Source organism: Meles meles, chromosome X, assembly GCF_922984935.1.
Source record: "Meles meles chromosome X, mMelMel3.1 paternal haplotype, whole genome shotgun sequence".
Lineage (NCBI taxonomy): Eukaryota > Metazoa > Chordata > Mammalia > Carnivora > Mustelidae > Meles > Meles meles.
This window is the reverse complement of record NC_060087.1, coordinates 53,588,384-53,732,562: the sequence shown is the minus strand read 5'-3', so window position 1 is coordinate 53,732,562 and position 144,179 is coordinate 53,588,384. Positions and strand designations below refer to the sequence as shown.

At 39.3% G+C, this 144,179-nt stretch overlaps 1 protein-coding gene across 3 annotated transcripts; it reads left to right on the top strand.

The window, feature by feature from the left end:
- The first annotated feature begins 39,587 nt into the window (after nt 1-39,587).
- Nucleotides 39,588-116,066, top strand: ZC4H2 (zinc finger C4H2-type containing). 3 transcript variants are annotated; one of them, XM_045994414.1, is made up of 6 exons: nt 39,673-39,780; nt 40,189-40,372; nt 110,228-110,399; nt 112,277-112,449; nt 113,327-113,489; nt 114,610-116,066. In XM_045994414.1, exons 3-6 carry the CDS (start codon nt 110,244-110,246, stop codon nt 114,721-114,723), a joined length of 606 nt encoding a protein of 201 aa, XP_045850370.1. In that variant the 5' UTR covers nt 39,673-39,780; nt 40,189-40,372; nt 110,228-110,243; the 3' UTR covers nt 114,724-116,066. The 3 variants fall into 3 exon arrangements, with proteins under 3 accessions (XP_045850371.1, XP_045850368.1, XP_045850370.1); XM_045994412.1 differs by lacking the exon at nt 40,189-40,372 and having other exon boundaries at nt 39,592-39,780; XM_045994415.1 differs by lacking the exons at nt 40,189-40,372; nt 113,327-113,489 and having other exon boundaries at nt 39,588-39,780.
- The last annotated feature ends 28,113 nt before the right edge of the window (nt 116,067-144,179 follow it).

Here is a 144,179-nt window from a genome sequence, read left to right as displayed (position 1 = left end):
AATCAGCTCAAAGTGTAAGCTTAAGGTCTTCACTTCACTAAGACTTTTGTGAGCATGCATCTTGCCCTGTATACTATGTGGCTTTCTAAATTCCTCCAAATACATGGGTACTTTATTAAAGATTTATTTATTTATTTTAGAGAGCAGGAGGGATAGAGGGAGAGAGAATTTTAAGTATATTCTGCACTGAACAGGGAGCCTTATATGGACTTGATCTCACAACTCTGAGATCACAACCTGAGCCAAAACCAAGAGTCCAATGCTTAACTGAATTCACTACCCAGGGACCCCTACATAGGTACTTTTGAATACCCTAACTTCCCAAGGAAACTCTCCTCCAGATTTTTCTCCCAGGCCTCAGGGGTTCTATTGCATATCTCAACAGTAGTCTCGCCCCCATTAATGTATGTTTTGTTTGCCATGACCATGTTTTCAAGCAACATCCACCAGTTTTCTGGCCTGGGTAAATTCCAAGTTAGGTGAAACAGACATGAATGTTTTCATCAGTCTTTTCGTTAGCCCACAGACAGATTAGAAGAGCTTATATGATAAATTGCAAATGAGGTCTGTTGTGCTTCTTCTGGAACCAGGTACTAGAGTCTCACTCCACAAATGCAATTGGCCTCTTCAAAGTCATTGTCAATCTGAGGAGAAGGTAAGACAATGACAAATAAAAACACTACAAAATTTCCTGCAATATCTTTCCACAAGAATTTCTTGGTTAAAAAACTTGATTGCTGTGAACTTTGACTGTTTTCCAGAATTTTAAAAAAGATGGTTGTAACAATATTTTGCTTGTTTTTCATTGCTTTGTTAAGGGATGGAAATGGAGCTGCCTGCTCTTGTCATTTTCCTGATGTCACCTAGAATCCATTTTTTTTAAGATTTTATTGATTTATTTGACTGAGATAGAGAGATAAAAAGTCAGCGGAGAGGCAGGCAGAGGGAGAGGAGGAAGCAGACTCTCTGCTGAGCAGAGAGCCCAATGCAGGGCTTGATTCCAGGACCCTGATACCATGACCTGAGCTGGAGGCAGAGGTTTAACCTACTGAGCCACCCAGTCTTAATGAAAAGAGAATCCTGAGAAACTATTTTTTTTCCAATTAATCTATGGGAAGCATGATTGGGTTTGTAATTTCATTCTGCCTTTGACTGCTCAGAAACTCAGAGATAGATTATGGCTAGTACCAACAATTATGCAAGATTCCTTTTTCTGTATTTACCCCTGCCTTTATCTTTTTTCCTTTTTGAATATTGATTGATTGATTGATATTGTTATGTTATTCATCATACAATAAATCGTTAGTTTTTGATGTGGTGTTCCAAGATTCATTGTTTATATATAACACCCTGTGCTCCATGTAATATGTGCCCTCCTTAACACCCAGCACCACGCTCACCCATCCCCTACCCTCTCCCCTCTAAAACCTTCAGTTTATTTGTCAGAGACCAAAATCTCTCATGGTTTGTCTGCCACTCTGATTTCACACCTTCACTTTTCCTCTCCTTTTCCTAATGTCCTCCTTGTTATCCCCTATGTTCTACAAATAAGTGAAACCATGAGATAACTGACATTCTCCATTTGACTTATTTCACTCACCATAGTCTCCAGTCCCCTCCACGTTGATACAAAAGTTGGGTATTGATTCTTCCTGATGGCTGAGCAATATTCCATTGTATATATGGACCACATCTTTATCCATTCTTCTGTTGAAGGACATCTTGGCTCTTTCCACAGTTTGGCCATTGTGGAGGATATTGTTGCTGTGAACATTGGGTTGTATAAGGCCCTTTCTTTCACTACATCTGTATCTGGGGTAAATACACTGTGCTGCAATTTCTGGGTCATAAGGATACTTTATTTTTAATTTTTTGAGGAACCTCCACACTGTTCCTCTACATCATCTCCAACATTTCTTGTTTCTTGCCTTGTTTATTTTTGACATTCTAACTGGTGAAAGGTCGTATCTCAATGTGCTTTTGATTTGAATTTCCCTGACGGCTAATGATGATGAACACTTTTTCATGTGTCTGCTATCAAGTTGTACGTCTTCATTGCAGAAGTGTCTGTTCAAGTCTTCTGCCCATTTTTTGACATGACTATCTGTTTTTTTGTGTGTGTTGAGTTTGAGGAGTTCTTTATAGATCTTGGATATCAGCCCTTTGTCTGTAGTGTCATTTGCAAATATCGTCTTCCATTCCATGTGTTGCTTCTTTGTTTTGTCAACTATTTCCTTTGCTGAGCAGAAACTTTTGATCTTGATGAAGTCCCAAAAGTTCATTTTCACTTTTGTTTCCTTTGCCTTTGGAGATATGTCTTGAAAAAGTTGCCATGGCCTATGTCAAAGAGGTTAATTCCTATGTCCTCCTCTAGGATTTTGACAGATTACTGCCTCATGTTGAGGTCTTTCATCCATTTAGAGTTTATCTTTGTGTATGGTGTAAGAGAATGGTCAAGTCTCATTCTCTTATACATAGCTGTCCAATTTTCCCAGCACCATTTATTGAAGAGACTGTCTTTTTTCCACTGGATATTTTTTCATACTTTGTCAAAGATTATTTGACCATAGAGTTACGGATCCATATCTGGATCTACTCTGTTCCAGTGGTCTATGTGTCCATTTTTGTGCCAGTATCATGCTATCTTGGTGATCACAGCTTTGTAATATAGCTTGAAATAAGGAAATGTGATGCCCCCAGCTTTGTTTTCTTTTTCAATAATTTCTTGAAGATTCAGGGTCTTTTCTGGTTCCATACAAATTTTAGGATTGTTTGTTCCAACATTTTGAAAAATGCCAGTTTAGTTTTAATCAGGATGGCACTGAAAGTATAGATTGCTCTAGGCAGTATAGATATTTTAACAAGGATTGTTATTTTTTTGTTTCATTTTATTTTTTCAGTGTTCCAAGATTCATTGTTTATGCACCACATCCAGTGCTCCCTGCAATATATGCCCTCCTTAAAACCCACAACTAGGCTCACCCAATGATTATTCTTCTGATCCATGATCATGGAACACTTTTCCATCTTTTTCAGTTTCTTTCATGAGAGTTCTGTAGTTTCTTGAGTACAGATCCTTTACCTCTTTGGTTAGGTTTTTTCCCAGGTATCTTATGATTCTTGGTGCTATAGTAAATAGAACTGATTCTCTAATTTCCCTTTCTATACTTTCATTGTTGGTGTACAAGAAAGCAACTGATTTCTGTGCATTGATTTTGTATCCTGCCATATTACTGAATTGCTGTCTGAGTTCTAGTACTTTGGGGGTAGAGTCTTTTGGGTTTTCAATATAAAGTATCATATCATCTGTGAAGAGAGAGAGTTTGACTTCTTCATTGCCAATTTGAATACATTTTATTTCTTTTTGTTGTCTGATTCCTGTTGCTAGGACTTCTAGTATTATGTTGAACAACAGTGGGGAGAGTGGACATCCTTGTGTTCCTGATCTCAAAAGGAAGGCTGTCAGCTTTTCCCCCATTGAGAATGATATTTGTTGTGGGTTTTCCATAGATAGATTTTATAAAGTTGAGGGATGTTCCTTCTATCCCTGTACTTTGGAGAGTTTTAATCAGGAAAAAATGCTGTATTTTGTCAAATGCATTTTCTGCACCAATTGCGAGGACCATGTGTTTCTATCTCTTCTCTCATTGATGTGTTCTATCACGTTGATTGATTTGTGAATGTTGAACCACCCTTGCATTCCAAGGATAAATCCCACCTTTTCCTGGTGGATAATCTTTTTAATGTACTGTTGGATCCTATTAGCTACGATCTTGTTGAGAATCTTTTCATCTATATTCATCAGGGATATTGGCCTGAAATTCTCCTTTTTGAGGGGGTCATTGCCTGATATGGGGGTCAAGGTAATGCTGGCTTCATAAAAAGAGTCTGGAAATTTTCCTTCTGTTTATATTTTTTTATATTTTGAAACAGCTTCAGGAAAATAGGTATTACTTCTTCTTTGAATGTTTGGTAGAATTCCCCAGGGAATCTGTCAGGTCCTGGGCTGTTGTTTTTTGGGAGGTTTTTGATCACTGCTTCAATCTCATTACTAAACATTGGTCTATTCATGTTGTCAGTTTCTTTCTGTTTCAGTCTTGGAAGTTTATAAGATTACAGGAATGCATCCATTTCTTCTAGGTTGCTTAACTTATTGGCATATAACTGTTGGTAATAATTTCTTTTTTTAAAGATTTTATTTATTTATTTGACAGAGAGAGTTCACAAGTAGGCAGAGAGGCAGGCAGGGAGAGAGAGAGAGGGAAGCAGGCTCCCTGCTAAGCAAAGAGTCCGATGCGGGACTTGATCCCAGGACCCTGGGATCATGACCTGAGCCAAAGGCAGCGGCTTTAACCCACTGAGCCACCCAGGTGCCCCTGGTAATAATTCCTGATGATTATTTCTATTTCCTTGGTGTTAGTCATGATCTCTCCCTTTTCATTCATAATTTTATTATTTTGTGTCCTTTCTCTTTTCTTTTGGATTAGTCTGGCCGGTGGTTTATCAATCTTATTGATTCCTTCAAAGACCAGCTTCTAGTTTTGTTGATGTATTCTACTGAATCTCTACTTTCTATTTCATTGATCACCATTCTAATCTTAATTATTTTCCTTCTTGTGCATGGCAAAGGCTTAATTTGTTGTTGATTCTCCAGTTCTTTAAGGTGTAAAGAGAGTTGGTGTATTCGGGATTTTTCAATTTCTTTTTCTTTCTTTCTTTTTTTTTTTTTTTTTGAGTGAGGCTTGAATGGCTATGTATTTCACCCATAGGACCACCTTTGCCATATCCCATAGGTTTTGGACTGATGTGTCTTCATTCTAATTGGTTTCTGTGAATTGTTTAAGTTCTTTATTGATTTCCTTGTTTATCCAAACATTCTTGAGCAGGATTGTCTTTAGCTTCCAAGTGTTTGAATTTTTCCAAACTTTTTCTTGTGATTCAGCTCCAGTTTCAAAACATAGTGGTCAGAGAATATTCAGGGAATGATCTAAATCTCTCAGTACCAGTTGTGACCCGATTTGTGTCCTGATAAGTGGTCTATTCTGGAGAAAGTCCCATGTGCTTTCGAGAAGAATGAGTATTCTGTTGTTTTAGGGTGAAATGTTCTGTGTATATTGATGAGGTCTATCCAGTTCAATGTGTCACTCAAAGCTCTTCTTTCTTTGTTGGTTTTCTGCTTAGATGATCTGTCTGTTGCTGATAGTGGCATTTAAGATCCCCTACAATTAATATATTCTTATCAATATGTCTCTTTATTTTGATTAACATTTGGCTTAGGTAGTTGGCTGCTCCCATGTTAGAGGCATAAATATTTGTAATTGTTAGATCTTCTTGGAGGATAGATCCTTTAAGAATGATGTGGTATCCTTCTGTATCTCTAACTATAGTCTTTAGGTTAAAATCTAATTTATCTGATATGAGAACCACTACACCAGTTTTCTTTTGTGGCCTATTAGCATGAAAGATGGTTCCCCATCTCTTCACTTTCAGTCTGGGTGTATATTTAGGTTCAAAATGAGTCTCTCATAGACAGCATATGGATGGTTCCTGTCTTATTATCCAATCTGCAACCCTGTTCCATTTTATGGAAGCATTTAGGCCATTCACATTGAGAGTGATAATTGAAATATGTGTTTCTGTTGTCATCATGTTGCCTGTGAGGAACTTGGTTCTATAGATTGTCTCATAAATTCCTGTTCTATATCACTCTAGGGGTCTTTCTTCTTTTATAGAACCCCCTTCATATTTCTTGTTGTACCAGCTTGGTGGTCACATATTCTTTTAGTCTTTTCCAGTCTTTTTTTTTTTTTTTTTTTTTTTTTTTAAAGATTTTATTTATTTATTTGACAGATAGAGATCACAAGCAGGCAGAGAGAGAGAGAGAGGAGGAAACAGGCTTCCCGCTGAGCAGAGAGCCCGATGTGGGGCTTGATCCCAGGACCCTGAGATCATGACCTGAGCCGAAGGCAGCGGCTTAACCCACTGAGCCACCCAGGTGCCCCAGTCTTTTCCAGTCTTGAAAGTTCTTTGTCTCTCCATCCATTCTGAACATCAGCATTCCCAAATAAAGTATCTTGGATGCATGTTTCACTATGTTAGTGCCCTGAATATGTCTTTCCAATCCTTTCTGGTTTGTCAGGTTTCACTATGTTAGTGCCCTGAATATGTCTTTCCAATCCTTTCTGGTTTTCCAGGTTTCTGTGTACAGGTCTGATGTTATCTTGAATTTCCTCCCTCTGTATGTTAGGAATCTCTTCCCCCTAGCTCCCCTTAAGACAATTTCTCTGAATTTACAATTCAGGATTTTCACAATTACATGTCTGGAGATCTTTCTATCCTTGTTGGTTTGGGGGCATGTCCTCTCTGCCTCTAGGACATCAACACTTGTTCCATTCCCCATTAATAATGTTAATTCTTATCTATGATTTGCTCAACTATATCTTCTAGTCCTCTCTCTCCACCCACTCAGGGATCCCAATAATTCTGACATTGGAACATTTTATGGCATCATTTATTTCCTTTATTTCCTTAAGTCTGTTTTCATGGTGTCTATGCTGTTTGTTCCAGGCCTGATCCTGATCCTTCTTTTCTATCAGTTTTTCTTCTAGATCACTAATTTGATCTTCTGCCTCATTTACCATAGCTGTTAAAATATTTGTATTAGATTGGATCTCACTGATAGTATTTTTAAGTTCTGCCAGATCAGCTTTTACTTCTGCCCTTAGAGATTCTATGTTGCCACTAATGTTTTTCTCAAACATAGCAATGGTCTGAATAACTATTACCCTGAATTATATTTCCAACATCTTACCTATGTGTATATTTAATAGTTCTGTGGAAGAGGTCACAGTCTCTGAATTTTTCTCTGTTGGGGCTTCCTTCTCTTAGTCATTCTGGTGGAGGTGGTTGAGGGGATGTATCACTGAAAATAACAAACATAATCCAGGCAAGCTGCACCCTGGAAAGTTTTGGAGCATTAAGAAGTCACCACTAAAAAGAAATATGAAAAAAGAAAATAAAAAAAAAAAAACAGACAAAATGAGCCCCAAGAGAAGATTTATAAAGTACAAAAACAAAAACAAACAACAAGAACAAATAAAAAGGAAAAAAAAAGAGAAAAACCCAGCCAAAATGAACCCCAAGAATAAGATTTGTAAGGTACAAAAACAAAACCAAACAAACAGAAAGACAGTCAAAAAGAAAGAAAAAAATAAAAACATAAAATAAAAAGGTAAGGGTGATGGGAAGGTGGTTATAATCCCTTGACGTGAGTGAGGAATGGTATTTCAGTTCTTCCTGGGTCTTGTTATCTATATATCGATATATATGTATAGATATATAAATATCGATATATCTATATCTCTGTGTATATATATATGCATATATATAAAGAAAAAAGTATGTGTATGAAAAAAGTTTAAGTTAAAAAGTTCTATGGAATATGTTGTATTAAACATCTTGTTGAAAAGGTAAGTAGATACAAATTAAATAAATAAATAAAAGAACAAGAATCATGAGAATAAATTTAAAAAAAAGAAAAATTGTATCTAAGAAATATGCAGGCTGTGAGGCAATACCAGGAGCTTAATATATTGTTTTCCCCTGATGTTGAGGTTTTATAGTTTTATGGCGACCCTGTGGTTGTTGTCCTTTTGTTCCTTTGGCTTGTCTTCTGGGGGAGGGGGCTGCCCTGTAGTTTTTCAGTCAATCCTGCTTAGCTGGGCTCTGTGGTAACTGGATTTGGGGATTTTGCTCTCTGGAGTTTTTTGTTTTCTCGTGGCTTTTTGTGCCTTTTCAGAGGGTTAGAACAATGTAAACTGTCTACAACCAGACCACAACCTCAGAGAAAAGCCACAGTCTGCTACTCTCTGCATAGTCCAGAGCACACAGACACCCCTCTGCAAACTCCGTTGAACACTGCAGCCTCCCACAGGCAATGTGCACCCCAGCCACCATCTCAGTGGTTGCCCAAGGCTCCTGCTTGTCTCTGTACCCCCATGCCACCAAAACTGCAAGCGGTACTGGTCCAGGTGAGCCTGGTCTTGGCAGTTGCCATTCCCAGGACCACTGACTCCAGCCCCTGCCAGGTGCGCTCCACCCCAGTGGTGGTGGAGGCAGTGGAGGTTGTTGTGGTGGTCACAGGCAGGCCCAGGGACCACTGACTGGAGCCCACAATGGGTCTCCTCAAGGGTGGGCAGGTGCCAGCTGCAGGAGGGTGCTGGCTGAGGCAGTCCTGGGACTGTGGACTTGAGTCTGTGCCTGCGGCTGCCTGGTCCCAGCAATTGTCCCTTAAGTCCCTTTGTTCTCTTTGAGTGCTGTTATCAGTTCCTTCCTGACTCACAGCCACTGGTCTTTAAGTTATTACTTGTCCCCAAGTGCAAGCACTTACACATTGGTGTATTCCTTTCCAAAGGCTCTCTTCTGGTGGTTCCTTCCCCCTTCTATTTATCCTCTGATATCTGCCCACCCACTCCCAACTCCTCTGTACCTCTCCATTGATGATCCTCTGACCCCACAGAGATCCAAAACTGTGTAATCTTACATCTCAGGTTGAATACATGGGTGTTCAGAGTGCTCTGATAGATATCTACTTTAATTCAGGGGACTGGTTGAAATAAGGTCTCCTACTCCTCTGCCATCTTGTCCCTCCTCAACCTCTGCCCTTATCTTATTTTATGCATTTATTTCCCATTTATTTCTCTTTCTTTATTCACTTCATTTATTCAATTTTTAACAATGTGTTTATCTCTATAAACTGCATGAAATTCTTTTTGTGGAAGGGGGTGAGATATAAAGAAGAGAATATGATTAAAATGCCAATATTTTCACTTACTATCTATCCATCTTAAAATTGGGAAATAATTTATCTTAAGTATCTGTTAAAATCCTGTTGCTTTAACATTATATAATGGCATCAGTGAAAAAAGAAAGCCTAGAAGAACACAAAAAGGATATCATAGCTAATAATTCATAATTGTGTTTCTGAACATGTCTTTCAACTAAAAGTCCATAAGCTGGGATAAATGAAGATTACTGCAACAACTCAGCAATACAAAAGTACAAAGTTTCTGGACATTGACTAATATAAAGAAAAATGTGTCTTGGATCCATAAGAACACCCTGATTTTAAAAACACAGATCTAAGAAACTAAAATTTTATTTAACTTATTCACATAGAGTATTACATTGTGTTAAGCATATGAACCCTTCAGCCAATTTGCCTCGGTTTGATCCTAGGGCTGTCATTTATCAACTAAGTGATCTTGGGCTAGTTATATTACCAACATCTCTCTGACTCTTTCTCCAGCTATAACATGAGTATAATGGTAATGCATAATTCATGAAGTTCTTTTAAGATAAATTTATTTATACATTGTACCTAAAATAGTAAGTACTCAATAAATGTTATTATTAAATGATGAATCATCATGTAAAAAAAATGAAGTGGTGTTTCCATAAATAGCAAACAAAAAAGTTAATTTTTAAAGTGAAAACACAAAATTTTAAAAATTCTGATGTGGACCCCTTGTAATGACACAAGTAAAAGCACTGGCAAGCAATAAAAGCAGGGTGAAGAAAAATGAACCCTGGTAGCGCTTTGTATCTGTGGGAGGAAAGGAAAGAGTGAAGCTTGGCAGTATCAACCACAGCAACCATCAATACACAAATGGGAAAGTAACAGAAACTTAGCTCTACAGATCTGAGCAAAAGTAGGGCAGAACCAGCAAGTTGGGGTTAGGGAATGAGATCAATGACATGACCAGGTCTGGTCCCTGAGGCTACTGAGTCATTAGTATGCCTGGGAAAAAGAAGGCTTGGGACATTCAGCTACTGTGAAGGAACACCCAAATTTGAGAATGTGAGTAATTCTAAACCACACAGAGCAGTGCTTGCCAAGTGCTCAGAAAGAGGCAGTTCAGAGCCTGGATAGTAACATTAGAGGATTCAGCTACAATTTTAACAGACAAGTGGATGGCATACATTGAGGGATTCTCAATCACAGCCTATCATAGGACAGGGTGAGGAGGTATGCGGGATGAGAAGACCCATTTGGCCTATAAGTCACATTCATGTACGGTCTTAAGTTGAGACTTTTGGCATTATCTCCAGATATGTTTAAATACTGTCGCTGGTACAAGACATGATTTGACATTGTTTTTTGAGATATAATTCACATAATATAATTTCACCCTTCTTAAAATGTACAATTACTTTTTAAATTCAGTGGTTTTTATTACATCTAGAGTGTTGTGCAACAATTTCCACTGTCTAATTCTAAAACATTTTCATAACCACTGAAAGAAAACTCATACCCATGAAGAAGTCATTCTGTATTCTTCACTCCTCCTGGCAATCTACGTTCTGTCTACAGATTTGCTTATTCTGAATATTATATATAAGTAAAATCATACACTCTGTGGCCTTTTCTAGTTGGCCTCTTTCACTTAGCATGTTTTCAAGGTTCATCCGCGTTTTAGCAGGTGATAAGTATTTCATTCTTTAATGGATAAATAATATTTCATTTAAGGATAGACTATATTTTAGTTATCCATTTGTCAGTTGATGGACTTTGGGGGCATATTTCTACCTTTCAGGGTTTTATGAATAATGCTGCTATATTCATATACAAGTTTTTCTATGGACATAGGCATAGGTTTTCATTTCTTTTCTTTTTCTTTTTTCCTTTTTTTAAATTTGGTTTTCTTTTCTCTTGGGTGTATGCCTAGGTGTGGAATTGATGGGTTACATTGTAACTTTGACTTATTGAGGATCTATCAACTTTTCCTTTTTAATATTCCCAAGGGGCTTCAAAAATGGAATTAAATCTGAGACTCTTCACCACTGAGATATCCTATCCTTAGTCAGTTTTCACGACTGGGATGATCTTCAGGTTCCAAAAGAAAGAACTATACCAATATAACACTGCCACGTGCAAATGGGGTCTTACTTTCCTTCTTCCCACACCTTCTCTCTTGTATCTATTTACTTCACAGAGGTAGGGAGGTGTAAAATGGATTTTTACAGGTCTTTTAGATACATTGTATTTTCCAGGTTACAAAACTTTTCTGACAAGAAGGTATTATTATTCCCATTTGGCAGATGAGGAAACTGAGGCTCCAAGAGGTAAAGTGACTTATCAAATGTCCTAAAGTCAGTGAGTTTCTGGTCCTGCATTAGATGCTAAGGCTTTCAACACCTGGTCAAGGCTCCTTTACACTAAAGTGTATGCCCTTTAACACCTCTAGAAAAGGTGAAGATCACTGATAAATTTGGGCTCATAAACTGAATCCAGATTGGCTCGACAATGTTGAAAGTTGATCTTTATGCCAAAAGGAAAATAAATAAATATGGACAGAAGGAGACAAGGAATTTTGTTTTTCCCTGTGAAGGTTGAATTACTAGGAATAATTTATCTGAAGGGAATTATCCACTCCCCGCCTGTACAGTGTGAATCCACTGAAGGCCTGGTCTATGCTAGGCCCTGGGATACAGAAAAGAAAGTAAAAGGCTGGTCCTAAGGGGAAATGAATGAGGTTTTTGTTTTGGGAAGAATTTTAAGGGGATCCAACAAACAGAGTAATCAAGATAAAAAGATTTTTTCTTATTTTTTTACTTTCAGATAGTTGTAGATTCATATACAGCTATAAAAATAACACGGATAGATCCTGGTACACTTTACTGTGTTTTCCCCAATGGTAACTCTTGCAAAATCTATAATACAATATCACAAAGAGAATACTGATGATACAGTCAAGATATGGAACATTTTTACCAGTGCAAGGATTCCTCACGTTGCCCTTTTATAGCTATACCCACTTCCCTCTTTTAATCTTGGCAACCATTGATTTGTTCTGTTTCTATAGTTTTTTCATTTCAAGAATGTTACATAATAGAATCATATAGTATGTAACCTTTGGATGTGGCCTTTTTTTCACTCTGCATAATTATGTTTTTATTGCTGAGTAGTATTCCATGGTATGAATATACCATTTCTTGTTTAAACATTCATGTGTTGAATAACATCTGGTTTATTTCCAGGTTTTGCCTATTAAAAATAATATGGCTGGGGCGCCTGGGTGGCTCAGTGGGTTAAGCCTCTGCCTTAGGCTCAGGTCATGATCTCAGGGTCCTGGGATCGAACCCCACATCGGGCTCTCTGCTCAGCGGGGAGCCTGCTTCTCCTTCCCCCTTTGCCTGCCTCTCTACCTACTTGTGATCTCTCTCTCTCTCTCTTTGTCAAATAAATAAATAAAATCTTAAAAAAAATTAAAAAAAGATAAAATGGCTATAAACATATGGCTTTAGTGTAAATATAAATTTTCACTTTTCTAGGATAAATGCCCAAGAGTGCAATTACCATATTGTATGATAATTACATATTATTTTTTTAAAAGAGACTTCCAAACTGTTTTCCAGAGTGGCCATACCATTTATATGCTCTCTAGCAATAAATGAGTGATCCAGTTTCTCTGACTCCTTGCCAGCATTTGGCATTATCACCATTTTTTTAAAAATTTAGCCTTTATGATCAGTGTGTAACAATATTTCATTGTGGTCTTAATTTTACTTCCTAAGTGGCTAACGATGTTGAACATCTTTTCACTTACTTAATTGCTATATGAATATCCTCTTCTGTGAAGTATCTCTTCATATCTTTTTCCCATTTTCTTTTTTTCCCCCATTTTATTTATTTTTTCAGCGTAACAGTATTCATTATTTTTGTACAACACCCAGTGCTCCATGCAAAACATGCCCTCCCTATTACCCACCACCTGTTCCCCCAACCTCCCACCCCTGACCCTTCAAAACCCTCAGATTGTTTTTCAGAGTCCATAGTCTCTTATGGTTCACCTCCCCTTCCAGATTTTTTTTAATAAACATATAATGTATCTTTATCCCCAGGGGTACAGGTCTGTGAATCGCCAGGTTTACACACTTCACAGCACTCACGATGGCACATACCCTCCCCAATGTCCATAGCCCCCTCCCCCTTTCCCAATCCCACCTCCCCCCAGCAACTCCCAGTTTGTTTTGTGAGATTAAGAGTCATTTATGGTTTGTCTCCCTCCCAATCCCATCTTGTTTCATTTATTCTTCTCCTATCCACCTACCCCCCCATGTTGCTTCTCCATGTCCTCATATCAGGGAGATCATATGATAGTTGTCTTTCTCCGATTGACTTATTTCACTAAGCATGATACGCTCTAGTTCCATCCACGTCGTCGCAAATGGCAAGATTTCATTTCTTTTGATAGCTGCATAGTATTCCATTGTGTATATATACCACTTCTTCTTTATCCATTCATCTGTTGATGGACATCTAAGTTCTTTCCATAGTTTGGCTATTGTAGACATTGCTGCTATAAACATTCGGGTACACGTGCCCCTTCGGATCACTATGTTTGTATCTTTAGGGTAAATACCCAGTAGTGCAATTGCTGGGTCATAGGGTAGTTCTATTTTCAACATTTTGAGGAACCTCCATGCTGTTTTCCAGAGTGGTTGCACCAGCTTGCATTCCCACCAACAGTGGAGGAGGGTTCCCCTTTCTCCGCATCCTCGCCAGCATCTGTCATTTCCTGACTTGTTCATTTTAGCCATTCTGACTGGTGTGAGGTGATATCTCATTGTGGTTTTGATTTGTATTTCCCTGATGCCGAGTGACGTGGAGCACTTTTTCATGTGTCTGTTGGCCATCTGGATGTCTTCTTTGCAGAAATGTCTGTTCATGTCCTCTGCCCATTTCTTGATTGGATTGTTTGTTCTTTGGGTGTTGAGTTTGCTAAGTTCCTTATAGATTTTGGATACTAGCCCTTTATCTGATATGTTGTTTGCAAATATCTTCTCCCATTCTGTCAGTTGTCTTTTGTTAACTGTTTCCTTTGCTGTGCAAAAGCTTTTGATCTTGATGAACTCCCAATAGTTCATTTTTGCCCTTGCTTCCCTTGCCTTTGCCGTTGTTCCTAGGAAGATGTTGCTGTGGCTGAGGTCGAAGAGGTTGCTGCCTGCATTCTCCTCAAGGATTTTGATGGATTCCTTTCTCACATTGAGGTCCTTCATCCATTTGGAGTCTATTTTCGTGTGTGGTGTAAGGAAGTGGTCCAATTTCATTTTTCTGCATGTGGCTGTCCAATTTTCCCAGCACCATTTATTGAAGAGGCTGTCTTTTTTCCATTGGACATTCTTTCCCGCTTTGTCGAAGATTAGTTCACCATAGGGTTGAGGGTCTATTTCTGGGCGCTCTATTCTGTTCCACTGAAATTCCCTCCAATAATTCTCTCCAATAGACCTTCTGCTCCCCTCTCTGTTTCTTCTTCTTCTGGAATCCCAATTATTCTAATGTTGTTTCGTCTTAGGGTGTCACTTATCTCTCGAATTCTCCCCTCATGATCCAGTAGCTGTTTGTCCCTCTTTTGTTCGGCTTCTTTATTCTCTGTCATTTGGTCTTCTATATCACTAATTCTTTCTTCTGCCTCATTGATCCTAGCAGTGAGAGCCTCCATTTTTTATTGCACCTCATTAATAGCTTTTTTGATTTCAACTTGGTTAGACTTTAGTTCTTTAATTTCTCCAGAAAGGGCTTTAATATCTCCAGAGAGGGTTTCTCTAATATCTTCCATGCCTTTTTCGAGCCCAGCTAGAATGTTCAGAATCGTCATTCTGAACTCTTGATCTGACATATTACCAATGTCTGTGTTGATTAGGTCCCTAGCCTTCGGTACTGTCTCTTGTTCTTTTGTTTGTGGTGATTTTTTCCGCCTTGTCATTTTGTCCAGATAAGAGGATATGAAGGAGCAAATAAAATACTAAAAGGGTGGCAAAGACCCCGGAAAAATGCGCTGTAACCAAATGAGAAGAGACCCCAAATTGTGGGGGGGAGAAAGGGGATAAAAAGAGGTTCAGAAAAAAAAAAGAAAAAAATTTAAAAAATAGAACAAAGAAAAAATATAAAAAAGAAAGTAAAAATATATATATTTAGATAAACTAGTCAAAAAACGTTAAAAAAGAAAAGGGTAAAAGTTTTAAAAAATTTAGCAGAAGAAGAGAAAAGAAAAAAGAAAAAAAATTGAAAAAAAAATTGAAGTAGCCGCAAGACTAAAGAATCATGGGGAGAAAGCCATGAGTTCCGTGCTTTACTTTCTCCTCCTCTGGAATTCCACTGCTGTCTTAGGAATTGAACCTACTTTCCTTGATAGATGAACTTCGTCCTGGCTGGATATTTTGTTGATCTTCTGGGGGAGGGGCCTGTTGTAGTGACTCTCAAGTGTCTTTGCCGAGGCGGGATTGCACCGCCCTTACCGCCGGCCGGACTAAGTAATCGGCTCGGGTTCGCTTTTGGGAGCTTCTGTTCCCTGAACGCTTTCCGTAGAGTTCCGGAGGACGGGAATGAAAATGGCGGCCTCCTAGTCTCCGGCCCATAGGAGCCGAGAGCCTGGGGCCCCACTCCTCAGTGCGACCCAGAGGACAGCACCCAATCACTCCCGTATCCCCAGCCTCTAGCCGCGCTCCGAGCTCACCCAGCCTGCGACCAGTTCAAGGTAACCCCGAGCTGAGAGTTCAGTCCTCGGCTCTGTCTCTGCAGCCGGCTTCTCCGTTCTAATACCTGTGAGCTCTGCGACACTCCAACACCCCCGATCCTTCTGTGACCCTGCGGGACCTGGGGCCACGCTGACCCCGCATGGGCTTCACCCTGGTTTAGCCTCTGGAGCAATGTCCCTCAGTGGAACAGACTTTTAAAAGTCCTGATTTTGTGCTCCATTCCTCCACCGCTTGCCGGGAGCCGGCCCCTCCCCCCGCGGTCTATCTTCCCGTCTTTTTTTTTTTTTTTAATTAATTAATTCATTTTTATTTGCTTATTTACAGCATAACACTGTTCATTGTTTTGGCATCACACCCAGTGCTCCATGCAGTACGTGCCCTCCCTATTACCCACCACCTGGTTCCTCAACCTCCCACCCCACCCCACCCCCTCCCGCCGCCCCTTCATAACCCTCTGATTGTTTTTCAGAGTCCATAGTCTCTCATGGTTCATCTCCCCTTCCAGTTTCCCTCAACTCCCTCTACTCTCCATCTCCCCATGTCCTCCATGTTATTTGTTATGCTCCACAAATAAGGGAGACCATATGATACTTGACTCTCTCTGCTTAACTTATTTCGCTCAGCATAATTTCTTCCAGTCCCGTCCATGTTGCTACAAAAGTTGGGTATTCGTCCTTTCTGATGGAGGCATAATACTCCATTGTGTATATGGACCACATCTTCCTTATCCATTCATCCGTTGAAGGGCATCTTGGTTCTTTCCACAGTTTGGCGACCGTAGCCATTGCTGCAATAAACATTGGGGTACAAATGGCCCTTCTTTTCACTACATCTGTGTCTTTGGGGTAAATACCCAGCAGTGCAATTGCAGGGTCATAGGGAAGCTCTATTTTTAATTTCTTCAGGAATCTCCACACTGTTCTCCAAAGTGGCTGCACTAACTTGCATTCCCACCAACAGTGTAAGAGGGTTCCCCTTTCTCCACATCCTCTCCAGCACACGTTGTTTCCTGTCTTGCTAATTTTGGCCATTCTAACTGGTGTTAGGTGGTATCTCAATGTTGTTTTAATTTGAATCTCCCTGATGGCTAGTGATGATGAACATTTTTTCATGTGTCTGATAGCCATTTGTATGTCTTCGTTGGAGAAGTGTCTATTCATATCTTCTGCCCATTTTTTGATATGATTATCTGTTTTGTGTGTGTTGAGTTTGAGAAGTTCTTTGTAGATCCTGGATATCAACCTTTTGTCTGTACTGTCATTTACAAATATCTTCTCCCATTCCGTGGGTTGCCTCTTTGTTTTGTTGACTGTTTCCTTTGCTGTGCAGAAGCTTTTGATCTTGATGAAGTCCCAAAAGTTCATTTTTGCTTTTGTTTCCTTGGCCTTTGGAGACTTATCTTGAAAGAAGTTGCTGTGGCTGATATCGAAGAGGTTACTGCCTATGTTCTCCTCTAGGATTCTGATAGATTCCTGTCTCACGTTGAGGTCTTTTATCCATTTCGAGTTTATCTTTGTGAACGGTGTAAGAGAATGGTCGAGTTTCATTCTTCTACATATCGCTGTCCATTTTTCCCATCACCATTTATTGAAGAGACTGTCTTTTTCCCATTGAATATTTTTTCCTGTTTTGTCAAAGATTATTTGACCATAGAGTTGAGGGTCCATATCTGGGCTCTCCACTCTGTTCCACTGGTCTATGTGTCTGTTTTTATGCCAGTACCACGCTGTCTTGGTGATCACAGCTTTGTAGTAAAGCTTGAAATCGGGTAACGTGATGCCGCCAGTTTTGTTTTTGTTTTTCAACATTTCCTTAGCAATTCGGGGTCTCTTCTGACTCCATACAAATTTTAGGATTATTTGCTCCAGCTCTTTGAAAAATACTGGTGGAATTTTGATCGGAATGGCATTAAAAGTATAGATTGCTCTAGGCAGTATAGACATTTTAACAATGTTTATTCTTCCAATCCAAGAGCATGGAACAGTCTTCCATCTTTTCGTGTCTTCTTCAATTTCTTTCATGAGTGTTCTGTAGTTCCTCGAGTACAGGTCCTTTACTTCTTTGGTTAGGTTTATGCCCAGGTATCTTATGGTTTTTGGTGCTATAGTAAATGGAATTGATTCTCTAATTTCCCTTTCTGTATTTTCATTGTTAGTGTATAAGAAAGCCACTGATTTCTGTACATTGACTTTGTATCCTGCCACGTTACTGAATTGCTGTATGAGTTCTAGTAGTTTGGGGGTGGAGTCTTTGGGGTTTTCCATATAAAGAATCATGTCATCTGCGAAGAGAGAGAGTTTGACTTCTTCCTTGCCAATGTGGATACCTTTTATTTCTCTTTGTTGTCTGATTGCCGTTGCTAGAACTTCTAATACTATGTTGAACAAGAGTGGTGAGAGTGGGCATCCTTGTCGTGTTCCTGATCTCAACGGGAAGGCTGCAAGCTTTTTCCCATTGAGGATGATATTTGCTGTGGGTCTTTCATAGATAGATTTTATGAAGTTCAGGAATGTTCCCTCTATCCCTATACTTTGAAGCGTTTTCATCAGGAACGGATGCTGGATTTTGTCAAATGCTTTTTCTGCATCAATTGAGAGGACCATGTGGTTCTTCTCTCTTCTCTTATTGATGTGTTCTATCACACTGATTGATTTGCGAATGTTGAACCAACCTTGCAACCCAGGGATGAATCCCACCTGGTCATGGTGGATAATCTTTTTAATGTGCTGCTGGATCCTGTTTGCTAGGATCTTGTTGAGAATCTTTGCATCCATATTCATCAGTGATATTGGTCTGAATTTCTCCTTTTTGGTAGGGTATTTGCCTGGTTTGGGGATCAGGGTAATGCTGGCTTCATAAAAAGAGTCTGGAAGTTTTCCTTCTGCTTCAATTTTTTGGAACAGCTTCAGGAGAATTGGTGTTATTTCTTCTTTGAAAGTTTGGTAGAATTCCCCAGGGAATCCGTCAGGTCCTGGGCTCTTGTTTTTTGGGAGGTTTTTGATCACTGCTTCAATCTCATTACTAGATATCGGTCTATTCAGGTTGTCAATTTCTTCCTGGTTCAATTTTGGGAGTTTGTAGCTTTCCAGGAATGCATCCATTTCATCTAGGTTGCTTAGCTTATTGGCATATAACTGTTGGTAATAATTTCTGATGATTGTTTCTATTTCCTTGGTGTTAGTTGTGATCTCTCCCTTTTCATTCATAATTTTATTAATTTGGGCTTTCTCTCTTTTCTTTTGGATTAGTGTGGCCAATGGTTTATCGATCTTATTAATTCTTTCAAAAAACCTGCTTCTAGTTTCATTGATACGTTCTACTGTATCTCTCGTTTCTACCTCATTGATCTCTGCTCTAATCTTGATTATTTCCCTTCTTGCATGTGGAGTTGGTTTGATTTGTTTTTGATTCTCCAGTTCTTTAAGGTGTAGAGACAGCTGGTGTATTCTGGATTTTTCAATGCTTTTGAGGGAGGCTTGGATGGCTATGTATTTCCCCCTTAGAACCGCCTTTGCTGTATCCCATAGGTTTTGGACCGAGGTGTCTTCATTCTCATTGGTTTCCATGAATTGTTTAAGTTCATCTTTGATCTCCTGGTTGATCCAAGCATTCTTAAGCAAGGTGGTCTTTAGCTTCCAGGTGTTTGAGTTCCTTCTGAACTTTTCCTTGTGATTGAGTTCCAGTTTCAAAGCATTGTGATCGGAGAATATGCAGGGAATAATGTCAGTCTTTTGGTATCGGTTGAGTCCTGCTTTGTGACCCAGTATGTGGTCTATTCTGGAGAAGGTTCCATGTGCACTTGAGAAGAATGAGTATTCTGTTGTTTTAGGGTGGAATGTTCTGTATACGTCGATGAGGTCCATCTGGTCCAATGTTTCATTCAATGCTCTTATTTCTTTATTAATTTTCTGCTTCGATGATCTGTCTATTTCTGAGAGAGGCGTATTAAGATCTCCTACTATTATTGTATTCATATCAATATGGCTCTTTATCTTGATTAATAGATTTCTTACGTAATTGGGTGCTCCCATATTGGGGGCATAGATATTCACAATTGTTAGATCGTCTTGGCGGATAGTCCCTTTAAGAATTATGTAGTGTCCTTCTGTATCTCTGACTACAGTCTTTAGTTTAAAATCTAATTTATCTGATATGAGAATCACTACTCCGGCCTTCTTTTGAGGCCCATTGGCATGAAAGATGCTTCTCCATCCCTTCACTTTCAGTCTGGGTGTATCCTTAGGTTCAAAATGGGTCTCTTGTAGACAACATATGGATGGGTCCTGTCCTTTTATCCAATCTGCAACCCTGTGTCGTTTTATGGGCGCATTTAGGCCATTCACATTGACAGTGATTCTTGAGAGATAGGTTTTTATTGACATCGTGTTGCCTTTGAAGTCTTTCTGTCTATAGATTGTTTCTATATTTCTGTTCAATGATATTCTTAGGATTTTTTCTCTTTTATAGGACCCCCCTTAATATTTCCTGCAGTGTTGGCTTGGTGGTTGCATACTCTTTTAAGCCTTGCCGGTCTTGGAAACTCTTTATCTCTCCATCCATTTTAAATGTCAGTCTTGCTGGATAGAGTATTCTTGGTTGCATGTTCTTCTCATTTAGTACTCTGAATATATTTTGCCAGCCCTTCCTGGCTTTCCAGGTCTCTGTGGAAAGGTCTGACGTTATTCTAATGGGCTTTCCTCTGTATGTAAGAAGCTTCTTTGTCCTAGCTGCTTTTAAGAGGGTCTCTCTTGAAACATAATTCCCCATTTTAACTATAAGGTGCCGTGAGGACTTTCGAGAATCTAAAATCTTGGGAGGAGATCTTTCTGCCTCTAGTACATGAACATTGTTTCCATTCGTGAGATTGGGAAAATTTTCATAGACAACTTCTTCCACTATATCTTCTAGACTTCTTTCTTTTTCTTCCCCTTCAGGGATTCCAATAATTCTGACGTTGGAACGTTTCATGGCATCGTTTATTTCCCTGATTCTGTTTTCGTGGCTTCTGAGCTGTTTGTTCCAGGCTTCCTCCTGATCCTTTCTCTCTATCTGTTTGTCCTCCAGATCACTAATTCTATCTTCTGTCTCAGTTACCCTAGCTTTTAGAGAGTTTAGATTGGATTGGAACTCATTGAGAGCACTTTGAACATCATTCCTGGTGGCTTTCAGTTCTGCCCTAACATTGTGAACATCATCCCTGGTGGCTTTCAGTTCTGCCCTAATCAATTCTGTTTGGTCATCCATGGCTTTCTCCAACCTAGCTATTGCCTGGATAATTGTTAGTCTGAATTCCTTTTCTGACATATTGTCTATGTCGATAGCCATTAGTTCTGTTGCAGAAGGCCCATCCTCTGTATTTTTCTTCTGTTGGGTATTCCTCCTCCTAGTCATTTTGGTAAGAGATGACTAAACAGATGCACCTGGACTTATCGATTGTGGTGCAGTCAATGTGCACCCTGGAACGCTTCTGTGCAATCAGGATTCCCCACCCGAATGAGAGAAAAAATAAAAGAAAAAGAAATAGAGAAGAAGAAAGAAAAAAAAAGGGGAAAGAAAAAAGGAAGGAAAAAAAAAAGAGAGAGAGAGATAGGAAAAAAAGGGAAGATATAAGAGAAGGCTCAGCCCAAATGGGCCACAAGGTAAGATTTGTGGAGTATACAAACAAAAACAGACAGACAAAGAGTGATAAAACTATATGACAAGAGAAAAAAATATGTATATATAAGCAAAAAAAAGGGAAAAACCTCCTCAGAAAGAACCCCAAGTATAAGATTTATATATTGTCAGGACAGACACAAATTTACAGAAACACTGACAGAAGGAAAAATTGGGAGAATGGTTATAGATTCTCAGTGTGGGTGAGGAAGGTTATTTTGATTCTTCCTGAAGGTATCTTGATGTTTTTGTTAAGGGACTCAACTTTCCTAAGTTACAGGGGGATTAGAAACTGGTTTGCCTATAGGGGTAGCATTGATTGGGGAAAGGGGGTTACCTTGAAGTTTAACTCTATATGTATAGTAGAAAATAAAAATTAAAAAAAGAATAAACTAGACTAAACTAAGTTAAAATTAAAAAAATAGAAAAACAAAAGAAAAACACGGGTGTATGTATCAAAAATTTCAGGTTAGAAGGTTATTAAAGAATTTGATGTACTGGACATCTCAGTGTGATGGTAAATAGGTTAAAAAATTATCTGTATGTATAAAAAAAAGAACCAGAATATTGGTAAAGAGTTAAAAATAAAAGTTGTATTTATGAAGTAGTGGTGGTTGTTCTCTTGTAGTCTTTTTTTTTTTTTTTCCTTCCTTCCTGGTTGGTTTTCTGGGGGAGGGGCCTGCCACGTGGGTTTTCAGACAATGATGTTCCCTGAGTTAGGTCCTCCCACTCCCCTCAAGGGGGTGAGCTCTTTTTTTTTCAGGAAACTGTTTTTTTTTTTTTCGGCCTTTTGTTCTCTGGGGGTTTTTATGTTCTTTCATCTGCTTTCTCTCGCCTTGACAGCTTTTGATGGTTTTTGGAGGTTTAGAGGAGAGCAAACAGCACCCCAACCTCCCTCTCAGAGAGAAGCCTCAGACTGTTTTGCAAAAGCTGCTGGTAGAGTTGGTTCTGGGTCACTGTCCCTGGGGATGCAGGAGCTCCTCGTTGTGCCCAAAACCAGGGCAGCTGTGGCTGTCTAGGCAGCTCCAGACTGCCAGAGAGGTTCCGAGCAGAGATCGGGCACTGAAATTTTCCCGCTGTCCCGGGCTGGGAATGTCTGGTTTTTCCTGCTGCCAGAGCTCCAGGCTAGCGCCTATGAGCACCTATCCCAAGGGAGGGTGTGGGACGCGCGCGTTTCAGGATTGCCGTCAGGCCAGGCTCCCAGCCCCTCACGGGAGACAGACCCCACTGGTTCTCAGGTGCGCTGGCGTTCAGGTGCACTCGCGGCTCAGGGACCGAGACCTGATTTCTCCGCCGCACTCTCTCTGGCTCCGCGCCAGGGGAGGCTGTCCTGGGTCCGGGGACTTAGGTCCCTGACCCTAACCGCCCAGGTTCCCACTATTACCCCCCCCCACCGCGATCCTTTGCTGTTTGTTTTTTGAGTGCTTTCAACCAGACTCCAAGTTAATGCTGGTCCCCAGACGCAGAGCACTCTCGTGTTGGGGTGTTACTTTCCAATCGGTCACCTCTGGTGGCTCCCTCCCCCTTTTGTTTATCTTCCGATATCAGTCCGATGCTCCCAGTCTGCTTTACCTGCCACTGGCGTCTTCTGCTCCAGTAGAGATCCAGATGTGTATAATTCTGATCTCAGAATTGAGATCATGGGTGGTCGGAGTTCTTTGGTAGGTAATCAGCTCACTTTAGGGTACAGGTTGAAATGGTGCCTCCTCCTACTTCCCCGCCATCTTGCTCCCCCCCTTCCCGTCATTTTAGATTCACTTCTCTGCTAGTCCTACCTTTCATAAAGTGGTTGATTTTCTGTTTCTAGAGTTGCTGTTCTTCTTCTCTTCACTCTCCCGTTGGATTTGTAGGTGTTTGCAATGTTTAGATAAGCTATCGAGCTGATCTCCTGCTACCTGATGTAGTCTCAGCCTGCTACCTCTCCGCCATCTTGACTCTCTTTTTCCCATTTTCTAATCAGATTGGTTGTTTTTTACTGTTGAAATTTGAGGGTTCTTTATATAATCTGGATGCTAGTCCTTTGTTGAATATATCATTTTCATATATTTTCTTACAGCTTGCAGCTTGTCTTTTTATCTTCTATCAGCAGAAGTTTTAAATCTTGATAAAGCCCAACTTATCAATTTCTCCTGTTATGGTTTATACATAATTATGTTCTTATATTTTAATAAATAAAACATAGTTATGTTTTATATTTTTGGCATAAATATAAGAAGTATTTGCCTAGACCTAAATTCCAAGGATTTTCTCCTGTTTTTCTTTCCTAAAATTTTTATACTTTTACATTTTGCATTTAAGTCCATCATCAATTTTGAGTTAGTTTTTGCATAAGATGTGATGTTTAGGTCAAGATTAATTTATTGTTGTTTTTTTGCCATTGGATAGCCACTTGGTCCAGCATCATTTATGGAAAACCCATCCTTGTTCTAGTTGGGTATATTTGTCTGAGTCTGTTTGTAGGCTTTCTATGCTATTCCATTGATTTCTGTGTTTATTCCTCCACCAATACCACAGGGTACTAAAGACTGTAGCTATTTAATAAGTATTGAAATAGGTTACCATGATTTCTTTCACTTCATTCTTGTCTTTCAAAATTGTTTTTACTTCTTCCAATTCCTCTACCTTTCCATATCAATTTTAGAATTATCTTGCCTCTAGCTACTACTATTTTTTCTGTATTTTTATATCAATTACATTAAACTTATATATCAATTTGGAAGTGTCAGCGTTTTGTCCCAGTGTTAATCATTAGGATCTCACCTTTCTCCCTATGCCTGAATTTGTTGCTCAATTCTCCAATCCCTACACAACAGAGACCTGTTTTTATCTCACTGGACAGTGTGCCTACCTTCCTCCATTATTTTCATATCAGAGACTAACTGAAGTCTAGTGGCTAGAGACCTTGTCTTTATGTACACACTACTTTGGAGGCAGCTACCTACTGGGATCTTCCAACTATGTTAGTCCTTCGGAGCCTTCTTGCTTTGCATAGCACCTGTGGGCATACTCCAGTTAATTCATATTACACTCCAACTAATTCTCTCATCTGTGGCTTGTCAGGTAATATACCTAGTCCAGCTTTCTATGTAGGGCCTGAGTCTTCCCTAAACACTGATCTAACACCAATGTGCATATGTTGTAACCAATGTGCATATATGGAATGAGGAGAATTATTGGCCTGGATTCTGGTCCTCTTCAGCTTTACTAGGTTTTCCACTGCTAATAAGGCCACATTAAGGAGGGCTTTTTAAAATGCACACACACAAACACACACACACACACACACACAAGAATTTATTTATTCATTTGAGAGAGAGAGAGAGAAAGAGTACGTGAGAGAGGGAGCACAAGTGTGAGGGGCAGAGGAAAAGGGAGAAGCAGACTTTCTGCTGAGCAGGGAGCCTGACCCAGAATTGCATCCCATTCCAGGACTCTGGGATCATGACCTGAGCCAAAGGCAGATGCTTAACCAACTGAGCCACCCAGGCACTCCTAGGCAGGACTTCTGGCTTGGGACTGGAGGACTTAGAGTCTAAAAGGCACTTTGGCAAAGCTGTTTTTGACAAAAAAAAAAAAAAAAAAAAGATAATCATGTTTGTCTCAATAGCATTTGTTTTCTTCTTATATTTCTTTGGTCTTTGGCCAGCTCCCGCTTACTCTGATCCTCAGTTTACATACCATTAAAATAAAGACAAGCTGGACTAAATTACTGTTTTTCTTTAAAATCCAGTATGTTTATAAGCAACAGAGCACTATGTTGAAAAATCTCTTTTATGAAAACCCCTAATATAAAAACAACACTAGCTGAGCTCTAGTTGAACCAAGAAAGGGGTGGCTTCCCTTTACTCTGAAGTTTTTGGAGCTTTCTCAAAACTAATTTGAAAACCATTGATCTAGTTGACTTCTGAGAGGCCTTTCCTGAGCTGATATTCACTACCTTTGTAGCACTAAATATACCAAGAAGTAAGACGGTCACGAGGAAGAGAAATGTTGAGTCAGTCTTTATTCAAGATGTGTTGATTCAGAAGGGAAATGGTTCTACGAATATGCATGCCTTTGCCTGTCATAGGGAAATTGATTCAAGCTTGTTATTTTTTTTAAATTTTACTTATTTATTTAACAGAGATGACAAGTAGACAGAGAGGCAGGCAGAGAGAGGAGGGGAAGCAGGCTCCCTGCTGAGCAGAGAGCCCGATGTGGGCCTCGATCCCAGGACCCTGGGATCATGACCTGAGCCGAAGGCAGAGGCTTTAACCCACTGAACCACCCAGGTGCCCCGATTCAAGCTTTTTAATGGTGCCTGCAGCAGTCCCAGCTCTGATAATATCTGTCTGGGAACACCCTCCTGATTATCCAGTTTGGAGTTCCTTCATCTTTTCTATGTGATCCCAGAGCATGCTATCCACTTCTCCATTATAACACAACTCACAGCGTATTGCTATTGCTTGTTTACCAGCCCATATCAAACTAGGCTTTAAACGGTCTGAAAGGAAGAACTGTTCTTATTTCTCTGAACCTCCAGCCCCTAGAATAACACCTAAAATAAACAGTCTATTCAATAAACATTTGTTGAAGTGAAACATTGGATCAAGAAAAAAATATTTCTACAGTATAGAGATTCCTCAAAAAAGTTAAAAATAGAGCTGACTTATCACCCAGCAATTGCACTACTAGGTATTTACCAAAAGGATACAAAGAAAGTGATCCAAAGGGGTGCAAGCACCCTAATGTTTATAGCAGCAATGTGCACAATAGCCAAACTATGGAAAGAGAACAGATGTCCACTGACAGATGAATGGCTAAAGAAGGTATGGTGTGTATATATATATATATATATATATATATATATATATATATATTACTCAGCCATCAAAAAATGAAATCTTACCATTTCCAATGACATGAATGGAATTAGAGGTTATTATGCTAAGTGAAAAATGGCAATCAGAGAAAGACAATTATCACATGATTTCACTCAATGTGGAATTTAAGAAACAAAGCAGGATCATAGAGGAAGGGAGGGAAAAATAAGACAATCAGAGAGGGAGACAAATAATAAGAGACTCTCAATTTACAAAACAAACTGGGGTTGCTGGACAGGAGGTGGGAAGGATAGGGTAAGTTGGTGATGGGCATTAAGGAAGGCATGTGATGTAACGAGCATTGGGTGTTATATGCAACTGATGAATAACTGAACTCTACCTCTGAAATTAATGATACACTATATGTTAATTGAATTTAAATAAAATAAAATTAAAAGAAAAGAGAAGAAAAATGCTTCTTGAATTCCTCTCTTCCTTCCTTGAATAATTTTCACCAAGAAACCCAAATCATCCCAATCATTCTCCAAAAAGCTTACCTTAATTTAAAGAAGGCAAACATGTTAATTAAATTTTTAGTCTTCAATAGAGTTAGTGTATTGATTTTTGTCTGTTTTATGATAAAGTTGAGATGCATTTTTATGTACCAAAGCACCATAAGTTGGGTTTGTCTAACATTATTTGATTAATATAAATAGTCAATCATGTGATCAATGTGTTAGCAAATTAATGGCCATTTTATAGGACCAAGAATATGATTTCAGAGGGAGAGATATAGTGAAAGCATGGGACAGGAGTGGGGCATGGGGGGTATGGAGAGGGAGAATCAGACTCCCCACTGAGCAGGGAGCTTAATTCCAGGATGCCAGGATTATGACCTTAGCCAAAGACAGATGCTTAACCAACTGAGCTACCTAGGTGTCCTGTGATTTCTCTTTTTTAAATGATTTCAGAAATTCAAATTTTTTGAATATTCAATTTTAAGACAGATTGGTGGCCACATCATTGCTGTACTTATTAGGCATTTTTCATTCCTAAGCAGATAGGCTCAATCTTTCCTTTCAATCCTTAAGATCTAGAGGATAATGGGAACCTAACTGATGTGGGCTAGACTGCCAATGGTGGTAAATAAGAAAGTGACAAGAAGTTTATTGAAATATATCCATCTTGTAATAGTAAATATTTCTATATTGCTTACTATGCTGGTAACTGGAACGGGGTTTAAGCCAGTTCCAAGTATTAATTTAAATTCTCTTTGCAACTCTAAAAGGTAGTTATAATTAGTATTATCCACATTTTCCAGATAAAAAGAACAAAATTCAGAGAAAGCAAGTGATTTGTCCATAAGTCAAACAGTTAAACATTTCAGGGCACCGACATGCAGCCTGACTACAGAGTCTGGGTGTCTCAGCACTCTGCATACTGCCACCTGTGCTAAGAAAGGAAGGAATATATGCAGCAGTCAACCTGTGTAATTATATGGGCTCCATGCAAGGGGATTTTGAAAACTCAGGGAAAAGACATTTGCCTTTTCACTTATCTTCCATTCAATTCTCTTGAAGATGCCTGATGATGTTTCATTAATTTAGATTTATTCCTTTCACTTAAGATTTGGTCTGCTGTTCATAATGCAACCAACACTTGGGTGAGGTAACACTAAGCCTTAAGAGTTTTTATTTCTTTTCTGTTTTTGTTTTTATTTTATGAGTATCACTTTTTATTGTACAGTTTCAATCTTTATATAGTTGAATCTGTCCATATTTTCCTTTGGGGTTGTTTCTCTGCTTACAAGTTATCATCCTTCTAAGCTTCTACTATAATTAAAGCTGTTTTTGCCTTATATTCAGGGAGAGATGATGACTCCAACCTTCACACCGTATACTGCCCTATCTGAAGTGAAACTTCTATCATTGTTTTCTTATGCATAAATCAAGACAAATGATCATTTTTCATGATCTGCTCCTACTTCTATTCATTAAATTCTTGCTGAATTTTGGGGCACAAGAAACTCTGAGAATTAGGAGAATTAGGAGTAAGGGTATTAATAGGTACTGAATGACTACAGTATTTCAGCCATTGTGCTGGGTGCTTTTCCACACCTTATCTTTTTTCATTTAATCCTTAAACAGCTGTATGAGGGGGAGGAGGGACCTATGGGTGGTTCCAAGTTGCCCCAAACTGGGAAAAATATGAGAGGACCCTGATAACATTCAGCCCTTCTAGAAGCCCAGCTTTGTACTTTGTCTTGGAGATATAAAGCAGGCATTTGGCAATGATGGCCTGAAGGTCATTTGACTTAGACATACAGCTTGGGCATCCTCAAAAAGGTAAGAATTGAAGGAAGAGGGGGGGCTGTTGTTACTTCCCTGAGGGAAAAAGCAGAAAAATAAAAGAAGATATTTGATGTCAATACCTTGGGGATTTTTTCTATTTTGAAGTCAGGAAGAAGAAAAGGAGCAAAAGAGTAGAAATGTACTTAAGAGAAAAAGGCAGTAATAACGGTGCTGTGGCTTGAAAGCCAAGGGAAGGAAAGCCATTTCAGTATGATGTCACTCCGAGAACATGGTTTTAACCATCTCCGTGGGCAGCAACATAGATAGAGCTTAGAAACAAGCCTGCTGCTCCTCTACCATAGAAGCCAAATCATAACTATGACAGGTTGCAAAAAATGAAATATATAGATGAAAGCATTTAGTAGAACAGCAAACATATTCACACTCAAGTGAACAAAAATGTTGGAAAATTCCGACCATTACTAGCTTATGTGTTTGGGAGCAATATCCAAGGAGTAAGAAAAGTGATAAATATAGTTATCCAGCTATCCAGCTCTTTTATCTACCTAGAAATCCTCAAAGATCATAAGTCAATCCTCAAAGATCATAGAAAACAAAAGTGACTAAACTAGAATACCAGACCAGCTAGTCTAACCCCATTGTGTTAAAAAATGTTAGAACAGCACATAAATCAGTTGCATTTCTTTACACCAACAATAAAACAGAAGAGAAATTATGGAGTCAATTCCATTTACAGTTGCACCCAAAACCATAAGATACCTACGAATAAACCTAACCAAAGAGGCAAAGAATCTATACTCAGAAAACTATAAAGTACTCAAGAAAGAAATTGAAGGAGACACAAAGAAATGGAAGAATGTTCCATGCCCATGGATGGGAAGAACAAATATTGTGAAAATGTATATGCTACCAAAAGCAATCTACACATTTAATGCAATCCCTATCAAAATCCCACCCATTTTTCCAAAGAAATGGAACAAATAATCCCAAAATTAATTGGAACCAGGAAAGACCTTGAATAGCCAGAGAAATATTGGAAAAGAAAGCCAAAGTTGGTGGCATCACAATTCCAGACTTCAAGCTCTATTACAAAGCTGTCATCATCAAGACAGTATTGTACTGGCACAAAAACAGACACATAGATAAATGGAACGGAATAGAGAGCCCAGAAATAGACCCTCAACTCTATGGTCAACTAATCTTCAACAAAGCAGGAAAGAATGTCCAATGGAATAAAGACAGTCTCTTCAACAAATGGTGTTGGGATAACTGGACAGCCACATGCAGAAAAATGAAACTGGACCATTCCTTACGCCACACACAAAAATAGACTCCAAATGGATGAAGGACCTCAATGTGAGAAAGGAATCCATCAAAATCCTTGAGGAGAACACAGGCAGCAACCTCTTCGACCTCAGCCACAGCAACTTCTTCCTAGAAACATCGCCAAAGGCAAGGGAAGCAAGGGCAAAAATGAACTATTGGGAGTTCATCAAGATCAAAAGCTTTTGCACAGCAAAGGAAACAGTTAACAAAACCAAAAGACAACTGACAGAATGGGAGAAGATATTTGCAAACGACATATCAGATAAAGAGCTATTATCCAAATCTACAAAGAGCTTATCAAACTCAACACACAAAGAACAAATAATCCAATCAAGAAATGGGCAGAGGACATGAACAGACATTTCTGCAAAGAAGACATCCAGATGGCCAACAGACACATGAAAAAGTGCTCCACATCACTCAGCTTCAGGGAAATACAAATCAAAACCACAATGAGATACCACCTCACACCAGTCAGAATGGCTGAAATTAACAAGTCAGGAAATGACAGATGCTGGCGAAGATGCGGAGAAAGAGGAACCCTCCTGCACTGTTGTTGGGAAATGCAAGCTGGTGCAATCACTCTGGAAAATAACATGGAGGTTCCTCAGAAAATTGAAAATAGAGCTACCTTACAACCCAACCATGGAACTACTGGGTATTTACCCTAAAGATACAAATGTAGTGATCTGAAGGGGCACATGCACCTAAATCCTTATAGCAGCAATGTCCACAATAGCCAAACTATGGAAAGAACCTCGATGTCCATCAACAGATGAATGGATAAAGAAGATGTGGTATATATATATAATGGTATACTATGCAGCCATCAAAAGAAATGAAATCTTGCCATTTGCGATGACGTGGAACTAGCGGGTATTATGCTTAGCAAAATAAGTCAGTAAGAGAAAGACAGCTATCATATGATCTCCCTGATATGAAGAAGTGGAGATGCAACATGGGGGGTTTGGGGGTGGGAAAAGAATAAATGAAACAAAATGGGATCAGGAGGGAGACAAACTGTAAGAGACTCCTAATCTCACAAAACAAATGGAGGGTTGCCGGGGCAGGGGGGTAGGGAGAGGGTGGTGGGGTTATGAACATTGAGGAATGTATGTGCTATGATGAGTGCTGTGAAGTGTGTAAACCTGGAGATTCACAGACCTGTACCCCTGGGGCTAATAATACTTTACATGTTAATGAAAAAATAATAATAAATGTTGAAACAGAGCACAGAGAGGGAAACAGACTTCCACAGGTCACACAGAGGGTTAATGGTAAAGCTGGGCAGAGAAGCCAGGTCTCTTGCCTCCTTCTCGCCTTTGCATGATTCAGAGTAAATGAGAAATGAACAAGGAAAGGAATTGTGGCAAATGTTCCCAGTAAGCTGATGAATTTTTAAAAGTATATGTGCTAAAGGAAACAGTCAACAAAACAAAGAGGCAACCCACGGAATGGGAGAAGATATTTGTAAATGACAGTACAGACAAAAGGTTGATATCCAGGATCTACAAAGAACTTCTCAAACTCAACACACACAAAACAGATAATCATATCAAAAAATGGGCAGAAGATATGAATAGACACTTCTCCAACGAAGACATACAAATGGCTATCAGACACATGAAAAAATGTTCATCATCACTAGCCATCAGGGAGATTCAAATTAAAACAACATTGAGATACCACCTAACACCAGTTAGAATGGCCAAAATTAGCAAGACAGGAAACAACGTGTGCTGGAGAGGATGTGGAGAAAGGGGAACCCTCTTACACTGTTGGTGGGAATGCAAGTTAGTGCAGCCACTTTGGAGAACAGTGTGGAGATTCCTGAAGAAATTAAAAATAGAGCTTCCCTATGACCCTGCCATTGCACTGCTGGGTATTTACCCCAAAGATACAGATGTAGTGAAAAGAAGGGCCATTTGTACCCCAATGTTTATTGCAGCAATGGCTACGGTCGCCAAACTGTGGAAAGAACCAAGATGCCCTTCAACGGATGAATGGATAAGGAAGATGTGGTCCATATACACAATGGAGTATTATGCCTCCATCAGAAAGGACGAATACCCAACTTTTGTAGCAACATGGACGGGACTGGAAGAAATTATGCTGAGCGAAATAAGTCAAGCAGAGAGAGTCAAGTATCATATGGTCTCACTTATTTGTGGAGCATAACAAATAACATGGAGGACATGGGGAGATGGAGAGGACAGGGAGTTGAGGGAAACTGGAAGGGGAGATGAACCATGAGAGACTATGGACTCTGAAAAACAACCAGAGGGTTATGAAGGGGCGGCGGGAGGGGGTGGGGTGGGGTGGGAGGTTGAGGAACCAGGTGGTGGGTAATAGGGAGGGCACGTACTGCATGGAGCACTGGGTGTGATGCCAAAACAATGAACACTGTTATGCTGTAAATAAGCAAATAAAAATAAATTAATTTAAAAAAAAAGTATATGTGCTAGAAAATAGAATCTGAGAAAGTTATTAATAGAGCAGGCCCTGGAGTTCATCATGTAGTGTGAGGTTATTTTACAAATAAGGAAACTGAGGCCCAGGGAATTATTGGCTAGTTAGTGGTGTAGCCAGCCCCTCACCACAACTCTCCTGCTTTCTTATCCTGCTCCTTCATGGAAGCTGATCTATACAGATTTAGAAAACCTGCATATATTTAAGAAATTAATACAACAAAGCAAGTTGTTCTCATGATATCTCACCTGTCCTAGTCAGAATACAAGGGCTGTGGGAACAAGCACATAAGGAGGAAGTTCAAGGAAAGAGAGAATGACTGTATCCTTTAGAACAGGATAAACAGGAAAGAGCAAGGGCAGATGGCTTAAATGACTCACATCTGCTGGGAGTTGGGGGAATGAAAGATGCAGGGAAACAAATAAGAAAGGGCCCTAGATTCACATCTTGTTGGTCTTAAGAAATGGTGCTCTTTTTTTTTTTTTTTTGACAGAGAGAGAGGTCACAAGTAGGCAGAGAGGCAGGCAGAGAGAGAGGGAGAAACAGGCTCCCCACTGAGCAGAGAGCCCGATTCGGGGCTCGATCCTAGGACCCTGAGATCATGACCTGAGCTGAAGGCAGAGACCTAAACCACTGAGCCACCCAAGCGCCCCAAGAAATGGAGCTTTTAAGCATATATACTCTGTTAGATATTTTCTTTTATGTTCCAAGGTACATTACAGAGTGCCATCCTATCATTTTAAAGATGGGAAGATTGAGACTCAGTAGGGGGAGGGAATTTCCCAAGACACAGGGAAGCAGTGTGAAAGTGGGATTTGAATCCCAGGTCATAGACTCAGCAGTCAGTGTATCTTTTCCCTTGAGTTCTGGAGGAAGTTGATGAATGTTTACTGAGAAAATTCAGTAAAGTTATACTAGGCTACTTTTATAATGGTTTTTTTCACAATAGGGTTTACAGAATTGGAGTGGATCTTCCCTCTTCTGACAGCATTGCTTTATGCTCTGGACTTTCATTGGGGTATTTAGGTCAGTGACAATGGGTAAGTGAGAAAGGATAGAAGATCAAGACAGTTCAGCGACAAAAAGCCATCAAAAATAGCAAGAATCTCAGCTGAAACATTGCCTGAAAATACCTAGCACAATTCATGCAGCAGGTGCAAATTATATGCTCATCACCCACAATTCCCATCTCCTAAGGTAATCTTGGGTAAGTCTTCAATTACCCCCTTCCACACGCATTATAAGAATTATTAGGCCAGATTAATCGAAGAGATGGAGAACATAAACATTTCTGGAAGACTGTGAAAATGGGATTGCCTATCTCTGCTCCCAACTTACTGGTTGACCCCAGACAGGTCAGTTACCATATCTGATCTTCAGTTTTTCCATATGCCACATGTGGGAGCTCTTCTAAATCTAATGCCTATGGTTCTCTTCCATTCTTCCCTATCTCAATGGATGGCACTACCCTATTATCCACTCTACAAATCCAGGAGTCATTTTAGATGCCCTATCTTCCCCTCTATACTTCTTTATCCAATCCATGAGCGAATCATACCCGTTCTGCATCCAATAATATGTTTCCAGTAGTCCGTTTTTCTTCATACCCACTGTTACTACCCCAAACCATCACCTATTTCCTGGATAACTGCAATACCCCTTGGATGGTTTTTCTGCTTCCACTCCTGACCCAGTACAATCTATTATTTTCACATCAGTCAGAGTGATCTTTAAAAATTAGATCATGGGGCACCTGGGTGACTCAGTCTGACTTTGGCTCAGGTCATGGTCTCAAGGTCCTGGAATGGAGGCCTGCATTGGGCTCTGTTCCCCCTGGAAGGTCTGCTTGTCCCTCTGCCCTTCCCCCTGCTGGTGCTCACACTCTTGCTCTCTCTCTCTCAAACAAATAAAATCTTAAAAAAAATAAAAACAGAAATAAAAATAAAACTAGATCATGTGATTTCACTACTTAAAATCCTCAATGGATGCCATTGCAATTAGAATAAAATCCAAACTTCTCACTAGTGTTTACAAGATATTATCTCTGCCTATCTCCTCAATCTACTACTGCTCCCCTCAGTCAGCCAGAGTCCCGCCTACTTTCATAAGCCAAGCATGTTTTTCCCTCAGGACCATACACTGGTTGTTCTCTCTGCCTGGAATACTCTTCCTCCAGATCATTGGGTGACTGATTCCTTTTCAGTGTCATCTCTGAAAAGAACCCTTCCTTGGCAATTCTACCTAAATTATTACACTACTGTAATTCCATTTTCTTCTTTCAGTTTGTTTATTGACTTTATCTACACATATAATTAATATATTTTTCTTCCATGATTATTGTCTTTTCTTCCCACTAGAATGTAAACTTCATGAGGACAGAAAAGTTAGGGAAGCAATAGAACATAGTGGTTAGGAGCATGACTTCCAGAGCCAGACTGTCTAAATTCAAATCTTATTTCTGCCACTTATTAGCTGAGTGACTCTGGGAAAGCTACCTAAGTTCTCTATGCCTTAGCTTGCCTGTCTATAAAATGGAGATAATAACAGTAATACTTCTTTGAGTTCTTGCAAAAATTAATCTGAATTAATACATGCAAAGCACTACATCATCAGTATCTAGAAGAGTGTTAGCATATAGTAGGTGCCCCCAAAATATTTCAAGGCTGACTACAAGAATAAATCCTTGATGGCTCCTACTCCTTTTCTGCTTTCCTGCCTAGTTTCCTTTGGGAAGATTTTCTTTTACTATAACCCCGCCCTCTGCCCAGGACTTAGTTTTTCTCCTGTTACGTGTACTCACAGAACCCAGACTTCTTCCAATCCATAACTGCTGGATATTGCTATATAATTTTGTGTGATATTTGTAATATAACTGGTCTCTCTCTCTCTCAAACAAACAAACCTGCAACTTGCTGAGGGCAGGGCCTATGACTGTTATATCTACTATGGGATCTTGCCTGCCTACCATAGTACCTGACATAATAGGTACACAATAAATGTTTTTTAGCTGAATGACCCAAAACTTTGATTTATTTTTCTCTTAGAAATGCTACTTAAGATGGGGTGCCTGGATGGCTCAGTGGGTTAAGCCTCTGCCTTTGGCTCAGATCATGATCCCAGGGTCCTGCCTACTTGTGATATCTCTCTGTCAAATAAAATTTTTAAAAAATGTTACTTAAGAAACACGATTTGAGAAACTTAATAAGCATTTTCAGCACTTTTTGAAAGGCATTTCAGATTTAAAGTTGTCACACCTCTGCCTCCTCTTTTGGTTCAGTTCAGTAGTGAAGCACAGGAAAAGATACATGAATTCAAACATTTTGGCCTCTACTCTTAAATCTTGATCTATTTCCTGAAAGCATACTGTAAACAAGCATCTAGCTGGCTTCTCCTTTGCTAATTTCTTGCATTTTAATGATATTCACCCCAACATTCCTTGTCCTTCTTACCTGTTTCTTATTAATAAGGACAATGTTGGCCCTGATAGGACTAATTCTTCCCCCCACCTCAAATCAATCAGTTTTTCTAAATAAAATAATGCATTAGAACACACTGCTAGCAGGGATCCTAAATATTCTCTCATCAATTACAGACTTCTAATCAATTGAGAGTTATTGAACACTTACTGTAGGAAGGTTACCAGCTTGGCTTAAAGGTATGGTTTTAAGTACTGCTTCAGGAGAAGGAGCAGACGGCTATAATTTCTTTCTGTTCCCCTCTCTTATCTTTAAAAATTTCCTTCCCTTCTTGCTAGCCTGGTTTCTTACAACTCAGTAAAGAACAGGTGAGATACCTGTCATTAAAGAAGTTAAGAAGCCAAGATAAACTCATAGATGTTAAGAGGTTTAAGAACCATTTCCTTAATTGGACAACTTGATTGTTACACATAGCATAAACCTTCTAAGCTTTATGTGCTCCCAAGATCCCTCCTCCTAGATTAACTTTTCATCTCCTTTTAATGTCTATGGATTGGGAGCATAGGATATAGTTGGCACTCTGCAGGCTCCCCAATTGGAGAATACCATCTGGCTGAATTAACAGAGACATTTGGATTCTATGGGACCACAGCAGCTTGATACTGGCAGTGTGGGGCTACAGGAAGAGCACAATACCCTGAGTTAGGAGTCCTGTTTCTGTGTCAGACAGGGTGGGTGACTTTGGACAAGTTTTTTGCTTCTCTTAGACTGTTCCCTTGTCTGTGAAATGGGGATTTAATGAGGCTTAAAAGACAAGATATTTGCAAAGTTACTTTCAAAATCAGACTGTGAAGCTATTAATACATTTAATTTAAATAGACGCAAAGCCACATCTAGACCCTTACCAGATATGTGAACAGATCAAGACTAAGATTCTAAGAGTAAGTGGATAGTGAGAAAAAGAAACATTAGTTTTAAAATCTCTAAGGAAATTCCTAAATTGCTTCCCACACATCATCATACACACCTTCCATTTCTCCTCAAACCATTGTTAACTCATATTACAATGCAATTTATGCTTGACATAAATACATAGTCTAAGACCCCATTTTACTTTTGATCTCCATATTTTTCATACATATTCCCTTTTTAATCTACAGTGAACTGGGTCCAAAGTGAGCCCAGGCTTTAGTTTTGCAACTTAATGTGTGGCCTTGGGCCAGACCACTTTCTTTATATGAGTCAGTTTTCTTCCTTGTAAAAGGGGATGAATCTACTTACCACCTTCAGTGGTTCTGAAGATGAAATAAGTGACTGCACGTGCACCTCTCAGCACAATAGCTGATACAGGCCAGGCATTTACATCGACCCGTTCCCTTTACCTTCCTCTTATAAGACAGGGCTTGGGCCAATTCTTGACTCTAGACTCTATGGTAGGGTAGCTCAGACCCAGTCTTTATGATCAACTAACTGTAGAGTCTTCAAATGCTTGCTAGTAGCACTATATGACAAGGATCTTCAAGACCATAAAGTATCGGGTGACACTGCCCAGAATTTCTTTGTTGTGAAAGGTATGTCTAAGATCCAAAGAAGAGAAGGGCTTTTTTTCCCTCTAGAGATATCTTTAAATCAGTGTGGACATTCAGAATGTCCTGAGATTTATATTCCACTAACTTTTTTCTAGCACCTAAAAAATATCAGACCCTGTATTCTGCACCATTGGGGAAGTTTTCACTGTGTACTCACAACAAGCCTTTAAAGTAGGGCTAAATAGAGAGTTCTGATTCACCTTTAGTTGGGAGTGAACCAAAGTCGTCTTTTCATCTGAAGCCCAGTTCTCTGGGCCTGTGCTCTCAGAGTAACTATTTCTCACACGCTCTCATCACCTCTAAACCATTTTTTTCCCACTTTGCCTCTAGAGTCACCTCTCTAAAACATCCCTCCAATCTTATTATTCCCATGCTTTGAAACATAAAATCATTTGGCATTATTTGGCACACAAGTAAGCATTTAATAAATGTGTGTTGAATAAATATGTGCTTATATGATTAAGTCCAAATTCTTTAGTGTGACATTCAAGGTCTTTCATATTCTGGCCCCAACCTACCTTTTCTAAATACTTTTCCCACTCCTCTTTCCCACCTCCACACCCCTTATGTGAACCTTATACTGCAACACCATGGCCTACTTGTTCTTTCCTTTCTACATGTGTTGTGCCCTCGCCTGGAAAGTCCATTTTCCTCAATGGTCTGGCAAATTCTCAGTCACCTTTTTTTTTTTTAATTTATTTGACAGACAGAGATCACAAGTAGGCAGAGAAGCAGGCAGAGAGAGGAAGGGAAGCAGGCTCCCTGCTGAGTAGAGAGCCCATGTGGGGCTGGATCCCAGGACCCTGAGATCATGACCTGAGCCAAAGGCAGAGGCTTTAACCCACTGAGCCACCTGGCACTCCTCTCAGTCACCTTTTAAAAACTATTTACATCTTCTCTGCTCAGGTTACACCTTATCCATTCCTGTGTTATGATAGAACACTGTACTATAATTAATGGGTCACCTTACAGTCTCCTTTTCCTCAAAGCGAAGGACTTGGGGCTTTTTTGGTATTTTTATTTATTTATTTTTAATTTAATTTTTTTATTTGTTTATTTACAGCATAACAGTATTCATTGTTTTGGCATCACACCCAGTGCTCCATGCAGTATGTGCCCTCCCTATTACCCACCACCTGGTTCCTCAACACCCCCCCCACCCCCGCCCCTTCAAAACCCTCTGGTTGTTTTTCAAAGTCCATAGTCTCTCATGGTTCATCTCCCCTTCCAGTTTCCCTCAACTCCCTGTCCTCTCCATCTCCCCATGTCCTCCATGTTCTTTGTTATGCTCCACAAATAAGTGAGACCATATGATACTTGATTCTCTCTGCTTGACTTATTTCGTTCAGCATAATCTCTTCCAGTCCCGTAAGGACTTGTTTTTATTTGATTTTGCCTCACCCAGTGATCTCCCCCCACTCCACCCCCCACCAGTATCTCCTTCATTGACTGGCAAAATCTGTCTCCAACATCCAAGCTGTGGAAGGAGCCAAGATGTCCTTCAACAGATGAATGGATAAAGATGTGGTTCATATGTACAATAAATATTCCTCAGTCATCAGAAAAGGTGAATACCTACCATTTACACTGACATAGATGGAACTGAAGGGGATTATGCTAAATGAAATAAGTCAATCAGAGAAAGATAATCATATAGTTTCACTCATATGTGGAATATAAGAAATAGAACAGAGGATCATAGTGGAAGGGAGAGAAAACTAAATGGAAAGAAATCACAGAGGGAGAAAAACCATGAGAGACTCTTGAATCTAGGAAACAAACTGAGGGTTGTGGAAAAGGGAGGTGGGGGAGGATGAGGTAACTGGGTAATGGGCATTAAGGAGGGCACCTGATCTTATGAGCACTGAGTTTACACACAACTAATGAATCATTTAACACTATACCAAATTGAATAATAATAAAAAAAGAATAAAAAGGTCTGAGCTCAGTAACTGTTTTTAGAATGGATGGAGGACTGAAAGGAACTAGGTCACTCCCCCATTCCCCCAGCTTTAGCAGCTGCTCCCTCCTCCCTCTCCCGCCTCTTCTCTAATCCCACCCCCCTCATCTCCATCTGAATGCCAAAGCCACTAATTCCCAGGCTGCTGCCAGTACAGTCAACATCTCAAAAGAGAATTCTTCTGCAGGGTTTCTTTCCAGCCTGAAAGCGTCCACTAATTTGGGACTCCTGGTTACCTTTTGGGAGTGTGTAGGCATAGGGGCCCCAGGAAGGGGGGGAGTATGTCTCTTATCTCTCCAGTTCCCTTCTGGGGTATTTTTTCCCATTTTTTTTCCGCAGGGGCCAGTCGAATAGCCTAATTCCCTTGAACACCTCACAACCTTTAACACAATTACCCGTGACAAATTGATTTAAAATGGGACTGCAGGAAGAGAAACTGGCATATCTCGCTTGGCCTTCTGGGAGTTGTAGTCCCGCTCCTCCCTGGGCTGCCTGCCTGGTCCTGGAGCTGCGGACTACAGCTCCCAAGGCTGCTCTGAATCCCTACCGCACAGGCTCAGAGCGCCATGCCCAGAGGCGTTGGTTGCGCCGAGTCTATTGTATCCTTCGTCGTGTGTGTTTGTACGTTTCTCGGGACGTGAAATTGAGAGCGAAAAGCATGGCAGATGAGCAAGAAATCATGTGCAAATTGGAAAGCATTAAAGAGATCAGGTAAGTGGAACATTGCAGCGCCCCCTCAGACACCTTGAGGCCCCCAGAATCCCCCGGCTGCGGGAGGGAGAGAGCGGAGTTACCTAAGGAAAGTATCTATTGTTAAGCTACTTGTGGAGAGGGGCGGGAAAGGAACAGATTCACGGTATTCAAGGATGGGAGGGAGGCTGTAAAGTGTCGGAACTGAACCAAGCGGAGAGACTGACCAAGAGAGACCACTTGCCAGATGTCAGAGAGAAAGCCAGATGGAGACACACGGGGGTTGGGCAGAACGCGGCATGGGTGGAGTGGGAGTGGGCTGTATGTGGTGGTAGTGGTGGTGATGGTCGTTCCAAGACAGCTTTTTTCATCTTGGAGTGGGAGTTGGGGGACAGAATTCTTAGATCCTTTTTTTTTTTTTTTTTTAAGTGTTTGTTGGCTCCCTGGTGTATGTGACTCCTTTCTCTTTCCGAGTAAAGAATTTTTTCACCCTCGTTAACTTCAGGACGGAAAGCTCAGGCTAGCCTTTTGAGAGCAACAGCGCATTTGGGCTGGTAGTGGCCGCCGGGGACTGAGACCTGAGGCTGCAGAAGTATCTGGCAGGCTGGGACTGGTAGGACCGCTAGCACTTGCGCGTGATTATTTTTTGCATTCACAAGTTCACCACCTTCTTCCTCTCCTACCCGTTGCTCTGTAAGGGGGATGGGAGCAATGGCGACGGGGGAGGTGGTTGCTGTGCCAGATGGTGGGAGCTCAGCTGCAGCTTTGAGGTGCCAGAGGTGAAGGGCAGGCCAACAAAGTGGGAGTTGCCTGCGTCCTGACCCTTTCCTTCCAGGCACAGCTTGTGGCAAGGCGATGATGTTGTTCTTGTTGAGAACACAGTATAGTCAGGTAAGTGAACTGTTTGGGCTGGTAGCAGGCTTTCCTTCACCTACTCTGCTTTGCCAGAACAAGTACCCCCCTCCACAGCCCCAGCTTCCACCCTCATTCTGAGGGTGGCCTGGGTTGGACAGTCTCCCTTTAGTGCTTTCATGGAACCTAGGGAAAAGGATGTGGATATCAGGTGTGCCTCTTTAAGAAATAAGACCTTGGAACAAGAGGCTTAACCCTTGGAGTGAATGTCTTTGATGAGACTCACACATGTATGTAGTATAAGGAAGCACTTGAGCTTTTTTTGTCCTTTGAGGGGTTGTTTCTCTACTTTTGCAAGGGTGTAAAGGGAAGGGAACTATTATTTATTGAGCACCTGGTGTACCAAGTTCATTGACCCACTATTGCTTATTTCAGCAAGAGTCCTGAGAGCTTCCTACACCTCATTGCAACTGGGAAAATGGAAGCTTAGAATATTTAGGTAACTTTCCCAGAGCTAAACAGCTTGAAAATGCCAGATTTTAATAGGAACCCAGTCAGTTTGTGTGCAGAGGCTTTGGTTTTCCCACTCTATCCTACAGAGGAAAGGCTGGAGAGGGGGGTTATGTTGCAATTTTTTTTTTTTTTTTTTGCTAAACTATAAGGAAATAAGGAGTGAGATACTTTGGGGTTTCAGAAGGCCAGGCATCGTAATAACAATGTAGCTAATAAGAAGATTAGGCCTGCAAGTGAAGAACCTAGATTTTTATTCTTACTGGACTTTCAAGGAACCTCTGACCAACCCCAAAAGAAGGTATCTTTGGGAGAAAGGGAAGTAACTCTTCCCAGTGGTGACCACATGGGGAGCATCTACCTTTACCAGTATAAACAATGCATTCCTACTGCTAGCTGGGATGGCTACATCAGAGGCCTACAGAGAGGCCTGAATTCCTACCAGCAACCTCTAGTAATAAGAAGCCCTTTGTAAACCTGGAGGTCAACCAGAGACCCAGTGGAAAACCTGAACTTATACTGCTCACTTCCTGCAAAAGGAACATGTCAGGTCTGCAAAACCAAAAGATTTAAAAGTGATCCATTGTCCAAATTTAATTTTTAAAAAAATCACTTGCCATACCAAGATTATCAATTTAAATGACAAGAGAAAGTAAATCCTTGCAAACATTGAGATGACACAGATGTTAGAATTATCTTACAAAGATAGTAAAGCAGCTATCATAAAAATGACTCACTAAGTGATTGCAACACACTTAAATGATAAAATCAAACATCTCAGCATATAAATAGAAAGTCTCAGCAAGGTTATATAAAACATAAAGAAGAACCAAATAGAAATTTGTGAACTGAAAAAGTAGAATAGCCAAATACACACACACACACACACACACACACACACACACATACTCACACACCCAAACTGAATGGGCTCCACAGCAAGATGGAGAAGACAGAGGGAAAAAAATCAGATGACTTAAACATCAACTGGTAGAAATTTCACAAATCCAAATGGAAAATTGGGTTCAAAAAAAAGAAAAAAGAAAGAAAGAAAAAGAATTAAGCAGAGCCTCCAGGCCTGTGGGACTATAACAAAAGATTTAACATTTATGTCAACAGACTCTCAGGAAGAGAAGAGAAAGAATCAGGACTAGGAAGGTACTTAAAGAAATAGTGGCTAAAACTTCTCATATTGAGCAAAGAACATGAACTCCAGATTCAACAAGCAAAACAAACACTCTCAGGACAAATGTGAAAAAATTCACACCAAGACACATCATAATCAACCTTCTAAACAAAAGGCAAAGAAAAGATTTAGAAAGCAACCAAAAAGAAACAACACTTTATCTATTCCTTCAGGGGAAAAAATTTAGAAGACAGCAACAGATTTCTCATCAGTCAGTGATGAGGTCCTAGCAGAAAGTGACACAAATTTTCCAAGTATTGAAGGAAGAGAATCATGAACCCTGAATGAAATTCCAAATGAAACCCAACATCTTATATCCAGCGATAATGTCCTATATGAATAAAAGGATTAATCAAGACATTCTAAAATGAATTGAAGCAGGGAATTTATCAATAGGAGGTCTACTTTATAAGAACGTCTAAAGTAAGTTCCTCAAATACAAAATAAACAATAAAAGGACTTTTACAAGGAAGAATACAGTGAGAAAAAGCATGGGCAAATATAAGAGAAGTCTTTTCCTCTTGAGTTGTCTGAATTATGCTTGATGACTGGATCAAAAGTTATCATACTGTCTCATGTAGTTCTCAGTGTATGTAAACATTTAAGGTATTCATGTCACAAATAGGGGAGTGGAAAGGGAGGTGAGGTTTGTATATTTCACTTGAGCTAATACAATGATGACATTAGATGACTGATAAATTATGCATGCATAATGTAATAATGAGAAGAAACACTAAAAAAGGCTGTACAAAGAGATGCACTCAAAAACATTATAGATAAGTCAAAATGGAATTTTAAAAAGTGTTCAAGTTACCCACAGAAAAGCAGGGCAAAAAACAAAAACTAAAAGCAAGTGGAAAAAACAGGTGACTAAAATGGCAGGCTGAGCCTTAACATATCAATATTATGTGCATATAAATGGTCTACACCAATGTGAAAGAGTGGATTAAAAAAATTTAACCATATGCTATCTATAAAGAAATGCACTTCAAATATAATGATATAGGTAAGCTGAGAGTAAAAGTTGAGGAAAAATTACTATGGAAACTTTAATTAAAAGAAACCAGGAGCAGCTATGTTAATGTCAGATAAAGCAGATTTCAGAGCAAAGACAAATTCCAGGAACAGAGTGGGATATTGCATAATGAGAAAGGGTCAAGCCACTAAGAAGACATAACAATTCTAAATATGTATGCCCCCAAAGTCATTTAAGTTAGTTTGCTTTAGACAATTTTGCAGTAGTATACAAAGATTACATCACTTGGTTTAAGAATTTAAAGTGGGAAAAGTACTATAAATACATACTTGATGTTCACACATGGGACAGGTAAACATGTATGGAAGGGGGAAAGAAGTAGGGTAGGGGAAGGGGTAGAAGGAACTGGAGAAAGGAGCTCACATTTGTTGATCACCTAATTTCAGAGCTCTTGGCTCATTTATATTTATTCTTCCTAGTGAAAATCTGTGGTAGGAATTATTATCCCCATTATACAGTAAGGATACTGAGGTTCAGAGAAGTAATATAACCTATTTATGGCCATACAGCTAGGAAAGGAAGAGAGAATATACCCTCCTATTTACATGGCATACATATTTTAACAAATGCTGATACTCACATTAACTATTATTTACAGTTCTTCAACTGCTCTAGTCTCAAATCCCTAGAAGTTATGAGCAGAGCAGCCTATTTCTGTTAAGAAATAATAATAATGCCACTTCTGAGCTTAAGTAGCAGTGATGATGGCAACATCACCAAAAAACTGATTAAGACAAGCTGGAAGCTAGACAGACCCTCAGGACCAGGACCAGAAAGAAACACATTCATACTCAGTGTTCATGCATACCAATGGTAGAATTTGAAATGGAAAATGTTTCAGGAATAGATTTTCCAACCACAGGCCATTCCCCACTCCTGACTCTGACCACATATCAAGCCCTGTCCTTCCTCCCAATCTCAACCACACTCCCAATACTGTGCTTCAGACCACAGGCCCCAAATCTCACACTGGTCTGTTTTGCCAGCCCATTCATTAGGCTTTCAGTTGGTGGTAAGGGAGCATGCAGATACATAGAAAGGGGATGAGGAGACTAGAACAAAAGAAAGGAGATGGAAAAGAGGGAAGAAAATAAGCTATGAGGCAGAGAAGGTGAGTGTAACCACCACAGGATGAAGTAGAGCCCTTCACCAGCTCCCCAAATGCATACTAATATCTCCTTATCATGCACATACCATTCATATGCACACATCCACCCACGCCCTAGTGCATACATATCTATACACAATGAGTTTTCCCCACTTACGAAAGACAAACACATTTTGGAAGTACAAACAGGGGTACCTTATTTTATTGTATTTTGCATGTAGTTTGATTTGTTTTTACAGATTAAAGGTTTGTGTCAACCCTGCATCAAGCAAGATTTTGTGTGACATTTTTACTATAGCATTTGCTCACTTCATGTTTCCATGTCATATTTTGGTAATTCATGTAATATTTCTAACTTTTTTCATTATTATTATATTTGTTTTGGTGATCAGTGGTTAGTAATCTTTGATGTACTATTGTAATTGTTTCAGGTTGCCCTGAACTGCACCCATATAAAATGATGGACTTAATCAGTAAATGTCTGTTCTTACTGCTCAGCTGCCCAACTGTTTTCCATCTTTCTCCAACTCCTTGAGCTTTCCTGTTCCATGAGACACATCAATATTGAAATTAGGCCAATTAATAAGTCTACAATGATATATAAGCGTTCAAGAGAGAAACACATCTCTCACTTAAATAAAAAAACTAGAAATTAATAAACTTATTGAAGGCAAGTCAAAAGCTGAGATAGACCAAAAGCTAGACTTATTGTGCCAAACAGTAAATTAAGTTGTGAATGCAAAGGAAAAGTTCTTGAAAAAGTTGAAAATGCTGCTCCAGTGAATGATAAGGAAGCAAAACAACTTTACTGCTGATATGGAGAAAGTTTTAGTGGTCTGGATAGAACATAAAATATGCCACAACATTCCCTCCAGCCAAATCCAAATCCAGAGCAAGACCCTAACCTTTTTTATTTCTGTGAAGACAGAGAGGTGAGAAAGCTACATAAGAAAAGTGTGAAGCTAGCAGAGGCTGGTTCATGAGGTTGAAGGAAAGAAGCCTTCTCCATAACACAGAAGTATAAGGGGAAGCAGCTCAAGTGCTGATGTAGAAGCTGCAACAAGTTATCCAGAAATGTAGCTAACATAATTAATGAATGTGAGCACACTAAACAACAGATTTTCAATGTAAATTAAATAGCCTTATATTGGAAGTAGATGTCTTCTAAGATTCCACAGCTAGAGAGAATTCAATGACTAGTTTGAAAGCTTCAAAGAATAAGCTGACTCTCTTGTTAAGGGCTGATACAACTGGTGACTTTAAAGTTGAAGGCAAGGCTCATTTACCGTTCTGAAGATTCTAGTGCCATTAAGAATTATCCTGAATCTATTCTGCCTGTGGTCCATAAATGGAACAACAAGCCTTGATGAGAGCACATCTGTTAACAACATAGCTTACTGCATATTTTAACCCTACTGTTTTTTTAATTTAATTTTTTTCAGTGTTCCCAGAGTCACTGTTTATGCACCACAGCCAGTGCTCCCTGCAATACGTGCCCTTCTTAATACCCACCACCAGGCTCACCCAATGATTATTCTTCTGATCCATGAGCATGTAATACTTTTCCATCTTTTTGTGTCTTTTTCAATTTCTTTCATTAGTGTTCTGTAGTTCCTCAAGTACAGATCCCTTCTTTGAATGTTTGATAGAATTCCCCAGGGAATCCGTCAGGTCCTGGGCTCTTGTTTTTTTGGGAGGTTTTTGATCACTGCTTCAATCTCGTTACTAGATATCGGTCTATTCATGTTGTCAATTTCTTCCTGTTTCAATCTTGGAAGTTTATAGGTTTCCAGGAATGCATCTATTTCTTCTAGGTTGCTTAACTTTTTGGCATATAATTGTTGATATAATTTCTGATGATTGTTTCTATTTCCTTGGTGTTAGTCGTGATCTCTCCAGTTTCATTCATAATTTTATTAATTTGTGTCCTTTCTCTTTTCTTTTGGATTAGTCTGGCCAGTGGTTTATCAATCTTACTGATTCTTTCCAAGAACCAGCTTCTAGTTTCATTGATGTGTTTTACTGTATCTCTAGTCTCTTAATTTTTTAAAATTAATTTAAATTATTTAAATCTAGTTTCTTAATTATTTCCCTTCTTGTGCATGGGGTTGGCTTAATTTGTTGTTGATTTTCCAGTTTTTTAAGGTGTAAAGAGAGTTGGTGTAGTCAGAATTTTTCAGGGTTTTTTTTTGTTTGGTTGGTTTTTTTTTTGTTTTTTTTTGTTTTTGTTTTTTTTTTTTTTTGTGAGGCTTGGATGACTATGTATTTATCCTTAGGACTGCCTTTGCTGTATACCATAGGTTTTTGACCAATGTGTCTTCATTCCCCTCGGTTTCCATCACTTGTTTGTTTTTATTTGATTTCCTGGATGATCCAAACATTCTTGAGCAGGATGGTCTTGAGCTTCCAAGTGTTTGAATTCCTTCCAAACTTTTTCTTGTGGTTGAGTTCCAGTTTCAAAGCATTGTGGTCTGAGAATATGCAGGGATTAATCTCAGTCTTTTGGTATAAGTTGAGCCCTGATTTGTGACCCAGTATGTGGTCTATTCTGGAGAAAGTTCCATGTGTGCTCAAGAAGAATGAGTATTCTGTTGTTTTAGGGTGGAATGTTCTGTGCATATCTATGAGGTCTATCTGGTCCAATGTGTCATGCAAAGCCCTTGTTTCTTTATTGATTTTCTGCTTGGATGATCTGTGTGTTACTGAGAGTGGCTTGTTAAGGTACCCCTACAATTAATGTATTCATGTCATTATGGCTCTATTTTGGTTAACAGTTGGCTTCCGTAGTTGGCTGCTCCTATTTTGGAGGTATAAATATTTACAATTGTTAAATCTTCTTAGTGGATAGACCCTTTAAGAATGATGTAGTCTCCTTTTGTATCTCTGACTACAGTCTTTAGCTTAAAATCTAATTTATCTGATATAAGAATCACTACCCCAGCTTTCTTTTGAGGTGCATTGGCATGAAAGATGGTTCTCCATCCCTTTAGTTTCAGTCTTGATGTATGGTTAGGTTCCAAATGTGTCTCTTGCAGACGGCATGTGAATGGGTCCTGTCATTTTATCCAGTCTTGAACTCTGTGCTGTTTTATGGGAGCATCTAGGCTGTTCACATTGAGAGTGATTATTGAAAGATAAGTTTTTATTGATATTGTGTTGCCTGTGAAGTCCTTGTTTCTATAGATTGTCTTTGTAAATTTCTGTTCTATGTCACTCTTGTAGTCTTTTTTTTAAAGACTTTTTTAAAATTTATTTGACAGAGAGAGATCGGTCACAAGTAGCAGAGAGGCAGGCAGAGGGGGGAGGGGAAGCAGGTCCCTGCTGAGCAGAGAGCCCCATGCGGGGCTCGATCCCAGGACGCTGGGATCATGACCTGAGCCAGAGGCAGAGGCTTTAACCCAGTGAGCCACCCAGGGGCCCGTCACTCTTGTATTCTTTCTTTTTTTATAGAACCCCTCTTAATAGTGCTGGCTTGGTGGTCACATACTCTTTTAACCATTGCTGGTCTTGGAAGCTCTTTATCTCAATCTATTTTGAATGTCAGCCTTGCTGGATAAAGTATTCTTGGCTGTATGTTCTTCTCATTTAGTGCCCTGTGTATATCTTGCCAGCCCTTTCTGGCTTGTCAGGTTTCTGTGGAGAGGTCTGACGTTATTCTGATGGACCTTCCTCTGTACATAAGGAATCTCTTCCCCCTAGTTGCCCTTAGGACCTGTTTTCTAAAATTATGATTTGTGAACTTCACAATCAAGTTTCTGGAGGTCTTTCTAGATTTGTTGATCTTGGGAGGTGTTTCTGCTTCCAGGACATGAACATCTGTTCCACTCCCCAGATTGGAGAAATTTTCATATTCAAAATTTGTTCAACTATATCTTCTAGTCTTCTCTCTTTCTCCACCCTCTCAGGGAGCCTAGTAATCCTGACACTGGAATGTTTCATGGCATCATTTATTTCCCTAATTCTGTTTTTGTGGCTTCTACACTGTTTGTTCTAGGCCTCCTTCTGATCCTTTTTCTCTATCAGTTTGTCCTGTAGATCACTAATTCTATCTTCTGATTTATTTATCCTAGCTGTTAAGAGTATTTAGATTAGATTGGCTCTCATTGATAGCATTTTGAACTTCTGCCAGATCGGCTCTCACTTCTGCCCTTAGAGACTATGTTGTCACTCATGGTTTTCTCCAACCTAGCCATTGCCTGAATAATTGTTACCCTGAATTCCCTTTCCAACATACTGTTTATGTCCATATCCAATAGTTCTGTGGCAAAGGGCACAGTCTCTGAATTTTTCCTCTGTTGGGTGTTCAGTTTGATTAGAGGTGGTTGAGGGGTTGTAAAGCTGAGTATATCAACCACGATCTAGGCAAGGTTCATCCTGGAAAGTTTCAGAGTAATCGGAAGTCATCACCAAGAAGAAAGAAAAAGAGAAAGAAAATAGAGAAAGGAAGAGAAAAAAAAGAGAAAAATCAGCCAAAGTGAGCCCTAAAAGTAAGATTTATAAGGTATATGAACAAAAACAAACAAAAAGATGACAAAAGTTAAATGACAAGAAAAAAAGAAGAACCCAGCCAACATGAACCCAAGAATAAGATTTATATAATACCAGAACAACAACAAATACACAGAAACACTGACAGAAGAATAAAATGGGAGGGTGGTTATAAATCCTCGATGTGGGCAAGGAAGGTTATTTCACTTCTTCCTGGGTGTATCTTTTTTTTTAGATTATTTATTTGTTTATTTGACAGACAGAGATCACAAGTAGGCTGAGAGGCAGGCAGAGAGAGAGGGGGGAAGCAGGCTCCCGGCCAAGCAGAGAGCCCGATGTGGGGCTTGATCCCAGAACCCTGGGATCATGACCTGAGCCAAAGGCAGAGGCTTTAACCCACTGAGCCACCCAGGTGCCCCTCCTGGGTGTATCTTGATATCTTTGTTAAAGGACTCAACTTTCCAAAGATACAGGGAAATTGAAACTGGTTTGTATATAGTGGTAGTATTGAATAGGGAAAAAGGATTACCTTGAAGCTTTCTCCAACCTAGCCATTGCCTGAATAATTGTTACCCTGAATTCCCTTTCCAACATACTGTTTATGTCCATATCCAATAGTTCTGTGGCAAAGGGCACAGTCTCTGAATTTTTCCTCTGTTGGGTGTTCATTTTGATTAGAGGTGGTTGAGGGGTTGTAAAGCTGTATATCAACCACGATATATTTTTTTATATTTTTTATATATATAAATATATTTATATTTATATATAATATATAATAATAATATATATTAATATATATTGTGGAATCGATATATTTATATATATCGATATATTTATATTAATATATAATATATCGATTCCACAATATATTTATATATTTTTTATTTAAAAAAAAAAGATACATAGGTATATGTGTGAAAAAGTTCAATTTAAAAAGTTACTAAGGAATATGTTGTATTAAACCTCTAGTTGTAATGATAAGTAGGTTAAAAAATTAAAAGAACAAGAATTGTGAGATTAAAAAAATATAAGTTGTATCTATGAAATATACAGATTTTAGGGCAATACTGGAGCTTAATATATTGTTTTCCCCTGATGTTGGGGTTTACAGTTTTATGGGTACCCTCTGGTAGTTGTCCTCTTGTTCTTTTGGCTTGTCTTTTGGGGGAGGTGCCTGCTGCTTTGTTCTCCTGTCAGTCTTGCTTGGGTTGAGTTACCCTGCAGGTTCTCAAAGGGCTGGGCTCTGTGGAAACCGGTTTTTCAGATTTTTCTTCTTTGTTTTGTGGCTTTTCAGAGGATCAAAGCAAAGAAAGAATCTGTCTGCACCCAGACCTCTGCCTCAGAGAAAAGCCTCAGAATGTTCCCCTCTGGTTGATCCAGAACACACAGATTCCCCCTTTGCCTACTCCACTGAACAATGCAACCTCCCACAGATGGTGTGAATCCCCAGCCACCATCCCAATGGTCACCTGAAGGCCCCACTTGTCTCTGCATTCCCATGACACTAAAACCAGGAGCAATATTGGTCCAGGGAGCCCATTTCTGGTTGCTGCCTTTGCTGGGACTGCTGTCTGGAGTCCAGGCCCACACCGGGCTTGCTCAGACCCAGTAGTTGCGCAAGTCAGGGAAGGCCGTCGGCTGAGGGATCCAGACTGGAGATACCGCTGGGTACTCTCAGGCACAGGCAGTCATGGAAGGCTGCCATCCTAGAGAGTGCTAGACCGCCCTCACATCAGGCTCTCTCAGGCATGGGCAGGAGTGCACCCAGCTGAGCAGTGGTGTAAGCAGCAGAAAGTCACAGGCTCAGGGCCCAAGGACTAGAGGCCCTGCCAGACTCTCTCTGGCACAGGTGGTCTCCAGTGGTGACCATCCTGGGATCGTTGGCTAAGGCATGTGCCCAAGACCATCTGATTCCACCAATTGCCCCCTAAGAACTTTTGCTCTTTTTGAGTGCTTTTAACTAGACTCCAAGTTAATGCTGCTCCCCTGTCACTGGGCACTTTCTTATTGGTGTATTACTTTCCAATAGGTCACTTCTGGTGGCTCCCTCCCCCTTCTGTTTATTCTCCAATATCTGTCTGAGTGTTCTCATTCCCCTTTACTTCTCCACTGATGTCTTTTGCACCCTTAGAGATCCAGAAGATAATCTTACATCTCAAGCTGATTTCATGGGTCTTCAGAGATTTCTGGTAGATATTTAGTTCACTTTAGGGGACTGGTTGAAACAGGGTCTCCTACTTCTCTGTCATCTTGCCCCTCCTCCTAAGCTTACTGTTGAGACCTAATATTAAGAAAAAAAAATGATTCCTTTCAAGATTTTGCTACTCATTGACACCTGGTCATCCAAGAGCTTAGATGGAAACAAACATCAAGATTAATGTTGTTTCCATTTCTGAAAACACTGCATCCATTATGTAGCCTGGATTAAAGAGTAATTTCACCTTTAAGAAATACATTTTCTAAGGGTATAGCTGCCATAGATGATGATTCCTTTGATGTATCTGGGCAAAATAAATTGAAACCTGGAAAAGGTTCATTCTAGATGTCATTAAGAACAGTCATGGTTCATGGGAAGTAGTCAAAATATCAACATTGACAAGTGCTTATGAAATTAATTGCACCCTCCTGAATGACTTTGAGGGGTTCAAGCCTTCAATGAAGGAAATAACTACAGATGTAGTAGAAATAATAGAACTGAAATTAGAAGTAGAATCTGAAGATGTGACTGGATTGCTGCAATCTCTTGATAAAACCTTAACAGATGAGGAGTTGCTTCTCTTGGATGAGCAAGGAAAATGGTTTCTTGAGATAGAATCTACTTCTGGTAAAGATGCTGTAAAGATTGTTGAGCTAACAAAAAAAGATTTAGAATAATATATAAATATTAGTTGTTAAAGTAACAGCAGTGTTTGAGAGGATTCACTCCAATTCTGAAAGAACGTCTCTGGGTAAAATGGTATCAAACAACATTACATGCCACAGAGACATCCTTCATGAAAGGAAGAGTCAATCGATATGGCAAACGTCATTGTCTTATTTTAAGAAATTGCCGAAGCAGCCCCACCTTTTGCCAGTCATCACCCTGATCAGTCAACAGACATCAAGATCAAGAGAGGACCACCAACTAGCAAGAAGATTGTGACTCATTAAAAGGTCATATGATGGTTAGCAGTTTTCTACCAATAAGGTACTTTTAAATTAATGTATGCATATTTTTTAGACATAATGCTATTGCATATTTAGTAGACTACAGTACAGTGTAAACAGAGCATAAATCCACTGGAAAATAAAAACATATTGGCTCTCTCTATTGCAATATTCACTGTATTGCAGTGATCTGGAACATAACCCACAATATCTCAGAAACATGCCTGTTTTGTAATATGAAGTAGATTCCCTTAAGTGTAGATTTCTGCTCTGGGTTCTCTCTTTTTCTTTCTTTACACATTCTCCTGGATGACCAGCTATACTCCCATGGCTTCAAATATTACCTTCAAATCCCCAAACTCCATCCCCCTAGCTTCCTTCCAAATTTCAGCCCAATACATCCTACACTGTAGTGGGTTTGTCTACCTGGTTGTTCCATAGCTGCTTAAGTTGGCCAATTCTTATGACTTTGTCTCTCCCGACCTCAGTCCAGGTTCTGATTTAATGCCATTATTCTTGAATATAACTATTGAAACCTAAATGTGTTGCTTATGCTTTATTTTTTACAAATTATCTCTGACTCTTACCAAGTCCTACTATTTCTGTTTGCCATATAGGTCAAATTCCTGCCCCACCTTCACTTCCATAATAACTGCCCCATTTCATGCCTTTATCATAACTGAACTGCATATTTGTCATTCAACCTACAGAATTACTTTTCTGTCTTCATTTTCTTTCCCTGTATGCAATGCCATCCAAATTGCTATAAGAACTGTCTTCCTAAAGCTTTGGTGTTATTATGTTCTCCCTCAAACACATTTATCAACTTCCCATTGCCTATAGCAATATTTTTCAAAACAGAGGTCATGAAGAATGTTTCATGAGAAAACTAATCAGTTTCGAGTACGACCTGTAAAATATTTTGAAAACATTTTATTATTATTTTTAATTAAAATGCAATTAGCCAACAGATGGTACATTGTTAATTTTAGATGTAGTGTTCAATTTATCAGTTGTGTATAACACTCAGTGCTCATCAAATCATGTGCCTTCCTTAATGTCCATCACCCAACTGAACCTTCCCCTTACCAACCTCCCTTTCACCAAGCCTCAGTTTCTTTCCTATAGTTAAGTCTCTCATGGTTTTTCTCCCTCTCTGTTGACTTCCCATTCAGTTTTCCCTCCCTTCCCCTATAGCCCTGTGTGCCATTTTTTATAATCCACATATGAGTGAAGCCATATGATAATTATCTTTCTCTGATCGACTTACTTTGCTCAGCATAGTACCACCTAGTTCCATCCACGTCCATGTAAATTGTAAGTATTCATCCTTTCTGATGGCTGAGTAATAGTCCATTGTATATGTATATCACTGCTTTATCCATTCATCTGTAAACATCTCGGCTCTTTGCACAGTGTGGCTATTGTGGACATTGCTGCTATAAACATTGAGGTACAGGTGCCCCTACTACATTCCTATCTTTGGTGTAAGTACCTAGTAGTACAGTTACTGGGACATAGGGTATTTCTATTTTTAACTTCACGAGGAACGTCCATACTGTTTTCCAGAGTAGCTGTACTAGCTTGCATTCCCACCAACAGTGTAAGAGGGCTCCCCTTTCTTTGCATCCTCACCAATATTTGTTCTTTCCTATATTGTTAATTTTAGCCATTCTGACTAGTGTAAGGTGTTAACTCATTACAGTTTTGATTTTTTTAATTAATTAATTTATTTTTTCAGCATAACAGTATTCATTGTTTTTGCACAACACCCAGTGCTCCATGCAATACGTGCCCTCCCTATTACCCACCACCTGGTTCCCCCAACATCCCACCCCCGCCCCTTCAAAACCCTCAGGTTGTTTTTCAGAGTCCATAGTCTCTTATGGTTTGTTTCCCCTTACAATTTGCCTCAACTTCCTTCTCCTCTCCATCTCCCAATGTCCTCCATGTCATTTGTTATGCTCCACAAATAAGTGAAATCATATGATACTTGACTCTCTCTGCTTCACTTATTTCACTCAGCATAATCACTTCCAGTCTCGTCCATGTTGCTACAAAAGTTGGGTATTCATCCTTTTTTTTTTTTTTATAAACATATAATGTATTTTTATCCCCAGGGGTACAGGTCTGTGAATCACCAGGTTTACACACTTCACAGCACTCACGATAGCACATACCCTCCCCAATGTCCATAACCCCCTCCCCCTCTCCAACCCCACCTCCCCCCAGCAACCCCCAGTTTGTTTTGTGAGATTAAGAGTCATTTATGGTTTGTCTCCCTCCCAATCCCATCTTGTTTCATTTATTCTTCTCCTATCCCCCTAACCCCCCATGTTGCATCTCCATGTCCTTATATTAGGGAGATCATATGAAAGTTGTCTTTCTCCGATTGACTTATTTCACTAAGCATGATACGCTCTAGTTCCATCCACGTCATCGCAAATGGCAAGATTTCATTTCTTTTGATGGCTGCATAGTATTCCATTGTGTATATATACCACATCTTCTTTATCCATTCATCTGTTGATGGACATCTAGGTTCTTTCCATAGTTTGGCTATTGTAGACATTGCTGCTATAAACATTAGGTACACATGCCCCTTCGGATCACTATGTTTGTATCTTTAGGGTAAATACCCAGTAGTGCAATTGCTGGGTCATAGGGTAGTTCTATTTTCAACATTTTGAGGAACCTCCATGCTGTTTTCCAGAGTGGTTGCACCAGCTTGCATTCCCACCAACAGTGGAGGAGGGTTCCCCTTTCTCCGCATCCTCGCAAGAATCTCTCATTTCCTGACTTGTTAATTTTAGCCATTCTGACTTGTGTGAGGTGATATCTCATTATGGTTTTGATTTGTATTTCCCTGATGCCGAGTGATGTGGAACACTTTTTCATGTGTCTGTTGGCCATCTGGATGTCTTCTTTGCAGAAATGTCTGTTCATGTCCTCTGCCCATTTCTTGATTGGATTGTTTGTTCTTTGGGTGTTGAGTTTGCTATGTTCCTTATAGATTTTGGATACTAGCCCTTTATCTGATATGTCGTTTGCAAATATCTTCTCCCATTCTGTCAGTTGTCTTTTGGTTTTGTTAACTGTTTCCTTTGCTGTGCAAAAGATTTGATCTTGATGAAATCCCAATAGTTCATTTTTGCCCTTGCTTCCCTTGCCTTTGCCGTTGTTCCTAGGAAGATGTTGCTGCGGCTGAGGTCGAAGAGGTTGCTGCCTGTGTTTTCCTCAAGGATTTTGATGGATTCCTTTCTCACATTGAGGTCCTTCATCCATTTGGAGTCTATTTTCGTGTGTGGTGTAAGGAAGTGGTCCAGTTTCATTTTTCTGCATGTGGCTGTCCAATTTTCCCAGCACCACTTATTGAAGAGGCTGTCTTTTTTTCCATTGAACATTCCTTCCTGCTTTGTCGAAGATTAGTTGACCATAGAGTTGAGGGTCTATTTCTGGGCTCTCTATTCTGTTCCATTGATCTATGTGTCTGTTTTTGTGCCAGTACCATGCTGTCTTGATGATGACAGCTTTGTAATAGAGCTTGAAGTCCGGAATTGTGATGCCACCAACTTTGGCTTTCTTTTTCAATATTGCTTTGGCTATTCGAGGTCTTTTCTGGTTCCATATAAATTTTAGGATTATTTGTTCCATTTCTTTGAAAAAAATGGATGGTATTTTGATAGGGATTGCATTAAATGTGTAGATTGCTTTAGGTAGCATAGACATTTTCATAATATTTATTCTTCCAATCCAGGAGCATGGAACATTTTTCCATTTCTTTGTGTCTTCCTCAATTTCTTTCATGAGTACTTTATAGTTTTCTGCATATAGATTCTTAGCCTCTTTGGTTAGGTTTATTACTAGGTATCTTATAGTTTTGGGTACAATTGTAAATGGGATTGACTCCTTAATTTCTCTTTCTTCTGTCTTGTTGTTGGTGTACAGAAATGCAACTGATTTCTGTGCATTGATTTTATATCCTGACACTTTACTGAATTCCTGTACAAGTTCTAGCAGTTTTAGAGTGGAGTCTTTTGGGTTTTCCACATATAGTATCATATCATCTGCAAAGAGTGATAGTTTGGCTTCTTCTTTACCAATTTGGATGCCTTTAATTTCTTTTTGTTGTCTGATTGCTGAGGCTAGACTTCTAGTACTATGTTGAATAGCAGTGGTGATAATGGACATCCCTGCCGTGTTCCTGAGCTTAGCGGAAAAGCTTTCAGTTTTTCTCCATTGAGAATGATATTTGCGGTGGGTTTTTCATAGATGGCTTTGATAATATTGAGGTATGTGCCCTCTATCCCTACACTTTGAAGAGTTTTGATCAGGAAGGGATACTGTACTTTGTCAAATGCTTTTTCAGCATCTATTGAGAGTATCATATGGTTCTTGTTCTTTCTTTTATTAATGTGTTCTATCACATTGATTGATTTGCGGATATTTTGACCATTGTATGTTATAGACTTCTTGTCCCGGGCTGCTTTCAGGATTTTCTCTTTGTCACTAAGACTTGTAAATTTTACTATTAGGTGACGGGGTGTGGACCTATTCTTGTTGACTTTGAGGGGGGTTCTCTGCACCCCCTGGATTTTGATGTTTGTTTCCTTTGCCATATTAGGAAAATTGTCTCCAATAATTCTCTCCAATAGACCTTCTGCTCCCCTCTCTCTTTCTTCTTCCTCTGGAATCTCAATTATTCTAATGTTGTTTCATCTTATGGTGTCACTTATCTCTCGAATTCTCCCCTCGTGGTCCAGTAGCTCTTTGTCCCTCTTTTGTTCGGCTTCTTTATTTTCTGTCATTTGGTCTTCTATATCACTAATTCTTTCTTCTGCCTCATTTATCCTAGCAGTGAGAGCCTCCATTTTTGATTGCACCTCATTAATAGCTTTTTTGATTTCGTCTTGGTTAGATTTTAGTTCTTTAATTTCTCCAGAAAGGGCTTTTATATCTCCAGAGAGGGTTTCTGTAATATCTTCCATGCCTTCTTCGAGCCCAGCTAGAACGTTCAGAATCGTCATTCTGAACTCTTGATCTGACATATTACCAATGTCTGTGTTGATTAGGTCCCTAGCCTTCAGGACTGCCTCTTGTTCTTTTGTTTGTGGTGATTTTTTCCGCCTTGTCATTTTGTCCAGATAAGAGGATATGAAGGATCAAATAAAATACTAAAAGGGTGGCAAAGACCCCAGAAAAATGCGCTTTCAGAAAGTGGTTGATTTTTTGTTTCTAGAATTGCTGTTCTTCTTCTCTTCAATCTCACATTGGATTTGTAGGTGTTTGCAATGTTTAGATAAGCTATCGAGCTGATCTCCTGCTACCTGATGAAGTCTCAGCCTGCTACTTCTCCGCCATCTTGACTCCTCCGATCACGGTTTTGATTTGTATTTTTCTGTTGACAAGTGATCTTGAGCATTTTTCAGGCCTTTGTCATTTTTGTCTTTTTTGGAGAAATGTCTCTTCATGTCTTCTGCCCTTTTCTAGACTGGATTATTTGTTTTTTGGTGTTGAATTTGATAAGTTCTTTATAGATCTTAGATATCAGCCCTCTGTGTGATGTGTCATATTCAAATATCTTCTCCCATTCTATAGATTGCCTTTTAGTTTTGTTGACTCTTTCCTTTGCCGTGCAGAAAACTTTTGTCTTGATGAAGTCCCAATAGTTCATTTTTGGTTTTGTTTCCTTTGCCTTTAGAGACATGTCTTGCAAGAAGTTGCTGTGGCCGAGGTCGAAGAAGTTGCTGACTGTGTTCTTCTCTAGGATTTTGATGGATTCCTGTTTCACATTTAGGTCTTTCATCCATATTGAGTTTTACCTTTGTGTATGGTGTAAGAGAGTGGTCAGTATCATTCGTCTGCATGTGGCTGTCCAATTTTCCCAGCACCATTTATTGAAGAAACTGTCCCTTTCCATTGGATATTCTTTCCTGCTTTTTTGAAGTTTAGTTGACCATAGACTTAAGGGTCCATTTCTGAGCTCTCTGTTCTGTTCCTTTAATCTATGTTTTTGTTTTTTGTGACAGTACCATGCTGTCTTGATGGTCATGGCTTTGTAATATAGCTTGAAGTCAGGCATTGTGATGCCCCCCAGCTTTGGTTTTATTTTTCAACCTTCCCCTGGCGATTCAGGGTCTTTCCTGGTTCCATAAAAATTTTAGGATTGGTTGTTCTACCTCTGTGAAAATGGCACATGGTATTTTGACAGGGAATGCTTTGAATGTGTAGATTGCTCTAGGCAGCATAGACATTTTAACAATATTAGTTCTTCCAACCCATGAGCATGGAATTTTTTTCTATCTCTTTGTGTATTCCTCAATTTATTTCATAAACAATCTGTAGTTTTTATCTCTCTGGTTACTTTTATTCCTAGGTATCTTACAGTTTTTGGTGCAATTGTAAATGGAATCAATTCTTTGATTTCTCTTTCTTCAATCACATTGTTATTATATAGCTATGCAATTGGTTTGTGTGCATTGATTTTATATCCTGCACCTGTTCTTCCAGTTGATCTTCTGGGGAGGGCCTTCTGTGGTACTTCTTACGTATTTTTCCCTGGACAGCTGTGTACCATCCCTTTGCCAGGGGGATGGGCTTAATATGATCTGGTCCTCTGTGTGGCTTTTGTTTCCTGAAGGCTTTCCTCACCTATTTAGAGGATAAAAATAAAAATGGCCATGACCCATTCTCCAGCTCCAGAGTTGAGAGATTGCAGTCCCCTTTATTTAGTAAACCCTCTGGGATAAAAAAAGTCTTCACTTTCTTGCGTGTCAAACTCTGCAGAATGTGTGGAGCATGCCCACAGCAGTCCTCCCAGGGGGAGTCTGAGGGTCTCACATCACTGCCCTTTGTAAGGTCCTGGCGCTAAGAGTGGTCCTGGAATTGTGCCTGTTCCCATCCCACACCACCCCAATGGGGGACAGCTGAGTGCCTCCATACTGTTTTTGTACAGGGCTACTGCCCTGAGAGCTGTTGTCTGGTTGTGGGCACATCTATTCCACCACTCCTTTTATTCATATCAATTAGATCTGTGGCAGAGAGTATTACCTCTGGCTTTTTCTTTTGTTCTGAATTCCTCCTTCTAGTCATTTTTCCTAGAATAGAATGGATGTATGAGAGAACAAAATAAAAAATATCATGACCCAAGCAAAATACACATTAGACAAATCTGACTAGGTGAGGCCAAAAAAGAAAAGGAAAAGGAAAAAAAAGAGAGAATATAATCTCCCAGGTGGACAAAACAGGGTGATCCACTTGGTCCTGTGTGTATTTTTTATTTAACTTCAATTAGCCAATGTATAGTACATCATTAGTCTTTGGTGTAGTGTTCAATAATTCATTTGTTGCATATAACACCCAGTGCTTATCACATAATGTGTTCTGTTAGAAAATATTAAATCCCAAAATTGTGTATATGTATATATATGTGTGTGTGTGTATATATATATATATATATATATATATATATATATATATACATATATAAGTTTGAATACGTTGAAAGGAAGCAAAAAATGAAGAATATATCTATAAAATGTAAAGGTAAAACTGAAATGTAAAAAAAAAAAGACTTAAAAACAACGTGTTGATAAAATAAGAAACCAATTGTAGAGGGAAAAAACAGAAATGGAAAATTTAAACTTTAAAAGAATCATGAGGGGAAAACCTCAAATTCTATGTACTATTTTCCCCTAACACTGGAGTGCTGCAGTTCTGTGTGTTCTGGAACCTTGGTATTTGCCTGATGTTCCTGCTGGTCTTCTGGGGGAGGGACCCACTGCACTGAATTTCAGGTGTGTTTGCCTGGGTGGAGTTGCACTCCTCCTTTCCAGGGGGCTGGACTCAGTGTAAGCTGCTCCAGGTTGCTTTATGTGGCTTTGTTCCCTGAAGGCTTTCGGAGCTGCTTTAGGGATGAAAACAAAAATGGTAGTGCCCCAATCTCTAGCCCCAGAGCTGAAAGATCAGGGCCCCCTCTCTCCAGTCTGGCCCAGACTGACATTTCCAATCTTATCTGCTACTACTTCCTTTCATTTAACCTATCCTTTATCTACGTGAACTTTCCTTGCTCTCTTACACACTTTCACTCCCCCAGGCCTTTGCCAATGTAAATCCCTCCTTCTTGAATACCTTCCCTTGAATTCCAACCTTGTAATTCCTACTCATTCTTCAATGTAGACCTAGAATATACCCAACTTCTTGTCCCAAACCTTCCAAATTTGGCAGTCCAAATGGATCACTACCTTTTTGGGCTCCCACAGGGAGATTTATTGTTGCACACAAGTTATTCTGTTACTAAGTTTTGAATTGGCATGTATATCCTTTCATTCCTTCCTTCATCAGTCATTGCTCTGACAGCTTCAGCAGGCTCCTCTGTCTGGCTTGAGAACTGACACAACCTTAGTGCTCACTCAATAGCCAGTTACAGGAGATCTGGTACTTCTGGAATTTAGGAATGGACAAGTCAAGCCAAACAATGCTGACCACAGGAAAGGGAATGGGAAAGAGTTGACAATTGTTAGTTAGCTGTAAGAAAGTCTTCAAACTCAACTCTTCTAAGGTATTTGCTTTTCTCACAGTGCTGTTTTCCCAGATGAGCAAATAAATATTAAATGGAAGAACACTTGATGCTTAAGGAGTGTTCTAGCTAGACTAGAGAAGGCAGGAAAAGCTTGCTCCCCTTTCTTCATTCAGTGACATTTATCTACCACTTGTTCTGGGCCATACACTAGATTGGTATATTCTGTGGGAACCATTAAGGTGAATTAGACTTGTTCTCAAGGATCTTAGAATTAAGGTGAATAGCTGTGAACTCTCCCCTAAGTTCCAGACTCATATATCCAACTTCCCACTTAACTTAACCAACCCCATTGGATGTGTCACTGGCATCTCAAATACGCTCCAACAGAACTTTCAGTTCCACTCCCACTGCAACATTATCCTTTCCTAGTCTGCCCCATCAGTAGTAAATGTCTCCCCAACCCCAAATCTGGTATCATTCTTCATCTCTCCCTCTCTCTGACCCCCTACATTGAAACATTAGCATAGTGATTATCAAACATTAACACACTGGCTTTGCATCAGACTCTACTTGGAGGACCATTGAAGCAGATTGCTGGGTCCCATCTCCAGAGTCTCTGATTCAGTAGATTAGGGTGGAGCCTAAGCATATGCATTTCTAACAAATTCCCAGGCAATAGTGTTCCTGCTGTTTCAGGGATCACACTTGAAAAACCACTGCATTAGTAAGACCTGGTGGGATATATCTATATATTATATTCTGAATCTCCACTTCTCACCATTTTTGTAGCTCATTAACAAATCTGTGCAGTTTTCTGTGTGAGTAAGGGCTGTGGTTTGCAAGTAAGTAAGCATTGTAAGTAAGAGTGAGTAAGGGTTTTGTGAGGACCAAATCACCTCTAAAGCTGGATGACACATGAGCCTGCCAAGTTTGGCCCAGGAATGGATATTCCATTGACCTCTCCACACTTCCTACTCCATGTTAGTCAGCAAAAAACCATTGGAAAGAAGTCAGCCAGATGACTGGTTTTTGTTGTTGTTTTTTTTTTAAGATTTTATTTATTTATTTGACCGAGAGAAATCACAAGAGAGGCAGGCAGAGAGAGAGGAAGGGAAGCAGGCTCTCCACTGAGCGGAGAGCCTGATGTGGGACTTGATCCCAGGACCCTGAGATCATGACCTGAGCTGAAGGCAGCGGCCTAACCCACTGAGCCACCCAGGCGCCCCTGGTTTTTGTTTTGACTCAGGATTCTGTTTGGATAGCTGTGGCCTAGGGAGCTCAGGTATCTTGGTTCAACAGTTAAGTAAGGCTATGACCCCAGTGATTGTGGATTAAAAAAAAAGTATATTTTGGTTTTCCTGTGATTCTGCAGCCACATCTTTAGCCTCTTTAGCACTTTAGCCTCTTGGGAGGATTTCATTACAATACTTTCCACATAAAATCACATCTTTAATGACTTGGATGCTTTCCTCACTTGGTAAGGCCAAATATGTTACAGATTCTACTTCGTGGAGTCATCTGAGACCTCTGTGCAAGGCTACACTGAGTTCTACTTTTCAGGCAGAATTTCCAAGGCTCCAGGAGGTTCTGTGATATGCCCTATTTCACCCTGAAAACTGGTGTCTAAACCAGGACAAGATTTTACTTCTATTGCCTTATTTTCTATCACTTAAGATTTATCATATGAGGAAAGTTCCTTGGTATGGTGGCAAAGCTGATTAGGCTCACAGGTTTCCACTTCCTGGATTTGTGATCTTTGACAAGCCACTTTAGTTCTCTCAACTTCAGAATTTTCATCTGTAAAAATGAAGCTAAACATACCTATTCATTTTATCATGATGGGGAAATTAGATGACATATAAAATGCTTAGCACCATTGCTGGTATATAATACACACACACACACACACACACACACACACACACACACACACACACACCTACTATTATTAAACTGAACTTTTATGAATACCCAATTGCTTCTCAGTTCCTGGCACTTATAGACTCTTAATAAATGTTGGCTGAATGAATCAAATCTTTCCCCACCCACAGTAATATATTTCTTTCTCTGAGACTACTTACATTTCAGTCAATACCCTAAACTTACTACCTATTTGGTTTCATTTTATTACACCAAGTGTAATTGCTGAGCCCTACTTATGGCCAAAGCACTGTGATGGAGAAAAGTATGAAACTGTGCCAGTCTCTAGAAAGCTCTTGCATGTATAATTATCTGGATTTTAAATTGCTTCATGTGTAACTCTGTACATTTAGAGGACCCAGAAGGCCATAGCTACATTCTCTTGGGCTACTTCTTTGCCTTTTTTGGACATTTGTTTCTTCATCTCTGAAATGAGGATAAATTTTATTGGTGGCTTTGACATATGTTTTGAGGAGTCCTGGGATTTCCATGGAGGTGTATGATGAATCACTCTAATAGAGTCAGGAAGAGTTGGATTTGAAGAGAAAATAAGGACTCTGGGGGTCCCGCTTCCATTTCAGCCATAACAGTTACAATTTCTTTTTTTTATTTTTCTACATTGGATCACACTTTTATTTGTCTGCTCATCAGTCACCCACAGGATCTAGCACATAGTTGGAGCAACTGGTACTTGCTCAATAAACTTTCTTTGTCCACTTGATTGATAGAAGGTGTGAATAGAAGGAAATTAGCATGATGTCTATTCTGTAGATTTGGGAAATTTAATCTCAGCCCAAACTACCCAGTTGCTGGACAGAGCATGGAAAGTGGGGCATTAGATACTAAGCCTGAAGAGCATAGTAAAGGTAATTGCATACAAGGGTGACTGTCTGCATTCTTTGTTTCATCATTAACCCCCTCCTTAGTCCTCCTGGGTACCTCAGTTGACAAACTCCATAAAAAATCTATTTCTTTTACACAAGGGTTTTGGCATGTCATTTATTTCCTGGAGAAACAGGAACAGAGTAGAAATAGCTTAGACTTTGGGTTCATACGGTGTTGTGAATTTAGATTTAATTCTGATTACACTGGAGGATATATTCACTGGAGGATATATGTTTAACAGATCTCTTGAGTTGTAATTTACATACTGTAGAACACATCCATTTTTGGTGTACAATTCAGTGGCTTTTACTTGACAGAGTTGTACAACTATCACCTTAATACAATTTTGGAACATTTCCTCATCCCACAAAGAGCTCTTATGCCCAATTTAAATTGATCTCCATTCTCACCCACAGCTCCAGGCAACAAGTAATGCACTTTCTATTTCTATAGATTTGCCATTATAGGACTTTGCTTATAATTTAGCATGATGGTTTTGAGGCTTTGTACACATTGTAACATGTGTTACTGTTTCCTTTTTATTGACAAATAGTTTTTCATTGTGTGGGTGTACCACATTTTGTTCATTTGCTGAATAATTAATGAACATTTGGGTTGTGTTCACTTTTCAGCTTCTATGAATGTTTCTTTGAACATAGACATATAAGTCATTGTATGGAACTATATTTTATTTTTAGGTTTTTATTCATATTTCAGTTAGTTAACATACAGTATAATACTACTTTAGGTTTTAGGTGTACAATATAGTGATTCAACATTTCCATACAACACCTATTGTTCATCACAAGTGCCTTCTTTAGTACCCATCACTTACTTAACCCATCCTTCCCATTCACTTCCCCTCTGGTAACCATCACTTCGTCCTTTATGGTTAAGAGTATATTCCTTGGTTTGTCTCTCTCTTTTTTCCCATATTGTTCGTCACAAGTGCCTTCTTTAGTCCCCATCACTTACTTAACCCATCCCTCCCATTCACTTCCCCTCTGGTAACCATCACTTTGTCCTTTATGGTTAAGAGTATATTCCTTGGTTTGTCTCTCTCTTTTTTTCCTCTTTCTTCTTTTGTTTCTTAAATTCCACATATGAGTGAAATCATTAGGTATACGTCTTTCTCTGACTGACTTATTTCACTAAGCATAATATTCTCTAGCTCCATCCATATCATTGCAAATAGCAAGATTTCATTCTTTTTATGCATGAGCAATATTCCATTGCCTATCTATACCATAACTTATTTATCCATTCATCAGTCAGTGGGCACTTGACCTGTTTCTATAATTTGGCTATTGTACGTAATGCTACTAAAACATCAGGGTGCAAGTATCCCTTTGAATTAGTATTTTTGTATTCTTTGGGTAAATACCTAGTATTGCAATTGCTTGTTCATAGGGTAGCTCCATTTTTTTTTTTTTTTTGAGGAACCTCCATACTGTTTTCCAGAGTGGCTGTACCACTTTGCATTTTCATCAACAGTTTTTCTACATCCTTGTCCCCGTTTTTTTCTTCTGTTGTTAATTTTAGCCATTCTGACATGTGTGAGATGATATGTCATTATAATTTTGATTTGTATTTTCCTGATGATGAGTAATGTGTTGAGCATCTTTGCATGTGTCTATTGGCCATCTGGATATCTTCTTTGGAAAAATGTCTTCATATCTTTTGTCCATTTCTTAACTGGGTTATTTATTTCTTGGGTGTTTGATAAATTCTTTATAGATTGTATTTTTTTCTCTCTTTTTTTAAAGATTTTATTTATTTATTTGACAGAGATCACAAGTAGGCAGAGAGACAGGCAGAGAGAGAGGAGGAAGCAGGCTCCCCGCTGAGCAGAGAGCCCGATGTGGGGCTCAATCCCAGGACCCTGGGATCATGACCTGAGCTGAAGGCAGAGGCTTTAACCCACTGAGCCACCCAGGCGCCCCTATAGATTTTAAATAATAACCCTTTATCAGATATGTCACTTGAAAATATCTTCTGCCATTCTGAAAGTCACCTTTTAGTTTTGTTGATTGTTTCCTTCACTGCGCAGAAGCTTTTTATCATGATGAAGTCTCATTGGTTAATTTTTTTGTTGTTGTTCCCCTTGCATCAGGAGATGTGTCTAGTAAGAAGTTGTGACAGCCAATGTCAAAGAGGTTGCTACCTGTGTTCTCCTCTAGGATTTTGATGGATTCCTGTCTTACATTTATGTCTTTCATTCACTTTGAATTTATTTTTGTGTATGGTAAAAGATGGTGGTCCAGTTTCATTTTTCTGCATATGGCTGTCCCGTTTTCCTAACACCATTTGTTAGAAGAAATTGTCATTTTTTTCCATTGGATATTCTTTCCTGCTTTTTCAAAGATTAGTTGACCATATTGTTGTGGGTTCATTTCTGGGTGTTCTGTTCCATTGATCTATGTGTCTCTTTTTGTGCCAGTACCATAATGTCCTGATGACTGTACCTTTGTAATATAGCTTGAAGTCAAATTGTGATGCTTCCAGCTTGCTTTTCTTTTTCAAGATTTCTTTGGCTACTCAGGGTCTTTTGCTGTTACATAAAAATTTTAGGATTATTCTAACTCTGAAAAATGCTGTGGTATTTTGATAGGGATTACATTGAATGTGTAAATTGCTTTGGGTAGTATAGATATTTTAACAGAATTTATTCTTCCAGTCCATGAGCATGGAATGTTTTTCCATTTCTTTGCATCACCTTCATTTTTTTTCATAAGTGTTCTATAGTTTTCAGAGTAGAAATCTTTTTACCTCCTTGCTTAGGTTTATTCCTAGGTATCTTACGGTTTGGGTTGCAGTTGTAAATGGGATTGATTCCTTGGTTTCTCTTTCTGCTGCTTCATTATTGGTGTATAGAAATGCGACAGATTTATGTACATTGATTTTGTATCCTTCAGCTTTACTTAATTTGTGTATCCATCCTAGCAACTTTGGGGTGGAGTCTTTATGTTTTCCACGCAAAGTATCACGTCATCTATGAAGAGTGAGAGTTTGACTACTTTTCCAATTTGAATGCCTTTTATTTTTGTTGTCTGATTGCTGAAACTAGGATTTCCAGTACCATGTTAAATTAACAGTGGTGATAGTGGATGTCCTGTCTTGTTCCTGACCAGAGGAAAACCTCTCAGTTTCCCCCATTATGAATGATATTAGCTGTGGATCTTTCATATATAGATTTTATGATGTGGAGATATGTTTCTTCTATCCCTACTTTGTTGAGGGTTTTTATCAATAATGGATGTTATACTTTGTCAAATGCTTTTTCTACATCTGTTGATTGAGATTGTTCTTATCCTTTCTTTTTTTAATGTGTTATATTACATTGATTGGCTGGCAAATATTGAACTGTCCCTGTAGCCCATGAATAAATCCCACTTGGTCATAGTGAATAATTCTTTCAATGTACTGTTGTATTTGATTTGCTAGTATTTTGTTTGTATTTTGTTGAGAAATTTTATATCCATGTTCATAGGGGATATTGGTCTGTGATACTCCTTTTTAGTGGGGTCTTTGTCACATTTTGGAATCAAGGTGATACTGGCCTCATAGAATGAATTTAGAAGTTTTATTTCCATTTCTATGTTTTGAAACAGTTTCAGAAGAATAAGTATTGTTCTCTCAATGTTTGGTAGAAGGGGCGTTTGGGTAGCAGATGCAGTTAAGCATCTGCCGTTGGCAGAGGTCATGATCTCAGGGTCCTGGGATCGAGCCTGGTGTCAGGCTCCCTGCTCACTGGAGAGTCTGCTTCTCCCTCTCTCTGTGTCCCTCTCCATTGCTCATACTTTCTCTCTCACTCTGTTTCTCTCTTGCTCTCCCTCTCTCAAATAAACAAATAAAATCTTAAAAAATAACAACCGTTTGGCAGAATTCACCAGGGAAGTCATGTGGCCCTGGACTTACCTTCACTGGGAGATACTGATTTCTGATTCAAATTCTTTGCTGGTTGTCTTTTCAGTTTTTCTATTTCTTCCTGTTTCAGTTTTGGTGGTTTATATGTTTCTTGTAATATATCCATTTCTTCCCAATTGCCCAATTTGCTGACATATAAGTTTTCATAATATACTCTTATAATTGTTTGTATTTCTGTGATTTTGGTTGTGATCTCCTTTTTCATTCATGGTTTTATTTGTTTGGTACTTTCCCTTTTCTTTTTGATAGGTCTGGCTGAGGGTTTATCAATTTTATTAATTTTGTCAAAGAAGCAGCTCCTGGTTTTGTTGATCTGTTTTACTGGTTTCTGTTGTTGTTTCTACATCTTTTATTTCTGCTCCAGTCATTATTATTTCCCTTCCCCTGCTTGGTTTAGGCCTCATTTTCTCTTCTCTTTCTAGCTCCTTTAGGTGTTAGGTTAGGTTGCATATTTGATATTTACCTTATTTTTTGAGGTAGACCTATATTACTGTATAGTTCCTCCTTGTTACCACCTTGGCTGTATCCAAAATGTTTTGGACCATCCTGTTTTTACTTTCATTTATTTCCATGTATTTTTTAAATTTCTTATTTAATTTCCTGGTTTTGAATTACCTTCACATTCTCTAGTAAGATGTTCTTCATCCTCCATATATTTTTGGTCTTTCTAAATGTTTCCTTGTGGTTGATTTCCAAGTTTCATAGTATTGTGGTCTGAAAATATACATAGTATGACATCAATTTTTTGTACTTGTTGAGGCCTTATTCATGACCTAGTATTTTTTTTTATTCGTTTATTTGTTTATTTACAGCATAACAGTGTTCATTGTTTTGGCATCACACCCAGTGCTCCATGCAGTACGTGCCCTCCCTATTACCCACCACCTGGTTCCTCAACCTCCCACCCCCCACCCCCGCCCCTTCAAAACCCTCTGGTTGTTTTTCAGAGTCCATAGTCTCTCATGGTTCATCTCCCCTTCCAGTTTCCCTCAACTCCCTCTCCTCTCCATCTCCCCATGTCCTCCATGTTATTTGTTATGCTCCACAAATAAGTGAGACCATATGATACTTGACTCTCTCTGCTTGACTTATTTCGCTCAGCATAATTTCTTCCAGTCCCGTCCATGTTGCTACAAAAGTTGGGTATTCGTCCTTTCTGATGGAGGCATAATACTCCATTGTGTATATGGACCACATCTTCCTTATCCATTCATCCGTTGAAGGGCATCTTGGTTCTTTCCACAGTTTGGCGACCGTAGCCATTGCTGCAATAAACATTGGGGTACAGATGGCCCTTCTTTTCACTACATCTGTATCTTTGGGGTAAATACCCAGCAGTGCAATGGCAGGGTCATAGGGAAGCTCTATTCTTAATTTCTTCAGGAGTCTCCACACTGTTCTCCAAAGTGGCTGCACTAACTTGCATTCCCACCAACAGTGGTAGAGGGTTCCCCTTTCTCCACATCCTCTCCAACACACGTTGTTTCTTGTCTTGCTAATTTTGGCCATTCTAACTGGTGTTAGGTGGTATCTCAATGTAGTTTTAATTTGAATCTCCCTGATGGCTAGTGACGATGAACATTTTTTCATGTGTCTGATAGCCATTTGTATGTCTTCATTGGAGAAGTGTCTGTTCATATCTTCTGCCCATTTTTTGATATGATTATCTGTTTTGTGTGTGTTGAGTTTGAGAAGTTCTTTATAGATCCTGGATATCAACCTTTTGTCTGTACTGTCATTTGCAAATATCTTCTCCCATTCCGTGGGTTGCCTCTTTGTTTTGTTGACTGTTTCCTTTGCTGTGCAGAAGCTTTTGATCTTGATGAAGTCCCAAAAGTTCATTTTTGCTTTTGTTTCCTTTGCCTTTGGAGACTTATCTTGAAAGAAGTTGCTGTGGCTGATATCGAAGAGGTTACTGCCTACGTTCTCCTCTAGGATTCTGATGGATTCCTGTCTCACGTTGAGGTCTTTTATCCATTTCGAGTTGATCTTTGTGTATGGTGTAAGAGAATGGTCGAGTTTCATTCTTCTACATATCGCTGTCCAGTTTTCCCAGCACCATTTATTGAAGAGACTGTCTTTTTTCCATTGAATATTTTTTCCTGTTTTGTCGAAGATTATTTCACCATAGAGTTGAGGGTCCATATCTGGGCTCTCCACTCTATTCCACTGGTCTATGTGTCTGTTTTTATGCCAGTACCACGCTGTCTTGGTGATCACAGCTTTGTTGTAAAGTTTGAAATCGGGTAACGTGATGCCGCCAGTTTTGTTTTTGTTTTTCAACATTTCCTTAGCAATTCGGGGTCTCTTCTGATTCCATACAAATTTTAGGATTATTTGCTCCAGCTCTTTGAAAAATACTGGTGGAATTTTGATCGGAATGGCATTAAAAGTATAGATTGCTCTAGGCAGTATAGACATTTTAACAATGTTTATTCTTCCAATCCAAGAGCATGGAACAGGCTTCCATCTTTTTGTGTCTTCTTCAGTTTCTTTCATGAGTGTTCTGTAGTTCATCAAGTACAGGTCCTTTACCTCTTTGGTTAGGTTTATTCCCAGGTATCTTATGGTTCTTGGTGCTATAGTAAATGGAATCGATTCTCTAATTTCCCTTTCTGTATTTTCATTGTTAGTGTATAAGAAAGCCACTGATTTCTGTACATTGACTTTGTATCCTGCCACGTTACTGAATTGCTGTATGAGTTCTAGTAGTTTGGGGGTGGAGTCTTTGGGGTTTTCCATATATAGAATCATGTCATCTGCAAAGAGAGAGAGTTTGACTTCTTCCTTGCCAATTTGGATACTTTTTATTTCTCTTTGTTGTCTGATTGCCGTTGCAAGGACTTCTAATACTTTGTTGAACAAGAGTGGTGAGAGTGGGCTTCCTTGTCGTGTTCCTGATCTCAACGGGAAGGCTGCAAGCTTTTTCCCATTGAGGATGATATTTGCTGTGGGTCTTCCATAGATAGATTTTATGAAGTTCAGGAATGTTCCCTCTATCCCTATTCTTTGAAGCGTTTTCATCAGGAACGGATGCTGGATTTTGTCAAATGCTTTTTCTGCATCAATTGAGAGGACCATGTGGTTCTTCTCTCCTCTTATTGATTTGTTCTATCACATTGATTGATTTGCGAATGTTGAACCAACCTTGCAACCCAGGGATGAATCCCACCTGATCATGGTGGATAATCTTTTTAATGTGCTGCTGGATCCTGTTACTAGGATCTTGTTGAGAATCTTTGCATCCATATTCATCAGTGATATTGGTATGACCTAGTATTTGATCTATTCTAAAGAATGTCCCATGTGCACTTTACAAATATGCATCCTGCTGCTTTAAGATGAAATGTTCTGAATATATCTTTTCTGTCCGTTTGGTCCAGTGTGTGTTTCAAAGTCATTGTTTCTTTGCTGATTTCCTGCTTAGATGACCTGTCCATTGATGTAAGTGGCTATTAAATTCCCCTAGATTCATTGCATTATTACCAATTAGTTCCTTTATGTTTGTTATTAATTGCTTTGTATATTGGATGCTCCCAATTGAGGGGGATAACAATTTATAATTGTTAGATCTTGTTGCCTAGACCCCTTTATTATGATGTAGTGCCCTTCTTCATCTCTGTTTTAAAAGACTTAATTCATTTGTTTGAGAGAAAGACAGTGAAAGTGCAAGGGGGGAGGGAGCAGAGTGAAAGGTAGACAATCTCAAGCATATTCCCCACTCAGCTCAGAATCTGCAGCTTGATCCCACGTCCCTGTGATCATGACCTGAGCCAAAATCAATAGCCAGATGCCAAACCCACTGAGCCACCCAGATGCCCCCCCTTCTTCATCTTTTGTTACAGTCTTCAGTTTAAAATCTAGTTTGTCTGATGTAAGTGTAGCTACTCCAGCTTTCTTTTGATGTCCATTAACATGATAAACATTTCTCCATCCCCTCACTTTTAATCTGCAAGTGTCTTTAGGTCTAAAATGAGTCTCTTGTAGGCAACATGTAAAATGTGTCTTTGTTTTGTATCCATTCTGACACCCTATGTCTTTTGATTGGACACTTGTTTCATTTACACTCAGGGTTAATTAGTAATAAATGTGAATTTAGTGCCATCTTATTGCTTGTTTTGTCATTATTTCTGGAGATTTCCTCTGTCCCCTTCTAGTCTTTTTCCCACTCAGCAAGTCCCCATTAATATTTCCTGAAGGGCTGTTTTAGTGGTCATAAACTCCTTTAGTTTTTGTTTGTCTGGGAAAATCATTATCTCTCCTTTTATTGTTAATGACAGGCTTACTGGATAGCTTTCTTCTGGTCTGCCATGTTTCTATGAAGAGGTCTGCTGTTAACCTTATTTGTCTTCTCTTGTAAGTTAGGGACATCTTTCCCCTTGCTGCTTTTAGTCTTGATTTTTTGCTTGTTCTTTCATTTGTTTTTAATCTCTATATTTTGCAAATTTAACTAAAGGCATCTTGGTGTTGGCCCGCTTTTCTTGATTTTGGTGGGAGTCCTGTATGCTTCCTGGATTTGGAAATCTGTTCATTCTCCAGATTAGGGAAATGTTCAGCTATAACTTCCCCAAATAAGCCTGTCCCCTTTTTCACTCTCCTCTTTTTCTGGGGCTCCTATGATATGAAAGCTATTACATTTCATGTAGTTCTGGGATTCCCTAAGTCTACTTTCCTGATGCAAGATTTTTCTTTCCCTCTTTTGATCAGCTTCATTATTTTCCATAATTCTATTTTCTGTATCATTTATTTGGAAGAAGTCTTCCATCCTTGAGTTCATTATAGCCAGTTGGTTTTGAATCTTGGTTATTGCATTTTTTGTTTCAACCTGATTCATTTTTTACTCCTTTATCTCTGTGGTATTGATCTCCCTGATGTCATCTATGCTTTTCTTAAGTCCAGCTAGTATCATTAAAATTGTTGCTTTAAGTTCTGAATCAGGAATATCACCTATATCTGTTTCAATTAGATCCCTGGAGATTATGTTTTCTTTTTCTTCCTTTTGGGATGAATTTCTCCATTTGGCATTTTGTCTAGGTCTTGGTCATCTTCTCTATGCTAGGAAAGCCTGCTATGTTTCCTGCTCCTGAGAATAATGGCTTTATGAAGAAGAGGTCATATAATGTCCAGAGCCTGGTTCTTTAGGAATTGTCTCTTGTGTATGCTGCATGTATTCTGCTGCTGTGTTATGACTGCTCTATCAGGTCAGTCCTCTACACAGTTTTTTCTTACCTTCAGTGGGGAGTGTTTGCACCTTGGCCAGAGTGTGGTGAGTCTTAAATGAAGTGTGCTCTGGTCTTCTTGTTATAAAAGACCTGATACTATTTCCACCAGTGCTGAAGATTTGCAGAACTTTATGGCCAGTAGACATGGTGTGTGATGGGGTGTGTGGTGGAGTTTTTGCTGCTCTTCTGGGAGAGGGTCCCAGTGCACTGGTTCTCAGCCACACTTGCTTGAGAAAAGCAGTACCAGCAAAGCACAGGTGAGGCAAGGTTCGATGTAAGAAATTTAGACCTCCAGTGTTCACCCTGTGCTATTTATTGAAGTTATTTTATTCTAAGGGACAGGGGAAAGAAGTGGTGCCAGCCAGCTTGTCTTCAGAGAGGTTAATTCATGTTCACTGTTGTCAGGGAAACCCTCCTAGAAGAATGAATAAATTTGCCTCAAGCATCCGAAGCATTTTTCAGGTCACTGCTTATACACTCTGTATCCAGGTCACTTGCCTGTCTGGAGAAGTGCAGTGCACTTTGGGGTTATCCCATCCAGCCCAGCTGAGTTTTAAAACTCCAAAGTTTAGAGACCTGGCATGGAGGGAACCTATGCTGGTCTTCTGCGGGAGGGTCTTACTGTCCTGGGATTGATGCATATTTGACCCAAAAAGGCAGTTGCACCAGAGATCAGGCACATGGAATTTGAAGCAAAGAAAATGGCTTTGCTAAGCAGCTAATTTCTGGGTTAGCCACCCTCAGCAGATGTCTCTCTGCTATGCTGAGGTGCAGGGGAGGGTAATGTCCCCCACCAGCTCCTTTGTCCCCAGAGAGGCACTTTCTCATATGTGCTCCAAGAAGGGGGAACTGTATCTCCCAGTGTGTATTGGGAGATCCTGAGATGCTGCCATCTGCCTGACTGCCTTCTCTACAGGAGCACTGGTGTGTCCTCAATGCTATATATCAGCTACACCATGGACCACTAAAGCTCCGATCTTTGAGCTCTGCTGGTTGGGAAAAAAACAAACAAACAAAAAAAAAAACAAAGCCTCAAAATATCAGCCCCTCTTGTTTTCCCAGTCAATGTCTTTGGAGAAGTGTTTTCCTTGTGTGATCTCCTGTGCTCTTCTCTTCTCTTTCTTTCTAATCTCCACAAAGAGTCTGGTTCTTGATTTGCCTCTCTCTCTTTTCCCTTTGTTTTGTTTTTTAAATTCCACATATTAGTGAAATTTTGTGGTATTTGTCTTTCTCTGACTACTTATTTCATTAGCATAATATACTCTAGCTCCATCCATGTTCTTACAAATAGCAAGATCTGATTCTTTTTTATGGATGAGTAATATTCGTGTGGGGGGGCACTTCTTTATCCATTCATCAGTTGATGGACACTTGGGATATTCCCATTATTTGACTACCGTACATAATGCTTCTATAAACATGGGGGTGCATTATTCCTTTGAATCGGTTTTTTTTAAAGATTTTATTTATTCAGGGGTGCCTGGGTGGCTCAGTGGGTTAAAGCCTCTGCCTTTGGCTCAGGTCATGATCCTGGGGTCCTGGGATCGAGCCCCACACCAGGCTCTCTGCTCAGCGGGGAGCCTGCTTCCTCCTCTCTCTCTCTCTGCCTGCCTCTCTGCCTACTTGTGATCTGTCAAATAAATAAAATCCTGAAGATTTATTTAAAGATTTTATTTAAAGATTTTATTTATTCATTTGAAAGAGACCGAGAAAGCACAAGCAGGGGGAGAGGGAAAGGGAGAGGGAAAAGCAGACTCCCTGCTGAGCTGGGAACCTGACATGGGGCTCGATCCCAGGACCCTGAGATCATGACCTGAACTGAAAGCAGATGCTTAACCATCTGAGACACCCAGGCGCCCCTGAATTAGTATTTTTATATTCTTTGGGTAAATACCTAGTAGTGTAATTGCTGGATCATAGGATAGTTATATTTTTCATTTTTTGAGGAACCTCCATGTTGTTTTCTGGAGTGGCTGCACTTCTTTGCATTCCCACCAACAGTGCAAGGGGCTTCCCATTTCTCCACATCCTCTCCACACCTGTTGTTCCTTGTGTTCTTGATTTTAGTCATTCTGACAGGTGCAAGGTCATATCTTATTGTAGTTTTGATTTGTATTTCCCTGATAATGAATGATGTGTTGAGCATCTTTTCATGTGTCTATTGGCCATTCTAATGTCTTCTTTAGAAAGATATCTACTCATGTCCTATGCCCATTTGTAAATTGGTTTACTTGTTTTTTGGGGTACTGAGATTTATAATTATATATCTTATACTTCCCCTTATTAGTTATGTCATTTGCAAATATCTTCTCTCATTCCATAGGTTGCCTTTTAGCTTTGTTGATTATTTGCATGGAAATACATTTTAATTTCTCCTGATTAGATTCCTAGGAGTGGAATTTCTAGGTCATACTATAAGCATATATATAACATTTAATGACATTGGAAACTGTTTTCCAACGTTCTGTGGCAATTTCCATCAAGTGAAGTAGTGTATGAAGATTGCACTTGTTCTACCTCCCTGACACTTGTTAATTGGGTGTCTAAAAAAGGACATTTTAGCCATCATAGTGGTGTGAAGTAGTAATTCTTTGTAGTTTACACCACTATGATGGCTAAAATGTAATCTTTGCCTAAGAAAAATTCACAAAACCTTTATGCTTGTGTCACAAATATTTTCTTCTGAGTTTTCTTCCAGGAAGCTTATTTTTTTTAGGTTTTACACATTGTCCTATGATCCACTTTAATTGTTGTATATGATGCAGAATATAAGTAAAGTTTGTTTGTTTGTTTATATTCTGCATGTGCTTATACAGTTGTATCAGGACCAGTTGTTGAAAAGGACATTCTTTCTCCATGGCATTGTTGTTATACCTTTGTCAGAAATCAGTTGTCCATATATTTATGGGTTTACTTCTGGACTTTCTTTTTTGCTTCATAGTTTCATTTGTGTATCTTTATGACATTATGTCACTGTTACTTTTTTTTTTTTAACAGTGACAGTATATCTTGTTTCCATTTTATTTATTTTTTCAGCGTAACAGTATTCATTCTTTTTGCACAACACCCAGTGCTCCATGCAAAATGTGCCCTCCCCATTACCCACCACCTGTTCCCCCAACCTCCCAGCCCTGACCCTTCAAAACCCTCAGGTTGTTTTTCAGAGTCCATAGTCTCTTATGGTTCGCCATCACTGTTACTTTTTTAACTTATTATTGAAGTATAATGAACATATAATGTTATATTAGTCTCAGGTATGTAACCGAGTAATTCAACCATCTGTACATTACTAATTGTTCACTACTGTAATTTTTGTCACCATCTGTCACCATACTACATCATTACAATATTACTGATTATATTTTTGTACTGTACTTTTTATCTCCATGACTTATTTATTTTATAATACCCCTTATCTGTTTCACCCAGCTTCCCCTGTCCATCTTTTCAGTGGTACCCACCAGTTTGTTCTCCATTTTTAATACTTACTGTTTTTTCCTTTATTTATTTTTTGATCCCATAATATGAGTGGAATCATATGGTATTTGTCTTTGTCTGGGTTATTCCACTTAGCTGAATGCCCTCTAGGTCCATCAATGTTGTCACAATGGCAAGATCTCCTTCTTTTTATGACTGATTTATATTCCATTATATATTTATATACCACATTTTCTTTATGCATTCCTCTATTGATACACACTTGCATTGCTCCCATTTCTTGATGTTATAAATAAAACTCAATAAATACCAGGGTTCATACATCTTTATGACTTAATGATTCTTTTCTTTGTGTAAATGCCCTGTAGTTGAATTATTGGGTCATTTGGTATTTCTATATTTAATTTTTTGAGGAAACTACAATTTTTTTCACAGTGAGTGTACCAATTTACATCACCAACAACAGTGTGTAAAGGTTCCTTTTTCTCCACATTCTCACCATTTATTTCTTGTCTTTCTAAGTCTAGTTATTCAGATTCTCTGCCCATTTTTAATCAAATTACTTGTTTTTTTATGTGTGTCTTGAGTTGTACAAGTTTTTTATATATTTTAGATATTAATCTCTTATCAAATGTATCATTTTCAAATATCTTCTTTCACTTAGTAGTTTGCCTTTTCACTTCATTGATGGTTTCCTTTGCTTTTTATTTTGGTATTGTCCCAATAGAGTATTTTTGCTTTTGTTTTCCTTACCTGAGGAGACATATCCATAAATATGTTGCAAAGGCTGATGTGCAAGAGATTATTGCCTATGCTCTCTCTTAGAAGTTTTATGGTTTCAGGTTTCATGGTTAGATCTTTTATCCACTTTGAGTTTATCCTCTGTTCTTGTGTGGGCATAGAAACAGCTTACATATCTCTGCCTCTATGTATAAGTTCACCAATACTATTGGATTTGTGTTCTGCTGTTAAGACCTTATTTAACCTTATGCCTCCCTAAAAATCTTCTCTCCAAATATTGTCACTTTGGGGGTTAGGATTTGAATATATGTATTTTATAAGGACACAATACATTCTTTACCTCCCACTCTGTGCCCACCCCAGGCACATCCTTCTTACATGTAAAAGTCATTCATTCCTTCTTATAACCCCAACTCTCTTAGCCCATTGAAGCATATATTCTGAGCACATAATCTCATCTAAATATCATCTGAATTATGTTTTGGTAAGTCTTGTGGTATGATTCATCCAGAGTCAAAATTCCTCTCCATCTGTGAAAGCAGACAAAGTATCTGTTTCCCAAGTATAGTGGTAGGGCAGGTATAGGATAGACATTCCCTTCTTAAAAAGAAGAAATCCGGGGCGCCTGGGTGGCTCAGTGGGTTAAAGCCTCTGCCTTCGGCTCAGGTCGTGATCCCAGGGTCCTGGGATCGAGCCCCACATCGGGCTCTCTGCTCTTCAGGGAGCCTGCTTCCTCCTCTCTCTCTGCCTGCCTCTCTGCCTAGTTGTAATTTCTCTCTGTCAAATAAATAAAATATTAAAAAAAAAAAGAAGAAATCCAAAAGATCAGATTGATGGTTCCCAATGAAGTACAAAATCCAGCATGTTAAGCTCCATTAAGGCTCAAGAAACAACTTTTTTGGCTAGATAATTTGAGCAGCATCACCGCTACAACTCCCTGTGGCAGCCACATCTTGACAGCTCTTTACAGTCACCTTTTTCCTGAAACACTAGTCAGAGGTATCCTGGCCTCTGAAACTGAGGAGAGGAGCCCACCCTTTGAAACTGAGGAGAAAACAGCCTTGCACCTGGGTCTGTTAGTTCTGGGCTTGTGGTGCAAGTGGCAGCCCTGATGATCTTTGAATCATGTTCAGCATAATTCTTCTCTTTATTTGAAAGATAAAGCATCTTTGAGTCAAATAAGTCTATTGTCCGGGGCGCCTAGGTGGCTCAGTGGGTTAAGCCTCTGCCTTCGGCTCGGGTCATGATCCCAGGGTCCTGGGATCGAGCCCCGCATCTGGCTCTCTGCTCGGCAGGGAGCCTGCTTTACCCCTCTCTCTCTGCCTGCCTCTCTGCCTACTTGTGATCACTCTCTGTTAAATAAATAAATAAAATCTTTAAAAAAAAATAAATAAGTTGGTGGCATCACAATTCTGGACTTCAAGCTCTATTACAAAGCTGTCATCATCAAGACAGCATGGTACTGGCACAAAAACAGACACACAGATCAGTGGAACAGAATAGAGAGCCCAGAAATCGACCCTCAACTCTCTGGCCAACTCATCTTCGACAAAGCAGGAAAGAATGTCCAATGGAAAAAAGACAGCCTCTTCAATAAATGGTGCTGGGAAAATTGGACAGCCACATGCAGAAAAATGAAATTGGACCACTTCCTTAGACCACACACGAAAATAGACTCCAAATGGATGAAGGACCTCAATGTGAGAAAGGAATCCATCAAAATCCTTGAGGAGAATGCAGGCAGCAACCTCTTCGACCTCAGCCGCAGCAACATCTTCCTAGGAACAACGGCAAAGGCAAGGGAAGCAAGGGCAAAAATGAACTATTGGGATTTCATCAAGATCAAAAGCTTTTGCACAGCAAAGGAAACAGTTAACAAAACCAAAAGACAGCTGACAGAATGGGAGAAGATACTTGCAAACGACATATCAGATAAAGGGCTAGTATCCAAAATCTATAAGGAACATAGCAAACTCAACACCCAAAGAACAAACAATCCAATCAAGAAATGGGCAGAGGACATGAACAGACATTTCTGCAAAGAAGACATCCAGATGGCCAACAGACACATGAAAAAGTGCTCCACGTCACTCGGCATCAGGGAAATACAAATCAAAACCACAATGAGATATCACCTCACACCAGTCAGAATGGCTAAAATGAACAAGTCAGGAAATGACAGATGCTGGAGAGGATGTGGAGAAAGGGGAACCCTCCTCCACTGTTGGTGGGAATGCAAGCTGGTGCAACCACTCTGGAAAACAGCATGGAGGTTCCTCAAAATGTTGAAAATAGAACTACCCTATGACCCAGCAATTGCACTACTGGGTATTTACCCTAAAGATACAAACATAGTGATCCGAAGGGGCACGTGTACCCGAATGTTTATAGCAGCAATGTCTACAATAGCCAGACTATGGAAAGAACCTAGATGTCCATCAACAGATGAATGGATCAAGAAGATGTGGTATATATACACAATGGAATACTATGCAGCCATCAAAAGAAATGAAATCTTGCCATTTGCGACGACGTGGATGGAACTAGAGCGTATCATGCTTAGTGAAATAAGTCAATCGGAGAAAGACAACTATCATATGATCTCCCTGATATGAGGACATGGAGAAGCAACATGGGGGGGTAGGTGGATAGGAGAAGAATAAATGAAACAAGATGGGATTGGGAGGGAGACAAACCATAAATGACTTAATCTCACAAAACAAACTGGGGGTTGCTGGGGGGAGGTGGGATTGGGAGAGGGGGAGCGGGCTATGGACATTGGGGAGGGGAGGCGAACCATAAGAGACTATGGACTCTGAAAAACAACCTGAGGGTTTTGAAGGGTCAGGGGTGGGAGGTTGGGGGAACAGGTGGTGGGTGATGGGGAGGGCACGTTTTGCATGGAGACTGGGTGTTGTGCAAAAAGAATGAATACTGTTACGCTGAAAAAATAAATAAAATGGAAAAAAAATAAGTCTATTGTCCTTTCCTGTAGAATCCTGGAGTTCCAAAAACTTCATATTTCTCCTTTCCTTGGTTCATACTGACAGTGTTTGTGCTTGTATAATCTCATTTCTGTTCCTGAAGTCTACTGAGATACCTGATTAAAATTATAAGTAATCTCCTCATAGAGTGATTTCCAGCCACATCCTTGGTGTTCTTTCCATAATATGTTTTATCTTATTTTGCAATATGATAGAATTAGGGTTTTCTAAATCTTCAGGTTCTGGTTCCTTTTTTGCTTAATGATTCTTTCAGTTTCTCCTTCTCCTCTTGCATTTAACTATAAGCAACAAGGAGAAGCCAAACCTCACCTTCAACATTTTCCTTAAAAATCTCTTCAGCTAAAAATCCAGTGTCATTCCTCACATTTACTACCTTTCACAAAACACTAGAACAAAATTCAAATTCTTTGCCACTTTCTAGCACAGATCACCTTTCCTCCAGTTTCCAAAAGCATATTCTTCTTTTCTCCATGACAACTCATGAGAAACACCTTTAATGTCCATATTTCTAGCAACAGTCCCTTCAGTGCAATCTAGGCTTTTTTAGCATGAACCCCAAACATGTCTAGTCTCTACTCATCACCCAGTTCCAAAGCCACTTCCACATTTTTAGGTATTTTTAAAAGTAGCACCCCACTTCACAGTACCAAAAGGTGCTCAGTCTTCTACAACAATATATCACAAACCGGGTGACTTATACAACAGACGTTTATTTTCTCACTTATGGAGGCAGTTATGGTCAAAGTGTAGCAAACTAGCTTTGTGGTGAAGGCTCTCTTTGTGACTTTCAGTCTGCCACCTAGTTGTGTCTTCATATGGCCTTTCCTTGGTGCATTCAGAGAGACAGCAATTTCTGGTATTTCTTTTTTTTATAAGAGGACCAATCCAATTGTATTAGGGTACCACATTTATGACTTCATTTAACCTTAATTTCTTAAGGACCTCAAACTAAATGCATTCACGTTGGGAGTTAGGGCTTCAACATGTGAATTTTTGAGAGACACAATGCAGTCCATAACCAAACCCTAAATTTTATATGTAGCAAAAATATCCATATCTACCCTAAAATAAGGGAATTTTTAAAAGGAAATAAAAGAACAAAACATGAAATATCAGGAAGAACAAAAAGAAAGAATAAATATGTGATTAAAATACAATGCATTTTCCTCCTCCTGTTTAGTTTTCTGAATCATTTCTGGTGGTGGAAGCAATAATGTATGTATGTAGAAGAAATGTATGTAGAAGAAATATTTCAGATAGTTATAAACAGTGGAAGGCAAAGGGGCATAAAGGTAGGTAATGTTTCTACTATCATACCAATAAAATGATGACACAGGGTTGCCTGGGTGGCTCAGTGGGTTAGGCCTCTGCCTTTGGCTCAGGTCATGGTCTCAGGGTCCTGGGATCAAGCCCCAGGTCGGGCTCTCTGCTCAGCACGGAGTCTGCTTCTCTCTCTCTCTGCCTGCCTCTCTGCCTACTTGTGATCCCTCTGTCTGTCAAATAAATAAATAAAATCTTTTAATTAAAAAAAATGATGACACAACAGAATACAAAATTATGAAATGTAATACCTAGAACAACCACTAAAAAACTATAGAAAGAGATACACTTAAAAACACTATAGAGAGATACCACCTTACACCATTTATAATGGCTAAAATTAACAAGACAGTAAACAACTGTGTGTTGGAGAGGATGTGGAGAAAGGGGAATCCTCTTACACTGTTGGTGGGAATGCAAGTTGGTGCAGCCACTTTGGGAAACAGTGTGGAGATTCCTTAGGAAATTAAAAATAGAGTTTCCCTATGACCCTGCAATTGCACTACTGGGTATTTACCCCACAGATGTAGTGAAAAGAAGGGTCATCTGTACCCCAATGTTCATAGCAGCAATGGCCACAGTCACCAAACTGTGGAGAGAACCAAGACACCCTTCAAAGGAGGAATGGATAAGGAAGACATGGTCCATATATACTATGGAGTATTATGCCTCCATCAGAAAGGATGAATACTCAACTTTTGTATCAACATGGATGGGACTGGAAGAGATTATGCTGAGTGAAATAAGTCAAGCAGAGAGAATCAATTGTCATATGGTTTCGCTTATTTGTGGAGCATAAGGAATAACACAGAGGACATGGTGAGCTGGAGAGGAGAAGGGATTTGGGGGCAATTGGAGGGGGAGATGAACCATTAGAGACTGTGGACTCTGAGAAACAAACTGAGGGTTTTGGAGAGGAGGAGAGTGGGAGGTTGGGTGAGCCTGGTGGTTGGTATTATGGAGACCATGTATTGCATGGAGCACTGGGAGTGGTGCATAAATAATGAATTCTGGAACACTGAAAAGAAATTTAAAAAATAAAAATTTTAGAAGAAACACTATAGACAAAATATGACTCTGAATAAAATTAATTAAACACAGGACAGCAGCTAAAAAAGACAGACTCAAAAGACCAAATGGTAAACAAAAATGGATTGATACAACTTAAGTTCTAACTTGTCAATAAGTACACTAAATATAATGACCTAAATACAGCAATTAGATACTGATTAGCCAAGATAATTAAAAAATGTGACCCATTTATATGCTATCTACAAGAAACTCACTTCAAGTATATAGATATATGTATGTTGAAAGTGCAGATAGTGGAAGAAGATATACAGTGTGTTCATTAATCAGGAAAACAGGACTGGAAATACTAATATCAGATAAATTAGATTTCAGAGCAAAGAATATTATTGCATACATAGAGGTATATCACATAATGATAAAAGTGTCAACCCACCAAGAAGACATAGTAGTCCTAAGTGGGTGTACACCAGACAAAATAATTGCCAAAGACATGAAGCAAGTCTGACAGAACCAAAGGAAAAAAAAATTAGATAAATCCAATTAGAGTTGAAAATTTAACATTCCTCTATCATTTGGTAGAACTAGACAGAAAATCAGCAAGGTTATAGAATGCCACAACAGCATCAGCAACAGGATCAACTTAACATTCATAGAACACTTCTTCAGTTTCTTTCATGAGTGTTCTGTAGTTCCTCGAGTACAGGTCCTTTACTTCTTTGGTTAGGTTTATGCCCAGGTATCTTATGGTTCTTGGTGCTATAGTAAATGGAATCGATTCTCTAATTTCCCTTTCTGTATTTTCATTGTTAGTGTATAAGAAAGCCACTGATTTCTGTACATTGACTTTGTATCCTGCCACGTTACTGAATTGCTGTATGAGTTCTAGTAGTTTGGGGGTGGAGTCTTTAGGGTTTTCCATATAAAGAATCATGTCATCTGCGAAGAGAGAGAGTTTGACTTCTTCGTTGCCAATTTGGATACCTTTTATTTCTCTTTGTTGTCTGATTGCCGTTGCTAGAACTTCTAATACTATGTTGAACAAGAGTGGTGAGAGTGGGCATCCTTGTCGTGTTCCTGATCTCAACGGGAAGGCTGCAAGCTTTTTCCCATTGAGGATGATATTTGCTGTGGGTCTTTCATAGATAGATTTTATGAAGTTCAGGAATGTTCCCTCTATCCCTATACTTTGAAGCGTTTTCATCAGGAACGGATGTTGGATTTTGTCAAATGCTTTTTCTGCATCCATTGAGAGGACCATGTGGTTCTTCTCTCTTCTCTTATTGATGTGTTCTATCACACTGATTGATTTGCAAATGTTGAACCAACCTTGCAACCCAGGGATGAATCCCACCTGGTCATGGTGGATAATCTTTTTAATGTGCTGCTGGATCCTGTTTGCTAGGATCTTGTTGAGAATCTTTGCATCCATATTCATCAGTGATATTGGTCTGAAATCCTCCTTTTTGGTAGGGTCTTTGCCTGGTTTGGGGATCAGGGTAATGCTGGCTTCATAAAAAGAGTCTGGAAGTTTTCCTTCTGCTTCAATTTTTTGGAACAGCTTCAGGAGAATTGGTGTTATTTCTTCTTTGAAAGTTTGGTAGAATTCCCCAGGGAATCCGTCAGGTCCTGGGCTCTTGTTTTTTGGGAGGTTTTTGATCACTGCTTCAATCTCATTACTAGATATCGGTCTATTCAGGTTGTCAATTTCTTCCTGGTTCAATTTTGGGAGTTTGTAGCTTTCCAGGAATGCATCCATTTCATCTAGGTTGCTTAGCTTATTGGCATATAACTGTTGGTAATAATTTCTGATGATTGTTTCTATTTCCTTGGTGTTCGTTGTGATCTCTCCCTTTTCATTCATAATTTTATTAATTTGGGCTTTCTCTCTTTTCTTTTGGATTAGTGTGGCCAATGGTTTATCGATCTTATTGATTCTCTCAAAAAACCAGCTTCTAGTTTCATTGATACGTTCTACTGTATCTCTCGTTTCTACCTCATTGATCTCTGCTCTAATCTTGATTATTTCCCTTCTTGCATGTGGAGTTGGTTTGATTTGTTGTTGATTCTCCAGTTGTTTAAGGTGTAGAGACAGCTGGTGTATTCTCGATTTTTCAATGTTTTTGAGGGAGGCTGGGATGGCTATGTATTTCCCCCTTAGAACCGCCTTTGCTGTATCCCATAGATTTTGGACCGAGGTGTCTTCATTCTCATTGGTTTCCATGAATTGTTTAAGTTCATCTTTGATCTCCTGGTTGATCCAAGCATTCTTAAGCAAGGTGGTCTTTAGCTTCCAGGTGTTTGAGTTCCTTCTGAACTTTTCCTTGTGATTGAGCTCCAGTTTCAAAGCATTGTGATCGGAGAATATGCAGGGAATAATGTCAGTCTTTTGGTATCGGTTGAGTCCTGCTTTGTGACCCAGTATGTGGTCTATTCTGGAGAAGGTTCCATGTGCACTTGAGAAGAATGAGTATTCTGTTGTTTTAGGGTGGAATGTTCTGTATATGTCTATGAGGTCCATCTGGTCCAATGTTTCATTCAATGCTCTTATTTCTTTATTAATTTTCTGCTTCGATGATCTGTCTATTTCTGAGAGAGGCGTATTAAGATCTCCTACTATTATTGTATTCATATCAATATGGCTCTTTATCTTGATTAATAGTTTTCTTACGTAATTGGGTGCTCCCATATTGGGGGCATAGATTTTCACAATTGTTAGATCGTCTTGGCGGATAGTACCTTTAAGAATTATGTAGTGTCCTTCTGTATCTCTGACTACAGTCTTTAGTTTAAAATCTAATTTATCTGATATGAGAATCGCTACTCCGGCCTTCTTTTGAGGCCCATTGGCATGAAAGATGCTTCTCCATCCCTTCACTTTCAGTCTGGGTGTATCCTTAGGTTCAAAATGGGTCTCTTGTAGACAACATATGGATGGGTCCTGTCATTTTATCCAATCTGCAACCCTGTGTCATTTTATGGGCACATTTAGGCCATTCACATTGAGAGTGATTATTGAGAGATAGGTTTTTATTGACATCGTGTTGCCTTTGAAGTCTTTCTGTCTATAGATTGTTTCTGTATTTCTGTTCAATGATATTCTTAGGATTTTTTCTCTTTTATAGGACCCCCCTTAATATTTCCTGCAGTGTCAGCTTGGTGGTTGCATAGTCTTTTAAGCCTTGCTGGTCTTGGAAACTCTTTATCTCTCCATCCATTTTAAATGTCAGTCTTGCTGGATAGAGTATTCTTGGTTGCATGTTCTTTTCATTTAGTACTCTGAATATATTTTGCCAGCCCTTCCTGGCTTTCCAGGTCTCTGTGGAAAGGTCTGACGTTATTCTAATGGGCTTTCCTCTGTATGTAAGAAGCTTCTTTGTCCTAGCTGCTTTTAAGAGGGTCTCTCTTGAAACATAATTCCCCATTTTAACTATAAGGTGCCGTGAGGACTTTCGAGAATCTAAAATCTTGGGAGGAAATCTTTCTGCCTCTAGTACATAAACATTGTTTCCATTCGTGAGATTGGGAAAATTTTCATAGACAACTTCTTCCACTATATCTTCTAGACTTCTTTCTTTTTCTTCCCCTTCAGGGATTCCAATAATTCTGACGTTGGAAAGTTTCATGGCATCATTTATTTCCCTGATTCTGTTTTCGTGGCTTCTGAGCTGTTTGTTCCAGGCTTCCTCCTGATCCTTTCTCTCTATCTGTTTGTCCTCCAGATCACTAATTCTATCTTCTGTCTCAGTTACCCTAGCTTTTAGAGAGTTTAGATTGGATTGGAACTCACTGAGAGCATTTTGAACATCATCCCTGGTGGCTTTCAGTTCTGCCCTAACATTGTGAACATCATCCCTGGTGGCTTTCAGTTCTGCCCTAATCAATTCTGTTTGGTCATCCATGGCTTTCTCCAACCTAGCTATTGCCTGGATAATTGTTAGTCTGAATTCCTTTTCTGACATATTGTCTATGTCAATAGCCATTAGTTCTGTTGCAGAAGGCCCATCCTCTGTATTTTTCTTCTGTTGGGTATTCCTCCTCCTAGTCATTTTGGTAAGAGATGACTAAACAGATGCAGCTGGACTTATCGATTGTGGTGCAGTCAATGTGCACCCTGGAATGCTTCTGTGCAATCAGGATTCCCCACCCAAATGAGAGAAAAACGAAAAGAAAAAGAAATAGAGAAGAAGAAAGAAAAAAAATGGGGAAAGATAAAAGGAAAAAAAAAGAGAGAGAGAGATAGGAAAAAAAAGGGAAGATACAAGAGAAGGCTCAGCCCAAATGGGCCACAAGGTAAGATTTGTGGAGTATACAAACAAAAACAGACAAAAAGAGTGGTAAAAGTATATGACAAGAGAAAAAAATATGTATATATAAGCAAAAAAAAAAAGGGAAAAACCTCCTCAGAAAGAACCCCAAGTATAAGATTTATATATTGTCAGGACAGACACAAATTCACAGAAACACTGACAGAAGGAAAAATTGGGAGAATGCTTATAGATTATCAGTGTGGGTGAGGAAGGTTATTTTGATTCTTCCTGAAGGTATCTTGATGTTTTTGTTAAGGGACTCAACTTTCCTAAGTTACAGGGGGATTAGAAACTGGTTTGCCTATAGGGGTAGCATTGATTGGGGAAAGGGGATTACCTTGAAGTTTAACTCTATATGTATAGTAGAAAATAAAAATTAAAAAAAGAATAAACTAGACTAAACTAAGTTAAAATTAAAAAAGAATTAAAAAATAGAAAAACAAAAGAAAAACACGGGTGTATGTATCAAAAAGTTCAGGTTAGAAGGTTGTTAAACAATTTGATGTACTGGACATCTCAGTGTCATGGTAAATAGGTTAAAAAATTATGTGTATGTATAAAAAAAAAAGAACCAGAATATTGGCAAAGAGTTAAAAATAAAAGTTGTATTTATGAAGTAGTGGTGGTTGTTCTCTTGTAGTCTTTTTTTTTTTCTTCCTTCCTGGTTGGTTTTCTGGGGGAGGGGCCTACCACGTGGGTTTTCAGACAATGATGTTCCCTGAGTTAGGTCCTCCCACTCCCCTCAAGGGGGTGAGCTCTTTTTTTTTTTCAGGAAACTGTTTTTTTTTTTTTTTTTTCCCAACCTTTTGTTCTCTGGGGCTTTTTATGTTCTTTCATCTGCTTTCTCTGGCCTTGACAGCTTTTGATGGTTTTTGGAGGTTTAGAGGAGAGCAAACAGCACCCCAACCTCCCTCTCAAAGAGATGCCTCAGACTGTTTTGCCAAAGCTGCTGGCAGAGTTGGTTCTGAGTCACTGTCCCTGGGGATGCAGGAGCTCCTCGTTGTGCCCAAAACCAGGGCAGCGGTGGCTGTCTAGGCAGCTCCAGACCACCAGAGAGGTTCGGAGCAGAGATCGCGCGCTGAGATTTTCCTGCTGTCCCGGGCTGGGAATGTCTGTTTTTTCCGGCTGCCAGAGCTCCAGGCTAGCACCTATGAGCACCTATCCCAAGGGAGGGTGTGGGACGCGCGCGTTTCAGGATTGCCGTCAGGCCAGGCTCCCAGCCCCTCACTGGATCCAGACCCCACTCGTTCTCGGGCGCGCTGGTGTTCAGGTGCACTGGCCGCTCAGGAACGGAGACCTGATTTCTCCGCCGCACTCTCTCTGGCTCCGCGCCAGGGGAGGCTGTCCTGGGTCCGGGGACTTAGGTCCCTGACCCTAACCGCCCAGGTTCCCACTATTACCCCCCCCCCCGCCCACCCTGATCCTTTGCTGTTTGTTTTTTGAGTGCTTTCAACCAGACTCAAAGTTAATGCTGGTCCCCAGACGCAGAGCACTCTCGTGTTGGGGTGTTACTTTCCAATCGGTCACCTCTGGTGGCTCCCTCCCCCTTTTGTTTATCTTCAGATATCAGTCCGATGCTCCCAGTCTGCTTTACCTGCCACTGGCATCTTCTGCTCCAGTAGAGATCCAGACGTGTATAAGTCTGATCTCAGGCTGATTTCATTGGTGGTTGGAGTTCTTTGGTAGGTAATCAGCTCACTTTGGGGTACAGGTTGAAATGGTGCCTCCTCCTACTTCCCCGCCATCTTGACTCTCCGATTCACCACTCAACATTCATAGAACACTTAACCCAAAGACAAGTTATATATTCAAGTGTCCATGGAATATGTACCAAGACACATAGGCCATATCCTGTGATACAGAATAACGCCCCCAAAATTCAAAAGAATGGAAAACAGAGTGTTCTCTGACATTAATAAAATCATACTCAAGAATAAAGACATAAAAATCTTTATAAAAATATTAACAAATAAGTGCTGTGAAGTGTGTAAACCTGGTGATTCACAGACCTGTACCCCTGGGGATAAAAATACATTATACGTTTATAAAAAAAAAACTTGGAAGGGGAGGCGAACCATAAGAGACTATGGACTCTGAAAAACAACCTGAGGGTTTTGAAGGGTCAGGGGTGGGAGGTTGGGGGAACAGGTGGTGGGTAATAGGGAGGGCACGTTTTGCATGGAGCACTGGGTGTTGTGCAAAAACAATGAATACTGTTACGCTGAAAAAATAAATAAATTTTAAAAAATATTAACAAATAGATTTTAGCATATATAAAAAGAATTATATACCGTAATTAACTGGGATTTATTCCAGAGTTGCAAGGCTGGTTTGCTACTAAAAAAATCAATGTTACTTGTCATATTAACAGACTAAAAAAGAAAAGTCACATGATCATGTCAATTAACACAGATAACTGCATTTGACAGAACTCAACACTCTTTTTTTATTTGTTTATTTACAGCATAACAGTGTTCATTGTTTTGGCATCACACCCATTGCCCCATGCAGTATGTGCCCTCCCTATTACCCACCCCCTTGTTCCTCAACCTCCCACCCCCGCCCCTTCAAAACTCTCTGGTTGTGGAGCATAACAAATAACATGGAGGACATGGGGAGATGGAGAGGAGAGGGAGTTGAGGGAAACTGGAAGGGGAGATGAACCATGAGAGACTATGGACTCTGAAAAACTCAACACTTCTATGATAATATATCTTAGAAAATTAGGAATAAGGGAGAATTTTCTCAACTTGACAAAGTATACCTATAAAAACTTTCCAGATAGCTAACATTATACTTCATTGTGAAAGAAGTATAATGCTATCCCTCCAAGGCCAAGAAGAAAGTAGGGATGTCCATTCTCAGCACTGCTAGTCAGTATAATACTAGAGGCTCTAGACAGGACAATTAGTAAAAAAAAAAAAAAAAAAAAAAAAAAAAAAAAAAAAAACTACAAATGAAAAGGAAGAAATAGAATTGTCCTTGTTTGCATATAACATAATTGTCTATGTAAGATATCCCAATAAATTGAAAACAATAGAAACGTAAAAAAGTCCTAGATCTAATAAACTTATATAGCTACAGTAATCAAGGCTATGTGGTATTGGCAAAGGGACAGACACATAGATTAATGGAACAACATTGAGGACTGAGAAATTGACCCACACAGTGTGGCTAACTGATTTTTGACAGAGATGCAAAAGTAATCCAACTTAGGAAGAACAGTCTTTACAACAAATGGCGTTGGAGCAAGCAATTGGATATCCATAAGCAAGAAAAAAAGGGGGGGGGAATCACAGCCTAAACTTTACACTTTATACAAAAATTAACTCAGAGTTGCTCATAGATATAAATGTAACTATAAAAAATTTAAAAGATAATATAAGGGAAAATCTGCAGAACCTGGAGGTTGGTGAAGAGCCTTAGACCTGACACCAAAGCATTATCTATAAGAGAAAAATTTGATAAATTGGACTTCAATTTTTTTTAATATTCTGCTAAAAACCTGATTAAGATGTGAAACACAAGCTGGGAGAACATATTTGCAAACCACATATATGACAAAGTACTTATGTCTAGGATATATAAAGACTCTCAGAACTCAACTGTTAGAAAACAAATAATCCAATTAAAAATGGAATAAACACCAATAGCCATTTTATGGAAAAAAGATATACAGTTGACAGATAAGTACATGAAAGGATGTTCAACATCACTAGCCATTAGGGAACTGCAAATTTAGATCACTTTGAGGGGGTCACCTGGGTGACTCAGTTGTTAAGTGTCTGCCTTCAGCTCAGGTCATGATCCCAGGGTCCTGGTATTAAACCTTGCATCAGGCTCCCTGTTCAGTGGGAAGCCTGCTTCTCCCTCTCCCACCCCCCCCAACTTGTGTTCCCTCTCTCCTTGTCAAATAAATAAAATCTTTTTTATTTTTTTTCTTTTCTTTTTTTTTTTAAAGATTTTATTTATTTATTTGACAGCGAGAGAGAGAGATCACAAGTAGGCAGAGAGGCAGGCAGAGAGAGAGAGAGAGAGGGAAGCAGGCTCCCCGCTGAGCAGAGAGCCCGATGTGGGACTAGATCCCAGGACCCCGAGATCATGACCTGAGCTGAAGGCAGTGGCTTAACCCACTGAGCCACCCAGGCGCCCCCAAAATCTTTTTTAAAAAAGATCACTTTGAGGTATCACCACATGCCTACTGAAACAGCTCAAGTAAAATGGCTGGCCAGGTGGAGGAACTGGATCACTCATGCATGATTGGTGAGCATATGAAATGGTACAGCCACTCTGGAAAACAGATTGGAAGTTACTAGAAAAAATAAACATGTAATTACCATACAATCCAGCAATTTCAGTCTTGGTCATTTATTCTAAAGAAATGAAAACTATGGTCACACTAAAACTTCTACATTGATATTCATAGCAGCTTTGTTCATGATTTACAATAACTAGAATCAGCACAGATGTCCTTTAGTGGGCATTGTTTAGAATTGTCAGTCCGTTGTGATAATAAAGAGCAGACCAGCTTTAGTTGGTTCTATGATTACTTTTAAATCTCTACACACAATGTACCTTTTATTATCTGCACCCAGGATGGACTGCTTCCACTTTCCTGCCCTTGGTATATCACCGCTGAGAGGTAATGGTAGTATACCAGCAAAGCCACAGTGACACTGCTGTCCCTCCACTAAAGCCTGGGCCAGATTCCTCCCACAGAAACAGACTTTAGAAATAGCATAAAGAGGGGTACCTGGGTGGTTCAGTTAAATGTCTGCCTTCGCCTCAGATCATGATCTCAGGGTCCTGGGATCAGGTTGAGATGAGCTCTCCACAGTCTGCTTCTCCCTCTCACTCTCCCTCTCTGCTCTCTCTCTCTCTCTCTCGTTCTTTCTCAAGTAATAAATAGATAGAAGATGATAGATAATCTCAAAAAAAAAAAAGAAACAGCATTAAAGAGAGGCTGTTTCTGAAACCCATTTTCATAACTCTGTTTCCTTTCTCTAAATAGGAGACTTGGCCCTTCTGCCCCTTAATTAAGGTTTCTAGTCCTTGCTATTTCTTGCAAGTCATTGACAATTACAAAAAGCTCCAAGACACCATGGATAGAAGCAGACATTTTGGTTACCCTGGGCCTCATACACAAAGGATGGAGCTGCCATTTTGCTGGTGACAGCCCTCCTTCTCAGAAAAAGGAAATAACGCTGATACCGTAAGGAAGACTTTCTGCCTTTGATTTTTCAATTCCAGGGAGCACTTGACTATGAACCAATCAGGTGAAAAGTCTTTGTTTTATTTTGATTTAATCTGGGACCATAGTGTTTTTCCTGCCTTAAAACATGAGGTTATATAAGCAGAATTAAGCATGGAGGAAAGAAGGAGGGAGGATAACATGAAAGGCACTCATCGAAACAGGGAAAGTTGTACCATGCTGGTTTCTATGAAGCGTTAGTGGGAGAGATCTCTCACCCTGATTTAATTTAGTAGTCGTTGACATCTTAACTGAGTTGGTTACAAATTAGGAAGAATCACCCCAGTTCTATAAAATTATTTATGTTGAAGTTAGGAGGTGGCTTATGCTAATGATTATTATTATAATCTTAGCAAGTGCTAATATATCTTGCTGCTCATGCTAGTACATGTACACACATGCACGTGCACAAATTGCACACATGCACATGTACACACACAGACCCTACTCATTGTAGGCTTTTTTTTTTATAAACATATAATGTATTTTTATCCCCAGGGGTACAGGTCTGTGAATCACCAGGTTTACACATTTCACAGCACTCACCATAGCACATACCCTCCCCAATGTCCATAACCTCACCACCCTCTCCTGACCGCTCTCGCCCCCAGCAACCCTCAGCCTCTTTTGTGAGATTGAGTCTTTTAATGGTTTGTCTCTCTCCTGATCTCATCTTCTTTCATTTTTTCTTTTCCTACCCCCCAAACCCCCACATTGCATCTCCACTTCCTCATTTCGGGGAGATCATATGATAGTTGTCTTTCTCCAATTGACTTATTTCGCTAAGCATAATACCCTCTAGTTCCATCCACGTTGTAGCAAATGGCAAGATTTCATTTCTTTTGATGGCTGCATAGTATTCCATTGTGTGTGTGTGTGTGTGTGTGTGTGTGTGTGTGTGTGTGTTTGTATCACATCTTCTTTATCAATTCATCTGCTGATGGACATCTAGATTCTTTCCATAGTTTGGCTATTGTGGCTATTGCTGCTATAAACATTAGGAGCACCACGTTTTGTATCTTTAGGGTATATAACCAGTAGTCCAATCGCTGGGTCATAGGGTAGCTCTATTTTCAGCTTTTTGAGGAATCTCCACACTGTTTTCCAGAGTGGTTGTACCAGCGTGCATTCCCACCAATAGTGTAGTAAGGTTCCCCTTTCTCTGCATCCTCGCCATCATCTGTCATTTCCTGACTTGTTAATTTCAGCCATTCTGACTGGTATGCAGTGGTATCTCATTGTGGTTTTGATTTTGTATTTCTCTGATGCTGAGTGATGTGGAGCATTTTTTCATGTGTCTATTGGCCATCTGGATGTCTTCTTTGCAGAAATGTCTGTTCATGTCCTCTGTCCATTTTTTGATTGGATTATTTTTTCTTTGGGTGTTGAGTTTGCTAAGCTCTTTATAGATTTTGAATACTAGCCCTTTATCTGATATGTCGTTTGCAAATATCTTCTTCTATTCTGTCAGTTGTCTTTTGGTTTTGTTGACTCTTTCCTTTGCTGTGCAAAAGCTTTTGATCTTGATGAACTCCCAATAGTTTATTTTTGCCCTTGCTTCCTTTGCCTTTGGCGATGTTCCTAGGAAGAAGTTGCTGCGGCTGAGGTCAGAGGTTGCTGCCTGTGTTCTCCTCAAGGATTTTGATGGATTCCTTTCTCACATTGAGGTCTTTTATCCATTTAGAGTCTATTTTTGTGTGTGGTGTAAGGAAATGGTCCAGTTTCATTTTTCTGCATGTGGCTGTCCAATTTTCCCAACACCATTTGTTGAAGAGGCTGTCTTTTTTCCATTGGATATTCCTTCCTGCTTTGTTGAAGATTAGTTGACCATAGAGTTAAGGGTCTATTTCTGGGCTCTCTATTCTGTTCCATTGATCTATGTGTCTGTTTTTGTGCCAGTACCATACTATCTTGATGATGTCAGCTTTGTAATAGAGCTTGAAGTCTGAAATTGTGATGCCACCAACTTTGGCTTTTTTTTTTTTTTTCAATATTCCTTTGGCTATTCAAGGTCTTTTCTGATTCCATATAAATTTTAGGATTATTTGTTCTACTTCTTTGAAAAAAATGGATGGGATTTTGATAGGGATTACATTAAATGTGTAGATTACTTTAGGTAGCATAGACATTTTCACAATATTTATTCTTCCAATCCAGGAGCATGAAACATTTTTCCATTTCTTTGTGTCTTCCTCAATTTCTTTCATGAGTACTTTATAGTTTTCTGAGTATAGATTCTTTGCCTCTTTGGTTAGGTTTATTCCTAGGTATCTTCTGGTTTGGGGGTGCAATTGTAAATGGGATTGAGTCCTTAATTTCTCTTTCTTCTGTCTTGTTGGTGTAAAGAAATGGAACTGATTTCTGTGCATTGATTTTATATCCTGACACTTTACTGAATTCCTGTACAAGTTCTAGCAGTTTTGGAGTGGAGCCTTTTGGGTTTTCCATATATCGTATATCATCCCCAGCACCATTTATTGAAGAGACTGTCCTTTTCCATTGGATATTCTTTCCTGATTTGCTAAAGATTAGTTGACCATAGATTTGAGGGTCCATTTCTGGGTTCTCTATTTTGTTCCACTGATCTCTGTGTTTCTTTTTATGCCAGTACATGCTGTCTTGATTATCAAAGGTTTGGAATATAGCTTGAAGTCAAGCATTGTGATGCCCCCAGCTTCATTTTTCTTTTTCAACATTCCCCTGGCAATTAGAGGTCATTTCTAGTTCCATATAAATTTTAGGATTGTTTCTTCCAGGTCTGCGAAAAATGTCAATGGTATTTTGATAGGTATTGCATTTAAAGTGTAGATTCTCTGAGCAACATAGACCTTTTCACAATGTTTATCCTTCCAATCCATGAGAATGGAATGTTTTTCCATCTCTTTGTATTCCTCAATTTCTTCATAAGTCTTCTGTTGTTCTTAGAATATAGATGCTTTTCCTCTTTGGTTAGGTTTATTCTTGGGTATCTTATGGTTTTGGTGCTATTATAAAGGAATAAATTCCTTAATTTATCTTTCTTCAATCACATTGCTAATATATAGAAATGCAACTGATTTCTGTGCATTGATTTTATATCCAGCCACGTTGCTGAATTGCTGTATCAGTTCTAATAATTTGGGGGTTGGAGTCTTTGGGGTTCTCCACATAAAGTATCATGTCATCTGTGAAGAGAGAGAGTTTGACTTTTTCTTTGCCAATTTGGCAAAGAAATATAAATTTGATGCAAGAGATATAAAAGCCTTTATTTATTTTTGTTGTCTGATTGCTTAGGCTAGAGCATCTGGTACTATGTTGAACAGTAGTGGTGAGAGTAGACATCACTGTCATGTTCCTAACCTTAAAGAAAAGGTCTCAGTTTTTCCCCATTGAAAATGATAATCACTATGGGCTTTTCATAAATGCCTTTTATGATAGTGAGGTATGTTCTATCTATCCCTATATTTTGAAGAATTTAAATCAGGAGAGGTTGCTGTATTTTGTCACATGCTTTTCCTGCATCAATTTAGAGATTTCTATGCCTCTTGTCTCTTCTTTTGTTATTCTATCTCATTGATTGATTTGCGAATGTTGAACCACCCTTCATCCCAGGAATAAATCCCACCTGGTTGTGGTGAATAATCTCTTTAATGTACTGTTGGATCCTGTTGGCTAGAATCTTGTTGAGTATTTTAGCATCCAGGTGTATTAGGGGTATTTGTCTGTAATTCTCCTTTGTGATGTGGTCTTTGTCTGGTTTTGGGATCAGGGTAATGCTGGCCTCATAAATGAGTTTGGAAGTTCTATTTCTATTTTTTTGGAACAGCTTCAGTAGAAAAGGTATAATTTATACTTTAAATGTTTGGCTGAACTTTCCTGGGAAGCCATCTGGCCTTGGACTCTTGTTTTTTTGGGAGGTTTTTGACTACTGCTTCTTTTTCATTACTGGTTCTGGCCTATTCAGATTGTCTATTTTTTCCTGTTTCAGTCTTGGTAGTTTATAAGTTTCCAGGATTACATCCATTTCTTCCAGATTGCCTAGTTAGTTGGCATATAGCTGTTCGTAATAATTTCTACTAATTGCCTCTATTTCTTTGGTATTAGTCATGATCTCTCATCCTTCATTCATGATTTTACTAATTTGGGTCCTTTCTATTTCTTTTGGATAATTCTGGCCAGAGGTTTATTGATCTTATTAATAGTTTCAAAGAACCAGCTTCTAGTTTTATTTTTCTCTTATACTATTCTTCCAGTTTCTAGTTCATTGATTTCTGTTCTTTATTACTTCTCTTTGACTGTTTGGTATAGGCTTTATTTGGTGTTCTTTCTCCAAATCCTTTAGGTGTAATGTTAGACTGTGCATTTGGAATTTTTCTAATTTTTTGAGAGTGGCTTGAATTGCTATGTAGTTCCCTCTAAGGACTGCCTTTGCAGTATCCCATAGGTTCTGAACTGATGTGTTTTCATTCTCATGTGTTTGCATCAAATTTCCTGTTTGACCCATACATTCTTTAGCAGGATGCTTTCTAACCTCCAAGAGTTTGTGTTCCTTCCAATGTTTTCCTTGTGGTTGAGTTCCAGTTTCAATGCATTGTGGTCTGAAAATATGCAGGGAATAATCTCAATCTTTTGGTATTGGATGAGACCTGATTTGTGACACAGTGCATGTGATCTATTCTGGAGAAGGTTCCATGTGCACTCGAGAGGAATGAGTAGTCTCTTGTTTTAGAATGAAATGTACTGCATATATCTATAAAGTCCATCTTGCCCATGCCCCCTTCAAAGGTCCTTTTTCTTCATTGATCTTTTGCCTACATGATCTATCCATTGCTGTGAGTGAAGTGTTGAACTCTCCTACTATTAATGTATTGTTATAAGGGTATGAAAATGTTGCATCCTGCCACATACTGAATTGGTCTATGAGTTCTAGTAGTTTGGGGGTGGACTCTTTTCAGTTTTCCATATAAAGTGTCATGTCATCTGTGAAGAGGGAATTTGACTTCATTGCCAATTTGAATACCTTTTATTTATTTTTGTTGCCGGATTGATGTTGCTAGGACTTCTAGTACTATGTTGAACAAGAGTGGTGAGAGTGGGCATCCTTGTCGTGTTCCTGATCTCAAAGGGAAGGCTGTCAGCTTTCCCTATTGAAAATGATATTCGCTGTGGGTTTTTCATAGATAGATTTTATGAAATTGAAGAATGTTCCCTCTCTCCCTATACTTTGAAGAGTTTTAATCAGGAACAGAAGCTGTAATTTGTCAAATGCTTTTTCTGCATCAATTGAGAGGACCATGTGGTTCTTCTCTCTTCTCTTATTGATTTCTTCTATCACATTGATTGATCTGGAAATGTTGAATCCCCCTGCCTCCCATTGATAAATCCCACCTGGGCATGGTGGATAATCTTTTTAATGTACTGTTGGATCCCATTAGCTAGGATCTTGTTGAGAATCTTAGCATCCATATTCATCAGGGATATTAGTCTGAAATTCTCCTTTTTGGTGGGTTCTTTTCCTGGTGTAGGTCTCAGTGTAATGCTGGCTTCATAGAAAGAGATTGGAAGTATTCCTTCTGTTTCTATTTTTTGAAACCGCTTCAGGAGAATAGGTATTACTAGGTATTATTTCTTCTTTCAATGTTTGGTAGAATACCCCAGGGAATCTTTCAGGTCCTGCGCTCTTGTTTTTAGGGAAGTTTTTGATCACTGATTCAATCTTGTTACTAGATATTGGTCTATTCAGGTTGTCAATATCTTCCTGATTCAGGTTTGGAAGTTTGTATGTTTCCAGGAATGCATCCATTTCTTCTAAGTTTCTTAATTTATTGGTATATAACTGTTGAAAATAATTTCTGATGATTGTTTCTATTTCTTGGTGTTAGTCATGTTCTCTTCCCTTTCATTTATAATTTTAATAACTTGGGTTCTCTCTCTTTTCTTTTGGATCAGTTTGACCAGTAGGTTATAGATCTTATTGATTCTTTCAAAGAACCACTTTCTAGTTTCACTGACATGCTCATGGATCAGAAGAAGCAACATTGTTAAAATGTCTATACTACCTAAAGCAAACTATACTTTCAATGCCATCCTGATCAAAATTCCACTGGCATTTTTCAAAGTGCTGGAACAAACAATCCTAAAATTTGTATGGAAGCAGAAGAGACTCTGAAAAAGAAAAATAAAATTGGGTACATTACGTTGCCTGATTTCAAGCTTTACTACAAAGCTGTGATTGATCACTAAGACAGCATGGTACTGGCACAAAAACAGACATATAGTCCAGAGACCAGAGACCATATAGAACAGAGTAGAGAGCCCAGATACAGACCCTCAACTTTGTGGTCAAATAATCTTTAACAGAGCAGGAAAAAATATACAGTGGAAAAAAGACAGTCTCTTCAATACATGGTTTTGGGAAAATTGGACAGCTATGCATAGCATAATGAAACTTGATCATTCTTTTACACCATTCACAAAGATAAACTCGAAATGGATAAAAGATTTCAATGTGTGGCAGCAATCTATCAAAATCCTAGAGGAGAACATAAGCAGTAGTAACCTCTTCAACATCGGCCACAGCAACTTCTTTCAGCATATGTATCCAAAGGCAAAAGAAACAAAAGCAAAAATGAACTTTTGTGACTTCATCAAGATCAAAAGCTTCTGCACAGCAAAGGAAAAAGTCAACAGGAGGAAACCCACGGAATGGGAGAAGATATTTACAATGACACTATAAACAAAGGTTTGATATCCATGATCTATAAAGAACTCCTCAAACTCAACAGTCAAGAAACAGATAATCACATCACACAATAGGCAGAGGACATGAACAGACACTTCTCCAAGGAAGACATACAAATGGCTAACAGATATATGAAAAAATATTCATCATCATTAGCCATCAGCGAGATTCAAATCAAAGCCACATTGAAATATCATCTTATGCCAATAAGAATGGCCAAAGTTAACAAGACTGTAAACAACATGTGTTGGAGAGGATGTGGAAAAAGGGGAACCCTCTTACACTGTTGCAAGGAATGCAAGTTGGTGCAGCCACTTTGGAAAGCAGTGTGGAGATTCCTTAAGAAATTAAAAATAGGGATGGGGGGGCACCTGGGTGGCTCAGTGGGTTAAGCCGCTGCCTTCGGCTCAGGTCATGATCTCAGGGTCCTGGGATCGAGTCCCGCATCGGGCTCTCTGCTCCGCAGGGAGCCTGCTTCCTCCTCTCTCTCTGCCTGCCTCTCTGCCTACTTGTGATCTCTCTCTGTCAAATAAATAAATAAAATCTTAAAAAAAAAAAAAAAAAAAAAAAAAAAAAAAAAAAAAAAAAATAGGGATGGGGGCAAGATGGCAGAGAAGTAGGAGATGCTGTTTCAACTTCCCCTAAAGTGAGCTGATTATTTACCAAAACACTCTGAACACCCATGAAATCAGCCTGAGATGTAGGATTATACACTTCTGGATCTCTACAGGGGAAGAAGATGCCATTGGTGAGTTAAAGCAGTGGAGTTTGAACAATCAGACTTATATTTGAGGATAAACAGAAGTGGGGGGCAGACACCAGAAGCGATCATTGGAACATAATACCCCAATATGAGAATGCCCTATGATTGGGGACCAGCATTAACTTGAAGTCTGGTTAAAAGCACTCAAAAAGAGCAAAAGGTCTTAAGGGGCAACCGGTAGAATCAGGCAGTTACGATCACGGGCTTAAGCCCATGGACCCAGGACAGCCATTGCTGGTGCCCACTCATGCCAGAGAGAGTGCAGTAAAGCCTCCAGGCCATGGGCCCTGAGCCCCAGGTGGACATGAGAGAGTCTGAGTGGACACCAGTAAGCGCTCTCTAGAGACACAGCCTTTTTCACTGTGCATGCTTGCTGCATCACTGACCAGGGCCTGGGCCACTCCACACACTGCCTTGGGAGAGCTCCGTTTGGGCAGTAGCCAGTGGTCTCTAGGACTGGCCAAACATCTGAACACTCCCAGCTAGGGCCAGAATGAAGATCTTAATGCTGTCTCTGGTTGGGATCTCTCCAGGGGTCTGGACCTGCCCAGAGAGCAGTCCGGCAAAGGCAGCCACTGGAAGCAGGCTTCCTGGACCAATATTGCTTGCGAGTATGGTGGCACAGGAGTACAGAGACAAGTAGGAGATCCTGCGACCCCTGAGACAGTGGCTATGGATGTGCTGTGCTGGTGGGAGGTGTGCTGTGAACCACCCAGAGGGGAACAGACTGAGGCTTCTCTCTGAGATGGAGGTTTGAGTGCAGTTTGCTTTCCTCTAAACCTCCAAAGAACTGACAACAGCCACCAAGGGAAAAAAAAAAAAGGAAAAAACAAAAACAAAAACAAAACAGGTATAGGGAACGTCCAGAAAACAAAAGCCTGAAAGGCCGGTTTCCTCAGAGCCCAGACCCTTCTTAGTCGGCAGGCAAACTCAACCCAAGCAAGGCTGCCTGAAAAGCAATGCAGCAGGCCCCTCCCCCAGAAAGCCAGCCAAAAAAACGAGAGGACAACCACCACAGAGTCCCCATAAAACTGTAAAACCCCAATATTAAGGGAAAATAAGATACTAAGCTCCCAGTATTGCCCTAAAACCTGTGTATTTCACAGATAAAATTTTTGTTTTTTAATTCATTCACAATATTATTATTTTTCTTTTTTTAATTTTTAACTTATTTATCATCATAACGAGAGGTTCAAGGCAACAAATTCCATAATAACTTTTGAACTTGAAATTTTTTTAGGCATATATCTGTTTTTCTTTCACTTTTCTATTTTTCTTAATATTTATTTAGAGAAAAACTTCAAGGTTATCCTTCAAGGTTAACTTCAAGGTTAACCCCTATAGGGTTATCAATACTACCCCTATATATAAACCAGTTTTAATCCCTCTTTATCTCTGGAAATTTGAGTCCTTTAACAAAGATATCAAGATACACCCAGGAAGAGTCAAAATAACCTTCCTTGCCCACACTGAGGATTTATAACCACCTTCCCCTCTATTTCTTCTGTCAGTGTTTCTGTGTATTTGTTTTTGTTCTGGTATTATGTAAATCTTATACTTGGGCTTCATTTTGGCTGGGTTCTTTTTTTCTTCTCTTCTACTTTTGTCAGTCTTTTTCTTTGTTGCAGTTCATATGCCTTATAAATCCTACCTTTGGGGCCCATTCTGGCTGGGCCTTCTCTGTTTTTTTTTTTTCTTTTTCTTTTTTCTCCCTCTTTCTTTCTCTCTTTTTTTTTTCTTTCTCCTTTCTTTTTGGCAGGGATTCCTGATTGCTCAAAGCATTCCAGTGTACACTTTGCCTGGATCATGGTTGATACATTCAGCTACACATCCCCTCAGCCCTCTCTCACCAAAATGACTAGGAGGAGGAATGCCCAACAGAGGAAAAATTCAGAGACTGTGCCCTCTCCATCAGCTATTGCATATGGACATAAATAGTATGTTGGAAAGGGAATTCAGGGTAACAATTATCCAGGCAATGGCTAGGTTAGAGAAAACCATTAATGACAAAATGGATTCAATTAGGGCAGAAGTGAAAGCCACCAGGGAAGAAGTTAAAATTGCTATCAATGAGTTACAATCTAATCTAAATTCTCTAATACTAGGATAACTGAAGCAGAAGATCGAATTAGTGATCTAGAGGACAAACTGATAGAGAAAAAGGATCAGGAGGAGGCCTGGGACAAACAGCTGAGAAGCCATGAAAACAGAATTAGGGAAATAAATGATGCCATGAAATGTTTCAAAGTCAGAATGATTGGAATCCCTGAGGGGGAGGAGAAAGAAAGAAGACTAGAGGATAGAGTTGAACAAATTCTCCATGAAAATTGTCCCAGTCTTGAATGTTCCAGAACCAGCGTTCATGTCCTAGAGGCAGAGAGGTCTACCCCCCAAGATCACAGAATCTAGAAAGACCTTGAGACACCTGATTGTGAAACTGATGAATCATAATTTTAGACAGGAGCTCTTGAAAGCAGCTAGGGAGAAGAGATTCTTTATGTACAGAGGAAGGCCCATCAGAAAAACATCAGACCTGTCCACAGAAACCTGGCAAGCCAGAAAGGGCTGGCAAGACGTATTCAGGGCACTAAATGAGAAGAACATGCAGCCAAGAATACTTATCCAGCAAGGCTGACATTCAAAATGGATGGAAAGATAAAGAGCTTCCAAGACTGGCAATGTTTAAAAGACTATGTGACCACCATGCTGGAACTACAAGAAATATTAAGGGGGGGGGGTCTATAGAAGAAGAACCCAACAGTGTCAGAACATAAATTTACAGAGACAATCTATAGAAACAAGGACTTTATAGGCAACATGATGTCAATAAAAACATATCTCTCAATAATCACTCTGTACGTGAATGACCCTAAACACTTCCATAAAACAGCACAGGGTTGCACATTGGATAATACGACAGGACCCATCCATATGTTGTCTACATGAGACCTATTTTGAACCTAAGGATACATCCAGACTGAAAGTGAAGGGATGGAGAAGCATCTTTCATGCCAATGGGCCTGAAAAGAAGGCTGTGGTAGTGATTCTCATATCAGATAAATTAGATTTTAAACTAAAGACTGTAGTCAGAGATACAAAAGGACAGTACATCATTCTTAAAGGGTCTATCCACCAAAAATATCTAACAATTGTAAATATTTATGCCGCCAATACAGGGGCAGCCAACTACATAAGCCAACTATTAATCAAGATAAAGACTCATATTGATATAAATACCTTAATAGATGGGGATCTTAACACACAACTCTCAGTAATAGACATATCATCCAAAAAGAAAATCAATAAGGAAACAAGAGCATTGAATGGGTCCTGCTTTTTTATCTGATCTGAAACCCTGTGCCGTTTGATGGGAGCTTTCAGTCTGTTCATGTTGATAATAACTATTAAAAGATGAATTTAGTGCCATAATACTGCTTATAAAGTCCCTGTTTCTGTAGATTTTCTCTGTAATTTCTGGTCTATATTCTTCTTTTACAGACTCCCCACTATATTTCTTGCAGGGCCGGCTTGGTGGTCACATATTCTTTCAGTTTTTCCCTGCCCTGAAAGCTCTTTATCTCTTTGTCCATTATGAATCACAGCCTTGCTGGATAGAGTATTCTTTGCTGCATGTTCTTCTCATTTAGTACCCTGATTATGTCTTGCCATCCCTTTCTGGCTTGCCAGCCCTTTCTGGCTTGCCATGTCTCTGTGGATATGTCTGATGTTATTTCAATGTTCCTCCTCTGTACATCAGAAATCTCTTTCCCCAACTGCTCTCCAGATAGCTTCTGTCCCTCTAAGATTTGCAAGTTTCTCTGTTATATACTGGGGTGTTGGTCTGTTTTTATTGATTTGGAAGAGGTCCTTTCTGCCTCTTGGACAAGAATGCTTGCTTCCTTCCCCAGATTAAGGAAGTTCTGAGCTATGATTTGCTCATATATACCTTCTAGCCCTCTCTCTCTCCACCCCTTTAGGGATCCCAATAATTCTGACATTGCAATGTTTCATGGTGCCATTGATCTCTCCAAGTCTTTTCTCATGGGCTTCTAGCTATCTATCACTATCTTCCTTAGCTTCCTTCCTTTCTATCAGCTTATCTTATAGATCACTAATTTGTTCTTCTGTGTCATTTACCCTGGCTGTTGGAGTATTCAGTTTAGACTGCATCTCATTCATAGCATTTTTAAATTTGGCCTGATTAGATTTCATTTCTGCCCTTAGAGATTCTTTCTTGTTAATAATGCTTTTCTCAGGCCTAGCTGTTGACTTCATAATTGGTACCCTGAAGTCTATCTCTGACATCTTGCTTGTATCCATATCCCTTAGATCTGTAGCAGAGCACATCATCTCTGGTTCTTTTCTTTTGGGGGAGTTCCTCCTCTTAGTTATTCTGTTGAGGGATAGTTGAGGGAATGCACAGAGTCCAAAATATCAACCACAACCAAAGCAAAATGCACCTACAAAAAAATCTAAAGTGGTAGAAACTACCACAGATATGATACCAAAGCCAAGATGATCCAAAACAATAAAAAAAGAAAAAAGAGAAAAAATAAAGAGGGGATCAGGAGAAAGATTATAATTTCTCAGTGTGAACAGAGCAGGGGGTGTGGCTGTTCCTGCTTCATTTTTGGTCACTGTGTTAGAATACACTATTTCCCAAAATTGCAAAGAAATCAGAACTTACATGTATACCATGATAAAATTGAATAGAGTAAGGGCGCCTGGGTGGCTCAGTCATTAGGTGTCTGCCTTTGGCTCAGGTCGTGATCCCAGGGTTCTGGGATCGGGCCCCACATCAGGCTCTCTGCTCAGCAGGAAGCCTGCTCCTCCCTCTCCTGCCCCCCTGCTTGTGTTCCCTCTCTCACTGTGTCTCTCTCTGTCAAATAAATAAAATCTTTAAAAAAATTGAATAGAGTGAAAAACGGGCTTATATGGGGCATAAATCTATAAAAAATATATAGAAAATAGAAATAAGAGTTATAGAAATAAAAATAAAAATAGAGACAAAAATAGAAAAAGAAAATTAAAGTTAAGTAACAAAAATATAGACTAGGAAATACAAATCTTTTTGAAATGGAAGCAGGGTTAAAAAAAAGGAAAGAAAAAATAAGAAAAGAAACTAAAAACGAAATGTAAATTTTTGTCTGAAATATGAGCAAGCCAGGAGCGAACACCTGGAGCTCCCTATATTATTCTCCTCTGGCACTGAAATTTTATAGTATTGAGGCAAGTAAGCTCATCATTCATAATCTACCTTCTGGGTAAGGGGTATGCTTCTTAGCTTCTCAGGAATCTTTTCCTGGGTGAAGTTGCCCCACCCCTTATCAGGGGGATGGGCTTAATGTGAGTGGGTTGGCTGTGTAGCTTTTGTTCCCTGTCGTCTTTCTGCTTCTCTTTAGAGGGTCAGAGCAAAAGCGACCCTTCAGGATTCTCCAGCCCAGAGCTGTAATGTCGAAGTCCACCCCTCACCCCCATCAAATTCTCCAGGCCAATCCTTCTCCACCGCTGCATGTACTAGACTCTACACACTCACACAATTCATGCTTACCCCACCTCTCCTAGGGGAGTCATGGGGACCTGCAAGTATCTCTGCTTTGTGACTCTGCAATTGGTAACATCCATTGGCTCATATGTGCACCATCTTCCACATCTCCCAGGTTATATTGTGTGCTGCCCCAGTGTCCCTTGGGGGTCACACTGCCCTGAATGCTGTTGCCCAGTCATGGGAGCAGGTCTTTATGTGCCAAACTGCTGAATCCTGTGACTCCCACCAGGTGCTCTTCTCCCAAGGGAACCATGGGAACCCGTGAGCATCTCTGCACCATGTGACTCCACAACTACCAGCAGCTGTGGGCTCACATGTGCACCTTCCCCTACAGCTCCTAGATCACACTGTGTGCCGCCCCACCCCTGGGTGGCCCCAGCATCTCCTTATAGCCCACTCTGCCCTGAAAGCTGTCCCTGTCATGGGTGCAAGCAGTTCTGTATCTCCTCTAAGATGTTTGACAGCCTGCACCTTCTAGTCTTTTCTAGGGTGGTCAGGCAGAGGGTGGCCTTCCTAACAGCTTGGCTCACAATTTATGGTGTTCAGAGCTGAAAGTCCTCTCTGGGCTTCCTGACCACAACCAGTCCCCCTGCTCCATTGCTTAGGCACTCCATTGGTTTAGGCTCTCCCATTCTTCCTGAGCCTTCTGGAACCCCGAAACCACAATGGTCCACCTAGAATTCTGCCCTACTCACCCCCTATGCCATTTTCAGAAGGGGGCGCCTCTCACTAGAGTGGTTTTCCAAGGGTTTCAATTTTTTGGTCCAGAGTTATATCAGTTTCCAGTGGCAGGCTTGTGGAGGCTTCCTCCCGCCTCTGCTTCCCTTCAGATATTTCCCCCAAAGATTCAAGATTCCACACCTCCTACCTCAAAAAAAGTAGTCATATTTCTGCTTGTGGAGATCCAGATAAATCTACTTACATCTCAGGTTGAATTCGTGTGTATTCAGAATTGTTTGATAGATATCCAGCTATACTTGAGGGACTAAATGAAACGAGGTCCTCCATTCAGTCACCATCATGTCCCCCTCTCCCAAAGTCCCTGTTTCTGTATAAATTTCTGGTCTATATTACTCGTGGGGTGTGTCTTCACTTACAGGATCCCTCTTAACATTTCTCACAAGGGCTGGCTTCGTTGTCATATATTCTTTCAGTTCCTGAGTGTCCTGGAAACTCTTTATCTCTCCTTCCATTCTGAATGAGAGCCTTGCTGGATAAAGTATTCTTGGCTGCATGTTCTTCTCATTTAGTACCCTGAATATGTCTTTCCAGCCCTTTCTGTCTTGCCAAGTTTCTGTGGTTAGGTCTGATGTTTTTCTGATGTTCCTCTCTCCATACATAAGAAATCTCTCCCTAGCTCCTCTCAGCATAGCTTCTTTGGCTCTAAGATTTGCAGGCTTCGCTATTATATGTCGGAGTGTTCATCTATTTTTATTGATTTTGGGAGGGGTCCTCTCTGCCTCATGGACATGAATACTTGTTTCCTTCCCAAGATTAGGGAAGTTTTCAGTAATGATTTGCTCAAATAGACCTTCTAGATTCTCTCTCCACCTCCTCTGAGATCCCTGTAATTTGGACATTGGTTTGTTTCAAGGCATTATTAAATTCCTGAAGCCTTCCTTAATGGGCAATTAGTTGTCTTTCTCTCTTTTCCTCCACTTCTTTCCCTTCTATCAGCCTGTCCTCTAGATCACTTATTCTCTCTTCTGTCTCATTTACCCTAGCTGTTAGAGCATCCAGTTTAAACTGCATCTCATTGATAGCATAGTTTGGCCTCATTAGATCTCATTTCCACCCTTAGAGATTCTGTATTTTCATTTATGCCTTTTCAAGCCTAGCCATTAACTTTTTGATTGCTATCCTGAGTTTTATCTCTGACATCTTGTTATATCCATATTGATTAGTCTGTTGCAGAGAATACTGCCTCTGGTTCTTTCCTTTATTCTGCCCAGGGAACAATGGCTGAGTGAATGAACAGAGTCCAAAATATCAACCATGAGCCAAGACGTATTCACCCTGGAAAAAAGTGTAGAGTGGTTTGAAGCCATCAAAGAAAAGGAAATAAACTCAAGATGAGCCAAAACAATAAAAAGGGGGGTAGATACTATAATCTCGTAGGATAGACAAAGCAGTGTGATCTTCTTGTTCCTGACTGAATTTTGGCTATAGTGAAAGAAGGACTAGAGTAAGGCATAAATCTATAAAATGTGGATGTGAGGGGGAAGAAGTTAAAAAGTGATTTAAAAATATAAGGTGGTAAAATAAGACTATAGTTGCAATGGGGAAAATGTTTTAAAAAAGAAGAAATATAAAATTTTAGACTAAGGGATAAATGATTTGGGAGGAAATACCTGGAGCTCAATATATTGTTTTCCCCTGGTGCTGGAGTTTTACAGTCCTGTGAGTTATATAAGCTTGTCATTCACCTGTTCTTCCAGTCTGTCTTTAAGGGGAAGGGCCTGCTGTTTTGGCTTTCCAGTGTCTTGCTTGGGTGGAGTCACCCCACTCCTTGTCAGGGGGATGGGCTTAAGGTTAGCTGGTCCTCTGTGTGGCTTTTATTCCCTGGTGGCTTTCTTCACCTCTTCAGAAGGTCAGAACAAAACCAGCTGTGCCAGGATCTCTGGCCCAGAGCTGCAAGATCATGGTCCCCTTCTTCAGTAAACCCTCCAAGTCAACCATACTTCTTTAGTAAACCCTCCAAGTCAAACCATCTCCACTGCTATGTTCACCAAACCCAAAGACTCTCATCGTTTGCCCCCACCACAGTTATCCTGGGTGGAGTCCCCAGGGTCCCTGAACGACACTTCACTTTGTGTCTTTGCAACTGTGAGCTACTGGGGGCTTGCATGCGCACCCTGCTTCACTGCTCCCAGGTCACAGCTGGGTGCCATCTTACTCTCCTTTCTGGGGCCCCCACTGCCCTGAGAGCTGTTGCTCAGTCATAGGCTCAGCCATTTCGTCATTCCTAGGGGATGTTAAATGGCCTGCATGTCCCAGTCTTTTTCAGGGTGCTTAGGAAAAGAGCAGTCTCCCTACTGGTCTGCCTTGCAGTTTATGGTAACTGGAGCTGAGACTCCCTTCTGGGCTCACTGACCATAACCAGTTTCCCCACTCCACTGCTTGGAAACTCTTTCAGATCAGGCAGCCCTGTTTTTCTTTGTTTCCTGGTACCCTGAGACCACAGTGATGCACGTAAAATTCTGCTCTTTTAATCCCTATTCCCTTTTCAGAAAGGGATGTCTCTCCCTGGAGAAGGTTTCTAATGGTTCTGATTTTTGCACTTCTGATAGCCAGCTTATGGAGGCTCCATCCCCTGTCTCTTTATCTTCCAACATTTCCTGAAGATTCATGATTCTGCACTTCCTACCTTGCAAAAACCTATTGTTTTTCTGTTTGTAGAGTTCCAGATATATTTTCTTACATCTCAGGCTGAATTTATGTGTGTTCAGAAGGGTTTCATAAATATACAGCTAATTATGAGGGACTAGATGAACTGAGGTCCCTTACTCTGCTACCATCTTGCCTCCCCCCTTTTCTTTAATTTAAAGTCAATTAATCAACATGTAGTATATCATGAGTTTCAGTTATAGTGTTCAAGAATTCATCAGTTGCATATAACAACTGTTACTATTATTGTCCAGAAACAAATAACCAGTCAAGGGCAGAACCCAGATTTATATCCAGGCCTGAATCTAAAGCTTGTGTTCCCTTCCTAATATTGCTATGCTTAATACAGAAACAGATTGTAGGGTGAGCACTGCCACAAACTGGCTCTACGACTTAGTGCAATATACTGTATCACTTTGAATCTCATTAGTTTCTCATCTGTAAATTGGGGTAAGGATAGGTGAAGTTCAGATTGTTCTGCATGTAATCTAGAGGAAGAAAATGTATGTCTAGGTAGGAAGGGCTCTAAATAGTTAATTGACCAATACAAGTCAGTTTCATCCTTTGCAAGACAGTTGAACAGGTATACCAAGAACCCTCAATATGTTTATGCTCTTTGGTCTGGGCAACCCCACTCAGGCAGTGTGGAATAGTGGGTGGTGTTAGAGAGCCCTGCATTCAACTGTTAAAATCCCATTTACTAGTTCTGTGGTCTTGGGCAAGTTAATGCCCAAACCTCAATTTCTTTTTTTTTTCTTTTACAAATAGGATAATAACACCCAACGTTTTTACCCTTTTTTAAGGTAACAAAATATAATAACATGAAAAGAAGTTTTGAATAAAGAAAAATTTTCTCCCATTGTCCTATCCACATAATACAGTACTCTTTGTGGTTCTGGACCACTGATGGTCACCTCTTAAGGCAGTATCCACCGGAGAGAGAAACTAAAGACAAAAACAGGCTAAATCCAGAGGCCAGTGTCTAGTGTGTATAGCAGGAGCACCCAAGGGATGGGCTGGAGCAAAGGTGAAAGCCAGGTACCGATGCAGCGGACAGGAGATGCTAAATCTGAGTGGTGGGTAACAGCTAGGCAGTACCTAAAAACCAGAGAGCACAGAGAGCCAGTGGGAGGAAAACAATGTGCTCTATAGGAGCCTCCTTCCAAAGCTTTGTGGCTCTTTCATTTAGGCAGGCTTCAAATGGTGTTAAAGGTCTTTGAAACTGTGCCAGTATACTTTGTGCATGTATACTTTGAAAAATTCAACCTAACTGTATATACTTTTTCATTGAGTATATCTTCAACATTTTCCTTGTCACAAGTCTTCATAGTGATTCTTTTAATGGCTTCCTACATATTGCAATTTTTCTCATAGTCCAGAATGAATATTCCTGTGTATTAACTTTTTGTTTCCTCTAATTATTTCCTTAGAATAAATTCACAGGTGTGTGATTACTGAACCAGAGATTATACAATTGGGATTTAACAACCATATACAGGTCTTATTTTTTAGGAAAAGAAATGAACTATAGTTCTTCCATACCCTTCTTCTGGACCCGAAGAGTGGACTGTGTAGAGCTGTGCTGTCCAATTAACCACATGTGATGGTTTAAAGTTAAATTAATTAAAATTAAATAAAATTCAAAATTCAATTCTTCAGCTGCACTAGCCACATTTCAAGTTCCCTGTAGCTATATGTGCCATATGTGCCTAGTGTATGGGAAAGTATAGATATAGAAAATCATTGCATCCATCATTGCAGAAAATTTAATGGACAATGCTCCTTTAAAAGTTTCTCAAGAGTCATGTTTGGCATCTTGGGTGGGAGTTATTTGTGGTGTGGGACTTTCCTGTGCACTGAGAGTCTATTTAGCATCTTGGCCCATGCCCACTACATGCCAATAGTGCTCTCTCTTGAACCAGTCTAATAACAGAAAACATAAAATTATCCCCTTTTGAGACCCACTGACCTTCAATCTTAGAATAAAGGATCTTCTACTTTTGGGGAGGGTTTAGGTTAGATCTGCCTGGAGAAAAAAAGGCTTAGAAAGATGGCTTAGAAAAATAGACTTGGCTCAGGGCCCAAGTCCATACTCCATTCCCATTTTCCTCTCTTTTCCTGCTGGTCTGTTTCTTGCTTTTTGGTAATTGTAGGAACAAGACTCTGCAGATGGAGAAGATCAAGTCACGTTTGAAGGCTGAGTTTGAGGCCCTTGAATCAGAGGAGAGGCACCTGAAGGAATATAAGCAGGAGATGGACTTGCTGCTACAGGAGAAGATGGCCCATGTGGAGGAACTCCGACTGATCCATGCTGATATCAATGTGGTATGTGGATGGCTTCCCGAAGCCTACCTCTGGGCCCTTTGAGGAATAGACAGTAGTGTGTACTATGGCCTCTGCTTGAGATGTGGCTGTGGCCAACTTGGGGAAGTAAGCATCAGCTGTGATGGAATGGAAGAATCCAGGAGTTCTGAGATCTAGCTCTGGCTCTGCCACTGATTGACTGTATATCACTGGACAAGTCCCTTTTTCTCTGGGGCCCCATTTTCTCACTTTACTATGACAGGGATTTAGTCACCTCTAAGGTCTCTTTCAGCACTAATGTGCTCTTATCCTGGGAGTCTGGGAGTTGAGAGATAGCCTTGGAGTAATGCAGAGCAGGCAGCTGCCTCTGAGGTCTAGTTCAAAGGGCTCCAAATCTTCCAAGTAGGCTAAACAATCCTTGCCAGCCTACTAAAGTGTGGCCCCCTCATTAGAGTTTCTCATTTGGAGATACCTGAAACAGGGGAATGAACTGCCTGCTAAGGTGATAAGTTCCCCAATTTTGGGAGTTATTCAAGGATAGTCTGAATGATCACCTGTCTGAGCTACAGGATTGATGTACCAGGAGGAAAGATGGAGGTGTTGACTTATAAAGTCCTTTCCAATCCTTAGAGCCTAGGACAATGAGAAACATTTTTTTTAGAAATCACATTTGAAGGAGTTGTTTCTACGCTTGGAAAACTTATTTCTATGGCAATACTTATTTCCTCATATTGCCAAGCCTGGGATCTTAAAGGAAATATGACTATGATTTGGATAGTAGGTACTTGGTATTTTCTATCATAAGATCACAGGATTCCAGGGTTTCATGAGCTGCTGCCAGCTAACAGAGTATACAAATCCAATACAAATAACAAAATATTAGCCACAGAAGGGCTGAAAATCTAAGCCAGTGGAAGTCAAACTTAAGCATGAATCCAGTTCACCTGAAAAGGTTCCTGAAACATAGATTATTGGACTCTACCCCAGGATTTCTGATTTCTATATGTCTGGGGCCATGCTTAAGAATTTGCATTCCTGGGGCACCTGGGTGGCTCAGTGGGTTATGCCACTGCCTTCGGCTCAGGTCATGATCTCAGGGTCCTGGATCGAGTCCTGCATCGGGCTCTCTGCTCAGCAGGGAGCCTGCTTTCCTCTCACTCTCTCTGCCTGCCTCTCTACCTACTTGTGAGCTCTCTCTGTCAAATAAATAAATAAATCTTAAAAAAAAAAAGAATTTGCATTCCTAATGAGTTTCCAGATGATGCTAATGCTGCTGATCTGGTGACTACATTTTGAAACCCAGCCTTGGAAGCTTAAGCCCTGAGTCTTTGTCTATGCTTTTCCCCCTAAGAAGCATTTCTCTGGGGAAGTTTCTTAAGTTTCTTCTTTCTGAGTCTTAATTCTCTGACCAGTAAAATGATGGTGGGACAGACTTAATGAGCTCTTAAGTGCTCATTTAAGGTGCTATATTTGAATAATAACTAACATTTATTGAGACTTCACTCTGCGGTAGCCCCTGTACTAAAGCTTTATATAAATTCAATCACTGAATCTTTATAAGATTTATATGAGGTAGAAACTATTATTCTTTTTCCAATGCAGGCAGTGAGCTTTCTCAAGTTTCTTGTTTCTCAGATCATAGAGACAATGGAGTATATGCCCTGTTTACTCAAATCAGTCTGGATTAGAGATGTAGAAACTATTGTTATCACCATTATAAAGATGAAAAAAAAACAAAGGCTTGACAAGAGTACCATAGAACAAATACATGGCAAATGAAGGACTTGACCGTAGATTGGTCTGGATCTGGAGCCTGGGCTATTTTATTCACTTAGCTATAGAGCCTTGCAGAGAATGATAGTGTCTTTTCTCTGTACCTACCTCACTCTGTGTTCCAGATGGAAAACACCATCAAACAGTCTGAGAATGACCTAAATAAGTTGCTAGAGTCTACCCGGAGGCTACATGATGAGTATAAGCCACTGAAGGAACATGTTGATGCCCTGCGCATGACTCTAGGCCTGCAGAGGCTCCCTGACCTATGTGAAGAGGAGGAGAAGCTCTCCTTGGAGTAAGCTGCCTATTTCCTGTCCCTGTAACTTACACACAACACACACACATACACAAACACATACACACACAAAAATACAGAGGTGCATATGTACACATAAAGCCTTATTTAAAAGTCATGTAACCCAGTCCTAACTTCAGGCCTGTTAGTGACTGACTCATTTTATGACCTTGGGCAAGTCTCTGTGTATCAAAGTTAGGATGATTAGACTAGTATTACCAGGTAATTTTTAAAATTATTTGTGCAATTTTGATAACACAAGACTGTGTCTATGACTCTGTGTGTGTGTGTGTGTGTGTGTGTGCGTGCACGTGTGACTCAAGAGGTCACCTCCCAAGTCAAGGTCTAACAGGGGTGTCTAAGAACCTTTGAAAACATAGAAGCCTGGGCATTTGTGGTCTCCGGGGACTAGCCTGGAACTTCATCTTAAGACCCAGAATTAAGGACTACACTAATCTTACAGAGAGAGTTCAATTCAGTAGAAGGAAGCACACTTCCTTAAAGTAGGGCAGGCTGCATGTGAAAGTGGTGAGCATCATATTCCTAGAAGTATGTCAAAAAAGGCCTGAGGATACTTAATGAGACTATTGTAAGGGTACATGGGATGAACAGTAGACAAATGCCCTTTAAGGACTTTGCTATCCCTGGTAGTCTTTATTTTCTGGATCTGTAAAAACCAAGGAGGAGGAAGATTACCCTTCCCAGCAGACAATGGCCCAGATACCCAAGGAGAAGAACCTTGTCCCGGGGAGTGTGCAGAAACTTTCTATAGTCAGCCACAGCCCAACCCCTTTGGTTCTGTGGCATGGAGTCTTTAAGAGGGGCAAGGTTATCCTTGCTTTCAGAATGATCCAGCTAATGTCTTTCATCTCCAAAGTTACTTTGAGAAGCAGAAAGCGGAGTGGCAGACGGAGCCTCAGGAGCCCCCCATCCCTGAGTCTCTGGCCGCTGCAGCCGCTGCTGCCCAGCAACTCCAAGTGGCTAGAAAGCAGGACACCCGGCAGACAGCCACTTTTAGGCAGCAGCCCCCACCTATGAAGGTAAGTGATCTGGCTAGGGGTTGTGGAGGAAGCAAAGTACCTTCATGGAGCCCCATGGAAGGCTAGGACTGGGGCTTTGTAGTTACCAATTTGGTGCCTTTCTAAAGTAGCCTTTGCTTGGGACACAGAGGAAGGGTTGGTGTATATGTGCTATAGCAGACCATCTGGTTTTATTGTTTCATATTCCCTAAGGGGCTACAATGCAGGAAAGTTGGTGGCTCTCCTAAGCATAATTTTTAAAAGTTAGAAATAAGATGTGTGCAGATATGTAGTGACAATGTGTTGTTAATGAGGTAGTCAGCAGTATTACAAAACTGATTCCAAAAGCATTTGAGAAACAGATAACTATATAGTAAGAAAAGGAAAGGGATGCTGAACTAAGTTTGCAAAATTAAATACAGAAGTGGTTGGTGTCCTATGGGGCAATATACTGTAACCTTTGTGATTATCTTTTCTTTGGAACAGAAATATTCTGCATTTCTACTGGGCAAAAACCATTTGTAGTTTATTAGCATAAATCACAGTTTGGGCCCTTATCAATAGTAAATAGTCAAAGGGACAGTCTCCTAGAGCAGGGGTCAGCAAACTAGAACCCACAGGCCAAGTCTGACTTGCTCCCAGTTTTTGTAAATAAAGCTTTACTGGCATACACACATGTTTTTTTGTGTTTATGTATTATCTGTAACTTCTTTCATGTAGAACAATTATAGTTGAGTAGTTGCAACTAACACAATGTAATCTGAAAAGTCTAAAATATTACTCTCCTGGCATTTGCAGAGAAAGTTTACTGATACATATCCTAGAGAAATAAATAATCCTTAATAGGGCCTGTTGGTCCATGCTCCAATATAACGTTAAAATGATATGTAATTCTCATTTTGCCTTATTTCCAAATTCTGGATATTTTACCTCAATAACTCTCTTTGACCCTCATCTCCTTATAGCCTTTACTTCCCTTACATCTGGCACTGATCTCTTTACTTGGGTCTCACTTGTTGAGAAGTAGTAGTAATCTCTTCCTGTTGGGAAATCATAATTTCTTTCTGGACCCTTGGGGATCAGAAGGCTGAACCATTGGCTAGAAGAACCTAATTACTAACTTTCTGTGTTCTTCCACCAGGCCTGCTTGTCATGTCATCAACAAATTCATCGAAATGCACCTATATGTCCTCTGTGCAAAGCCAAGAGTCGGTCCCGGAACCCCAAAAAGCCAAAACGGAAGCAGGATGAATGAAGAGATGGACAACACATAGAGCTCTGCTACCATAACCCCTCCTCTTGGCCAGAGTGATTAATGTCCTGATTTGAAACCACCCTACCCCACCTCTACTGAGTTTCCTATTTGATGTGATGGAAGCACAACCCCTCTCACTTTGCTCTTATTCCTTTCTTCTCTTGGGGTTTCTGACTTAAGAAGAGATATGGTTCAGGTGCCAGTGACAGTGTATCTGATGAGCCCCTTCTCTCCCATCCACATTTCAATCCCTGCCCTTGTTTGAAGCTGAGGGAAGGGCAGAAAGCCCAGATGTGATTCTCTGCCTCTTATGTCTGAGGCCTGGGGCCTAAGGGCTGAGGGCTGGAGGAGGCCCTTGTTTCAGATGAAGGCTCCAGTGTGCCCCCTCCCTGTACTTTTGCCTTAGGCTCTGAAGGGACAACAGTCTTCTTGCTGGACTTTCCAGTAGACTTGGTGTATATATCTTCTTCATACACACCCTCATTTCATCTCATCTAAGCAAGGACTAGAGGTAAGTTGGAAAAGCCCTCCTTTTCATTCATTTGGGAGGCCTGGCTGTTATTATGGAGTTCACTCCCATGCTGGTCTCCCAGATATGCTAAAGTTCTCAAATACAAGTTGTGTGTCCAGAGATCCAGAGACCTGCAGGTCTTTCCCATTACCTTCATTTTTCAAATCAGTGGCAGAAGTTCCCTACAGTGGAATCAGGGAGCCACATCCATTCTGCAAGTCCTAAATAACTTGCTGCCTAAATCACTGGGCTCTTCATAGGGGAACCTTAGGATGAGAAGGACCCAACACATCTGTTTTGCCAAATGTTCAAAACCATTTTTGTTCAAAACCATTATTCTGGCATTTACTCAATGATGTATCTTAGGGGTTAGAGGCATGAGTTGAGATTCAAGTGAGTGCCAACCATTTTACATATGTAAAAGGGTGGGACTTCCATTCATCTCTCCCTCTCTTGGCTCTGCCCTCTTCTGTAAGGTAGCCTCAGCTCAGGTCAGCTGCAGGCTATCCTCTTTCCAATAGATTCTGTTGGTGGCCTTCCCTTACAAAAGAAAAGGCACTGGACTCCCCAGGCCCTACAGTTCTCCTCTACAAAAATCAGATCTCTAGTCAAGTCACTCTCAGACTTAAAGGACAGAGGTGGGTGTTGTCTTTAGATCCAAGTCTCAGTCCCTGACTGGGGAAAGGGGATATTTTCCCTTCCTTTCTTAACTGTAGTTTTAAGTTGCCACAGTGTTTTTTTAATTCATGCTATAAAAAGTTCCTCCACTCTTGAAGAAAATGAGAGTGTTATGTCTGTACAAATTCTTTTAAATAAACATTTGTTCATTGGAGTGAATGCTGATAATTGCCTGTAAGTACTAAGTAATAGAAAAGATCCAGTGACTTTTCCCCTTCTGAGTAGCTCTTAACTTTTACTCACTCAACCCTATAAATAAGGGAACCAAACATGCCAGTGCACAATAATTTATTATTGTTATAATTCTCATTTATTCACCATTTACTGTGCCAGGTCTCTGCAAGATTTTTATGTACATGATTGTATTTAATTTTTAAAACAATCTTTCAAGCTAAGTATTTTTATTACCATTTTCCAAAAAGGTAAACCAAAGCTCAGAGAAAATAAGTAACTTGCCCAGAGTTGAATAACTGGTAAGATACTAAATAACTTAAATAAATAAATAACTTACATAAATAAATAAGTTAAATAAGTGGTAAAGTAACTGGGCTTTAAAGAACTAAAGAGAAATTTCAAGATTTGAATCCAGATTTGATTCTAGAGCCCATATGATTCTACTTTTCTCTATGATCATTTTATTTCTTTAAGCCTTTCTCCCTTTTGGGATGGCTTGATGATAGAAGTAGTTGAAATAACTCTAAACTAGAATTTAAGGTCTAGCAATCCAGTGACTGATGCAGGAATACAATGGCCTGGTTCCCCCTAGAGATACAATAGGGAACAACAGTGAAAGACCATTCTAGTTTCAGAGCAAGACCATCCTAGTTTCAGAGTTCTCCATAGGGTGGACTGAGGTTTCCATTAAGACTGCACCGTAGTTCATCAGCACCCTCTGCCCAACCTTGCCTTCTCTAATGTTTCTCCTCTACAAGTGTTAATTCCAAGGCCTCCCTAATTAACATCCCATACATTAAGTAGTCCCATAGCTTCCCAGTAAACCATTAGCTGACCAAAATGCCTCTGTGCCTCAGTGTCCTCATCGGGAAAATGAAGAATATAATAATACCCACTTCTGGGGCTATTGTAAGAAATGTTAGGTACATAGTAAGTACTCAATAAGTGTTAATTTCCTTCAGGTAGATTGAAGGACTGGTCAAAGGAATACTATTTTTCTTACCTGATATTACATCATCACCCCAGATTTTGTTCATCTATGAGCATGCCTTTGAGGTGGCCCAGGCTCACTGTGGGCAAAGGGAGGACACTCAGCTGTGTGACTGGGGGTGTATCCTAACCTGTATGTATAACCTCTTATATAACTTATAACCACTTATAGGTGGTTAATTGCTCTGCATCCTTGGACACTGGAGGTCAGATGTGTTAATTCTAAAAGTCAATTTTAGCACCACTAAATAGATTACCCATTTCCCAGAGATGCTTCTGAATGGGAAGGAACAATCATGTGTTGAGCACCTACACCTGCTAGCCACTGATTGGGGTTCTACTACCTTATTTAGTTTCTTTGGTTCATTTATCTATTGTTGTGAAACAAACCACCCAAAACTTAGTGGCTTTAAAGAACAATTTATTTGCTCATGATCTGCAATTTGTACAAGATTTGCTGGGAATAACTTATTTATACTACATGTGATGTTGCCTCAGACAGCTTGGCTAGGTCTGGAAGATCCATGATTTCAGCACTCTCATGTCTGGCACCTCAGCTGGGCTGCCCTGTCTCTCTGCATGCCTTGTTAGTATTTTATCCTCCACAGCCTCCTCTCCTTTTGGCCTCTCTTCTAAGTAGTCATATTTTTTTCATGTGGTGCCAGGCTTCCAAAGGGTAAAAAACAAAGCCTTTTGTGGCATAAGTCCAGAAGTGATATAGCAATACTGCTGCTGTGCTATATTTGTCTAAACAAGTCACACAGCTAACCCAGATTTAAGAAGTGGGGAATATCCTAACGGGAAGGGCTACATGCTTGTCAGAGATGGGAGGAATTGTTGGCCATATCTGCAGACAATCTACCACAATTTCCAACAACCTTGCAAGGAAGGTGTTATTTGTGCCTATTTTTTAAATGATGAAACTGTAGCTCAAAGAGGTAAATTAATTGCCCAACAACTAAGAAAAATGCACAGCCCAGGTCCCTTTTACTCTAAGGCTGTGTTCCTTCTACCTAACTACACTATTGGCAGGAAGTCTGAGACCTACTTAAAGCAAAATGAAGAAGGAAAGAGAATGAATTAAGAATAGAGTGAAATAAGAAGACAATGGGGATGGACAAGAGAGAAAATTTGGGGGGCACCTGAGTGGCTCAGTCGGTTAAGCGTCTGCCTTCAGCTCAGGTCATGATCCCAGAGTCCTGGAATCAAGTCCCACATCAGGCTCCCTGCTCCCCCTATGCTTCCCCCTGCTCATGATCTCTCCCTCTCACTCTCAGATAAATAAAATCTTTAAAAAAATGAAAAAAAGAGAAAAGGTTGAGAAGGAAGAGAGTAAGGAAGTTAATTACATGGTAAAATTATTTACACTTCAAGCACTTTTTCAACATTTTCCTTTGATGCTTATATACTTATGTTAATACTCTGTACTGCTAGTACTGCATGTATATTATCATCCACATTTTAAAGATGAGATCCAGAGAGAGGAATGGACTTGACCAAAGTCACAAAGCAAGTTAAGAGCAACTAAAACCACAACTAGAACTCAGATATTCCAGTCTTGGAATAACCCAGTCTGAGGGCTTCTTTACATTTTTGACACAGTAGGAATGATTTTTTTTAACTTGAAGTTTTGTGTTTTCTTACCATATTTCATTTTTTTTAATTTCAAAATTTGACTTAAAATTTAAGTTAACACATAATGTAGTATTAGTTTCAGGGGTAGAATTTAGTAATTTATCTCTTGCATTTAACACCCAATGCTCATTTCAAGTGCCCTCCTTAATGCCTAAAACCCATTTACCACATACCCCCACCCATGACCCCTCCAGCAATCATGAGTTTTTTCCCTATACCTAAGAGACTTTTAGGATTTGCCTCCCTCTCTAATTTTATTTTATTTTTCCTTCCTTTCCCCTATTTTGATCCGTTCTGTTTCTTGAATTCCACATATGAGTTAAATCATAGTATTTTTCTTTCTCTGACTTATTTTGATTAGCATAATACACTGTAGTTCCATGCATGTAATTGTAAATGGCAAGATTTCCTTTTTTATGGCTAATATTCCATTAAATGTATATACCACATCATCTTTATCCATTCAACCACTGGTAGATATTTGTGTTGTTTCCATATTTGGGCTACTGTGGATACTGTTGCTGTAAAATTTGTGGTGCATCTACCTCTTTGAATCACTATTTTTGTATCCTTTGGTTAAATATCAGGTAGGGCAACGCGTGGGTCACATGGTAGTTCAAATTTACCTTTCTTTTTTTTTTATTCATTTATTTGTTTATTTACAGCATAACAGTGTTCATTGTTTTGGCATCACACCCAGTGCTCCATGCAGTACGTGCCCTCCCTATTACCCACCACCTGGTTCCTCAACCTCCCACCCCCCACCCCGGCCCCTTCAAAACCCTCTGGTTGTTTTTCAGAGTCCATAGTCTCTCATGGTTCATCTCCCCTTCCAGTTTCCCTCAACTCCCTCTCCTCTCCATCTCCCCATGTCCTCCATGTTATTTGTTATGCTCCACAAATAAGGGAGACCATATGATACTTGACTCTCTCTGCTTGACTTATTTCGCTCAGCATAATCTCTTCCAGTCCCGTCCATGTTGCTACAAAAGTTGGGTATTCATCCTTTCTGATGGAGGCATAATACTCCATTGTGTATATGGACCACATCTTCCTTATCCATTCATCCGTTGAAGGGCATCTTGGTTCTTTCCACAGTTTGGCGACCGTAGCCATTGCTGCAATAAACATTGGGGTACAGATGGCCCTTCTTTTCACTACATCTGTATCTTTGGGGTAAATACCCAGCAGTGCAATTGCAGGGTCATAGGGAAGCTCTATTCTTAATTTCTTCAGGAGTCTCCACACTGTTGTCCAAAGTGGCTGCACTAACTTGCATTCCCACCAACAGTGTAAGAGGGTTCCCCTTTCTCCACATCCTCTCCAACACACGTTGTTTCCCGTCTTGCTAATTTTGGCCATTCTAACTGGTGTCAGGTGGTATCTCAATGTGGTTTTAATTTGAATCTCCCTGATGGCTAGTGATGATGAACATTTTTTCATGTGTCTGATAGCCATTTGTATGTCTTCATTGGAGAAGTGTCTGTTCATATCTTCTGCCCATTTTTCGATATGATTATCTGTTTTGTGTGTGTTGAGTTTGAGAAGTTCTTTATAGATCCTGGATATCAACCTTTTGTCTGTACTGTCATTTGCAAATATCTTCTCCCACTCCGTGGGTTGCCTTTTTGTTTTGTTGACTGTTTCCTTTGCTGTGCAGAAGCTTTTGATCTTGATGAAGTCCCAAAAGTTCATTTTTGCTTTTGTTTCCTTGGCCTTTGGAGACATATCTTGAAAGAAGTTGCTGTGGCTGATATCGAAGAGGTTACTGCCTATGTTCTCCTCTAGGATTCTGATAGATTCCTGTCTCACGTTGAGGTCTTTTATCCATTTCGAGGTTATCTTTGTGTACAGTGTAAGAGAATGGTCATGTTTCATTCTTCTACATATCGCTGTCCAGTTTTCCCAGCACCATTTATTGAAGAGACTGTCTTTTTTCCATTGAATATTTTTTCCTGTTTTGTCGAAGATTATTTCACCATAGATTTGAGGGTCCATATCTGGGCTCTCCACTCTGTTCCACTGGTCCATGTGTCTGTTTTTATGCCAGTACCACGCTGTCTTGGTGATCACAGCTTTGTAGTAAAGCTTGAAATCGGGTAACGTGATGCCACCAGTTTTGTTTTTGTTTTTCAACATTTCCTTAGCAATTCAGGGTCTCTTCTGATTCCATACAAATTTTAGGATTATTTGCTCCAGCTCATTGAAAAATACTGGTGGAGTTTTGATCGGAATGGCATTAAAAGTAGAGATTGCTCTAGGCAGTATAGACATTTTAACAATGTTTATTCTTCCAATCCAAGAGCATGGAACAGGCTTCCATCTTTTTGTGTCTTCTTCAATTTCTTTCATGAGGGTTCTGTAGTTCCTCGAGTACGGGTCCTTTACCACTTTGGTTAGGCTTATTCCCAGGTATCTTATGGTTCTTGGTGCTATAGTAAATGGAATCGATTCTCTAATTTCCCTTTCTGTATTTTCATTGTTAGTGTATAAAAAAGCCACTGATTTCTGTACATTGACTTTGTATCCTGCCACGTTGCTGAATTGCTGTATGAGTTCTAGTAGTTTGGGGGTGGAGTCTTTGGGGTTTTCCATATAAAGAATCAGCTGAGCCTTCTCTTTTATCTTCCCTTTCTTTCCTAACTCTCTCTTTTTTTATCCTTTTTTCTTTCCCCTTTTTTTTTCTTTCTTCTTCTCTATTTCTTTTTCTTTTCTTTTTTTCTCATTTGGGTGGGGAATCCTGATTGCACAGAAGGATTCCAGGGTGCACATTGATTGCACCACAATCGATAAGTCCAGCTGTATCTGTTCAGTCATCTCTTTCCAAAATGACTAGGAGGAGGAATACCCAAGAGAAGAAAAATACAGAGGATGGGCCTTCTGCCACAGAGCTAATGGCTATCGACATAGACAATATGTCAGAAAAGGAATTCAGACTAACAATTATCCAGGCAATAGCTAGGTTGGAGAAAGCCATGGATGACCAAACAGAATTGATTAGGGCAGAACTGAAAGCCACCAGGGATGATGTTCACAATGTTAGGGCAGAACTGAAAGCCACCAGGGATGATGTTCAAAATGCTCTCAATGAGTTCCAATCTAATCTAAATTCTCTAAAAGCTAGGATAACTGAGACAGAAGATAGAATTAGTGATCTGGAGGACAAACAGATAGAGAGAAAGGATCAGGAGGAAGCCTGGAACAAACAGCTCAGAAGCCACGAAAACAGAATCAGGGAAATAAACGATGCCATGAAACTTTCCAACGTCAGAATTATTGGAATCCCTGAAGGGGAGGAAAAAGAAAGAAGTCTAGAAGATATAGTGGAAGAAGTTGTCTATGAAAATTTTCCCAATCTCACGAATGGAAACAACGTTCATGTACTAGAGGCAGCGAGATTTCCTCCCAAGATTTTAAATTCTTGAAAGTCCTCACGACACCTTATAGTTAGAATGAGGAATTATGTTTCAAGAGAGACCCTCTTAAAAGCAGCTAGGACAAAAAAGCTCCGTTCGTACAGAGGAAAGCCCATTAGAATAACGTCAGACCTTTCCACAGAGACCTGGAAAGCCAGGAAGGGCTGGCAAAATATATTCAGAGTACTAAATGAGAAGAACATGCAACCAAGAATACTCTATCCAGCAAGACTGACATTTAAAATGGATGGAGAGATAAAGAGTTTCCAAGACCAGCACTGCAGGAAATATTAAGGGGGTTCCTATAAAGGAGAAAAAATCCTAAGAATATCATTGAACAGAAATATAGAAACAATCTACAGACAGAAAGACTTCAAAGGCAACACGATGTCAATAAAAACCTATCTCTCAATAATCACTCTCAATGTGAATGGCCTAAATGCGCCCATAAAATGACACAGGGTTGCAGATTGGATAAAACGACAGGACCCATCCATATGTTGTCTACAAGAGACCCATTTTGAACCTAAGGATACACCCAGACTGAAAGTGAAGGGATGGAGAAGCATCTTTCATGCCAATGGGCCTCAAAAGAAGGCCGGAGTAGCGATTCTCATATCAGATAAATTAGATTTTAAACTAAAGACTGTAGTCAGAGATACAGAAGGACACTACATAATTCTTAAAGGGACTATCCGCCAAGACGATCTAACAATTGTGAATATCTATGCCCCCAATATGGGAGCAGCCAATTACATAAGAAAACTATTAATCAAGATAAAGAGTCATATTGATATGAATACAATAATAGTAGGAGATCTTAATACGCCTCTCTCAGAAATAGACAGATCATCGAAGCAGAAAATTAATAAAGAAATAAGAGCATTGAATGAAACTTTGGACCTGATGGACCTCATCGATGTATACAGAACATTCCACCCTAAAACAACAGAATACTCATTCTTCTCAAGTGCACATGGAACCTTCTCCAGAATAGACCACATACTGGGTCACAAAGCGGGACTCAACCGATACCAAAAGACTGACATTATTCCCTGCATATTCTCCGATCACAATGCTTTGGAACTGGAACTCAATCACAAGGAAAAGTTCAGAAGGAACTCAAACACCTGGAAGCTAAAGACCACCTTGCTTAAGAATGCTTGGATCAACCAGGAGATCAAAGATGAACTTAAACAATTCATGGAAACCAATGAGAATGAAGACACCTCGGTCCAAAACCTATGGGATACAGCAAAGGCGGTTCTAAGGGGGAAATACATAGCCATCCAAGCCTCCCTCAAAAACATTGAAAAATCCAGAATACACCAGCTGTCTCTACACCTTAAAGAACTGGAGAATCAACAACAAATCAAACCAACTCCACACGCAAGAAGGGAAATAATCAAGATTAGAGCAGAGATCAATGAGGTAGAAACGAGAGATACAGTAGAACATATCAATGAAACTAGAAGCTGGTTTTTTGAGAGAATCAATAAGATCGATAAACCATTGGCCACACTAATCCAAAAGAAAAGAGAGAAAGCCCAAATTAATAGAATTATGAATGAAAAGGGAGAGATCACAACTAACACCAAGGAAATAGAAACAATCATCAGAAATTATTACCAACAGTTCTATGCCAATAAGCTAAGCAACCTAGATGAAATGGATGCATTCATGGAAAACTACAAACTCCCAAAATTGAACCAGGAAGAAATTGACAACCTGAATAGACCGATATCTAGTAATGAGATTGAAGCAGTGATCAAAAACCTCCCAAAAAACAAGAGCCCAGGACCTGACGGATTCCCTGGGGAATTCTACCAAACTTTCAAAGAAGAAATAACACCAATTCTCCTGAAGCTGTTCCAAAAAATTGAAGCAGAAGGAAAACTTCCAGACTCTTTTTATGAAGCCAGCATTACCCTGATCCCCAAACCAGGCAAAGACCCTACCAAAAAGGAGAATTTCAGACCAATATCACTGATGAATATGGATGCAAAGATTCTCAACAAGATCCTAGCAAACAGGATCCAGCAGCACATTAAAAAGATTATCCACCATGACCAGGTGGGATTCATCCCTGGGTTGCAAGGTTGGTTCAACATTCGCAAATCAATCAGTGTGATAGAACACATCAATAAGAGAAGAGAGAAGAACCACATGGTCCTCTCAATGGATGCAGAAAAAGCATTTGACAAAATCCAGCATCCGTTCCTGATGAAAACGCTTGAAAGTATAGGGATAGAGGGAACATTCCTGAACTTCATAAAATCTATCTATGGAAGACCCACAGCAAATATCATCCTCAATGGGAAAAAGCTTGCAGCCTTCCCGTTGAGATCAGGAACACGACAAGGATGCCCACTCTCACCACTCTTGTTCAACATAGTATTAGAAGTTCTAGCAATGGCAATCAGACAACAAAGAGAAATAAAAGGTATCCAAATTGTCAAGGAAGAAGTCAAACTCTCTCAAATTTACCTTTCTGAGAAACCTCCATACTGCACCAGTTTAAATCCCCCCCAAACAGTGTAAGAGGGTTCTCCATTCTCTGCATCCTTGCCAAAATCTGTTGTTTCTTTGGTTGTTAATTTTAGCTATCTTTTTTTAAAAAATAAATTTTTAATTTATATTTACATATAAGTTTTTAAATATAAACATTTAAATTCCATTTAGTTAACATATACTATATTCTTGGTGTGGAATTTAGTGATTGGGTAGAATTTAGTGATTCATCAGATGCATATAACACCAAGGGTTCACTACTTTAATGCCCTCCTTAATGCCCATCACCAATTTTGCCTTCTGCTCACCAATCTCCCCTCCAGCAACCCTCATCTGTTTCCTAGAGTTCAAGGTCTCCTACAGTTTGCCTTGCTCTCTATTTTCTCTTATTTTATTTTTCCTTCCCTTCCCCTGTGTTGAGCTGTTTTGTTTCTGAAATTTCACATATGAGTGAAATTGTGTGGTATTGTCTTTCTCTGACTGACTAATTTCACTTAGCATAATACCTTCTACTTCAACTGATGTCCATGCAAATGGCATGATTTCGTTTTTTTATTTCTGAGTGACATCCCATTATATATATATATATATATATATACACACACACACACATGTATATGTATGTATATATATATATATGAATGACATCCCATTATATATATATATATATATATATATATATATATGGAATTCATATATATATGAATGATATCTTTATCCATTCATCTTCCGATAGAAAACTGGGCTATTTCCATATTTTGGCTATTGTGGACATTGCTGCTATAAACATTGGGGTGCAAGTGCCACTTCAAATTACTGATTCTACCTTGTGGATAAATACCTAGTACTGCAGTTGCTGTGTCATGGTGTAGTTCTATTTTTAACTTTTTAAGGAACATCCATTCTGTTTTACAGAGTGGCTGTACCAGTTTGCATTCCAAAAAAAACTGTAAGAGGGATCCCCTTCCTCCCCATCCTCATGAGCACCTGTTTTTCCCTGAGTTTTTAATTTTAGCAATTCTGATTGGTGTGAGTGGTATCTCATTGTGGTTTTGATTTGTATGTCCCTGATGCCAAGAGATGTCCATTTTTTCATGTGTCTGTTGGCCAATTTAATGTCTTCTTTGGAAAATGTCTGTTCATGTCTTCTGCTCATTTTTTGAGTGGATTACTTATTTTTGGGTGTTGAGTTTCATAAGTTCTTTACAGATCTTGAATACTAACCCTTTATCTGATATATCACTTGTAAATATCTTCTCCTCTTCCATAGGTTGCCTTTTAGATTTTTTATTATTTCTTTGCTCTGCAAAAGCTTTTTATTTAGATGAGGTCCCAATAGTTCATTTTTCCTTTTGTTTCTCTTGAATTTTGAGACATGTCTCACAAAAACCAATTGTTCCACTGTAGGTCAAGGAGGTTGCTGCCCACGTTCTTCTCCAGGATTTTGATGAATTACTGCCTCACAGTTAGGTCTTTAATCCATTTTAAGTTTATTTTTGTGTATGGTGTTCAGTGGTCTAGTTTCATTCTTCTGCATGTGGCTGTCCAGTTTTCATAGCACCATTTGTTGAAGAGACTGTCGTTCTGCTAATGGATATTCTTTCCTGCTTTGTTGAAGATTAGTTCACCATAGAGTTCAGGGTCAATTTCTGGGTTCTCAATTAGTCTGTTGATCTGTGGGTTGGTCTTTGTCCTAGTACCATATACTCTTTATGATTACAGTTTTGAAATACAACTTGAAGTGGGGAATTCTGCTGTCTCCAGCTTTGGTTTTCCTTTTCAACTTTACTTTTCTTATTCAGTATTTTCTGTTTTCATACAAATTATAGGATTGTTGTTTCCAGTTCTGTGAAAAATGACAATGGTATTTTGATTTTTTTATTTAAATTCAATTAACCAACATCTAGAACATCATTAGTTTTGATATAATGTTTGATGATTCAGCAGTTGGATGAAAAACCCATTGCTCATCACCTCACGTGCCCTTAATGCCCATCACCCAGTTACCCCATTCTGCCACCCACCTACATTTCCACAACCCCCAGTTTTGTTTCCCTGTCTGATTTTTCCCATTCAGTTTTCCCTCCCTTCGCCTATTGTCCTCTGCCCTATTTCTTATATTCAACATATGAGTGAGACCATATGAGAATTGTCTTTCTCTGCTTGACTTATTCACTTAGCATAATGCCCTCCAGTTCCATCCATATCTATGCAAATGGTAGGTATTCATCCTTTCTGATGGCTGAGTAATATTCCATTGCATATATGAACCACATATTTATCCATTCATTTGTTGAGGGGCATCTTGGCTTCTTCCACTGTTTGGCTATTGTGGACATTGCTGCTATAAACATTGGGATGCAGGTGCCCATTCTTTTCACTACATCTGTATCTTTGGGGTAAATACCCAGTAGTGCAGTTGCTGGGTCATATGGTAGCTCTACTTTTAACATCCTGAGGGACCTCCATACTGTTTTTCAGAGTACCAGCTTACATTCCCACCAACAGTGTAAGAGGGTTACCCTTTCTACACAACTTCTCCAACATTTGTTTTATCTTGCCTTGGTAATTTTTGCCATTCTAACTGGTGTGAGGTGGTATCTCATTGTGGCTTAGATTTGTATTTCACTGATGGAAAATTATATGAAACACTTTTTCATGTGTTTGTTGGAGACACTTCTTTGGAGAAGTGTCTGTTCATGTCTTCTGGCCATTTCATGACTGGCTTATTTGGGGTTCTTTTGGTGTTGAGTTTGAGAAGTTCTTTAAAGATCTAGCCCTTTATCTGTAAATTTGTCATTTACAAATTTGTCATTGCAAACATCTTCTCCAGTTCCATACATTGCTTTTACTTTTGTTAACTGTTTCCTCTGCTGTACAGAAGGTTTTTAACTTGATGAAGTTCCAATAGTTCATTTTTGCTTTTGTTTCCCTTGCCTTTAGATACGTGTCTTGAGAGAAGTTGCTACAGCCAATGTCAAAGAGGTTACTGCTTATGTTTTCCTCTAGGTTCCTGTCTTACATTCAGGTCTTTCATCTATTTAGAGTTTATCTTTGTGTATGGTGTAAGAGAATGGCCCAGTTTTATTCTTCTGCATTCTAATTTTCCCAGCTTCATTTATTGAAGAGACTGTCTTTTTTTTTTTTCCATTTCATATTCTTTCCTGCTTTGTCAAAGATCAGTTAACCATAGAGTTGAGGATCCATATTTGGACTCTCTATTCTGTTTCATTGATTTGTGTATCTCTTTTTGTGCCAGTACCATGCTGTCTTGATGACCACAGCTTTCTAATATAGTTTACAATCAGGCATTGTGATGCCACCAGCATTGGCTTTCTTTTTCAACATTCTTTTGGCTATTCTGGTCTTTTTGGTTACATACAAATTTTAGGATTATTTGCTCCAGCTCTGTGAAAAATGTTGATGTTATTTCAATAAGGATTTCATTGAATATGTAAATTGCTCTGGGTAGCATAGAAATTTTAACAGTATTTTTTTCCAGTCCCTTAAAATGTAGTGTTTTTCCATTTCTTTGTTTCTTCCTGAATTTCTTTCATAAGTGTTCTGTAGTTTATAGAGCACATATCTTACCTTTTTGGTTAGGTTTATTCCTAGTTATCTTAAGATTTTTGGTTCAGTTGTAAATGAGACAGGTTCCTTGATTTCTCTTTCTTGTGTTTCATTATAGTGCATAGAAATACAACCGATTTCTGTGCCTTGATTTTATACCCTGCCACTTTGCTGGATTTTTGTATGAGTTACAGCAATTTTTTGGTGGAGTGTTTTGGATTTTCCACATAAAATATCATGTCATCTGTGAAGAGAGTTCGACTTCTTTGAAAATTTGAATGCCTTTTATTTCTCTTTGTTGTATGATTGCTTAGGCTAGGACATCTAGTACTATGTTGAATAGTAATGGTGAGAGTGGGTATCCCTGTTCTGTTCCTGACCTTAAGGGAAAAGCTCTCAGTTTTCCCCCACTGAGAATGATACTTGTTCTGGGCTTTTTAGAGCTTTTATGATATTGAGATATGTTCTCTCTATCCCTACACTGTAGAGAGTTTTAATTAAGAAAGAATAATGTATTTCATCAAATGGTTTCTCTGCATCAATTGAGAGACTCATATGCTTCTTGTTCTTTCTTTTATTAATGTGATATATTACATTGATGGATTTGCAAATTCAAACCACACTTTCATCCCAGGAATACATCCCATTTGGTTGTGTTGAATAATCCTTTTAACGTACTGTTGTATCCTATTGGCTAATAATTTGCTGAGAATTTTGGTATCCATTTTCATCATGGATATTGGTCTGTAATTCTTTTTGAGGGGTCTTGGTGTGGTTTTGGGATTAGGGTAATTCTGGCCTCATAGACGACTTTGGGAGTTTTGCTTACATTTCTATTTTGGGAAACAGCTTCAATAGAGTAGGTATTATTTCTTCCTTAATTGCTTGGTAGAATTCTCCCTGTGAAGCCATCTGGCCCTGCACTCTTGTTTTTTGGTAAGTTTTTAATTACTGCTTCAATTCCCTTGCTGGTTATGGGCCTGTTCAGATCTTCTATTTCTTCCTGTTTCAGAGTTGGTAGTTTGTAAGTTTTCAGAAATGCATCCATTTCTTCCAAATTGCCTAATCTGTTGGCATATATTTGCTTATAATATGTTCTTAAAATTGTTTCTATTTCTTTGGTGTCGGTTGTGATCTCTCCTTTTCCATTCATGACTTTATTAATTTGGGTCCTTTCTCTTTTCTTTTTGAAAATTTTGTCTATGGGCTTATCAATCTTATTAATTCTTTCAGAGAACCAGCTTCTAGTTTCCTTATTCTATTCTACTGTTCTGGTTTCCATTCTATTGGTTTCTGCTCTAATTATTGTCCTTTCATTTTTTTAATGCTTGACTTAGGCTTTATTTGTTGCTCTTGCTCCAATTCCTTAGGTTTAAGTTTAGCTTGTGTATTTAAGAGTTTTCTAATTTTTTGAGAGAGACTGTTTTTGCAATATACTTCTTTCTTAGGACTGCATTTGCTCTAGACTAAAGGTTTTTGAACAGCTGTATTTTCATTTATTTCCATGAATTTTTTAAGTTCTTTAATTTCCTGGCTGACCCATCCTTTCTTTAGTAGGGTGCTTTTTTAGCTTCCAAGTGCTTGTGTTCTTTCCAATTTCCTCTTGACTTTGAGTTCAAGTTTCAAAGCATTGTGGTCTGAAAATATACAGAGAATTATCTCAATCTTTTGGTATTGGTTGAGACCTGATTTATGACCCAGTATGTGATCTATTCTCCAGCATGTTCCTGTGCTCTCGAGAAGAATGTGTATTCTGTTGCTTTAGGACCAAATTCTTTGTATATGTCTGTGAAGTCCATCTGGTCCAATGTGTCATTCAAATCCTTTCTTTCTTTGTTGAACTTCTGCTTAGATGATCTCTGAGTGGAGTGTTCAAGTCCCCTACTAATACTGTATTTTTATCAATATGTTTCTTTAACTTGCTTATTAATTGGTTTATATAATTGGCTGCTGCCATGTTAGGAGCATAAATAGGTATAATTGTTTGATCTTCTTGTTGGATAGACCTTTAAGTATGATATAGTGGCCCACTTCAACCCTTACCACAGTCTTTTGTTTAAAACCTAATTTGTCTGATATGATGATTGCTACCTCAGCTTTCTTTTGAAGTCCATTTGCACTTTTATTTGTTCTCCACACCCTCACTTTAAATCTGGTGGTCTTTTGTCTAAAATGTGTATCTTCTATGTAGCATATTGATCAGTCTTGCTTCTTTATCCAGTCTGATACCCTATATCATTCATTCATTCATTCATTCATTCATTACTTTTATGTGTATTTTTTTATTTTTATTTGTTTATTTACAGCATAACAGTGTTCATTGTTTTGGCATCACACCCAGTGCTCCATGCAGTACGTGCCCTCCCTATTACCCACCACCTGGTTCCTCAATTATGTGTATTTTTTAAAGATTTTACTTATTTACTTGAGTGAAAGACAGAGGTAGTGAGAGAGAGAGTATGAGCAGGGAGAAGAGGGAGAAGCAGTCTCCCCACCGAGTAAGGAGCTCAATGTGGGGCTCAATTCAGGACCTTGGGATTCCTACCTGACTCAAATACAGATGCTTAACTAACTGAGCACTATCCAGGTACCTTAACACCCTATATCTTTTGACTGGAGAATTTAGTCCATTTACATTCAGAGTAATTATTGAATTATATTAATTTAGTTCCACTGTGTTACCTGTTAAGTTGCTCTTTCCTTATACTTTCTCTTTTCCTTTCTGATCTTTGCTACTTTGGAGCTCTCTCTCTGTTCAAAGGATCCCCTGTAATATTTCTTGAGACCTGGTTCATTGTTCACAAATTCCTTGAGTTTTTGTTTATTCTGGAAACGCTTATCTCTCCTATTTTGAATGACAGCCTTGCTGGATAAAGTCTTCTTAACTGCATATGTTTCTAATTTCTTATGTTGAATATATCATGCCAGTCTTTTCTGGCCTGCCATGTCTCTGTGGACAGGTCTGTTGCCAGCATTCTGTTTCTACACTTGTAAGTTTAGGACCTCTTGTCCCAAGGTGCTTTTAGGATTTTCATTTTATCTTTGAAATTTGCATGTTTCACTACTATATGTTGAGATGTTGATTTATTTTAATTTATTTTTGGAGGAGGTTTTCTGTTCCTGTTGTACCTGTTTCCTTTTCCAAACTAGGGAACTTTTTATCTATAAAATGTTAAAAATAAATCTTCTGTCCCTCTCTCTCACTCTATCTCCTGGGACCCCTATTTTCCAGGTATTGTTTTGCTTTATGGAATTGTTAAGTTCTTGAAGTCTACCTTCGTGATCCATTGTCTTTCTCTGTTCTTTACAGGTTCTTTGTTTTCCATCATATTATCTTCTATATCAATTACTCTCTCTTCTGCCTTTCCTCTTCTCACTATTAGAGCCTTTATTTGTGATTGAATTTCAGTAATAGCACTTTTAATTTTGGCCTGATTAGATTTTAGTTATTTCTTTCTACATAAGGGATTCTCCAGTGTCTTCTATGCCTTTTCAAGCCCAGCTAGTGTCTTTATAAACTTTTTTTAAAATTCTAATTCAGACATTTTCTATCCATGTTAATTAAATCCTTGGCAGTGAGTACGACCTCCTGTTCTTTCTTTTTGTTTTTCCATCTTATTATGTACAGAAATGAATAGATGAAGGAGAGAGAAAAGACAAAAATAACAACAAGAACAACAGAAAAGTAGGAACAAAACAAACCAAAAGGAAACAAAAATTTTTAAAGTCAAACAAAAAGTAAAGCAGAACAAAACAACAAACTAGATCCTGAGTTCACTCCTCTCACTCTTCAGTGAGCCCTCACAGAGAAGCAATCACTCTTGTCTACCAGGTTTCCATCTTAACTCTGTTTTCATCCAGCCTACGACTGAACATTTTTATCTCAGGCACACAACCTAGTTTCCATTCTCCAAACTTTTCAGACTCCTGTGGCCTGGACCCATTTCATTCCTCCCTAGGGATAGAGGGGGTTCTCACCACACCTCTGCCTTTGGCTGGACCCATGCTGGGAGAGTGGTTGCATGACTGTGCAGCAGTTTGCAGTTTATGGCAATACCAAGCAGAAAGTTTGCACCTAGACTAGCCCTTTTCAGCTGGCTTCCCCAATCCAATGCCTAGAACTCTGCTGCACTTGGGCTCCCCCATTCTTTTTGTGACCCCAGGGATCTTGAGTCCTTACTGTCCCACCTGGGATTTTGGCCCACTTTGCCACCCAAGGACCTTTATGACAGGGACATCCCCAACTGTAGCAGACTTCTAAAAGTTCTGATTTTGCACTCTGCTGCTTATAATACTTTCTGGTAGCCTCCATAAGCAGGCTCCCTTCCCTCCATGGTTTATCTTCTGAATATCATCCTGGATTCACATCTCTGCACTTCTTATCTTGCAAAAAGTGGTCACTTTCTTATTTGTAGAATGAAACAATTCATTTCTTAGATATCCAATTGATTTTTCAGGTGTTCAGAATGATTTGATAAATATCTAGTTGAATTCCAGGGGTCAGACAAAATTAGGATCACCTGCAACTCTGCTATCTTAACTCGCCAAAAGCCATATTCTTTTTTAAATTTTTATTTATTTTTTAAATTTTTTCAGTGTTCCAGAATTCATTGTTTATGCACCACACCCAGTGCTCCATGCAATACATGCCTTCCATAATACCCACCACCAACCTCACCCAACCTCCCACCCTCGATCCCTCCAAAAACCTCAGATGGTTTCTCAGAGTCCACAGTCTCTCGTGGTTCATCTCCCCTTCCAATTTCCCCCAACTCCCTTCTCCTCTCCAGTTCACCATGTCCTCCATGTTATTTCTTATGCTCCACAAATAAGCAAAACAATATGATAATTGACTCTCTCTGCTTGACTTATTTCACTCAGTATAATCTCTTCCAGCCCCATCCATGTTGATACAAAAGTTGGGTTTCACCCTTTCTTTCTTTCTTTTTTTTTTTTTTTGTATTCACCCTTTCTGATGGAGACATAATACTCCATAGTTTATATGGACCACATATTCCTTATCCATTCGTCTGTTGAAGGGCATTTTGGTTCTTTCAACAGTTTTGTGACTGTGGCCATTGCTGCTATGAACATTGGGGTACAGATGGCCCTTCTTTTCACTACATCTGTATCTGTGGGGTAAATACCCAATAGTGCAATTGCAGGGTCATAGGGAAGCTCTATTTTTAATTTCTTAAGCAATATCCATACTGTTTTCCAAAGTGGCTGCACCAACTTGCATTCCCACCAACAGTGTAAGAGGATTCCCCTTTCTCTACATCCTCTCCAACACACGTTTACTGTCTTGTTAATTTTGGCTTTCTAACTGGTGTAAGGTGGTATCTCAATGTGGTTTTGATTTGAATCTCCCTGATGCAAAAGCCATATTCGTAATATGAACTGATACCTGTTCTTGGTAGCTTTTTCTGAGTTTGTTATGAGCTTTTCTTGTTCTGCTCTTTGAAACTATATAGAATCCTTCAACAACCTCTTGATGTAGCAGCCTTCCTTATCTGAAAACAACTTCTGCTGCTCCTGCCTATCACATCACCAACTTGTGCCAAAGAAAAATTAAATATTAACTTTTATTTTGCCAAATGACAACAAAATACAGGCTGAATTTCCTATGGAAACATAACTGCATACTTACCCATTGATAATTTCATCTGAAAATTTTGCTTGCAGATACACACACACACACACACACACACACACACACACTGCACACATAACTCATGGTTACCATACACTGGTGAGTGGATTGGTGAAAGGGAGAGTGATTGGGTTGTATTTTCAATGGGAAATTCCACTTCTGTGAGCCCTCCTTGAACAAGCCTCCTGTATGTAGAGCTACTGTGTGGACCTCTGATCCCTTCTTTCGTACAGTTTGGTGCATGTATGATTTTGATGGAATATTCCAAGTAGCTCACCATATCTGAGAAAGTGGATAAGTCAATTATGGCCTTGCTGTTCCCATAAGCTTTGGTAATGTTCTACCAACCTTTACGTGGATTAAAGTTTTTTTAATGATTTTATGTATTTTCTCTTGAAAGAGAGAGCAAGCACATGTGGGGAGGAGGGGAAGAGGGAGAAGCAGACTCCCTGCTGAGCCGGGGGGGGGAATACATGACTCAACCCCAGTACCCTGGGATCATGACCTGAGCCAAAGGCAGACACTTAACTGACTGAGCCCCCCACGCACCCTGGATTAAAGTTCTTTAAGAAAAAAATCTTTTGAGGGGCACCTGGGCACCTTGGTTAAGCATCCAGCTCTTGATTTCATCTCAGGTCTTAATCTCAGTGTAATGAGTTTGTGCCCTGAGTTGGGTTCTATGCTGGGCATAGACCCCACTTTTAAAAAAAGGTAAAGGGGCACCTGAGTGGCTCAGTGGGTTAAGCCTCTGCCTTCAGCTCAGGTCAATATCTCAGGATCCTGGGATCGAGCCCCACATCAGACTCTCTGCTTAGCAGGGAGCCTGCTTCCCCCTCTCTCTGCCTGCTTCTCCGCCTACTTGTTAACTCTCTCTCTGTCAAATAAATAAATAAAATATTTTTTAAAAAAGGTAAAAAGAAGCAAGTCTTTTAAATCCTTATTTGACCAGGCTATCCCATTTCCAGGGCACAGTCAGTCATGTTCTCAGTGGTAGACTTGAAAACTAGTAGCATCACAAACTTGGTAGCTATGAAAGCAAACAATTTAGTAGAGTGAGTTTGAAATTCCTCCAAAGGCCCATCCTCAGAAAGTTGTCATTTTTATGTGTCAGGAATTTCCCTAGAAAATCACCATTCGGGGGCTCCTGGGTGGCTCGGTGGGTTAAGACTCTGCCTTCAGCTCAGGTCATGATCTCAGGGTCCTTGGATCAAGTCCTGCATAGGGCTCTCTGCTTGGCAGGGAGCCTGCTTCTTTCTCTCTCTCTGCCTGCCTCTCTGCCTACTGAGCAGAGGGTCTGAGTCAGGTCAAATAATGCCAAGCCCTATGAATGGTGATTTTCTTTCTTCTTTCTTTCTTTTTTTTTGTTTTAAATGAAGGGATACCCTCCTTTTTTTAAAAGATTTTATTTATTTATTTATTTACTTACTTACTTATTTATTTGACAGAGAGATCACAAGTAGGCAAAGTTACACCCCCAAGGCACTTGTTCAAACCAATCACTGCATTTTTTTAATATTGCAGATGCCTGAGTCGGAGATACTAGTTGGATCAAATAAAAGATGGTCCAAAATAAGAAAATTTGTGTGATGAGATGCCTGTAGTGGGCTTTGAAAAATTCCAATATATTCCTAGGCATTTAGAAGGACGTACATGTGCAGGCCTGTATGTTTGTCTAGGAAAGAAGAGACCAGAAGCTGTCATCATTGGCTGTCCTTGAGGCTCTGCACAAGCAGGAAGCTGAGCTAAGACTGAGTTGTGATCTGCTTGCCAGAACATTTAAGGTGTACCTTAAGGCACACACAGAGGCCCACAGTAAAGGACGGCAGGCTTACTGGTTCAGAGAGTTTAAGGAAATCTCTGTTCAATCATTAGCTGACCATTAAGCTAACTGAGCAGAGACTACAGTGCCTTCATATAACAGCGAATGCAAAATGTACAGAATTAGTCAAGAAAACGCACTAAACAGAACAATTATAACATCAGTAGTAATGACAACAGAACAGCAACAACAACAAATCCTGAGGGGTGAAAGGATTCTGATATCTATAGTTACCATTTTGTATCATGCAAAATGGCCAGTTTTCAACAACAACCAAAAAAGTGATAAAGGCAAAGAACAGGAAAAGTATAGCCCATACATAGGGGGAAAAAGAAGTTAATACAAATTGTCCCTGAGGACAATTCTCTGAGATTGGGTTTAATAGGCAAAGACTAAATAGGCTATATGTTCAAAATACTGCAGGAAGCCATATGTAAAGAATTAAAGGAAATTATGTGAACAGTGTTTCACCAAATAGAGAATATCAATAAGGAGACTGAAAAATTTTAAGGTGCAAAATATATTTTCTGGAGTTGAAAAGTGCAACAACCAAAATGAAAAATTCAATAAAGGGGCTCAATAACAGACTTGAGCTGGCAAAGAAAAGAATCAGTGAACTTGAAGATTGGGATGTATTATTAATAATGGCTCCAAGATATGTCCCTGTTCTTATCCCTGGAACTTGTAACTGTTAAATTATTTGGAAAATTAGTTTTTACAGATGTGATTAAGTTTGGGATCTTGAAATAAGAATATCTTGTTGGGCTCTAAATGTTATTGCAAAGTTCTTATAAGAGAGATTCTAGAGGGAGATTGCACACAAACACCAACACACACATACACACATACATAGGAGAAGATGTGAAAAGGGAAGCAGAGATTACAGTGCTACAGTCTGAAGCCAAAGAATACTGCCACCAGAAGATGAAAGGGACAGGAAATATATGTTCCCATAGAACTTCTAGAAGGAGCATGGCACTGATAACACCCTTATTTCAGCTTTTGGCCAAAACTGTTGAACAGTAAATTTTTGTAATTAAGTCATAAAATCTGTGGTAATTTGTTACAAAAGTCATAGGAAACCAATATATAGGTCAACTGAAATTACTTGGTCTGAGAAACAAAAAGAAAAACCACTGAAGAAAAATGAATAGAACTTCATACACCTCATCGAACATACAATTATGCTTATAAGGGGAAGACTCTGAAGGAAAGAATGGGACAGAAAGAATATTTGATTAAAAGTGATAAAAGACTTCCCATATTTGCTGCAAAACAATCTAAAGCTAAGAAAGACAACAAACTCCAAGTAGGATAAACTCCAAAGGATTCAGAGGGAAGCAAATCATATTAATCATTTTAATATCATTTAATATGATATATAATCATATATCATTTAATCAAATATCATTTAATATGATATATAATCAGGATATAAAGACAAAGAGAGCATCTTGAAAGCAGCAAGAAAAAAAAAATAAAGAACTTGTGATATACAAGGAATCCATTAAAAATTAGCAGCTGACTCTCTTGAAAAACCATTGAAACCAGAAGGCAGTGGGATTACATATTCCAAGTGCTAAAAGAAAATGTATGTCAACCAAGAATTCTATGTCCAGACAAAATATCCTTCAAAACCAAGGAGAAATTTAGACTTCTCCCAATGGAAAAAAAAATCAAGAGAATTTGTCTTTATCTCATCTTCCCTATGAAAAAACTGAAAGAAATTCTATAGGTTGAGATAAGTAGACACAGAGAGTAATGCAATTCCACATGAAAAAATAAAGATGACTAATAAATAAAATATATACAGGGGCACCTGGGTGGCTCAGTGGGTTAAAGCCACTGCCTTCGGCTCAGGTCATGATCCCAGCATCCTGGGATCGAGCCCCGCATCGGGTTCTCTGCTCAGAAGGGAGCCTGCTTCCCCATCTCTCTCTCTGCCTGCCTCTCTGTCTGCTTTTGGTCTCTCTCTGTCAAATAAAATCTTTAAAAAAAAAAAATATATATATATATATATATATATATATACACACACACACATAGGTATATGTATATATACATATAGGTATAATAAATAAATATATACATACAGGTATAATAAATCAATATATAGGGGCGCCTGGGTGGCTCAGTGGGTTAAGGCCTCTGCCTTAGACTCGGGTCATGATCCCAGGGTCCTGGGATTGAGCCCTGCATCAGGCTCTCTGCTCAACAGGGAGCCTGTTTCCTCCTCTCTCTCTGCCTGCTTCTCTGTGATCTCCATCTGTCGAATAAATAAATAAAATCTTCAAAAAAATAAATAAACATATACCCAGGTGTATATATAAAAGATAGTAAAATATATTTTTATTTTAACATTTCCTTCTCCAAATGGTGTAAAACACAACTACATAAAGCAGTAGTTATAAAACTGTGCTCATGGCAGATAATTTTTCAAGTTTTTATTTAAATTCAAGTTATTTAAGTTCAACACCAGTTTCAGATGTAAAATTTAGTTATTTATCACTCACATACAACACCTAGTAATGGCAAATAATTTTTAAATATGTAGTCTGCATGACAGTAACACAAAAGAGAAGGGAAGAATTGGAGTTTTATTGGAGAAAAATATTCTGTGGAAATTAAGTGGGTATTAATCCATTCTAGATTGTTTAAAGTTAAGATGTTAATGTAATCCTCACAGAAACAATAAAAATATGCTCAAAAATAGTGTAAGAAAAGGAATTAAAACTGTTCACTAGAAAATATTTAACACACCCCAAAGAACAGCAATGGAAAAATAGAGGAACAAAAAGGACCAGGCACAAAGAAAACAAATAGCAAAATGGCAATAGTAAGTCTTATTTTATCAGGAGTTACATTAAATGTAAATGGATTAGAACCTCCAAATGAAAGGCAAGGAAAACAGAATCCAAGAATCCAATGATATGCTGTCTAGAAGAAACACATTTTAGATTCAAAGACACTAATAAATTGAAAATAGATATAACATGCACATAGTGACATGAGTACTAGGATGCCTGCACTCATCAGACAAAATAGACTTTAAGGCAAAACCAGTTATCAGAGACAAAAAGGATATTTTATGATAAAATGCTCAATCCATCAAAAAGATAACACTTGGAAACATATATGCACCTCAGAAGAGCCTCAAAATACATGAAACAAAAAAGAATTGAAAAGAGAGATAGACCATCCAACAATAATAGATTCTTCAATATCCCATTTTCACTAATGTATAGCACAACTAGGCAGATCAACACGTAAAGAGAAGACTTGAACAACACTAAAAATCTACTGTCCCTACAGAAATCTATAGGATCCTTTACCCAATAATGCAGAAAGCACATTCTTCTCAGGGGTCCATGAGACATTCATCATGATAAACCATATGTTAGACCACAAAAAGCCTTAATAATTTCAAAGAATTGAAATAATACCATGTATGTTTTATGACCACAATGGATTTTAATTAGAAGTAACTTCACACCTTTGAAAAACCAAAGGATCAAAGAATAAATCACAAGAAAAATTAGAAAAATACTTTCATATCAATGTAAATGAAAACACAACATACTAAAACATATGGGATACAGTAAAGCAGGGCATAGAAGGAAAGTTGTGGCTGTAAATACTCATATTAATAGATAAAGGCCTAAGATCAACAACATATCTTTTCACCTTAAAAAAAAGAAAGAAAAAGAAAAGCACACTAAACTCAAAGCAACAGAAGGAAGGAAATAAAAGACTAGAGTAGAAATAAATGAAATAGTGAACAGAAAATGTATGGAGAAAATTAATGAACCCAAATGTTGATTCTTTGAAAAGATCAGCAAAATTGACACATCCTGAGCAACCAAGGGAAAGAAAAAGATTCTAATCACTAAAATCAAGAATGAAGGAACAGGCATTACTATTGACCTTACAGAAATATAAAGAATTAGAAAGGAATACTATAAACAACACATGCATGCCAACAAATTAGGTAACCCAGATGAAATGGAGATTCCTAGAAAGACTAAATTAATTACAGATAGGAATAAAAAATGGTGCACCCACTTTGGAAGGAAGTCTGGCAGTTTCCCAAAATGTTAAACATAAAGTTACCATGTGAACTTGCATTTCACTTTTAAGTATATACAGAAGAGAAATGAAAATGTGTCCTCACAAAAATAATTCATAATAGTTCAAAAGTTTAAACAACCCAACTATCCATAAGCTGATAAATGCATAAATCGAATGTGGCATGTCCATATAATGGAATATTTTTTGGCAGTAAAAGTGATGAAGTTATATATGCAATAAAATGGATGAACCTTGTAAATATGCTAAGTGAAAAAAGCCAGTCACAAAAGGCCACTGTATGGTTCAATTTATATGACATGTGCAGAACAGGCAAATACATAGAGATAGAAAGTAGATTATTGGTTAGGCAGGGTTTGGAGGAAGGAATTGAGAATGATTCCTAATGTGTACCAGGTTTCCTTTTGTGGTAATGAAAATTTTCTAAAATTAGGTAGTAGTACTGGTTATTTAACTGCAAATATACTATACACCACTGAATATACTGAACAATATTTCAAAAGACTTAAATATATGGTATGCATACTATATTTCAATAAATTGAAAAATATTTATATAAAGAAGAGAGAGGCAAAAGATAAGTGTTAGAACTGGATGGTAATGGCACATGCACAGAGGAAGGGCTAGGGCAATCAGGACAACAAGCTCAGGAGAAAACACTTACCTTGGCCCTTCCCAAAGTTTGATCAGCAGTAGCTGAAGCTTTCCTTGTATTATTGTTTAAATCAGTTAGGTAAAGACAGATAAGCTCCACCTCACCTCAATGGTCTTTGGGAAGTCTGACTGTGAGCTCAAGGGAAAACAGGCAGAGGTTGAGAAGGAACAGATATAAGTGTGGCTACTCTTAGTTATTCCCATTGGCTCTTACTGCTGCATCCCAAATGGGAGGTGGCAAGATGGGAAATGTTGGGGTAGGTGGGAAACAGGGATTAAATGAAGGAATAGAGGATGTTTTTGGACACAATTACCCTAAACTGTGTTATTGGAGCCTCTGGAAACATTTCTAGGGCCATGGTAGTGGTGTTGGATGGTTAGGGATGAGGTTCAGACAGATTAGTTCTTGCCATACTGATCCTAAGGTGCATGACCAATTCCAAATGCCTCCTAGATCACTTTTCCTCTCTCATGCATATTTTGCTTAGTTTGGAAGCAACATCTACCAGCTAGTGTCCATCCTGCCCTGCAGAAGACACTGTCAAATGTCAATAACGTTTGACTTCTCAGGGTGAGGACTTGATGTTTTATATAAAAAAATTATTGAACTCCAGGAGAGGAGTTAAGATAGTAGAGGAGTGGGGGGACCCTAAGCTTGTCTCATCCCACAAACACAGGTAGATAGTTACCAAATCTGTCTGAACACCCAAGAGATCAATTGGAGGTCTGAGAGAACAAAAACTGCAAGTCTACAAGTAGAAAAGTAGCCACCCTATGGAAGGTAAGAGGTGCAGAAGTTAATTGGGGCAGATATAGCTGTGTATATGGCAACAGGGAGGGAACGTGATTATGGAGGCTGTACAGAGTATTATAAGAAACAGAGTGCAAAATCCGAACTTTTAGAAGTCTGCTACTATGGGGGATGTGCCTGGCTTGGGGGCGCTTAGTTGGCAAACTGGAGTGAAATCCCAAATGTAACGGGGTGGGCTGAAGATCCCCTGGGTCTAAATAAGAATGTGGTATGAAATTGCTTCAGTGTTCCCAGGAATAGTGGCAGGGAGGCAGGCTGAATGAAGCAGGTCTTGGTGCCAGGACTCTGAACTCCTTTGCAATGAACTGCAAACCGCTGTGTGGTCCTGTGAACTTTGCCTGGGATGGGCTGGCCAGTGGCAAAAGCATTGCAACAACTATTATTATGACCCTCCCCTGGGGGAGCAGCATGGGTCTGTGCCCTGGGAGTCCATAAAATTTAGAGATTTGGAGCTCAGTCACACACCTGAGATGGATGGGATCAAACATGGGCAGGGTGAATATGGTGTTCATGGAGAACAAGGACACAGGAGTGATTAATTGCTCTTCTAAGAGAGTGCACTGAAGAGTCTGGTCACAAAATTTCAGCTCCAGGGCTAGAGAGCTAGATGAACCCATCTTCATCGTGCCCATCAGCCCTGAAAGAATTCAGGGAAGGAAAGAGTGTCCACCTAGTGAGGGAAAGAGATCCTTATACCAAACCAGCACCCTGGGCTTGGAGTCACATTTCCACTAAGGCAACTCCACCTGAGCACCAGCACGACAGTCCCCTAACCCAGAAGGCTAACATAAACAACTCCTGCACACAAAGTATATTAATCACAGAGTGCTGTGAGCTTCAGTTATAGGGGAAATAGGATCCAGCTTTCTTTAACTTAATTCTTTCTTATTTTTCCTTTATTTTCTTAATTTTTCCAACTATATTTTAAAATTTTATTATTTCTAAAAATTTTATTTATATATGCTTTCTATATTTGTTACATATTTGTAACTTTTATTTAAAACTAATTTATTCAGTTAATTCCTTAGGTTGTAAAATTTTGTTTCATTCTCTTTTTTTATGTTATGTTTGTCACCATACAGTATATTATTAGTTTTTGATGTAGTGTTCCATGATTCATCGCTTGTGTATAACACCCAGTGCTCCATGAAATACTTGCCTTCCTTAATACCCATCACTAGTATAGCCCATTCCCCCTGTCCTCCCCTCTAAAACACCATTTGTTTCCCAGAGTCCATAGTTTCTTATGGTTTTCACTGCCCCTTATTTCACCCCCTTCCATTTTTCCCTTCCTTCACTTAATGTCCTCCATGGTATTCCGTATGTTCCACAAATAAAGTAAAGCCATATAAAAAATAAATAAAGCAAAATAAAATAGAAAAAAAAATAGAAAAATAGAAAAAGTAAAGTAAAATAAAAATAAAATAAATAAAAATAAATAAAGTAAAACCATATGATAATTGAAATTCTTTGCTTGACTTATTTCACTTAGCATAATCTCCTCCAATTCCATCCATGTTGATGCAAAAGTTGGGTATTGATCCTTTCTGATGGCTGAGTAATATTCCATTGTCTATATGGATCACATCTTCTTTATCCATTCATCTCTTGATGGACATCTCAATTCTTTCCACACTTTGGCTATTGTGAACATTGCTGCTAGAAATATTGGATACATATGCCCCTTATTTTCACTATATCTGTGTCATTGGGTTAAATACCCCATAGTGCAATTGCTGGGTCATAGGGTAGCTCTATTTTTGACTTTTCAAGGAACCGCCACACTGCTTTCCGAAGTGGCTGTACCACCCTGCATTCCCACCAACAGTGTAAGAGTGTTCACCTTTCTTCAGAACCTCTCCAACATTTGTGGTTTCTTACATTGTCAATTTTGGCCATTCTAACTCCTGTAAGGTGGTATCTCAATGTGGTTTTGAATGAAATCTCCCTGATGTCTAATGATGATGAACATTTTTTCATGTGTCTGTGTCTGTTCATGGTTTGGGGATCAAGATAATGCTGGCCTCATAGAGTTTATGGCCAGAAACTTTGAGAAACAAGTGTGTATACAAAGCAACTTTCACCTAAATTCTTCTTTCAGGAACCTAGAGGTGTTTATAAGTGTGTGTTTGGGAGCATAAGGAAACTGCATTCTATTTATCTTAGAAAAACAAGTCTGTATTGAAAGCATCTTTCATCTACTTCTTCTTTCATAAAGATAGAAGCATTTTCAAAAGTACATGCGACCTCAGCCGCAGCAACATCTTCCTAGGAACAACGGCAAAGGCAAGGGAAGCAAGGGCAAAAATGAACTATTGGGAGTTCATCAAGATCAAAAGCTTTTGCACAGCAAAGGAAACAGTTAACAAAACCAAAAGACAGCTGACAGAATGGGAGAAGATTTTTTGCAAACGACATATCAGATAAAGGGCTAGTATCCAAAATCTATAAGGAACTTAGCAAACTCAACACCCAAAGAACAAACAATCCAATCAAGAAATGGGCAGAGGACATGAACAGACATTTCGGCAAAGAAGACATCCAGATGGCCAACAGACACATGAAAAAGTGCTCCACGTCACTCGGCATCAGGGAAATACAAATCAAAACCACAATGAGATATCACCTCACACCAGTCAGAATGGCTAAAATGAACAAGTCAGGAAATGACAGATGCTGGCGAGGATGTGGAGAAAGGGGAACCCTCCTCCACTGTTGGTGGGAATGCAAGCTGGTGCAACCACTCTGGAAAACAGCATGGAGGTTCCTCAAAATGTTGAAAATAGAACTACCCTATGACCCAGCAATTGCACTACTGGGTATTTACCATAAAGATACAAACATAGTGATCCGAAGGGGCACGTGTACCCGAATGTTTATAGCAGCAATGTCTACAATAGCCAGACTATGGAAAGAACCTAGATGTCCATCAACAGATGAATGGATAA

Coding starts and splice junctions, on each gene's coding strand:
- ZC4H2 (XM_045994412.1), top strand. CDS start 39,728: ATGGCAGATGAGCAAGAAATCATGTGCAAATTGGAAAGCATTAAAGAG. Junction 110,400..112,276: donor TCCATGCTGATATCAATGTG/GTATGTGGATGG, acceptor TCTGTGTTCCAG/ATGGAAAACACCATCAAACA. Junction 113,490..114,609: donor AGCAGCCCCCACCTATGAAG/GTAAGTGATCTG, acceptor TTCTTCCACCAG/GCCTGCTTGTCATGTCATCA.